The sequence below is a fragment of the Myotis nattereri genome (assembly GCF_964212035.1).
Source record: "Myotis nattereri genome assembly, chromosome: 14".
Taxonomy (NCBI): domain Eukaryota; kingdom Metazoa; phylum Chordata; class Mammalia; order Chiroptera; family Vespertilionidae; genus Myotis; species Myotis nattereri.
Window position 1 is genome coordinate 54,843,503 of NC_138089.1, and position 142,886 is coordinate 54,986,388.

At 44.2% G+C, this 142,886-nt stretch overlaps 5 protein-coding genes across 16 annotated transcripts; all 5 read left to right on the top strand.

Moving 5' to 3' along the window:
- The first annotated feature begins 17,223 nt into the window (after window positions 1–17,223).
- CCR8 (C-C motif chemokine receptor 8) lies at window positions 17,224–21,922 on the top strand. The gene is made up of 2 exons (XM_081106250.1): window positions 17,224–17,260; window positions 20,551–21,922. Exon 2 carries the CDS (start codon window positions 20,596–20,598, stop codon window positions 21,658–21,660), a length of 1,065 nt encoding a protein of 354 aa, XP_080962376.1. The 5' UTR covers window positions 17,224–17,260; window positions 20,551–20,595; the 3' UTR covers window positions 21,661–21,922.
- A 1,040-nt stretch (window positions 21,923–22,962) lies between these two features.
- Window positions 22,963–36,135, top strand: SLC25A38 (solute carrier family 25 member 38). Of its 4 annotated transcripts, XM_081106014.1 has the most exons (8): window positions 23,211–23,359; window positions 27,038–27,142; window positions 29,751–29,872; window positions 30,443–30,527; window positions 32,099–32,278; window positions 32,508–32,676; window positions 33,458–33,624; window positions 35,437–36,135. In XM_081106014.1, the coding sequence occupies exons 1-8, from the start codon at window positions 23,291–23,293 to the stop codon at window positions 35,557–35,559; spliced, it is 1,020 nt and encodes a 339-aa protein (XP_080962140.1). In that variant the 5' UTR covers window positions 23,211–23,290; the 3' UTR covers window positions 35,560–36,135. The 4 variants fall into 4 exon arrangements, with proteins under 4 accessions (XP_080962137.1, XP_080962139.1, XP_080962140.1 ...); XM_081106011.1 differs by lacking the exon at window positions 27,038–27,142 and having other exon boundaries at window positions 22,963–23,359; XM_081106012.1 differs by lacking the exon at window positions 23,211–23,359 and having other exon boundaries at window positions 26,440–27,142.
- A 5,970-nt stretch (window positions 36,136–42,105) lies between these two features.
- LOC308529746 (caspase-14-like) lies at window positions 42,106–56,579 on the top strand. 3 transcript variants are annotated; one of them, XM_081106017.1, is made up of 7 exons: window positions 42,106–42,565; window positions 43,837–43,889; window positions 45,353–45,502; window positions 49,971–50,196; window positions 50,929–51,045; window positions 53,071–53,180; window positions 56,224–56,579. In XM_081106017.1, exons 1-7 carry the CDS (start codon window positions 42,214–42,216, stop codon window positions 56,281–56,283), a joined length of 1,068 nt encoding a protein of 355 aa, XP_080962143.1. In that variant the 5' UTR covers window positions 42,106–42,213; the 3' UTR covers window positions 56,284–56,579. The 3 variants fall into 3 exon arrangements, with proteins under 3 accessions (XP_080962143.1, XP_080962141.1, XP_080962142.1); XM_081106015.1 differs by lacking the exon at window positions 56,224–56,579 and adding an exon at window positions 54,383–55,241; XM_081106016.1 differs by lacking the exon at window positions 56,224–56,579 and adding an exon at window positions 53,354–53,843.
- Window positions 56,580–58,959: 2,380 nt separating this feature from the next.
- RPSA (ribosomal protein SA) lies at window positions 58,960–64,952 on the top strand. The gene is made up of 7 exons (XM_081106018.1): window positions 58,960–59,011; window positions 59,852–60,017; window positions 60,860–60,978; window positions 62,599–62,844; window positions 63,874–64,002; window positions 64,122–64,287; window positions 64,786–64,952. Exons 2-7 carry the CDS (start codon window positions 59,885–59,887, stop codon window positions 64,878–64,880), a joined length of 888 nt encoding a protein of 295 aa, XP_080962144.1. The 5' UTR covers window positions 58,960–59,011; window positions 59,852–59,884; the 3' UTR covers window positions 64,881–64,952.
- An 8,874-nt stretch (window positions 64,953–73,826) lies between these two features.
- On the top strand, window positions 73,827–118,151 carry MOBP (myelin associated oligodendrocyte basic protein). 7 transcript variants are annotated; one of them, XM_081106022.1, is made up of 8 exons: window positions 73,827–74,217; window positions 78,016–78,099; window positions 88,754–88,963; window positions 89,272–89,541; window positions 96,804–97,011; window positions 104,672–104,751; window positions 117,006–117,204; window positions 117,807–118,151. In XM_081106022.1, exons 3-5 carry the CDS (start codon window positions 88,758–88,760, stop codon window positions 96,841–96,843), a joined length of 516 nt encoding a protein of 171 aa, XP_080962148.1. In that variant the 5' UTR covers window positions 73,827–74,217; window positions 78,016–78,099; window positions 88,754–88,757; the 3' UTR covers window positions 96,844–97,011; window positions 104,672–104,751; window positions 117,006–117,204; window positions 117,807–118,151. The 7 variants fall into 7 exon arrangements, with proteins under 7 accessions (XP_080962148.1, XP_080962146.1, XP_080962149.1 ...); XM_081106020.1 differs by lacking the exons at window positions 117,006–117,204; window positions 117,807–118,151 and adding exons at window positions 104,868–106,329; window positions 106,552–107,022; XM_081106023.1 differs by lacking the exons at window positions 117,006–117,204; window positions 117,807–118,151 and adding an exon at window positions 104,868–107,022 and having other exon boundaries at window positions 89,272–89,547.
- The last annotated feature ends 24,735 nt before the right edge of the window (window positions 118,152–142,886 follow it).

Genomic DNA, 142,886 nt, shown 5'->3' on the forward strand with positions numbered 1-142,886 from the left:
CATGCAGAATATCTGAAATTCATAGGTTTGGCTGTTTTTGTCATTGAAAACTTAGACAATATGAAATTGTGGCTGTAGCTACAAATGAATACTAACCAACAAACCAGATTAAAGGATAGTCATTCTCTTGTAATAGGGAGAAGCCCTCTTCTTAGGTTCTTAAACAGACTTCTTTTTGTATATCAACAAACAAAAAGAACAATTCAGCACTAGCTTACAATCTACTCAATTCCAAAACAGAATGCCAATATTTCTTTCTGCTTGAACCAGCTACTCAAAGAATTGGTGCTGAGGGAATCACAGCCACATTTCTACCATGTCCAAAGGCAATGATCTGGCTTTGTATGAGGCTGAAGACATCTGACTGTTCACTGTCCTGCAGACCTAGTTGATAAAGTGATTGATCCTCCAGTGACAAATCAGCAAGAAGGGCGTGCTTAGCATCTGGGGAGCAATGCTGATGATGGAACCAGCTGGAACATTTCAGCTTTGATAGAGTCACATGCTGATGCCAGGCTTACTTCAAAGTTTCCAACATTCCACATGGTAAACAGACCTCAGGTTATTTCGGTGCCGTTGGAACTTTCACTTCAGATAAATTGGGAATATCCTCAAATCTGAAATGGGCACAAGGAGGCATATCCTCCCGTATTTTGAAAAGCTTAAATGGAACATTTGCTTAAAATTCCCTTTTCAAAAGTGTTTAGATTAATGATTCAGATTTTGTAAATCAACAATGTCAAGTCAACTGACATTGCAAAACACGGACTGTCGTCATCCAGTCCATGTGAACCTGCTTGCAAAGAAGGCTGAAAGGGTATATTTCCTTGAAGCCGGAATATATCCTGTAGTTTAAGTGTATGTCTGGGTTCCATAGAAGCCCATGTTTGTTGAAGTTATATATTGAGCAACATGGCCATAATTCCTGAAGAGAGACATCTTTTCAGATGAAGCTTTTAGCCTGTGAGTTAGGCAACATTTGTCATATTCTAAAGCTCACCTGTGTGGGCTCATTAGTATGTGCGATTTTTAAAAAATATACTTTTATTGATTTCAGAGAGGAAGGGAGAGGGAGAGATAGAAACATCACTGATGAGAGAGAATCATTGATCACTGCCTCCTGCATGCCCCCCACTGGGGATTGAGCCTGCAACCCAGGCATGTGTCCTGACTGGGAAATAATCATGACCTCTTAGTTCATAGGTCGAACCTCAACCACTGAGCCACGCCAGACAAGCAAGTGTGTGTGTTTAATGTAAGTGAAATCCATCTGTGTGCTTCATATGGGAAATGTGTGAAAGACAAACACTGTATGATCTCACTTACATGTGGAATCTAAAAATATGAAACTCATAGAGAAACAGGGAGTAGAATGATGGCTGTCAGGAGCTGGGGGATGAGAGAAATGGATAGGTAAGTCTTGACATGCATGTGCAGCTCAGGTCATGGCTTATAGGCACTCCCACCAGCTTCCTTTTAGTGAGGAAATGGAAGCCCAGGGAAATCAGAAGAATAACTTGAGGCCAATCAGCAGTTGGGCGGGTAGACCACCCCAGGTCAGAAATTTACCTATCTGAAGTGTCCACTGTTTCTCTCCAGGTTACCAAACCTAGAGCAGATGCCTTCTGGGTAGGCTCAGGGTGGGCAGCCATCACTCCTTCCTAAAGGGTTTTCCTCCAGGCTCTGGTTGAGCAGCAGGCAAAGCAAACTGGAATGACTGGGGTTGTTGGTTAGAGGAACCGTTTCCTCAATGGAAGCTTTGGGGCGCCCCTGTGTGGTTGTCACAGGAACTGCTGGTCCAGACTTGTGCTGAGACAGGCAGGCAGCAAGGTCCTGGCCCTGTGCCAGACATGCCATAGTCAGGGGCTCATTTGATCTTCAGCCTATTGGCTTGTGAGCTTCACTGGTTTGGTTCCCAGTCAGGGCACATGCCTGGGGGAGCAGGCTTGATCCCCAGTAAGGGGCATGCAGGAGACAGCCCATCGATAGATATTTCTCTCTCATTGATGTTTCTATCTATCCCTCTCCCTTCCTCTCTCTAAAATCAATAAAAACGTATTTTTTTAAAAAAACTTAAATGGAACATTTAATTCTGACCCTCAACTAGGCTTTGGAACTGAGTAGTCATTTTTGGACCTTATAAAGGGCTTCCCAATTTTATTAAGCCCAATGCTTCCAAATTATCATCTCAACATTGAATTAACACAAAAATTATTGAGATTTTACATTTCCTTTTTCATACTAATGGTTTTAAAATCTGGTAAGTATTTTGCACTTACATCACATTGCTACTGAGACTAGCCATACTTCAAATATAGCCACATGTGACCAGGGTGACTGTATTGGACAAGGCAGCTCTAGACATTATCATATTGAAACCATGGCCCTCAGGGAGACTGACCCACTTGCACAAGTTTCAGTCACATGTCAGAGGTGCTCACACCTGAGTATGGTTTCATTATTTCCTCTTCATAGAGGCGATCACACTTCATCACCACCTTCTTGCCTGCCTTCCCACTACACTGAAACATCATGAGGGAGGGAACTGTGTCCACCCACCGCCAATGCCACCACCACCAATTCCCAGCAAGGATTTGTTGCCTGACTGCCTGCACAACTAGAGGAGAAGTGGCTATTTGCTCAGCACCCTTCCTGAGCTAGGCACTCAGTCACTTTATCATCATGCCCCATCACAGTCCCAGAGGGCCCACAGGCATACATTCACTATGGAGCATAACACCATTTGGGGAGGGAAAGCCATTTGCCCAAGGTCACCCATGTGGTAAGCACCCAAGTGGGACTAGAATCCAGGCCTGGTCGGTTCCCACACTTCGTGCCTTCCACCTCACCAAGGGCAGTCTCAGAGGGACTGTCATCATCCAGTCCAAGTCTGGTCTTTGGGGACAAGAAAGAGCCATATTTTATTATAAATGTTTACCACTGTTCAGTTTTTTGCATATATTACTGGGATAAAAATTAATTATAAGTTTAAAATCCCCTATATACCACCTCTCCTCCCTCGAGGAAAAGTGCATGAATTAACCTTTATGTGTTTCATAGGTCAGATAGCTATTTTTGTTTCTGCTCTGACGTTATCTGGAAACAAAATTATTTTGAGGTTTTCAACAAACCTGCTGACGTTATAAATTTCTGTATCTCTCTTGCTCATGTGAAGGGCTTTGTAATTATCCCTTCTTTGAATTTCCCACCTCCTGGCAGTTATCAGGGCTGGAGAAAATGCCCAGTCCACACCAAGTAGTGGGCATAGTGTTTTGGTAAGAGTGTTGAGATAAGACTTAGTTATAAAACAGTTGGTTAGAATAAGAGTTCTGTTCAAAAAGAAACAACAGGCTCAAGGTGGAGTCCCTTGTCCCCATCACAGCAAACCAAGATTTTTTTAAAAATACATTTTATTGATTTTTTTACAGAGAGGAAGGAAGAGGGATAGAGAGTTAGAAACATCGATGAGAGAGAAACATCGATCAGCTGCCTCCTGCACACTCCCTACTGGGGATGTGCCTGCAACCAAGGTACATGCCCTTGACCGGAATCGAACCCGGGACCCTTGAGTCCGCAGGCCGACGCTCCGTCCACTGAGCCAAACTATCCACGGTGCAAACCAAGATTTAATTGCAATTTCAGCTCCTTCCGGATATGCGACCTTGAACCAATTTTTGTTCATTAAGAGTTCTGATCTGTAGCAAGTCCCCCAGTATCTCCTGAAACCTAACATTTTCATAGAGTTCTGGTGCTCAGGCAGCTGGGTTTGAGCCAATCTTGCCACTTATTAGCGCTGTGACCTTGGACAAGTTATTTAACTGATTTAAACTTGTTTCCTCATTCACAAAATGGAAATAATTATAATGTCCCCATTTCTTAAGAGTTTTGGTGAGGATTAAATGGGACAATGAATGTATGTGATAATGTATGTAGTATTTACTTGGATTGGCCAATAAATTAGCTATGGTCAGTATTATTTATAAGAACAATGTAGATCCTATGCAAACACCTGTATATGCAGTTAGCGTAAGTGGTATTAAAAGTAATATAATACATTAAAAATAATATTTCATGGGGTTGGTATTAGATAGACTGTAATTCAGATCTGAGTCAGTTACTTGCCTTCTCTAGGATTCAAGTGTAGTGATCAAGCAAAGTTAAGGTGGTCTGTGCACCCCACTGGGACTTATGTTAGTGCAGACCTCACATATCTGGGCCTACATTGATGAAACAAAATTCACTTGCTGAGATTTTTGAAATTTGATGAATAGAATTTGAAAATCAGCTTTCATCTTAGGGCCATATAGACAGCATATACAATGCAATAATGTCCATGATATAAAGAGTTCTTCTATGTCAATAAGAAAAAGGCAACTGAATAGAAAAATGGGCAAAGGTTCTGTCAGAAGAAATAGAACAAAATGCTACCTGTATGAAAAGATTTCCTAGCAGTAATACTCAAATAAGTGGAAACATTTTAAATAATACAAATGGTTGTTTTGGTGTATGGGAAACAAATTAGTATTGGTGTTTGCTTAAATTAACCTTTTTATTTTGAGATAATCATAGATTTACATGGATTTTAGGTAATAATACAAAGAGATCAGATGTACCCTTTACCTAGTGTCCCCCAATAAGTGTCTTGCAAAACTATAGAACATGTTTACAACCTGGGTATTGACACTGATACCGTCAGGATACAGAACAATTCTATCACCATAATGGCCTGTAATGTTGTTTTTTAGACTCATAGCCTAGAACAGGGGTGGGCAACCTTTTTGTGAGTGCGTGGCAAAACCAGCAAAATCTCTGAATCAAAATTCTTCTGCGTGCCAACCCTAATTTTTTGAGGACATGTTACGCCTACTTGATATCTCTTAAGGTATACGTATGTGAAGGACCTTGAATAATAAAATTCATCCGAGCGACAAAAACACAGTATATGATGATGAAAAATACATTTATTTTTTTAAAATATATTTTATTGATTTTTTACAGAGAGGAAGGGAGAGAGGTAGAGAGTTAGAAACATCGATGAGAGAGAAACATCGATCAGCTGCCTCCTGCACATCTCCCACTGGGGATGTGCCCGCAACCCAGGTACATGCCCTTGACCGGAATCGAACCTGGGACCCTTCAGTCCGCAGGCCGACGCTCTATCCACTGAGCCAAACCGGTTTCGGCTACATTTATTTTTTAATGTATACATGTACACTGAGAGTCCGACAGAAAACTTTGACTCCGTTTGATATTATCAGTGGGACTTTTGCTGCTGCATCACTGATGACAGAGATTCTACATCAGGTTTCTATTTCGTGACCTTCAGAGATATGCACGAGCTACTACTTTCATCCGTCAGGCTACTCCTATTACGAGACTTAACAAAATTCATCACTGAGAACAAAGATTCACAACCGTATGTGGATGAAACCAAAACACTGGTCGGATCTAGGAAGGCAGGGAGAGTTAAGGCAGAGGCATAGAAATTGCTCTTCCCCTCTCTCATCAATCCATGTCTATGGTCTTTATGATAACTTGTTATGTAAAATTATTTATTTATCTAAGATGCACCTACACTGAATTTATCTGAAAAATAAAAAAGTCGATATTAAGAAAAAAATTGTAAATGGAAGATTACAAGAGAGGGTTTCGCATGCCAGCAAAAGTTACTGGCAAGCCGTGTTTGGCACGCGTGCCAGGGGTTGCCCACCCCTGCCCTAGAATGTTATATATATGGAATCATACAGTATGTAAACCTTTGGGCTTGGCTTTATCTTTTTTTCTTTCCACTTAGCCCAATTCTTCAGAAATTCATCCCACTTGTGATGTGTATCAATAGTTTGCTCCTTTTAACTGCCATTTGGTATTGCGTGGTTTGTTTGCTTGCTCTGAACAACTGGACCATTTAATAAATTATGCTGGCCAAACTGGTTATCCATGTGAAATAAATTTTTTATTTTTTTATTATTATTTTGTTACTGTTGTTAATCCTCACCTGATATTTTTCCTTTTTTTTTTTTTTTTTTAGGGAAAGTGGAAGAGAGAGGGAAAGACGGAGAGAGAAACGTCACTGTGAGAGAAACCCATCAACTGGTTGCCTCCTGGGGAGGAGCGTGCAACATGCCCTCGATGGAAATCAAACGCCGGACCCTTTGGTCTACAGGCCGACGCTCTATCCACTGAGCCAAACCAGCCACGACTGAAATACAGTTTTTAAAGACATTTTTATCCCACAACCATAGGCAAAGAAATGAATTTCAATGGAATAAAAGGCTCCAATGAAACAAAGCTGTTTTACAGAAAACCGCTCCTACCCTAGTGACTGTCACCTTCCTGAATAAGAACGCAAAGTCGGAATCCAACAAACACAAGGGCGCTTTGGCGAACCCCAGGCACACAGAACACACTGGTCTGGGCAAAATGTGTCCACATAGAGATGACATCGCTCGAAAGCATTTCCGACAAGGTTCATTCCTAGGTCATGTAAGAAATTCATGCAAACCAGCAAGCCAATTCGGGGGGGAAAGCCACGGCGAGTAAGGCCACCACAGGCCAAGCCAGGACCACACACGCAGCGCTGGCCACGCCACGCTTCCCCCAGGACGGCCTCGTTCCTTCGGCCCCTCCACCCGAGTCGCCACAATGACAAACGCAAGGAAACCGGACAGCCCTCCCTTCGCCCAAATGAAAAGCCGAGTGCGGAAAAGCGAAACGCCAGCGCATACCCGCCATGCCGCCACCCTGCGAGCGGGGCCGCCCTGCAGTCCTGGCGCCAGACTCCCCGGGGAGGACGCCTCCCCCAGAGCAGGAGCCCCACCCGGCCGGGCACCTGGCCCTCTGCCCGGCCAGGCAGCATGGCGGCTCCGCTCCGCCCCGCAGGCCGCCGGCCTACCTTCGCCAGGCGGGGAGGTTCACCCACTCCGGTCCAGGTCCGCTCATCCAGGGTTGGTGTCCGCACCGGTTCCGCGCGCAGGAAGCCCCGCGGGAGCGCAGTGGAGGGAACCCAAGGGGCGAAAGGCGATGGGCAGGTAGGTCTGGGCACAGGCACGGCCCTTCGGTCAGAAGCCTCGGGGCGCCAGCCGACTCTTAGCTGTGAGGGCCTCAGCGGGCAGGAGCTTCCGCTGCCAGAGGCCTCGGCTGAGAGACGTCGCCTGTCGGCTGGGAGACATCACGTGTCTGCTGTGAGACGTCACGTGTAGGCTGGGAGACATCACGTGTCTGCTGTGAGACATCACGTGTAGGCTGGGAGACATCACGTGTATGCTGTGAGAAGTCGCGTGTCTGCTGAGAGACCGACTGGGAGATGTCATGTGTTGACTGGAGACGTTTTGGCTGTAAGGCTCCCTCGGTTATAAGGGGCCTCAGCTTTTAGGAGCCTGGGCTGTGAGGGGCCCGGGCTGTGAGGGGCCCGGGCTGTGAGGTCCCCGGGCTGTGAGGGGCCCGGGCTGTGAGGTCCCCGGGCTGTGAGGGGTCCCGGGCTGTGAGGGGTCCCGGGCTGTGAGGGGCCCGGGCTGTGCGGGGTCCCCGGGCTGTGCGGGGCCCCCGGGCTGTGCGGGGCCCGGGCTGTGAGGGGCCCGGGCTGTGAGGGGCCCCTGGGCTGTGAGGGGCCCGGGCTGGGAGGGGCCCGGGCTGGGAGGGGCCCGGGCTGGGAGGGGCCCCCGGGCTGTGAGGGGTCCGGGCTGGGAGGGGCCCGGGCTGGGAGGGGCCCCCGGGCTGGGAGGGGCCCAGGCTGTGCGGGGCCTGGGCTGTGAGTTGGCACTCAGTTTGGAAAAGGTCTGCCAGGCCCAGTGGGGTCTGCACAGTCCGCCCTCCTTCACTCTCCCTAAGAGACAGGATGACCCCCCCTGGGGAGACATCTTTGCCCCCTGGGTCAGCACCACCCTGAAAACGCAGCCTGGTTTGGGGGGGGGGGGTGGTAGCGATAGTCTGTGCGTGGTTTGTACTGTAGTTTAGCCTCCACTGGCGTTCCTGGCAGTTGAGTTGTTGGCAGTTGGCACTATTATAATTAACGCTGCTATTAACATTCGTTTCAAATTTTTGTGTTTACTTACGTTTTCATTTCTCTGAATCAACACCTCAAGAGCAGTTGCTGAGTTGTATGGTAGTTTCATGTTCAGTTTTTTTAAGAAACTGCCAAATATTTCAGAGTAGCTGTTATCAGTTTACATTCCTACCAGCAACGTATGTAAGTGATCCAGTTTCTCCATATCCTTACCAACATTTAAAAACCGTAGCTATTCATATGCGCGTGTGGTGGTATGGCATTGTAGTTTTAGTGAGGTCAACCATCATTTCAAGTACTTATTTGGGGGCATTTTAAATTTAGGTTTGTTTTATTTAGAGTTTAATGTCAATTCCATGTTGTGTTTCAGTAAGAACAGTGCAGATGCGGTATCTCTGGCTCCAGTCCGGTATCCAGTGGTACAAATTAGCTCCAAGCTACACATACTGAACAAAAGAGGCTGAGTGAGAGGAGTGGGGGGCAGAGAGGCAAGGAGAAGAAACGAAGAACTGAGCGTGCATGCAGGCGTTTCCTACCACCTTCAATGCGAGCCTGCTCAGAGGGAGAGGAACAGTAGGCAAGGAGGCGCGGCCACGGATTGTTGAACTGTTATCGGCACCATGCTTTTCAGCAACATTTCGGCAGAGTTAGAAACACTTTTTACAGCAGAACGATTACAACCAACTCCCCCAAACAACCTTTAACCACCTCAGGCGAACACCCAGTTAATTGTGAACCTTGGTATAAAATTCAATTTAAACAATTAAAAAAGGGGGGAATGATAACACATATGCCTCTATAGTGTGATTAACCTCTCCCCTAGATGCTTGCTTGGCCTGGAAGTCATTTCTGTTTCTAATGGCGACATCTGGCAGGAGACAATGCAGTGATGCTGAAAAAGCCTCCATGCAGTCCTGTTAGTGTCCTTTTTTTTTTTTTTTTTTTTTTTTACTTTAGTTGATTTGAGAGAGAGAGAGGAAAGGAGAGAGGGGAGGGGAAAGAGAGAGAGAAAGAGAGACAGACATCGACTGGTCACCTCCAGTTATGAGTACCTAAAACCCGCAACCTGGGTGTGTGCCCTGGCTGAGAATTGAACCCACAACCATGGTGTATTGGGAGGACACTCCAACCAACTGAGCTATGGGACCAGGGCTATGGTCCTGTTAGTGTCTTAAAGAACTTAAAAGTTGGGACGAGTAAAATCCACAGAAATTCATTCTGGTCTTTACGAACTTTTGGAAACTGTGTTTAAAAAAACCAATAGGGCAGGAACCTAAATCCTGAGACCAAATGAAAAAGTCAGATTTGGTGGTTCTCAGTGACAATGGGGGAATTTCCAAGGGAGGGGCGATGGAAAGCAGTGGCGTGACCAGAAGTACAGAGGTTTCTCTTGTTGGCCTTTATTTCATTGATCATCTTCCACATCCTGCACACAGCGCTTCTTTATGCTGCTCTTCACTCTGCATGACTGAAGTCTGTAGTGTCCGATTTAAGAGACCAATTGGGAGCCGAAAACCAGGATTACAGGCTTTATTAGGGGAAAGAGACCTGCCGGGCTGTCTCGCAATGGGAGGACAGCAACCCATGCAGAGGTGAACACATCTTTTGAGGGGAGGAATGGGGGCTTAGTGTACTTGGCGTATGCTGATTGGTGGCTTAATGTATGGTCCATATAGGAACAAGGGCTTAGGGTATTTGGCAGGTGTTGATTGGTGGTTTAATGTATAGTCCATATAAGGTACATGGTTAGTCACTCAGGTATTTCCAGGCTGCAAGTTACGTCATACTCCGCCCACCAGTTGGGGGAAGGGAGGATTATCAGGTAACAACTGCGTAAATGTAGAGTCCTTACAGCTTTCTTCACTCAGCATATCCAGTTCTGCATTTGCGTCATCAAAAGCTGGTTTTGCCAACCTGCAGGCATGGGCAGGGGCTTTAAAAATTTAATAGTGGAGCCCTATCTGGTTTGGTTTAGTGGATAGAGCCTCAATCCTTGGACTGAAGGGTCTTGGGTACAATTCCGGTCAAGGGCACATACCTTGATTGTAGGCTCAATCCCTGGCCCTGGACAGGGCCTATGTGGGAGGCAACCAATCTCACATCAGTGTTTTTCTCTCTCTCTGTCTCTCCCCATCCCTTCCACTCTCTCTAAAAAAAAAGAAAATGTCTACTGTGAAAGTCCACAGCCAGCATGGCTTTCTGGGTTCAAAGGCTTGGAGGAAGAGCTGACGCACAAATGACACACAAGATGAAATATTAATTTTGATACCAGGGGAACCAGAGGAAACCTTGACCATAGCAGTCAAGTTCTCTTGAGTCTCCATTCCCAGCTGCTTTTATTTACTAGAATACACAATTGCCTTTTAGGAATGCAAACAGACATATCAATGGTAATGTTTAATAAACAGTAAGATTGTCAGGTTTTGGGGGAGTTTGCTTTAGGCCATTGAGTCAGCATCAAGTAATAAAATGTAAATATTCACCCTGTGAATATCAAAAGGAGTACCGGCTAGCCTTCTGCCAGACTCCTCACATTTATATTAATTACTGATCTTTTTTTTTTAATATATTTTTTTGATTTTTTACAGAGAGGAAGGGAGAGAGACAGAGAGTTAGAAACATCGATGAGAGAGAAACATCGATCAGCTGCCTCCTGCACATCTCCCACCGGGGATATGCCCGCAACCCAGGCACATGCCCCTGACCAGAATCGAACCTGGGACCCTTCAGTCCGCAGGCCGACGCTCTATCCACTGAGCCAAACCGGTTTCGGCAATTACTGTTGATCTTGGTTTCCAGCAGTCTACCCTATATATAAAAAAATAAGCTTTTTAAAAAAGGAATTTCATAGTGGAATACAGAAAAATTGAGAGCAAGATCTCCATCTCCCCAATTCTTGTCTCCCACCTCTCCCTTCCTCAGATGCTGCTCCCAAAGGCATCCCTTAATAAACTCCCTGAACTCTAATCTTCATTTTGGAGTCTGCTTCCTGGGGCACCCACTTGCAGCAGTCAATGCCAGAAGTGGTCCAAGAAAGCAGATGCTGAGATGAGATTTTATTGCCTCTAGAAATTTATTTTCTTGGCATAGCACTAAACCCATACCAGTCCCCTAAAATAATCTCTTCATAGGATTCCTCATTTTTTACAAAATCATAATTGTATGTCATCTGGGTCTCAAGCTCACATCCTTCATCAAATGTAAGTTGTACCTATACTTTCTCCTCTACTGCCCCAATCTCCAGACCAAGACGCTGCCTCTTGGGAGGCTGGCTCAGATGGCTGTGGAGTGTCTCTGTCCTGAGTTCAGCCCCAAAGTGGCCTTGCGCTCACCTGTTCCATGCTTCTCTGCCCCTTGATTCACCTGCCCCAGTCCTTTACTGGGCTGTGTTCAAAACTCCCTATAGGGCTGCCAGGGGTTAACTGACTTTAAAGAAAATGGAAACTAACAGAAAAGCCCTACTCTGGATTTGGACAGAGTGGGTGTTTGTATGTATTTCCTTGCTCTCTTGCAAGGCTTCCTGCCTCTGCAGAGATTCATTTCCCACAGTAGCTCTAGAGGTTGGTGGGCACTCACAGAAGTCTATCAGCAACCACAAAGCATCCTTGCTTTACCCTCTTCTGTTTCTTCTCCAGCGGTCTCTCCACTGAGTGTTATCTGAGTGGTGAGTTTTCCTGGCACTTGTGACATTTCTGATTGCTCAGCTGCCACATCTACTAGGTGTGGCCATCTCTTCAGGCATCAAGCAATGGAGATGCACAGGGCCCCACTCCCAGTTTATTGGACAAATCTCAAAATACCCCATCCCACAATAATAATACATTCCATTTTTAAACAAGATCTCCATTGAGTAACCAGGGTTTTGGCAGACCAGATGAGAAAGAAGTTAACTCTGACTGTTCTGATGACTTTGGGTAGTTTTAGATAGCTCACTCCATTTCTGATGAGGATTGATAAGAGGTAAGAGAAGGAGCATTGGTGTCCAAGTGGATATTATAATCTGGACTGTACCTGTTCCTCCCCATAAGAGTGTGCAAATCTTAGAAAAGTTATCTAAAATACCTACATGGTTGTTCTGAGAATTGGATTTACTGTAGGTGAAATGCCAGTGTGGCTGGTAGTCTTTTATAAACTGTGGCCTTGCCCTAGCTGATGAGACTCAGTGGTTGGGCGTCTGCTTATGAACTAGAAGGTCTTGGTTCAAATCCTGGTCAGGCTACATGTCGGGATTTCAGACTCATTCCCCAGTAAGGGGCATTCAAGAGGCAGCCTATCAATGAATCTCTCTCATCATTGATATTTCTATTTCTCTCTCTCCCTCTCCTTCTCCCTTCCTCTCTGAAATCAATAAAAATATATTTAAAAAGAAAAGACTTGTCATCATTAAAGAAAACTTGAAAAATAATGAGGAATAATCTAATCTATGACTTTTAATTTGTGCCTATTTCATTCTGGTATGTGATCACATGTACCCATGTCTCATTACAGATAAGCATAAGCATTCATGTTACCTTAGTCTGCTTTGTTGTTGTTGTTGTTGTTGTTGTTGTTGTTTAATGCCCCTGACCAGAATCGAACCCAGGACCCTTCACTCTGCAGGCTGATGCTCTATCCACTGAGCCAAACCAGTTAGGGCTATTAGTCTGCTTTTTTTTTAACCTTAAGATTATTCCCGGTTTCTACATAGTTTTCATAATGATTTTTTTCTTTAAGAGACGCACTACCTCCTGGGACTTCTGTGATGAAAGTGCCTTTGATTGCTAAACTCCTTAAGGGAGGAACCATATACTTTCAACCCTTCTAATGACAAGAACAGTGTGGGAATATGCTAGTCCTCATTAAGTGTTTGTAGCCTTGAAACACACACACACACACACACACACACACACACACACACTAGTAGAAGATAAATTCTGGGAATAAATGACCATCAAAGGACTGAGATCTAATCAATCCTTGCACACAATGTGGCACGAGTTTCCTGAAAATGCAGCTAAAAACACAAATACTATCAACCACACATAGTTCTCCATGTTCAAACCTTCAAAACAATATTGTGGTCATACCTTTGACTCTATGCAGGCAATGTTCCTGCCTACACTTACACAGAAAATAAAAATAGACCACATGTTAGGCCACAAAACAAGTCTTAATAAATTCAAGAAAATTGAAATATCAAGAATCTTCTTTGACCACAAAAATATGAAACTAGAAATCAATTACAAAAATATAGGAAAATTACACATGGACGCTACAAAACATGTTATTAAACAATGAATGGGTTAACAGTGAGGTCAAGGAAGAAATCAAAAGTTACCTTGAGAGAAAATAAACACACAACAACACAAATTTTATGGGACACTGAAAAAATAGTCCTCAGAGAAAAATTCAGCAATAGAGGCCTTCCTTAGGAAGTAAGAAGTCTCAATCTAACCTTTTACCTAAAGGAACTAGAAACACAACAACAAACAAATATTAACGTGAGTAGAAGGAAGGAAATAATAAAGATCAGAGTGGAAATAAATGAAGTAGATCTAAAAAGCAATGCAAAAGATCAATGAAACCAAGGGTTTGTTCTTTGAAAAGATAAACAAGATCAATAAACTTTTAACCAGAGTCACCAAGAAACAAAGAGAGAAGACCCAAATAAATGAAATAAGAAGTGAAGGAGAAAAGTAATAACTGACACCTCAGAAATACAAAATATTATAGCCCTAGCTTGCAGACTGAAGGGTCCCGAGATGTTTCTCTCTGTCTCTCGCTCTCCCTTCCACTCTTTCAAAAAGTCAATGGAAAAAGATCCTCGGGTGAAGATTAACACACACACACACACACAAAGGAAATATTACAAACAACTGTATGCCAACAAATTGGACAATCTGGAAAAAATGGATCAATTCCTAGAAACCTACAGCCTTTCACAATTGAATCAAGAAGAAACAAAACTGAACAGACCAATTAGAGCTAGTGAAATAGATAAGAATAAACTACTAGCTAACAAAAGTCCTGGATGGATGGATTAACAGGTGAGTTGTACCAAACATTCAGTAAAAGAACTAGTGCCTATACTCTTCAAACTATCCAAAAAATCCAAGAGGAAGGAACACTTCCAAGCTCTTTTCATGAGGCCAGCATTATCCTAATGCCAAAACTAGATAAAGACACTACAAAGAGTATTACAGGTCCATATCCCTGATGAACATCGATGCTAAAATCCTCAACAAAATATTAGCAAATTGGATCCAGCAGTATATTAAAAAGATCATACATCATGACCAAGTGGGATTTATTCCAGGGATGCAAGGTTGGTACAATATTTGCAAATCAATAAACATGACACATCACTAAACAAATCGAAAGACAAAAATCACATGATCATACCAATAGAAGCAGAAAAAGCATTCGACAAAATGCAACACCCATTTTTGATAAAAACTCTCAGTAAAATGGGAATAGAGGGAGCATATATCAACATAATAAAAGCCATATATGACAAACCTACAGTGAACATCATACTCAATGGGAAAAAACTAAAAACATTTCCCCTAAGAAGAGGAACAAAACAGGGATGTCCACTTTTACCACTCTTATTCAACATAGTACTAGAAGTCCTAGCCACAACAATCATACAAGAAGAGGAAATAAAAGGCATCAATATTGGAAAGGAAGAAGTAAAACTCTCATTATTCACAGGTGACATGATATTGTACATAGAAACACCTAAAGGTTCGACCAAAAAACTACTAGATTTAATGAATTTTACAATGTAGCAGGATACAAAATCAACACCTCAAAATCAGTGGCTTTGTTATACACCAATAATGAATTCTCAGAAAGAGAAACTAAACAATCTCATTTACCATTGCAACAAAAAATTTAAAATACTTAGGAATAAACTTAACCAAGGAGGTAAGAGACTTGTACTCAAAAAACTATAGGACATTGAAAAAAGAGAAGATGTAAACAAGTGGGAGAATATACCGTGTTCATGGATTGGTAGAATCAACATCATTAAAATGTCCATACTACCCAAGATAATCTACAGATTCAATGTAATACCTATTAAAATACCAACAGCATATTCCCCAGATCTAGAAAAAATACTCCAAAAATTTATATGGAACCAAAAAAAAACCCCTGAATAGCTGCAGCAATCTTGAGAAAGAACAACAAACTTTGAGGAATCACAATACCAGATATCAAGTTATACTTCAAAGCCACCATAATCAAAACAGCCTGGTACTGGCACAAGAACGAACATATAGATTAGTGGAACAAAACAGAGACCCCAGAAATAGACCCAAGCCATTACACTCAATTAATATTTGACAAAGGAAGCAAGAGCATACAATGGGGTCAAGACAATCTCTTCAATAAATGGTGTTGGGAAAATTGGACAGATACATGCAAAAAAATGAAACTAGCCCACCAACTTACACTATACATAAGAATAAACTCAAAATGAATAAAAGACTTAAATATAAGTTGGGAAATGATAAAAATCCTAGGAGAAACTAAAATCTCAGACATCTATTGTAGCAATATATTGACAGATACATCTCCTCGGGCCAAGGAAACTAAGGAGAAAATAAACAAGTGGGACTGCATCAAAATAAAAAGCTCTGCACAGCAAAAGAAATCATCAACAAAATGAAAAGGGAGCCCACTGTATGGGAGAACATATTTGGCAATGATACATCTAATAAAGGGTTAATGTCCAAAATATATAAGGAATTCATACAATTTAACAAAAGAAGATAATCCAATTAAACAATGTGCAACGGACCTAAATAGACACTCTTCAAAGTGGACATACAGAAGGTCAAGAGACATGAAAAAAATGCTCAAAGTCACTAGTCATCTGAGAGATGCAAATAAAAATGACAATGAGGTATCACCTCACACCTGTCAGAATGACTATCAGCCAATCAAATGACAGGTGCTGGTGATGATGTGGAGAAAAGGGAACCCTAGTACACCCCTGCCATTATGGAAAACAGTATGGAATTTCCCCAAAAAATTAAATATGGAACTGATACTTGAACTAGTGATCCCACCTCCAGGAATATATCCTAAGAAACCCTAAACACCAATCAAAAAGAATGTATGCACCCCTGTGTTCGTTGCAGCACAATTGACAATAGCTAAGATCTGGAAACAGCCCAAGTGCCCATCAGTAGATGAGTGGGTAAAAAAGCTGTGGTACAGCCCTAGCCAGCTTGGCTCAGTGGGTAGAGTGTCAGCCTGCGGACTGAAGGGTCCCAGGTTCAATTCTGGCCAAGGGCACATGCCTGGGTTGCAGGCTCGATCCCCAGTAGGGGGTGTGCAGGAGGTAGCTGATCAATGATTCTCTCTCATCATTTGTGTTTCTCTCTCTCCCTCTCCCTTCCTCTCTGAAATCAATAAAGAAAATATATATATATATATATATATATATATATATATATATATATATTTTAAAAAGCTGTGGTACATTTATACCATGGAATACTATGCAGCAGTAAAAAAGAAGAATCTCTTACCCTTTGAGACAGCATGGAGGGACTTGGAGAGTATCATGCTACGTGAAATAAGCCAGTCAGAGAAAGACAAGTATCACATGATCTCACTCATATGTGGAATCTAATTAACAAAGTAAACTGATGAACAGAGTGGATCCAGAGACATGGAATCATGGAACAGAGTGTGGAATCTAGGGGGGAAGGTGGGTGGGATGTAATGAACCAAAGAACTTGTATGCATATACATATACAGTATACATAACCCATGTACACAGATAATAGAGTGGTGAAGGCCTTGGGCAGGGGTGAGGGGTTGAAGGGGGTCAATGGGGAGAAAAAGGAGGCATCTGAAATACTTTGAACAATAAAGAATTATTTTAAAAAATTTAATTTTATTTTTTTAAAATATATTTTATTGATTTTTTTTACAGAGAAGAAGGGAGAGGGCTAGAGAGTTAGAAACATCAATGAGAGAGAAACATTGACCAGCTGCCTCCTGCACACCCCCTACTGGGGATGTGCCCGCAACCAAGGTACATGCCCTTGACCGGAATCGAACATAGGACCTTTCAGTCCACAGGCCGATGTTCTATCCACTGAGCCAAACCAGTTAGGGCTAATTTTTTTAAATTAAAAAAAAAAACCCACACAGGATGTCTATACGTAGGTTCAACCTCTTACCACAGAGGTATTATCACACATGCATGCAGACTCTGAAAAGAAGGAACTAGCAGCTGAAACAAAGGCTGGAATTAAGGTATGTGTTAATCATCCTCGGAGAACAAGGATATAAACAGATAGGGACATGTTTATGTTCTTGGGAAGGAGGCTAAGGGGAGGCTAATATTTCAAAGGTTTGCTGTAAGTGGTAATTTTTTTAAATCTTTGTATGTCCCAGCTTACACAAATCCTGCATGTCTTAGTGGCTGCCTATAGCTCTGGTTGAGGGAACTGTGTTTGTAAAATATATTTGGGGTAAATACTTAAATAAAATTAATATCTTTAAAGTTTTTTTATTTTTAATATATTTTATTGATTTTTTACAGAGAGGAAAGGAGAGGGATAGTTAGAAACATCGATAAGAGAGAAACATTGATCAGCTGCCTCCTGCATACTCCCTACTGGGGATGTGCCTGCAGCCAAGGTACATGCCCTTGACTGGAATCGAATCTGGGACCCCTTAGTCCGCAGGCCAACGCATAATCCACTGAGCCAAACCGGCTAGGGCAAAATTAATATCTTTAAAAATGGCTATCTTGCTTGGAATTTCAAATTAGAGAAAGGTGGCATAGTGAATAGGGATTTCTGAGTGTTCAGCAATCAAATGCCTTGAAAAATAGTAAGTGTATATTGAAATTACTTTGAATATATCAATTTGAGAAAAAATTATTTTTTTCTAATGAATTTATTGGAGTTGCATTGGTCAATAAAATTATACAATCAAACCAGTTCTTGAACATCTCCCATCTCAAACAACTGGGTTCTTGACCAAGTTATTCATAGAGAACATATCTTGGTTATTGGAATAAATTTCAGTTCTCAACCTGACTACCTTTTCAGGCTGATACAGCAGCATGATAAAAAAAAACCTCTCTCAGGCCACAAAGGAGAAAATACAATATGAGTCAGGTTACCTTAAATCTCACCTTGTTAACATCTCAGGAAATTGTGCTGTGAATTTTTTCCCCCTGTGGTTGCTATTGAAATAGACGATTAGCACAATTTTAAAATATAAAGAGGCTATCAAGAGTGCTGATTTCGCTACAGGTGTGAAAGTGTTCATGAAACACTTGAACAGGCAATTGAACAGGTAGAAAAGTTATTGATTTGGATAAATGAAAGGAAGTCAGCTAGTGACAGCATTTCAGAGGCAATGGTATGTGAAAAAGTGAAGATGCTGCATTTGACCTCCTGAAAGACACCCTTGGAATGAGTGCTGAAAGTGATTTGTTTGAGGCTTGTAGGGGATGGTTTGATAAATTAAGAAAAGAATTGTGTTTGCTTATAGATTAAACAGTACATTAAACATGTACTTTATACAAGAAAGGTGAAAACAATCATTTGGAGGTCTGGAACAAATTAATTCCATTTTCATTATTTCTAATGAGGAAAAAATGATTTAGTTTTTGAAAAAATTGCTTCTCTAACAGCCTTCAGGAAAGAATTAAGTTCGAGAACCAAGGTTCCACTGTATAGGTATCAAGTGTACCATCTATAGTACATTGTCTGCACATTGCATTGTGCACTTTGCATTTAAAGTCTAGTCTCCTTTTTTCTTTATTTTTTTAAAATATATATTTCTTTATTGATTTCAGAGAGGAAGGGAGAAGGAGAGAGAGATAGAAACATCAATGACAAGAGAGAATCATTGATCGGGGATTGAGCCCACAACCCAGGCATGTGCCCTTAACCAGAATCGAACCTGGGACCCTTCAGTCCGCAGGCTGACGCTTTATCCACTGAGCCGAGCCAGCTAGGGCATTCCCTTTTTTCATTATGAATCCCCTTTACCCCTTTACCCTCTTCCCTCTATCCCTACACTCCTCCCCCCCCCCCCCCCCCCGGCTTCCCCTAGTAATCACCATACTGTGGTCTGTGTCTATGAGCCTTTTTTTTTCTTAATTCCTTTACCTATTTCACTCACTCCTCCAGCCCTCTCCCCTCTGACAGCTGTCAGTCTGTTCTCCATATCTATTAGTCTGTTTCTATTTTGTTTATTCATTTTGTTCATTAGATTTCACATATAAGTGAAATGATATGGTATTTGTCTTTCTCTGACTGGCTTATTTCACATAGCATAATACCAGGTTCATCCAGGCTGTTGCAAAAGGTAAAATTTCCTTTTTTACAGCTGAGTTGTATTCCATTGTTTAAATGTACCACAGCTTTTTAGTCTGATGGGCACTTGGGCTGCTTCCAAAACTTGGCTGTTGTAACTAGCACAGCAATGAACATAGGAGGGGTCACATATTCTTCCAATTAGTGTGTCAGCTTTCTTTGGATATATTCCCAGAAGGTGAATCACTGGGTCAAGGCAGTTTCATTTTTAATTTTTTAAAGAACCTCCACACTGTTTTCTACAGTGGCTGTATCAGCCTGCATTCCCACCAACAGTGTATGAGGGTTCCCTTTTCTCCACAGCCTGGCCAGCATTTGTGGATTCTTTAATCATAGCCACTCTGACAGGTGTGAGGCAATATCTCATTGTAGTTTTAATTTGCATTTCTCTGATGATTAGTGACATTGAGCATCTTTTCATATGTCTATTGGCAATCTGTGCGTCCTCTTTGGAGAAGTGTCTGCTCAGGTCCTTTGCCCATTTTTTAATTGGATTGTTTGTTTTTTTGGTGTTGAGTTTTTTATAAATTTTTGATATTAACCCCTTATCAATGCATCATTGGCAAATATGTTATCCCATTCAGTGGGTTGTTTTTTCATGTTGTTGATCATTTCCTTTGCTGTGCAAAAACTTTTTAGTTTGATATAGTCCCATTTGTTCGTGGGTTTTTTTTTTTCTTTTGTTTCCCTTGCCCAAGGAGATATATCACATACAAAAATTGCTACAAAAAATTTGCAGAGAGAGGGGGGTCTTTGGTATCTCATCCTTTTCTGATGAGGACGTCAGTTTAATCAGATCAGGGCGCCACTCGTAGGACCTCTTTTAACCTTCATTACCTTTCTAAAGCCTTATCTCCGAATAACATCACATTGGGGGTTAGGGCTTCAATATCTGACTTTCGGGGTGGACACACATCAGTCCATAACATTCTGCCCTCTAGTCTCACAAAATCCATGTCCTTCTCACATGCAAAATGCATCCATTCCATTTCAACATCCTCCACAATCTTAACCCATTCCAGCATCAAAAGCTTCATCTAGATATCATCTAAATCAGGTCTGTGTGAAACTGAGCTGTGATTCATTTTGAATTCTTGAGAGAGAAGCAAGAACGTTTAGTCTGAAACAGGGCTTTAAGATTTCAATATATGAGTTGGGAGTTGGGGGGGCACATTCAGTCTGTACTTTTGAATTAAAATATTTTTAAAGTTGAATATCTCTTAGGTACCTCTGTGACCAGGTCCTCCTGCCTTGATGGATTATACACTTGAACCCAACATGACAACAAGTGACTACTACTACCCTGATATCTTCTCAAGCCCCTGTGATGGGGAAGTTATCCAGAGAGAAAGCAAGTTGCTTCTTGCCATCTTTTACTGCCTCCTGTTTGTGTTCGGTCTTCTGGGAAACAGCGTGGTCATCCTGGTCCTTGTCATCTGCAAGAAGCTGAAGAGCATCACAGACATCTACCTCTTGAACCTGGCCCTGTCTGACCTGCTTTTTGTCTTCTCCTTCCCCTTTCAGACTCACTATCAGCTCGACCAGTGGGTGTTTGGGACTGTTATGTGCAAGGTAGTCTCTGGCTTTTATTACATTGGCTTCTTCAGCAGCATGTTCTTTATCACCCTCATGAGCGTGGACAGGTACCTGGCAATTGTCCATGCTGTGTATGCCATGAACGTGAGGACAGCCAGAGTGGGCACAGCCCTGAGCCTGGGAGTCTGGCTGACCGCCGTCATGGCCACCAGCCCACTGCTCGTATTTTACCAAGTGGCCTCTGAAGATGGCGTCCTCCAGTGTTATTCGTCTTATAATCACCAGACTTTAAAGTGGAAGCTTTTCACCCACTTTGAAATAAATATCTTAGGCCTGCTGATCCCATTCACCATCCTAATGTTTTGCTACATTAGCATCCTGCACCAGCTCAAGAGTTGCCAGAACCAGAACAAGACCAAGGCCATCCAGTTGGTACTCATCGTGGTGATTGCATCTTTAGTCTTCTGGGTCCCATTCAATGTGGTCCTCTTCCTCACTTCCCTGCATGACCTGCACATCTTGGACGGATGTGCCATGAGCCAGCAGCTGATTTATGCCACCCATGTCACAGAAATCATTTCCTTCACTCACTGCTGCGTGAACCCTGTTATTTATGCTTTCGTGGGTGAGAAGTTCAAGAAACACCTCTCAGAAATATTTCAGAAAAGTTGCAACCACATCTTCCTCTTCTTGGGGAGGCCAATCATCAAGGATATGGGGGAGAAACCATCCTCCTCCTACCAGCACTCCACCCGTTCCTCCAGCATAGACTACATTTTGTGAGGACGGTGCCTCAAAGTGGGTCTCTGCTTTCCCAGCCACTCCTCTTCCAAAGGACAAAAATGGTTTATACTGGGGTCTGAGTATCTTTTTAGTCTTAGAAATTTGGTTATAGACACAAGATATATTTCACATTAAACTTGTATTAGTAGGAATGTATTGAAGTTGTATATAGGAAACCCTTTCTCAAAAACACTTTCAAGTGCTGTTATAATTCTTATTTCAATGCTTTTGCATACAAAATAAAAGTATTTTGTTTTGAGTGACTGAAGTTTCTGGGGTAAAATGTCTGGGCTTGTATAGCAGGGATCCAAAGGAGGATAAAATTAATCAGGGCGAATTTTATTTTGTTACTTTTTTTTAGCTGTGGAATTTTAGGCAACTTACTTTAAATGCTTCAGTTAGTTTCCTTACATGTAAAATACATACCTTTGATTCATGTGAGAGGATCATACAGGGTTACGAAACTGTGTTCTGATGCCACCTACCTGCCATTCAGTAGCTGACAGTGACAAGAGTCGCCTGCAGTAGAAGAACTGGAGCTTAGTTCTGTATGCGTTTGGTTATATGTGTCATATGTTAAGAATATGTCAAGGGAAGACTGAAGAACTATTCCAGATTGAAGGAGACTACAGAGACATGACCGCTAACAAGTATATAATCCTAAATTGGATTCTAAATCCGGGGGGAAGTGCTGTGAAGGACCGTTTGGGTACAGTTGGTAAAATCTGAATTTGAACTATATATGCGATAACCCAAGTATGAAAGTATCAGAAGAGATAAAACAGAGAAACACCGCCCTGGCCGGTTTGGTTCAGTGAATAGAGCGTCAGCCTGCGGACTGAAAGGTCCCAGGTTTCATTCCAGTCAAGGGCATGTACCTTGGTTGCGGACACATCCCCAGTAGAGGGTGTGCAGGAGGCAGTTGATCGATGTTTCTAACTCTCCGTCTCCCTTCCTTTCTGTAAAAAATTAAACACACACACACACACACACACACACACACACACACACACAAAGAAACACTTAGAACAGCAACAGGTACAACAGTGAATGTTACCTGTTATTACTTACTAGGAAGTAAGCCCCATGAGGGCATCAACTTCATCTGTTTTATTCACTGCTGTATCCCCAGAGCCTGGAATAGCCCCCAAAACAAAACTCCTCCAGAAGTACCAACCATGCTCCGGGGTGGGGGCAGGGAAACGGCGGGTCCTGCAGTTCCGATGTCTTCACCAGGTGGCAGTAAGGAGCGCGCCCTCACCTGCTCCAGGCCAGCCTCCGACCCCGGAAGTTAAATCCCCGGGCTCTTTCTAGTTCCTCCAGCCTTCTCCACCCCTGATACATTGAGCCTAATCCTCTCCAGCCCTGAAGTCTGGGCAGGATGTGCCGGAGGGCAGAGCCGCGGTGTCTGCCCAGCGAGTGAAAAGCTGCTCGTGGTTCCCGGGCGCAGGCTCGTACGCCAGCCCGGAGCCACGCGCGCAGCCCGGGACCCCGCAGGTCCCGACGCCGACAGGTGCAGACGGTAGCGAGCCCCCGCCGAGAAACGCGTCATCTCCTCCAGAGTCGCCAGGGCCGGGCCGGAGCTGCCGCCCACGGCCTCCCGAGTCCCGTGCACTCGCAGACCTCCTCCATGATTCAGAAGTCACGCCCGGCGCTGCTGCAACCTCAGGATGTGGGAGACAGGATGGAAACGCTTATGGTAAACTGCGGGGAAGGGAAGGCAGAGGGTCCCGGGCTGCCGGCTCAGGGAGGCTGCCAAGGCTCAGCGGCCCTTGTGGACCCTTTCCTGCGACCCGGGTGCGTGCAGATTGGGGGGCTTGGCGAGGAGGGAGGAGGGAGGAGAGGATTGCAGCTTGGGACACACGACCAAAGGTCGCGCCGGTGCAGTGAATGGTATCTGGGTAGAGATGGGCGGAATTGCCGAGGCCCAGGGGGGGGGGGGGGGGCGGGACAGGTTGGGGGGGGCGGGGAATGTGCACGTGAGGCCCCAAACGAGGTGCGAGCGCGACGGGTCGCCGCTTAGAGTTGGGTGCCTGGAGTGACGGAGGGGGAGGACAGTGGGCAGTTATTTGGACCATCTCAAGGCCAAGGCGGAGACGTTGGCATCGCTGCGGGCGGAGGGAGGGGCATCTTCGGGTCTCCAGCCCCCAGCGGGCAGGGAAGGGGTGCGGTCGGCCGGCGCCGCGAGGCCACGCCCCCGGGCGTCCGGATTGGCTGCCGCGGTTGGGCCACCGAGTCCCCATTGGTGGTGACGGAGGCGGGGCTGCTACGTCAAGCTCTGGCCTGGAGATTTATCGGATTTACAATTGAATTGGATTTAGGATTTCCTTGTTTACTTTTAAACTTTTTTTTTTTTTAATTGATTTCAGAGAGGAAAGGAGAGGGAGAGAGACACATCACGGATGAGAGAGAATCATCCATCTGCTGCCTCCTGCGCGCCCCCTTCTGGGGATCTAGCCACAACCCGGCTTGTGCCCTGACCAGGAATAGAACCATGACCACCTGGTTCCTAGGTTGACGCTCAAGCACTGAGCCATGCCGGCTGGGCTAGGATTTTTTTTTTTTTTAAGGGGTGTAAAAATTGCTTGGGGAACTAGTTTGCTGACTATTTAAGTGCTACTATTTGTGTACCTGTGTAGTATAGTTTGGTTCTTTTTGCCCTACAAAACAAAGAAACTGGATTACTCATTTTATTTACCTTGAATAATTTTGGCTATTTAGGAAAAATCAAATAGTTATCGGCTCTATTTATATATTTTTCAAATATTTATTGAGCCAATAATATGCCTAAGCACTGTGCTATGAAAAAAGGATGTGATGCCGAAGCCGGTTTGGCTCAGTGGATGGAGCGTCGGCCTGCGGACTGGGGGGTCCCGGGTTCGATTCCGGTCGGGGGCATGTGCCTGGGTTGCGGGCATATCCCCAGTGGGAGATGTGCAGGAGGCAGCTGATCGGTGTTTCTCTCTCATCGGTGTTTCTCTCTCATCGATGTTTCTGGCTCTTTGTCTCTCTCCCTTCCTCTCTGTGAAGAATCAATAAAATATATTTAAAAAAAAAAAAGAAAGAAAAAAGGATGTGAAAAAGATAGTTTAAGTAATGGAGAAGGTTCTTTTTTTAATCCTCACCTGCTTTTTTATTGGTTTTATAGGACACATTTGTAACCTGTGAGAGGAAGAGAGAGAAACATTGATGTGAGAGTGAAACATCGATCGATTGCCTCCTGCGTGCACCTCAACCAGGGATGGAACCCAAAACTTGGGCATGTGCCCTGACAGGGAATTGAACCCAAGATCTTTCATGTACCAATGACACTCCAACCGTCTGAGCCACACCAGCCAGGGCTGATTCATTCATTTTTTTTTTTAAATATATTTTATTGATTTTTTACAGAGAGGAAGGGAGAGAGATAGAGAGTTAGAAACATCGATGAGAGAGAAACATCGATCAGCTGCCTCCTGCACATCTCTTACTGGGGATATGCCCGCAACCCAGGTATATGCCCTTGACCGGAATCGAACCTGGGACCTTTCAGTCCGCAGGCCGATGCTCTATCCACTGAGCCAAACCGGTTTTGGCAAATGATTCATTCATTTTTGACAGTTGAGCACCTACAGTGTGCCAGGCTCCATGCTAGAGGTACCCATGAGCTGTACAACCAGGACCTGTCCTGGACCCTCAGTCATAGGGAGATGGGCTCAGGTGTGGTGGAAGCACGGATGGGGGTTAGGTCTAAGCAGAGGCCCAGATTAATTAGACATGGGAGGAGTGTGGGCTGAGTTCTCACAGGTGAGAAGAAGGCAGAGGGTCCATTGTAACTGCAGGGTGTAAGAGGCAGGAGGCTGAGAGCACAGGCAACAAAGATAAGACGGGGCCTGTTGATTCGTGGAAGGTTCTGCAAACCAGCAGTTTGGACTTTGTCCTGAGAGGAATAGAAACAGACAGTATTGTTTTTAAATTTTAATTCAAGTCTCTCCCTGAAGATGTTTGCCCCTGGAAGCAGTGTGGTCAGATTTGCAGTTTTAAAAGATGACTGTGGCTGCAGGCTAGAGGGATCAGAGAGATGAGGTGAGGGAAGAGGTGGTGGCTGTCACTGAGGATGCTGGGGCCCTGAGCTGGGATGACAGCAGGTGAATTTGAGAGCTGTTAGGTCCACAGCAGTTCTCAACCTGTGGGTTACGACCCCTTTGGCAGTCGAACGACCCTTTCACAGGGATCACCTAAGACCATCCTGCATATCAGATATTTACATTACGATTCATAACAGTAGCAACATTGCAGTTATGAAGTAGCAATGAAAATAATTTTATGGTTGGGTCACAACATGAGGAACTGTATTTAAAGGGCCAGAAGGTTGAGAACCACTGTGTTAGGAGGTAGGATGAGCAGGTGCAGAGGGACCGAGTCAGGGGAGCTGCCCAGGTTTCTGGCTAGGGCAGTGGGTCGGTAAATGGCACGGCATTCACTGGGATAGGGCAGCCAGGAGAAGGCGCAGGTTGGGGGTGAGGGAGGGAGATGAGTTCAGGTTTGGAAATGTGCCTGTGGCACAGCTGAGTACATGGATATGTGGGTCTGAAGCTCTGGAAGGAGTTGCAAGTGTGGACAGAGGGCTGGAGATGGAGCCATGGGAGTGGACTGCTGTCAGGGAAAGAAGGGGAGCGTTTCCACCCAAAAAAGAGGCCAGAGAAGTGGGAGGCAATCCCTGAAGCCAGGAGAGAGCATCCCAAGACGAAGGCAGCAGTGGTCAACAGTGGAGCCATGTGCCCACTTCAGGCTGGGAGTGTGGTGAAAAGAGCCTGAACTTTGAGTCCCCGCCCATTGCTTCAAACGCTGGGTCTTAGGACACATTTGTAACCTGTGTGAGCTCTAGTTTCATTTGCCAAATGGGTAAACACCTAGCTCTTAAGTGTTGTGAGATTTTTGAGGTGGTGGGTGTAGGTGCCTTGCCCAGTGCTGCTCTGGGAGCACGGTGGAGGGTGGGTTGGCACAGTTAGGGCTGGACAATGCCCAGGAGGCCACCAGGATGGATCGGTGGGGGCAGACTCTGGGTGAGGGGTCATCAGCAGGGCTTGGTCATGAAGCAGTAGATAGCCTGAGGAGTCTTATACATTTCCCATGGGGTAAGTCGCTGTGGATTGGAGAGGAGGCAAGTGTGTGGAGAACTGTTGGCTGAGTTTCCATGTTGGAATGTTGAGTTTGAGATGCCTGTGTGCCAATGGGAGGTGGAGGGGGCGTGGGAATATCGGTGTCTGGACCGAGGCTCCTGGGCTGGAGGTGTGGGTGTGGGCGTGGGCGTGGGCGTGGGCGTGGGCGTGAGCAGGGTGAGGTTGCCCTAAGAGGCGGCAGCTGGAGGAGATAAGAGGAACAGCAACATCTGCAGGCAGGCCGAGGAAAAGGAGACCCAGCAGGGCAGCCGGAAGAAGAGAGAGAATCCCAAACTGAGAGGGGAGGCCATCAGCCATCTCAGATGCACCAGAGAAGCCACGTAAGAAACGGATAAAGACGGGAATGGCGTCCTGGGTGCAGTGGGTCCTTGGCAAGCTCACAGGGCAGCTTAGTGGAGAAGCCTCGGCTGGATGGCAGGTGATGGTGGGGGCCTGAGGGGTGCAGAGGGAGAGGAGATGGCTGGCCGTGGAGCTGGGAAGCTGGGGGGGGGCGGGGGGGGGGGCGCCTGTGAGCTTGTTTCCAGGCAACGGAGAGGATGCCTCTGGGTCGGAGAGGCCAAGAGTGCAGGGAAGAATGCTCATTGGTGACGTCTCGGAGGAGGCTGAAAAACACAACACTTGGGGGATGAATATGTGTTAGCAGAAGGAGCGGGCCCCGCTCCTTGGGGGAGGGGCTTTGTGACACAGACCTCTAGTACTACACATTTTGCTCTGTTTCACTGTTGTCTTACCGATTCTTTTTTTAAAAATATTTTTTTGCCGAAACCGGTTTGGCTCAGTGGATAGAGCGTCGGCCTGCGGACTGAAAGGTCCCGGGTTCGATTCCGGTCAAGGGCATGTACCTGGGTTGCGGGCACATCCCCAGTAGGAGATGTGCAGGAGGCAGCTGATCGATGTTTCTCTCTCATCGATGTTTCTAACTCTCTATCTCTCTCCCTTCCTCTCTGTAAAAAATCAATAAAATATATTTTAAAAAGAATATTTTTTTTATTGATTTCAGAGAGGAAAGGGGGGAGAGAGAGAAACATCAGTGATGAGAGAGAACCATTGATCGGCTGCCTCCTGCACACCCCACACTGGGGATCAAGCCCACAACCCAGGCCTGCGCCCTGACTGGGAATCAACCACTGAGCCACTGGCCAGGTAGTCTTGCCAATTCTACCATCCTTTGATACTTTTACAAGCTGCCTGAACGTGGTTATAAACTCCACTACTTACTGTCTGAACTTATCTAATCCTTTCCCCAACAATCTTTTAAGTAATTCCACGTATAACTTGCGACTTGGTCGTTTGGTGGAATGTGGAATGATTTCTCTTCTCTGGAAAGCAAATATCACAGATCATAATCATTTGGGTTACATGATGTGCATAAAGGCAACTTTATATTCATCTTAATAGTGTTTTAGGACCATGTATGCCATTTATTTAAAAATAGCAAGGGGGCCCTAGCTGGTTTGGCTCAGTGGATAGAGCGTAGGCCTGAAGACTGAGGGGTCCCAGGTTCGATTCCAGTCAAAGACACAGGCCCAGGTTGCAGGCTCGTTCCCCAGTAGGGGGCGTGCAGGAGACAGTCGGTCAGTGATTCTCATCATTGATGTTTCTATTCTCTCCCTCTCCCTTCCCCTCTGAAATCAATAAAAATATACTAAAAAAAAATAAATAACGAGTGGGAGAAGACCGTTCTGAATGGAGCTTGCCAAGTAATTCTTTGGAGAAGGCTTTCTTTCTTGACTAGATTTTTACTTTTCACAGTATTTTTTAATTGTTTATCTATCAAGAGCTATTCCTTAGCTCAGATATTCATGTTCCTTAGTTCAGGGACTCAGGTCAGTGACAAACTTCCGTGGAACACAACCCAGAGAGATTCTTGACATTCCAAAGGCACTTTGCACTCTGAAAGATGTCAGTCTTCCTCATCTCCTCAAAATCTTTCTTGGGATCGTAATTTCTGTAGAAATCTGCAAATGTCTTCTTTCTTGGTTCAGCCACACAACACTTACAGCAAGCTGCAACCCCGGGGATGCAGTGATCGCTCCAACAATATGAATCGCAGACGTGTGGCCAGAAGGCTGCGCAGCTGAGGTTTTGTCAAAGCACTGGAAGGCCTGCTCGTCCTACTCATCTTAACACCAGCAGCTGGGGAAACGGGGCAGGGCTGGAGGGTGGGGGGCTGATTGGATTTGTGCAAGTGACTTTTCTTTTTTTTTTTTTTTTTGCAAGTGACTTTTCACAGCCCCATGTGACCGAGGCTGGATCCTGGGGCATGCTGTGAGGGCTCTGCAGCTTGCCTGGGGGAGGACATTTCGTTTTTGATGGGTTGCTGCCCTTCCGGGTGGTGCCTCTGGATTCATCGGTGTGTGACAGTCCTGGCTTAGAGGAGAGCCAGCAAAACCAGCACAGGCCACCGGGCTACCGCACCCTCAGCCAGCTGCATAGGTCTCAGAGAGATGGGTGGTGTCAGGAAAGGGGAAAGTTTTAAATGAAAACATAGGTTTCACAGGAAGTGGCGCCTATGGTCTTACTGTGGCCGAGCTTAAGGTTTCATTTCCTTTGTCTTGTTCCTATAAGCATCTGCAGGCCCTGCGGCCGGGTAGCCTGGAAACCAGCCGTTCAGAGTCCAAACACTGTGTTCAGTCGGTTTTGCTTTTGTGAAGATAAGGAGATGGCCAATCATTTTTATTGTGGGGACACAGATGAAATAGACATGTCGCCCAGTGGGAGCCAGGGTATCAATATGGAGACCAGAGAGCGCCCCTGCCGTGTACTATGCTCTCAGCAACCTTGCAGCCCCATTCACTACTGACTGCGCTTTTCCCTTCTCCGGAGCATGAAGCCAGTAGAGGGCGCCACCAGGTGGTTTCTAGGAGATCCTTCCCCAGGTGAGGCCGCCTGCGGCTGCCCCGCTGACAGCGTTCTCTTGCCCTGCAGTTGCACCCGGTGATCAAGGCTTTCCTGTGCGGCTCCATCAGTGGCACCTGCTCTACCCTCCTTTTCCAGCCCCTGGATCTCCTCAAAACACGCCTGCAGATGCTCCAGCCCTCAGCCCATGGGTAAGGCCTGCTGCCCCCCATTTCCCTGAGGAACTGGTCTCAGAACCTCTCTCTGGCCCAGGAGCACCTGTACCGTGTGAAGTCCACCTCCATTCTGTTGGCTGCTGGCTGTTGGAAGCAGGCCAGGCCCTCCCTGCCTTGATGGGTTTTGTGTATATTCTTCTCTGTGAATATTTTTTTACATTAACTAGTGTAATTGATGTAATTTAATGTTGATTGAACGGGGTCCTGCCCTGAGCAGCTTCCTGGATCTGCCGGGGTGACATTTGCCTGTTATTGTGCTAGCCCGTCGTGTCCCTGTGCTGCCAGTATGGAGTGTCTTTCTTGCTTCCCCGCCTTGGGCTCAGCACCATGGGCAGTGTACTAAATATGCATGAACTGGAAGGATAAATCAGGTTATTCCATTGTTTGTAGGATGACTGGGCAGATAAACATGTAAGTGTCAAATCATGACACTTAAGAACTCCGAGATTCTAAGTGCCCTGAAGGGTCCACGCAGAGGAGTCTTGGAGCAGGGAGTTCCCCATGCGGATGTGGTCTGTGACTTTCCCTCCCTGTTGTCTGCCCCAGGTCCAGGCGCGTCGGGATGCTCACTCTGCTCCTGCAGGTGGTCCGCACCGAGAGTCTTCTGGGCCTGTGGAAAGGGATGTCCCCTGTAAGCTGCCTTTTGAACATTCTCTTGCACCCTCTCCTTCATAACCATTTCTCATCTACCCCATGTATCCTCCTTTAAGCAAACGTGAGAGGTGGGAGTGGTGGGAGGACCTGCGTGGTCTTCCTGCCTGTCTCGCTGTTGCTCCCTTTCTGTGTGAGGGCTGGGAGACATGCACCTGTACACTAACAAGGTCCAGTGCGCCTGTACACTAACAAGGTCCAGTGCGCCTGTACACTAACAAGGGCCAGTGAGCCTGTACACTAACAAGGGCCAGTGCGCCTGTACACTAACAAGGGCCAGTGCGCCTGTACTCTAACAAGGGCCAGTGCGCCTGTACACTCACAAGGTCCAGTGCGCCTGTACACTCACAAGGTCCAGTGCGCCTATACACTCACAAGGTCCAGTGCGCCTCTACACTCACAAGGTCCAGTGCGCCTGTACTCTAACAAGGTCCAGTGCGCCTGTACACTCACAAGGGCCAGTGCGCCTATACACTCACAAGGGCCAGTGCGCCTGTACACTCACAAGGTCCAGTGCGCCTATACACTCACAAGGTCCAGTGCGCCTGTACTCTAACAAGGTCCAGTGCGCCTGTACACTCACAAGGGCCAGTGCGCCTGTACACTAACAAGGTCCAGTGCGCCTGTACTCTAACAAGGGCCAGTGCGCCTGTACACTAACAAGGTCCAGTGCGCCTGTACACTCACAAGGGCCAGTGCGCCTGTACTCTAACAAGGTCCAGTGCGCCTGTACACTAACAAGGGCCAGTGAGCCTGTACACTGACAAGGGCCAGTGCGCCTGTACACTGACAAGGGCCAGTGCGCCTGTACACTAACAAGGGCCAGTGCGCCTGTACTCTAACAAGGGCCAGTGCGCCTGTACACTAACAAGGGCCAGTGCGCCTGTACTCTAACAAGGGCCAGTGCGCCTGTACACTCACAAGGTCCAGTGCGCCTGTACACTCACAAGGTCCAGTGCGCCTGTACACTCACAAGGTCCAGTGCGCCTATACACTCACAAGGTCCAGTGCGCCTATACACTCACAAGGTCCAGTGCGCCTGTACTCTAACAAGGTCCAGTGCGCCTGTACACTCACAAGGGCCAGTGCGCCTATACACTCACAAGGGCCAGTGCGCCTGTACACTCACAAGGTCCAGTGCGCCTATACACTCACAAGGTCCAGTGCGCCTGTACACTCACAAGGGCCAGTGCGCCTGTACACTAACAAGGTCCAGTGCGCCTGTACTCTAACAAGCTAGTGCAGCTTCTACCTCACTCCCCTCCTTGGGTGGAAGGTAACTGAGGCATGTCCTCCACCTATGCCCAGAGTTCCCCAAAGGGATTCGTTGCCCGTGGGAGTAACTGATTAGATAACACGCCCTCTGTTGACCGTCTTCCCTCTCTCCTGTTGGTGTTCCCTCCACACCTTAAAGCTTAAGGCTTAAGCCAACTGCTTGCATGCAAATCCCGGGTCCTTTGGGGAAACCCAGCTAAGACAGTATCTGATAGTGCCCATCTTTGATTTCTTTCCTCCTCCAACTCTTACCACTCCCACCCCCCTTCCCTGCAGTCCATTGTGAGGTGTGTCCCTGGTGTTGGAATCTACTTCGGGACTCTCTACTCTCTGAAGCAATACTTCCTGCGAGGCCATCCCCCCACTGCCATGGAGTCCGTCATGCTGGGGGTGGGCTCCCGCTCGGTCGCAGGGGTCTGCATGTCGCCTATCACTGTGATCAAGACGCGTTACGAGGTGAGTTTGACCGCTTTAGGCCCTCGGGATGGGTAAACAGAGGCCTGAAGCTCCTTGAGTCCAGTGGCCACTGATGTCACCTCCCAGAGAACCCATTTGAGTATTCAGGCCAAGACATGTGTGAGCCAAGGCCCCAGTGCCCTGGGAAGGCCACCCACCCTGCAGTTGGCTGCTTCAGGCTCGCACCCAGGGCCACTGTGCGAGCCCCTGTTCTGTGCTTCCTTTGCAGAGCGGGAGGTACGGCTACGAGAGCGTCTACGCAGCCCTGCGGAGCATCTACCGCAGCGAGGGCCACCGGGGCCTCTTCAGTGGCCTGACGGCGACACTCCTTCGTGATGCCCCCTTTTCTGGAATCTACCTAATGTTTTACAACCAGACCAAAGCCATCGTGCCCCATGGTACGGGTAAAGGAAGGTGTGGTGGGGAAAAGATCTCCCGAAACGCCTTCTCACCACTTTCTCTGCGACTGTGAAACTGTTCATTGCTCTTAGCAGCTCCAGATCCTCAGCACAGTTTTAAGAACGGAGCCAGGGCCAGGCGCTGGGGTGCAGTGGGCAGCACAGACGTGGTCTCTGCTCTTTCACGTGCAGCCTTTGGAAAGGGATGTTCTGTAATTCTTGGTGGGGGATGGGGCAGAACAGAGCACTTCTCCATAGGCCCTTAAGAATACTTCCTAAATTTGCCTGATTCTAAGATTGCAAGAGGACTGCGTAAGTGATATTGTGTCCCAAGTACCTTAATATCGGGAAGCTCATGACATTAGTCTGACACATTGTGGGTAATGTTAACTTTTTATCATGTTGATAAGGTAGCATCTCCATTGAAAACTCTATTATTATTATTATTATTATTATCATTATTATTATTATTTTGTAATTTGTATCTCTGTGGGGAGATACTTTGAAACTACATAAATCCATATAAAACTTCCCGTTCCCTTCATCCCTATGTTTGAGCACTAGTCATTGGTTCTTGTTGAATCAATTGTGATGATTGTAAAAAGGTGAATTTTCACTCCATCAACACTTATTCGTTATACCTTTAAATTTTTTAATTCTTAACTTTGTTTGAATCCAGGCCCTTCTGGCTATGGGGAAAAATTAGTGAGCACCTTGGCATTGACACTTATCTGATGATGAGATTTATTTACAATGGAATGTTCCCTCTGTCCTATTCCAGACCAGTTGGATGCAGCCCTTATTCCCGTTGTAAATTTCACCTGTGGGATATTTGCTGGTGTTCTGGCCTCACTGGTGACTCAGCCTGCAGATGTTATCAAAACTCATATGCAGCTCTCCCCAGTGAAATTTCGGTGGATTGGCCAGGCAGTGACAATCATCTTCAAAGTAAGGCTGTACAATCAATATTTGTTCTTATTGTGCTTAAGGCACTCTCTCTAGAGTAGCAGTAGCCCTTATCCTTTACCCAGTAGAATCACCTGGGGAGCTTTTAAAAATCCCCACAACCTGGGCTGATTACAGCAGAATTTCTGTGGGGTGAAACCCAGGTATCAGAATTTTAAGTTCCCCAGTGGTTCCAATGTGTTGCCAAGATTGAGAGCCACTGCTGAAAACCTGTGGTCAGAGGTTTGTTTGTTTGTTTGTTTTTCCAGGGGCCCTACATTAGGACAACCTGTGATATTTGTTAAGCATGTAGATTGTAGGGTTCTACCCCAGACCTGTTGAATCAGGCGATCCGGGGGGGCTTGTCAAGGACCCAGGAGGAAATATAGTCAGAAAAAAAACCACAAGCACATTTTTTTTCTTGCATTTGCTCTTATACAAATGGTGTTACTGAAGATAACAAGCACAGTAGACATAAATGCTTTGAAGGACTATCTAAAGCCACTGAGTTGGCCCTTGGGAAACATGTACTGTTATCACCCACCAGATACTCTTGTTTGCGGTAAATTTATCACCTGTATCTTTAGATTTTTCTGTACTTCTCAGTTTCTCTATGCAGCAGAGGAAACCTGAGCATATGCATCAGATTCCACCCTAGATAAAAGCAGATATTTCTGAATCTGATCTTATCTTCACACTGCTTCCTTCTTCTCTATACCTAAAGTCACATAGTCTGAAAAAAAAAATATATAAATATATATATATATATATATATATATATATATATACTTATTGTTGATAGTATTACAGATATCTCCCATTTTCCCTGCTCCTCCCCCCACCCCCAAGCCCCTACCTGAAATATATTCTTCAGTATATGAGAAAATGGCAGGAATGATAACAGTAGGAATGAACAAATCAATTCAGATTATGGGGGATGAAAGGAGGTATTTTGTCTTTAATTCTTATATAGAGCCATCAAGAATATACATTGAGTTACCTCCCCTCCCCCTCCCCCTCCCTATAAAGCTCCCTCTAGGCAGAGAAATTGCCAAAAAGGCACCTGTTCCTTTTGCCCGGAGCCAGGGCCCAGGGCTGGGCGAGCAGACCTTGGTCTGGATTTCTGCTGCCACTGGGACCTAGTGCTTCTGTGCACTGCACAAGCTCTACACCTGTACAGCTAAGGAATAAATCCCCCGGGGAGGGAGTAAACCTAGAAAGAAAGTTGAGCAAGTAAGCAAAAAAAAAAAATTTTTTTTTTATTACAATGTTACTTTATGGTAATTGCATGGATATTAATTTCAGGAAGAAATTTTCAGCTTAGAGAATTCAAACCCTTGCCCAATGAAAGAAATACAATACTAAAATGTACAGAAGCTCCTTTGGAGTAAGGGACAATACTAGACATGTCATGAATTTAGCGACGCCAAAGTGCTTGTCCTACAGAAGGTTGCCAAATCCATTTCCTGGCCCTCTCATTGGTAAGAATGGCCTCCCTGGGACTTAGCACAAAGTGAGACTATTTCTACAGCAAATGTTGAAGCCTGGGTTTTTGGAGTCCAAGTGGATGGGACCTCCAAATTCTGCCCCTACTGCAGTGTGGCTGACCATCCTCTGGAAATATAGCCTCCTTTCAGGGTGAAAAACATTTTTTTTAAAGTTCATTATCTTCTTGAGTTCACTAGTCATATAGTTTGGACATTATTTATAAAAGTCTTCAGACTCAAAAATGGGGTACAGAGAGACCTCACTCTTGTGGCGGGTATATAATTATATTGCTACTTACCAGAGTTTTGACATTCATTTCCCCCCTAGGACTATGGGCTGCGTGGCTTCTTCCAAGGCGGCGTCCCCCGGGCCCTCCGCAGGACTCTGATGGCAGCCATGGCGTGGACAGTCTATGAAGAGATGATGGCCAAGATGGGCCTGAAGTCCTGACCCAGCAGCACTGGGAAAAGATGGGATCTGTTGCCCTGCCTGGTTTCTGCCAAGAGCTGCTTCATCTCTAACCTGGACGGAGGTGAAGTCCTGTGGGGAAAGCCAGGCAGATGTGTCACCTTGTTACCCAGTTCACGTAGCGAATAGGTGGGCCAGACTCGAGCTTTCAGAATCTCCCGGAAGAGGAGCCACTGAGACAGACAGCACATGGGGGAGTTTGCAGAAGGGCTTGCACACCCTGCAAACCTGAAAGCATTTCCAGGGAGAGAGCTCTGTCGGGGGTCTCCACTTCAGCCACCCACCTATACCACGGTGCCTCTTTGGGTCTGTTCTTTGCAAGGAATTGCAAAGCCAGAGAAGCTGTGGCCACCTGCCGTGACTGAGGAACTCCAGCAGGGCGCTGGTTCTGCAGAAAGAGGAGTCCCTGTCACCAGGCCGGAGATGATGTTGGGATGAGAAAGAAAAGGTGTCATGATGACTTAATTAGTTCATTAACCTGGCAGAGGTTCTGCAGAAGGGGGGACAGTGGCTTCCTAGCCTCTCAATGTCCAAATAAAGGTTTTTTATTTTGTCCCAGCTCTGTTTCAACTCTGAGTTCTGGCATTTTCTGCAGCTGAAGTTCAGATAAAGAAATTGAAGCACTTTATCATTGAAAACTGCTTGGAAAACCTAAGTAGTGTCATCACTCTGTTTTAAGATCTAGATAGGTCCTAAATTTTAGAACCTAAATTGTAAACAGCGTTATGTTACTTGTCATCAGTTTGCCCATTACAAATACACAATTCAGTGATTTTTAGTAACTTTATTGCATTCATCACCATCAATCAATTTTAGAACACATTTATCCCTCCCTAAGATCTCTCAAAGTTAACCCTCGTTCCGGACCCCAACCCCAGGCAGCCACTGGTCTGCTTTTTGTCTTAAATTTGCCTTTTCTCTATATCTCATGTCAATGGAGCCATACAATATGTAGGTTCTTGTGTCTCTGGCTTCTTTCACTTTGCATAATGTGCTTAAGGTTCATCTATGATGTGGCATACCCAACACTTTATCCTTTTTTAATGTCAGAATACTATTGTATTGTATGCCTAGACCCTATGTTATTTATCCATCAGTGAACTAATATTTTGTTTCCACTTTGGAGTTCTTATGAATGATGCCACTATGAACATTCATGTACACATGTTAGTATGGATGTATATTTTCGTTTCCCTTGCATATACAGGGATGGCCAAAAATAGATTTGCATAATGCAAATCCTGTATAATAAAGATGTAATATGCAAATGGTCATTACGCTGTGAAGCATAACAACCGACCACATAATGACTGGATCATGGATCAGCAGGAGGGTGGGGCAGCGAGCTAAAAGCAGGTGATGGAGAGCTACAGGAGGGGGCAGGGCAGCAAGCTATGAGGGGGGACTGGCGGGGGGAGCTCCTGGAGGGTGGCAGCGAGCTACTGGCACATGGATTCATGCCCAGGGCTACTAGTAATATAATCTATACTGATAATAGATAAATATGTAAATTGACCGTCCCTTCATGATGCCCACAGCCAATCATAAGTGAGTATGCAAATTAAACCGACAAAGATGGTGGGCCTGTAGGGAAGCATGCACGCGCACAGCCACTCTGGGCTTCTGGGCAGCGTGGGAAGGCAGAAAGGTGGCTCTGGGCCAGAGCGAAGGCGGTGTCAGCAGCCAGGGGAAGGAAGGCCTATTCTTACACAAATCTTTGTGCATCGGGCCTCTAGTAATCAATCCTGTATAATAAAAGGGTAATATGCAAATTGACCCTATCAGAAGAACTGGGAATGACTGGTCACTATGACACACACTGACCACCAGGGGGCAGACGCTCAATGCAGGAGCTGCCCCCTGGTGGTCAGTGCACTCCCACAGGGGGAGCTCTGCTCAGCCACAAGCCAGGCTGATGGCTGCCAGCATAGCGGTGGTGGTGGGAGCCTCTCCTGCCTCCTCAGCAGCGCTAAGGATGTCCAACTGCAGCTTAGGCCTGCTCCCCGCTGGCAAGTGGACATCCCCTGAGGGCTCCTGGGGTGCTAGAGGGATGTCTGACTGCCAGCTTAGGCCCAATCCCCTGGGGAGCAGGCCTAAGCCAGCAAATGGACATCCCCCAAGGAGTCCCAGACTGCGAGAGGGCACAGGCCGGGCTGAGGGACCCCCCCCCCCCCCAAGTGCACAAATGTTTGTGCCCCAGGCCTCTAGTAATAATATAAGAATAAACTTTCCTGTACTCACAACTGTAGACCTACTTTTGCCCACCCTTCTAGGTCTAGGAGTGTAATTTGCTGGATCACATGTTAACTATAACCAATGGAGAAACTACCAGATTGTTCTCCAAAGTGGCTGCACCATTTTACATCACCAGCAACAGTGTATGAGGTTTCCAATTTCCCCACATTTTCCTCAACATGTGATATTTATTGTCTGTTATTTATTATAGCCATCCAAGTTTTTCTATCAACTTTCAAGCTTAGTAAAGGGCTGTTACTTTAAGCACCAGAAAGGGGAAGTTTGGTCTCCTGGTTAAGAATATGACCTGTGATCCAGGTTGAAAGCCTGGCTCTCCACTTATTAGACACACTTAAAATTGTGTAGAAAATGGAGGTAGTAACATTTCCTAACCCTAGGGTGGTGGTGAGGTTAAATGAGCAGTTTGTATTAGTTTCCTAGGGCTGCCACAATAAATTTGCACAAACGGTGGCTTCTAAACAGCAAATTTATTCTCACAGTCCTGGATCCTACAGCATGAAATCAAGGTGTCAGCAAGGCCATACTCTGAAGGCTCTAGTTCCTTGTCTCCCCCAGCATCTGGTGGCTACTGGCAGTTCTTGGCACTCACCACTCCAATCTCTGCCTGTGTGTCTCTAAGTGTCCAAATTCCCATCTTCTCTCTCTTTTTTTTTTTAATCCTCACCTGAAGATATTTTTCCATTGATTAGAGAGAGTGGAAGAGAGAGGGAAAGACAGAAATATTGATGGGAGAGAAAGGCATCGATTGATTGCCTCCTGCACCAACCCCGACCAGGGCCTGGGCCGGGGAGGAGCCTGCAACCAAGATATGTGCCCTTGGCTGGAATCGAACCTGTCACCCTTTGGTCCACAGGCCGACACCCTATCCACTGAGCCAAACCAGCTAAGGCTCCATCTTCTCTTAAAGACACCAATCACTGGAGTAAGGCCCATCTACTCCAGAATGACCCCATCTTAACTTGATGATGTTATGCCCAGATTTCAAGATTCCCAAGAGCCCACCAGGGAGCCAGCGAGTCCGATGCAAAAGCAAAGAGTCCTTTATTTCAAACCTAGGTCTGGCTCCCCCACCCTCCTTACTGACTCCGCAGCAGGTGGCAGAGAGAGGCCTAGCCCGATGGAACGAGGAGTTTTATAGGGGGGTGGAGTAAGGGCAGGAGAGGGGACTGTGGGCCCCGCCAACTGGCCAGGCGCAAGTCGATGTCTCATTACACAGGATGTGGTCATATTGATGGCGTGCACTTCCCTTGATTATCATTGGTTACTCCAGAGAAATCCTGGGTGTGGCTAGCAGAGGCTTGGGCTTCTGGGAAGAAGCCTTGCCGAGCACATGGCTCTGCCCAAAAATGGAGGACCCAGGGTAAGATGGAGGGCGTAGTCCTCGCCCTTTCAATGACATCTGCAAAGGCCCTATTTCCAAATATACTTGCATAACTGGGGCTTAGGACTCCAACATCTTTGGGGGGGAAACAAATCAACCCATAACATTAAGCTCAATGATTTATAAGTTTATACTTAAGGTTAAAATGCCCTATTTTTATTTTATTATTATTTTTAAAATATCTTTATTGATTTCAGAGAGGAAGGGAGAGGGGGAGAGAGAGATAGAAACATTAATGATGAGAATCATCGATCAGCTGCCTCCTGCACACCCACCACTGGGGATTGAGCCCACAACCCGGGCATGTGCCCTTGACCAGAATCGAACCCGAAACCCTTCAGTCCATAGGCCGACTTTCTATCCACTGAGCCAAACCGGATGGGGCTATTTTTATTTTTTAATCACATGGGAAGGAGTATAGGAGAGAACAGAGTAGGATACGAACCTCATAGTGGCACCTGAGTCCCTAGTGCTTGGTGTCAGGTGAGGCCTTGTGCTGGGGAAAGCAGGGGAGCACTTAGGACTGGAAATGGTGTGTTGGGACAGGAATGAGACAGGTTAACACAGACACGGAGGAGCGGCTGTCTCCTAAGGACTCAGCCCTGGCATTCAGGTCCTTTCTCAGGGCCTCTTCGGTCTCCTTTGATGCTCCTGTTGGGCCTCTGGAGCCTAAAGTCAGTGAGGCCCCTGGGAGGGGAGGGGCAGAGGTGAGGCCTGGCGGCCTGGGCTTCATCCCAGCGCAGATTTGCCGACCTTACACTTGGCTGGTGAATTTCAGCCACCAGAGACCCCATTCCATGCTCTTCATTTGTTCTTTTTGGGTCAAATAATCAAAAGATTGGAGAAATAGTCTAATTGTCTCTGAACCTGGGGTAAAACTGAAACTTGCCTTTGTGAACCTTGATTCCAGAGGCAAGTGACCCTGGGGTGTGCATATCCCAGGCCCCAGGAGTTTGTTTTTTCCTGTTCTGCAGTCTCCCAAGGATATTAAATTTCAGAAAGGAAGTGACTCTGTAAACAGGGCTCGCTGTCCCCCTCCCCCCTTTTCTTTTAAATGGATTCATTTCCTGGCTGCCTCAGACACACTACTTAGAGGCAGGGCTTCATGGGAGGAGAGAGAGAGAGAGAGAGAGAGAGAGAGAGAGAGAGAGAGAGAGAGAGAGAGAGAGAGAGAGAGAGAGAGAAAACCTGGTAAGGCAGAGCTAAAAGAGGACAGATGCCAAGCTTTCAAGCTGCCATTATACTCAGTTTCCGCATATATATTGGGAAGTATTCCAATCCATCACAGGAGTGGAGCAAATGGTGTGCATGGCCTTTCATTCACATCACCCCGATGGAACAGGTACCAGGATTTGCCACTCTTGTGTGGCTCTCCACGCTTGCCCCCACTTTTTTCCTTTGTGAAGCGTTTAAAAGCAGATCCCAGACATCACACCTTTCACCTTTCCACACTTCAATGTGCATCTCAAAAAAAAAGACAGTTTGGTGGTTTTTTTTTTTTTTTACATGACTGCAATGTTATTATCCCACTTGGAAAAAGTCAGTATTTTTTGGTATATCCTCCAATACCCAGCCTATATTCCCATTTCTCTGGTCTCTGCGGCGCACTTTCTTATAAGCCCCTGCCTGGGCCTCTTGCTCCTCCCGGCGATTTTCCTGTTATTCTCAGGATTGGTTTCCTGAATAACCGACTTCAGTTTCCAGTAACCCACCCACCTCACCCAGTTTCCAATGGACACCTACACCCGGCCCCCACCTGCACTTGGTCCCACCCCTTACTCCGACTGACCTTGACAAAGAGGCATAAATATTCCACTCCCTCTCCTCTACCCCGCTGACACCATTTTGGTCTCAGCCCTTCTGCTCATAGATGTAACAATAAATTTATAGTTCTTTACCACTCTGGGCCTCCTGCGTTCCTCCTTCAGCACTCTAACTGCCTCAAAAATGTTTACAATAGGGTTTATTTGAATCAGGATTCAAATAAGGTCGTGAGATCCTTTCACCAGCTGCTCAAAAGGGTGAGTCATTTGTGGGGGCAAACCTTGATTAGAGTCACTGTCCGTCCCCCCCCCCTCCCTCCCCTAATCAAGCCAGGGAACCTAGCAATAAAGACTCTGGGGATTGTGAAATTGAGATCTGCTCACCAAGGTTTTTAAAAATTGTTGTTTAAGTTTTATGATGGATATTTTAAACATATACTAAAGTAGAAAGACTGGAAAAACGGATTCTCCAAACCTCAGCCCCGCATACTCATCCTGCTTCAACAATTAGCGACATAATGGTCAGTCTTGTTTCATCCCACAGGCTGAGCAGTGTGCACTTCTAACTTCTTGCTGATACCGAATTCTCAAATCTCAGCTTTCTGTCCCCAGGCTGTCACCCCCAAAAGTTGGTTCAATGCAGCAGCCTCTAATGTTTCAGCTTCCAGGTGCGGGCTCCTTGGGAACCGCTGGCTAGGGAGCTGATAAACAGCCTGGAGTGTAAGGTCCGTGGTTCTCAAACTTGGATAACCACTGGAGTCATCTGGAGAGCTTTCAAACCTACTGATGCCCGCGTCTGCCCCCCCAGAGATTCTAATATCTGCAGCCTAGGTGGTGGCCTGGGCGCGAAGAGCTGGGGCTGCTGCGCTTTGGGGTGATCGGCCCTAACGCGCAGCAGCCCAAGGCAGAGGACCACGGGGGAGCCCTGCAGGCCCGATTCCTCCTTCAGCTCCCGCAACCTGAGCTCCAAGGGTTAAGTCAGAGCTCGTTGGGGGGACGAGGCGGGAGCGCGTTGGAGGAAGAGGGGAGCTGGGGTGAGGGGCGGGGCTGGAGGGAAGGCGGGAGCGGCCATAGGCCCGGCAGCAGCGATTCAAGCGGAACCGCCCCGTGTTTTTTTTTTTTTTTTTTTTTTTTTTTCAAAACAAAGAGGAGAGACGGGAGGCGTGTGCGGCGCGCGGGGCGCAGAGCTCCTCGGATTGGCCGGGCCTCCGGGGGCTTCAGATCGGTTGGGCGAAGATGGAGGGGAGCCTCGAAGGCGGCGGCCTCTCGGGGCCCGACGGCCCCCGGACCAACGGGGAGACCACGCAGACCTGTAAGGAGATGCAGAGCCGCGTGCAGGAGACCCTGGAGTGGCTGTCCCCGCAGGAGCTGCGCAAGTTCCGCGCCATCCTGCAGAAGGTGGACGAGGAGCCGCGCGTGACCGCGCTGAAGCTGGAGCTGGAGGGCGGCAGCACCCGGGGGCTGGCCGGGCTCCTCGCCAAGCACTACCACCCGTGGGCCGCGCCGCGCGTCCTCATCAAGGTCCTGCGGCAGCTGCCCCGCACCGACCTGCTGCCGCGCTGGCAGAGCGACCCCGCCGACGGCCAGGGTGAGCCTGGGGCCGAGGTGGTCCTCGCGGGGCGCGGGCTCCCGCCCTGCCGGCCCGTCCGGGGATTTCCAGCGGGTCCCCAGGGGCCTCTCCGCGCCCAGATCAGAGGCAGGAAGGGGGTGGGTGGGGGTGTCTGAACCAGGAGGGTGTGAGCGTCGAGGGACTAATTGAACCTGCGGCGGGGAAGTGGGGTGGGGGAGGGGTGGGGGTGGGGCGGGGGTGGGATCCGGGGGTGCGTGGGCAGGGTAGGCACCATTTCCAGGCTAGGAAACCCTGTGTCCAGTTGAAGAATAGCCATCAGGATCTACTCGTGCGTTTTGAGGCGGGCTCAGAGGTCAGAGGGACTCAGCAGGCCCGAGATGCATTTTTCACAAGTACTGCACCTCCAAGGGTTTGTGATGTGGGAGGTTTTTAAGTGAGCAAGGAGCAGCCCCGTGTTGGAATCCTCGCTGCCCTATCTCCCGTGGGTGTTTGGGGGAGGGAGGTCTTCGCCTCCTTGCACACCGTTAGCTCGTGGCCAAAATCTGGGAAGATGTGGTATAGGATCAAGACACGCAGCAGGAAAACAGTTAGTCCCTCCACCCCCAGTGTAATGCGTGTATGTGTGTGTGTAATATATGAGTGAACAGTGAGAGGCAGAGACAAGGCAAGGCGTATATGGGAGGCTTTGAGGTGGACACTGAAATGTACTGTCCCTGGCCCGCGCCCTCAGCCTGCTGATGGTCTGGTTGAGTTTGAGGTACGGAGCCGTTGCTGATTTTTGCAGGTTGGCAACGGATGAGAACTAATTGCCAACAAACAAGGCCTGTGGCGGGATTCTGGTCCCATTGACCTTTGATTCCCCCTTCGTTTGCTGCACCTGCACCTGCACAGCGCTTACATGGTCCCGCCGTTAGTTGTTTCTGTATCACAGTTTAATCACCATTTCCTTTACTTCACCTTCTCTTTCTGGACGTGTTGGTCTCTTCCTCAGGAAGTGCACGTGCCTAATATCAATTAGTTCTTGTCCTTTTAACCTCTGGCCGGGGTCTTTCTGTCCCTGAACCTCACTAGGGCCTAAAGGAGTTCTGTTTTGGGGTTCTAGCCTCATGAGTTGGGGGAAGGGGGCATTCCTAAGCCAAGGAACCTGTTCTAAAAGGAGATCGAAGCCTGCTGGACCCAAAAACGTAAGAGGCAATTGAGATGGCTTGGGAGGAGCTTGGTTCAAAAGAAGAAAAAAAAAATAATAATAATGCTCTTTTTCTGTTCTCTTTCCATGAAAATTCATCCAGTGATCCCAAGGAAAGCTCTAAAGAGAAGCTATGACTGTGTGGACGGTGACGTGGTAAATATCATCACTCTCACTCTCACTCCCACACCGGTTATTACAGCTAGTATTTGGCCACCACCGGAACATTTTAGGTGCTGCTCCTATTGGGTTAAAGATGACTCACTTATCTCCGGTGGTCAGATCTCACTGCTTTCTGTTATAACAGTGCAAGCCAGTTCAAACCACTGTTACTATCTCTATTTTACAAGTCAAAGAAAGTGGCCACTGGAGATAAAACGCTGTTTGCCGGCCTTAGGTTTATTTTAAATTGTTGTTTAAGTTTTACTATGGATATTTTAAACGTATGATAAAGTAGAGAGACCGGAAAAATGGCTCCTCCAAACCTCAGGCCAGCATACTTACGCTGCTTCAGCAATTAGCAACATAATGGCCAGTCCTGTTTTATCTGGTCCCGCCTCTCCATTATTTTAAAGCAAATTCAGATAGCTTGTCACTTTCATCTGCATATACTTTATTTTAGTATGTGTTTCTGAGAAAGCGTTTCTCCAAAACAGACCCGTAATTCCCTACTTCTACCGAAAACAAATCCCTTAAGCTTGGCAAAGATGCAGTCAGCATTCAGATATCCTTGACTGGTTCCTATTGGACAGTTGGTTTGTGGGAGTCAGAACTCTGGTCTACCCAACTACATTTGACTGGTTTGTCTCTTAAGACTTCTCCCTACCCTGGCCGGTTTAGCGAAGTGGGCAGAGCGTTGAACCCAGATAAAGGGTCCCGGGTTCGATTCTGGTGAAGGGCACTTAGTACATCGATTGTAGGCTCCTCCCCACTCGGGCCCTAGATGGGGCACGTGCAGGGTGCAGGAGGCAACCAATCGATGTGTTTCTCTCACAGATATTTCTGCCTTTCCCTCTCTCTTCGACTCTATCTCTAAAAATCAATGGAAAAATATCCTCGGGTGAGGATTTAAAAACAAAACAAAACACAAAAAACATCTTCCTTCTTTAACCTTTTTCTAGTTGCATAAATGTTGAAGAAACCAGAGTCTCCTGTAAAATGTCCCACATTCTGGATTTTAATGACTGCAACCCTGTGTTGTCATTTACCACTTTCCTCTGTCTGTCCTACTTTCTGAAACTGGTAGCTATGGTTGTATATAGAAATTTTCTGAGATTGGTCTGCTAGTCCTGGTCTGAGAAAGGTATTTGAACGAATTATAAATCAAGTCCTGTCTCTCCCCCCCACCCCACCCAGAGCTGGTAAGAGACGCCATCACTATTGTGCCCCTGATCTGAACTGGGAAATCTCACCATTAATCCCAGAAGAAACTCATCGTTTCATGTACCGTTTCATGAACAACACAGGTTGGAACTGCGCGGGGTCCACTTACACAGGGAGTTTTCCATTGGCCAGCGCATTTCCAACCCGCATTGTTCAGGGTCAGCCATCCGTGGTGTATTTGGCTTTCTGAGTGTGGGTTGATCTAAATATTGTTTCTTGGCTTTGCTGGAAAACAGGACTGTTACGACCTGAGAGGCAGGCGGAACGCTTTCCTCATGTGTGTGAAGAAGAACAGGCCAGGGTCTGACCGGGATGTTGTTCTAATGAAGGAATGGCTTGGCCAGTGCCAGTTTGAATATACGTCATGCATCGACCCTGACAAAAAGGTAACAAAAACAAAAGTGAAAAATTGTAGCTGGGATTTTATAACCTTCCTTCCTTTTTTTAGATAAATAGTTGGGCCCGACCGGTGTGGCTCAGTGCTTGACCTTGGGCCTATGAACCAGGAGGTCACAGTTCGATTCCCAGTCAGGGCACAAGCCTGGGTTTCGGGCTCAATCCCCAGTGGAGCCATGCAAGAGGCAGCCAATCAATGATTCTCTCTCATCATGGGATGTTTCTATCTCTCCCTCTCCCTTCCTCTCTAAAATCAATAAAAAATATATTTTTAAAAAAATTGGGGGCTTAGTACCTTGGCAAGAACCAGGACCTGCTGAGCAGTGACCTGTATATACTGATGAAATTGTTGGTACTTTTATTTTTATTTATTTACTTTTATTTTTTATTATTTATTTTTTGTTGTTGGTACTTTTATAAACGGATGTGTGACACCACAATCCCCTTCCAGTCAACCAGGTCCTCTTGGGTTTCCGTCTTAGCTGGGGCTGTGCAGTTGAAGAGGGAAAGGGAACTCAGGAAGATGTCCTAGGCAACATGGACAAGGAGGCCCAAGGATGAGCTGTCAGTCCAGAGTGGGCAAGGTTCAGGACATCTGGGAGAAGGGAAGACCAAGGAAATGGCTTTGAGAGGTCAGCAGAAGGCCAGGTCAGGGATTTCAGCAACACTGGAGCCCCTGGGCTTTGAAAAGTCCTTGTGGGACTTACCTGGAACCATGTGCGAGGTGGGTCACTGAGATCCTGGGCAGAACTGCACTGTGACTTAAGTAGATGACACAGAAAAAATAAGATTGATGAGCAGTGGGGCGGATGGGAACTCCATGTTGATCTCTGACCCTAGCTCACTAGTGGCCTAGAGCTGCCATTATTGTGGGACAAGGACATAGGAAAACCCTTCAAGATCCCAGGAGTCACTGCTAGTGAGCATCAGGGAGCAGCATGGCAGAGGGGCTGCGAATGCAGTGCGGATGCCAGAGGTGGAATCCTGTCTCTTACTGGTGTGTGACGTTATATCTGGTTCTCAGTTGAAGGTGACTTTGTCCCCCAGAGGACGTTTGGCAATGTGTGGAGACATTTTTGGTTGTCACAACTGATAACAAAAATGGGGAGGGGGGACTAGTTCCTTAATAAATAATAAGTGCCTACAAATCAAAAAGGAAAAGACCTCAACAACACAAAAGAAAAATGCGCAAAGGATATGGAAAGCAGCAAGTGGTGTCCAGTGGGTAGAAGCCAGGGAATGCTGCTAAGCATCCTGCGATGCCCAAGACAGCCACCTGCAGCAAAGACTGTTCTGGCCCCAAATGTCAATAATATAATTGCTTTAGAAACCTTGCCTCAAATTATTTGACTACTAATGGATATTTTTCCATTGATTTTTAGAGAGAGTAGAAGGGAGGGGAGAGAGAGAGAGAGAGAGAGAGAGAGAGAAACATCGATGTGAGAGAGACACATCACTTGGTTTCCTTCTGAGTGGGCCTCGAGAATAGGCCCTGGTGGGGGCCCAGGATCAAGCCTGCAACCGAGGTATGTACCCTTGACCGGACTCAAACCCCAGGACTCTTCAGTCCACCGGCCGACACTCTATCACTGAGCCAAACCAGCTAGGGCTCATTGACTACTTTCTTTACAATGGGGGTGATGATAGTAAATTCTCTTGTAGGGTGCTTGTGAGGATGAAATAAGCTTCTGTATGTAAAAGTTCTCAGAATAGTAGCTGACTTATAGTTAAGTGCTCATATCAGTGCTGATTTTATTCCAAAGCTAAAAACAGGCTCCTTCATTTATCCCAAGGATTGTACAGAGTCTCTTCGGAGTTACATGATTTTTCATCAAGTCCCTTCCATTCGGGTGGCAGATATTGCTAATGTTCTTTTGGTTTATTCTCTTAAAGATCTGGATGTAGCCCGTTTCTCTATATCCTGTCAACATTCATTTGTAAATATTTCGTAATCTTACTGGCAAAAGAATCTCACTGTTTTAAGTTTCATTTTCTAGGTCATTAGTTCGGTTGAACATCTTTCGGCCATTTTTTTTCCTTCTGTGAAATGTCTATCTTTTTCCTCACTGGATTTTTTTTTTTTTTTTTTTTTTTTACATTTTTATTGTTTTCAGAGAGGAAGGGAGACGGATAGAGAGATAGAAACATCAATGATGAGAGAGAATCACTGATCAGCTGCCTCCTGCACTCCCCCTACTGGGGATCGAGCCCACAACCCAGGCATGTGCCCTTGGCCGGAACTGAACCTGGGATCCTTCCGTCCACAGGTCGCTGCTCTCTCCATTGAGCCAAACTGGCTAGGGCTGGATTTTCTTTTTTCTTATCCTGCAGTTATTTTCCTGGGCACTATTCATTTACAAAACATAATGCAGATATTTTTCTCCTACCCTGTTACTTGCCTTCTGACAAATTTTGACTTTTTGTTGTCTTAAGTTATAGTGAAGTCTTCTACATTTTGTGAGTAAACTGGTCAGTTTTTCCTGTTTGTAGGCTCTTTTTTCTTGTGTCTTGATTAAACCCACTGCCTTCCCAATTTAAAAAAGTTAAAATTATTTTTCTGTGACTTTCTTAAAATTAAGTTTTACCTTCTTCCTGTAATTTTAGTTTTGTAACAGTGTGGTGTAGGAGGTCAGTCTAATTTTATTTCCAAATGGATAGTCAGTCCTCTGTATATTTATTGAATGATACACATTCTTCTCTCACATACACCTTTGTCATGAACTAATTCCTATAGAGAGCACTTGAATTAGTTTCTGGATTCTAAAATATTCCGTTCACATAGTTGTTTGTAGTTATACCAGTATATCACTATTTTCTTCACCACGATTTTATAGTACATTTTGAGGTCTGATAAGACCTATCCCCCACTCTTTTTTTCTTCTGAACATTCTTAGTATTCTTGAGAATGACCTGTTCTCTATGGCCTTGAGAATCATCTGGTTAACTTCTACAGAAATTCTTTGGGATTTTGATTGGCATGACACGAATTAAGATTAATTTGGAGTGAATTAGCAAATTAAAAGTATTGAGTCATTTCAGCCAGAAGCATCAGCATGTCATGGTTTGTTTATGCTGCCTCTTCACCAAATATATATATATTTTTGGTTTTCTTCACTTAGTAATGCGTATTCCTTGCTGGGTTTTTCTTTTCTCTGGGTATTTTTTTAAAAAAATATATTTTTTATTGATTTTTTACAGAGAGGAAGGGAGAGAGATAGAGAGCTAGAAACATCAATGAGAGAGAAGCATCAACCAGCTGCCTCCTGCACACCTCCCACTGGGGATGTGCCCGTAACCAAGGTACATGCCCTTGACCGGAATCAAACCTGGGACCTTTCAGTCCACAGGCGACGCTCCATCCACTTAGCCAAACCGGTCATGGCTCTCTGGGTATTTTAGTTTTGTGGTGACCATGGATGGGATCCCCTTTTCCATTATGTGGTTTAAATGATTATTGCTGGGTAATTGGGGGAATATAGACTCTGTAAGTGCATCTTGTATCTGGTCAACTTGATGATCTCTAATTCTAATAGTTTTTTAGTTGATTTATTTTATATTTCTAGATAGTCATGTTATCTGTATATAATGAGTTTTGGCTCTTTGTTTCCAATATTTGAACTTCATTTAATTTTTTTTTAATATATTTATTTGTTTATTTTTAATATATTTTATTGATTTTTTACAGAGAGGAAGGGAGAGGGATAGAGAGTTAGAAACATCAATGAAAGAGAAACATCAATCAGCTGCCTCCTACTTCATTTAATTTTTACTTTACTTTATTGAGATGGGTAGGGTCTTTATTAGGACATGCATGGGAGTAGAGATGGCTGCCCCCTGTGGGTGGACTTTGATAACATCTGCTGATAGACTCTGGCAGGTGTATATTAATGGCTGGACTCTTCCATTCCCTTCCATTTCTACCTTATTAAGATCACTAATTTTATAAAATACTTTTTATATATTAAAATAAGTTAATACTAAGAACTAAAAACACCAGCCCTTTGAAGAGCTATAATTCTGTTGTATTTTGCGGTAGATAATCAGAAATGCCCTAATTTTGTCAAACTAGAACCAGTAGCACAAGAAGAAATCAAATGAATTCTGAGAGCAACCAAAAGGAAGTGACAAGTCAAGAAACGAATATTTACCTCATACTAACTCTGTTAGAGACGTAGGTATTTTCATATTTATCATCTCGTTGGATCACTTCCTTGTGTTTCTGAATTCCTCCCACCTTCAGTTCTTATCTATATATATAAAAGCCTAATATGCAAAGTGTCCCCTCAGGAGTTTGACCGACCAGGAGTTCGATCGCTCGCTATGACATGCGCTGACCATCGGGGTGGTGCGGAACGAAGAAAGGCCCCGGCCAGTAGCCGGCAGCAGCTAGGGACCCTACCCGTGCCCAAATTTCGTGCACTGGGGCCTCTAGTTTTAATATATTATTCTATTTCACAGGAGTTACTTGAAAAACTAACATCATTTCGTGATGGATTAAATGAAATTAAAGATGAAATTAGCTGCTGCCTTGTCACTCTTATGTCCCATGGAGAAAAAGGCTCTCTTAAAATAAGAGATGATGAAAGAGTCAGCCTGGAAGAGATTTTTGAAATGTTTAATAATAAAAATTGTCCAGCACTTAAGGAGAAACCAAAGATCTTTATAATCCAGGCCTGCAGAGGAGGTAAGTGGAAACGTCTTTGTAATCGTGTTTGTAGGGAATTCTCATACTGATGACAGAGTAAAGAAGAATAGGTTTAAAAACATATATGAGTAAATAATATATTTTAAATTAGAGGATCCTTAGCTGTTGTAACTTCAGTCGTGTAGTTATACTAGCGACTGAGCTGGGAGGAAGGGATGGATGGAAAACTTACCTGGGATAGAATAGCTAACTTGGGCTGAGGAACAGTCCAAGTCACTGACTTCATGAGGTAGGTCTGGGAGCCTCAAGTTCTGGGAGAGGTGTGTACAATTTCCAAGGGATGTCCCACCTTCCAGGTGATTCCAGATGGTTTGTGGGACTAACATCCGACTTAGCTTATTTCTCTCTTCTTATGAAGATACAAGCCGTGGTGACATTTATTTTATTTAAAAAAATTTTTTAAATATGTTTTTATTGATTTTTAGAGGGAGACGGGAGAGAGAAATAGAAACATTGATGAGAGAGAAACATCAGTGGGCTGCCTCCTGCATGCCCCAACTGGAATGGGCTGCCTCCTGCGTGCTCCCTACTGGGGATCGAGCCAGCAACCCTGGCAGGTGCCCTGACCAGGAATCAAACCAGCGACCTTTTGGTGCATGGGTCGATGTTCAACGACTGAGCCACGCTGGCCGGGCATGGAGATGTTTATTAAGGATCACTGGTGTCAGTGATGTATCATTGTAGTTTGTCTCTTCATTCCTCAAAAAATAGAGAGAAGAGATAGTGGTGTTGAAACAGATGATGAACCCATGGACTTGGATGACATATCAGAGAAGAAGAGGCTGCCCACGTTCAGTGATTATTTCATCATCTATCCTACCCAGGCAGGTAAGACAGCAAAGCTCGATGATTGTGAGATGTCCGTTACCTCCTCCATCTCTCTTCAAAAATGGTTCCTATTTTCAGAAATGGTAGGTTGGCATCTTACCGTTCATTTCTTCCAGGAAGACATCAACCTCTGAGTAAAGTACCACAAAGTAAATAAAGTCATTGGCTGTCATGTGAAAACGATGTTGGCCCAGAAGCTAACTCTGTCACTGCTATCTTTTAGACCCTGCAATATTTTTTATGTCAGCTTCTTGTGTTTGTTTTTTTTAATCCTTATCTGAGGATATTTTTCCATTGATTATAGAGAGAGTGGAAGAGAGAGGGAAAGACAGAGAAATATCAGTGTGAGAGAAGCACATCGATTGGTTGCCTCCTGCACGAGCCCTGGCCAGGCCCAGGGCCAGGGCCAGGAAGGAACCTGCAACCGAGGTATGTGCCCTTGATCGGAATCGAACCCAGAACCTTTCAGTCCCCAGGCTGATGCTCTATCCACTGAGCCAAGCTGGCTAGGGTGAGTATATATATTTTTTTAATATATTTTTATTGATTTCAGAGAGGAAAGGAAAGGGATAAAGAGATAGAAACATCAATGATGAGAGAGAATCATTGATCAGTTGCCTCCTGCATGCCCCCCCACTGGAGACGGAGCCTGCAACCCAGTCATGTGCCCTTGACTGGAATCGAACCCAGGACCCTTCAGTCCACAGGCCAATGCTCTATCCACTGAGCCAAACCAGCTAGGACTAGGGTAAGTTTCTTCATGTAAAATGAGTGATAAAATTTACTTACGTCATTAGGATGTTATGTAAATTAAATTATGTAATGTAGGTGCTGTGCTTATCGTAATTGGCACAATAAATACCGAAAAATTAGCTAATATTATTACTAATGTATTTTGCTAATAACATCATTATTATTACTAATACTGTTACTAATAAGTTAAAAGTTTTTAAAAATCTTATGTGCTGAAGGGTGGACCTGACAGGGAAATGTAGAGAAGATAGAAGTAAATGGTCAAGGACATTTATTTAGCTGTTTTTATCTTAACCTTCAAAAAGGATTAAGGTAGTATGTAAATATATATATATATATATATACTATATATATATATATATATACTACTACTGTATATATATATATATATACAGTTCAAGATAAAATGTTAGTGAAGAAATGGAAGCTAAGGATGTAAGGGCAGTAACGTAAAATGAAACATACTGAGTGGTGAGACATGAAAAATGTCCCCACTAAAGTTAGATGTAAGATTCCACTTCTTGGTTATTTACTCAAGAGAGATGAAAGCATAGGTCCTCATAGTCATTTGTACACACAGGTTCATAGTGTACAAATAGTTATTTGAAATAGTCAAAAACTCTAAATAACCCAAATGACCATCAACAGGTGAATGGATAAGCAAATCATGGTATATCATATTTTGAATACTACTCGGCGTTAAAAAGAAATGAGCTCCAGCCCAACCAGTGTGGCTCAATGGTTGAGCATCAGCCTATGAACCAGGAGGTCAGGGTTCGATTCCCGGTCAGGGCACATGCCTGGGTTTTGGGCTCAATCCCCAGTAGGTAGTTTGCAGGAGACAGCCCATCAATGATTCTCTCATCATTGATGATTCTATCTCTCTCCCTCTCCCGTCCTCACTAAAACCAATAAAAATATATTTTTTAAAAATGGAAGAGAGATAAAATGAAGCAAATGTCAAAATGATGAAAACCATTGAATCTGAGGGATGATTACATGGGGGATTGTGAAACTTTGCTTTCCACCTTTGTGTATATTTGAAAACCTTTACTAAAAGAATGCCCTATTGAGAGGTTTTTGTGCTGTTCGTCACATGGACCCACTGTTACGGCCCATGTCTGTTATGGCCCCAGGCACACTTCTGCTAATGCAAGAGTGTTTCTGTGCCCTCAGTTCAAAGCCATTTCCGAGGCTTCAACTATGGGCACAAGAACAGTTAGCGCAAGTGGAGGAGGAAAATGAACAAAATGTTTGTGTTTCAATTTGTAGATCATGTTGCTCTGCGGCACCCCCGCACTGGCTCTGTGATGATCGAAGCAATGACTGAAATCTATCAACAGCATGGAAATAAGTGGCACATCGTTGACTTTTTCACCAAAGTAAGTCAATTCCAAGGGTCTTTGTGCTTCATTCACTCCAAAGATAATGCACTTGATGAGAAGGTTATAATGACAAGATTGACCTTGGCCATGTAATCAGTGTTTGTGTTGGCTGTTACTGTGCTCATTTGCAACCTTTTCTAATTAAGTCTCTTTTCACATAAAAATGCCAGATTAAGAAGAAACTTCTCCTGGCTGGCGCTGCTCACTTGCACAGGGGTGCTTTCCGCAGCCCCTCAGGTTAGGTCAGCTCTTTGGTGTCAGCATGTACACCAAAGGGTTGCAGGTTTGATCCCCGTTCCAGGTCGGGGCACGGGCAGGAGGCAACCAATCAATGTGTCTCACATCAATGTTTCTCTCTCCCTCTCTCTCTCTCCTCCTCCTCCTCCCTCTCTCCTTTTGATTCTCTCTTAAAAAATCAATGGAAAAAAATATCCTGGGGTGAGGATTAACAAAATAAATTAATTAAAGTCGCCGAAACCGGTTTGGCTCAGTGGATAGAGCGTCGGCCTGCGGACCGAAAGGTCCCGGGTTCGATTCCGGTCAAGGGCATGTACCTGAGTTGCGGGCACATCCCCGGTAGGAGATGTGCAGGAGGCAGGTGATAGATGTTTCTCTCTCATCGATGTTTCTAACTATCTCTCTCTCTCCCTTCCTCTCTGTAAAAAATCAATAAAATATATTAAAAAAAATTAATTAAAGTCAATGAAAGGAAAAAGAAGAGAAGAAAATGACTATTCAAAACCTGATGATAAATCACTGTAATTGGCCATTCTCCAAACTATGGTTCCTGTGTAAGCTCTTGCTGACTAGACACTGGTGAAAAAAGTCCAGAACTGAGGATGAGGTGGCCTTTGCAGGTGACAGATGTGCTGACAGCCACCCCTGGAATTGTACAGCTGTTGGATACGTTGGACATAACGCACTCACACGCTTTCATCTCACCATGAGTGCCAAGGCTCAGAAAGGCTTCCTGCCGGGCCTGAGGTGGCCCAGGGGCAAGTTGGAGAGTGAGCCCAGGTCTGTGGGCTCCTCGGTCCGATGCTCTCTCTGCCTCACAGGACCGAGCACGTGTTGGGACATCTCCCTATAGGGATGTTGGCCTTGCGCTCCCAGGGGTCAGCATTCTGCCGCCTCCTCCCGTGGGGTTTCCTGCTCGGGGCTTCGCAGGCTCGTGGACAGTTTGTGCTCTTCTCTTCCAGGTGAATAACAAGGTGGTGCACACGGAATTTTTTCTACGCGAGGAACCAATAAAAGTGTCGCTCGTCATGGAATCAACTCTAACTAGATTCGTGTACTTTTGACGTCGGGACGGTCTAAGAAATAAGGACTTTTTTTTTATCATAGACTTTGTAAAGAACTGTGAGGCTTTGTAGCATAGGACAAATGAGGATCATTTTGTCTTATTTTTGTCACTGGTTGTATTTCTCAAATTTGTTTTGTATACGTATGCTGTTTTTCTAAGATTTAACTCCGCGTATTTGGAGTTTGTAAATAATTAGACTTTTTTTTTTTTTTACTGAATTTCTTACTTCCTGCACTGTTATGAAAACATGGAAGTCCAGCCCCCATGTGTGTACTGTTTGTTATGTACTTCTCTTGCTGACCACCCCCAACCCCTTCGCTGTCAGTTTGGTGCCGGTGTTGAGCCTCATCTTCTTAGCTTAGTATTCAGGAACTGTCTTTATATGGTCTTCCCCTGGTCCCCGTTTCCCCATATTGTTGTCTGCAGCCAGGCTGATCTCCTTTTGGACTCCTAAGCCATCCTCAAGTCTGACCTTGGGTATCTCTACTTGTCCTTTGTGTCTTTGATGCCTTCATGTTTTCACCCCCACCCATTCTCCAGCTTCCTCCTCGCTGCCTCAGTACCTTTGAACTGCTGGTTTCTGCCTGGAACACTCTGTTCCACACCATAGGCAAGTCCCTTCTGTCCTTCCAAGTTTAGTTCAAGCATCCTTGCGGAGGGATGCTCTCCGCAGCCCCTCACGCTAGGTCAGCTCTTTTTCAGGATTCAGAGACCCTCTGCTTTCCTTCTGTAGCATTGAACACTACTGTACTTACATGACTGTGTCGTGGCTCTTAGTCTCTCTCTCCGTTCAGTTATAAGCTCCAAGAGGCAGAGGCTATGGGTCTTATTCATAACTGTATTCCAGCTTCCATCTGTGCCTCAAGACAGAGAGAAGCCCTGTGAGAAATGTTTAGCAAGTGACTGATGCCTGTCTTTTCATTATTTTATCCATTCCTCAGACCTCACCTTATTACCTCTATGCCTGTCTAGCCACATGCTAGTCATCCCCACCTATGTGTCCCATGGCCACTTTTAAAACATATATATATATATATATATTGATTTCAGAGAGGGAGAGAGAAATAGAAACATCAATGATGAGAGAGAATCATTGACTGGCTGCCTCCTGCACGTCCCCCACTGGGGGTTGAGCCCGCAACCCGGCCATGTGCCCTGACCTGGAATTGAACCTGACCTTCTGGTTCATAGGTCGATGCTCAACCATTGAGCCAGGCTCCATGGCCACTTTAATCAGTTGGAAGTTAAGCTGTTTCCCCTAAGTCTCCCCTAAATGCCCCCGATTGTTAATCCTTACACTCCTCACTGCCTACAGAATATGCTCCAGATTTTCTTAGGAGAATATCCCAAGTCCTCTGCCAGGCCCTACTGACACTACCGGAGTGCTCCATTTGTCCTGGTCTTGGCTATTCCAGATGATCTGCTGTTCCCTCAGTCATCCCCTCACCAAATCGGACTTGTGATTTAATGAATGCTGACTGAACACTCTCAGATACTTTATGTCATAGTTCACTCTCCTTTCCGCCTGAAACGCCCTGTGTTCTGACTGTGTGCTTCCTCCAGAACATATTCTCCAGTGTGCCTCTTGGGTCCCAACCCACTAAAAGGAAAATCTGAATGCAGACCAGTGTCTTCACAGTAACAAGCTGTGGATTGGGCATGGGCTTTCATTGTAATGATGTTCTAACTTCCTATGTGACGTGGACTGTGTTGGGACCTCGGTTTCCCCATCTGTAGGAAAGGAGATGTGGCCCAGCTGACTCAGAACTCCTCCCACTGGACCTCAGGGAACTTTGACTTCTCAGGGAACTTGCTCGTGAACATCCTGCAGAGGTGACTGTTCCTAAACCCAGAGGTTCGAGATGGCATTTGCATCCGACTGTTGGGCCTGCAGGAGAAGGCAGGTGGTTTGGTGAGGATGCTGTGAAGATTGACGGGAGCAACCCAGGATTTCCAGGCCCATTTCCATTTCAGGGATAATTGTGTCCTTTTTGGTTAGTGTGATTTCTTAAGCTTACATACATGTGACTTAATTTTGTAACTTTGATTTTTGTATAAAACATTAAAAATGCCTGCTTGGTTCATAAATAACACCAGGTGAGCCTCTGCATTCACTTGCGTCTGTAGGATTTCCAGGGGGACGCGTCCAGGAGGATGGCAGCACCTGAATTATCACCAGCTCTCGTTTCCTGGGAGAGGTTAAGTGACCTGTTCAGAGTCACAGTTAGAAGGTGGTACAGCTGGGGTTCCAAAGCATGAATTTAACCTAAGACGCAGAGTGCAAAGTGATGGAGAAAAGTTATACAGATGAAAGCTTGCGGTGGACAGAAGGGACCATTCCATGTAATTGAGGGCATGAGAGCTTTGGAACAAAGGAGGGAAAAGGGATTTTGGGACATTGCTCAGGCCACTACAGCTAAAGTGCACAGAGAGGACTATCGGACAGCTAGGTATCAGGCAGACAGGTGAAGAGGTGCGATAAGGAAGTCTGGTTTGAAAGGGTGGTGGGAAGATGCCCAAGATGAACTTGATGCCTGGGGCCAATTAGATGCCCCATATTCTCCCAGCTTCAAATCTCTTCGCCACCCAATGCCATGTGAAGCGTAGTCCAAAATACTACGGTCCCTAGCACAATTTCATATTTGGGGGGGGGGGGGGGGATTCATTTAGTTTTTAAATACAAGGCCCAGAAACCAAAGTTTGGAAAAGGAAGGCTCTGAGATCTTTGTTCATCACAAGTGGGCATGAATAAAAAAATGATGGAGCCCTAACCGGTTTGGCTCAGTGGATAGAGCGTCGGCCTGCAGACTCAAGGGTCCCAGGTTCTATTCCAGTCAAGGGCATGTACCTGGGTTGCGGGCACGTCCCCAGTAGCGGGTGTGCAGGAGGCAGCTGATCGATGTTTCTCTCTCATCGGTGTTTCTAACTCTTTATCCCTCTCCCTTCCTCTCTCTAAAAAATCAATAATATATATATATTTTTAAAAAATGATGGAAGTGCTTGTGCAGAGGACCTGGAGCCTCCGCAATGGAGCCACAGCCATTTGACAAGTGCTTCTTAGTCTAGGGCTCCTCACGGGGACTGCCTATCACCACAGTGCATTTTTCATCTTAGGACTTTTCCTCGTCAAGCGTTTTCACCGTGCAGATCAGTGGCCAAGGGCAAAGTTAATTTTGTGGGGGAAATATTAGTGTCTGTGAAGAAACACAGTACAACGTCCTGGTAGTTACAATGGTGGAAGGTATTCTTCAGACCCTGGTGGGCAGAGGGGGGAGCTGATGAGATGGTTTGGGAGTATCCGGAAGGCTCTCCACCAGCCATTGTTTCCATAAAGCTACTCCAGGTCTTCCCGTTTGTGAGAGCCAAAACGTCTCCAGATGCTTCGTTTCTAAGGATGCTGAAAGCCAAGCCTCTACGGTTACTCCTTTTCTATGCCAGCTTTGTTTAAAAGCAGTGGGGTTTTGTTTGAATTTACAAACCTATGTCCCTCAGAACATTTTTAAAAATACTGAAAAATAAGGGGAAAACCCCACCTACTTTCTGTACTTGTACATCTGTAGTTCTCACCTTGGCTGTACATTAAAATGATCTCAGGAACTATTTTTTATCGTTTTATTTTTTAGGAGCTATTTTTTCAAATCAGATTTTCTTGGTTTGGGCTGGGCATGTTTAAAAGCTTGCAAGTGATTCTAAGTGCAGTCAGGGTTGAAACCTACTGTATACATAATTATTAATACTTTGGCCATTTAAAATAAGCTTTTATGCGTTTCAGTTTTTTTAAGAATCACCCTCATCCTCTAATTCTCTTTTGTACCATAGAATTTTAATCATCTTTTTAAATGGTTGTATAGTATTGTATCGACATAGTAAATTTTTAGTAACGAATCGATTGATGGATTTTGCAATTTTGTATACATTTCCCCGCCTCTCCCCCGCCCCAAATAAAGTTCTCCTGCATCTGTGTAGTCTTGTCCTTTTTATTTTTTTCAGGAAATTTTCCCATAAGTAAACTTTCAGAATCTGAATTAGGTACTTCTAAAATGTCCTCCAGAAAAGTGACAATAGCTTCTGCAGCTTTTGTTCATCAAACACGCAGACTTGTGGGTTGCACACTCCTTCCCACGCAGGGACACTGCAGCTTCGGGGAGGGACCCGCTCGCCTTCCCAGGTCAGCACAAAACGCTCGAGTCGGGGCAGGCGGCCTGGCTTCCGGCTCGCGCCCCGGACCCGATTACGGCAGCATCGCGGAGAGCCGCGGCCTTCGGGGCGCCGCTGGCGGGGTGGGGGCAGGGGGGGGTGTCCCAGGTCACGCTCCGCCCCGCTAGCACCAGGGCGCCCCATCCGCCGCTCCGAGAGCCCGCGCCGCGCCGTCAGTCCGCCTCCCGGAAGGAGAAGGCCTGGATCCGCCCCTTTTCCGCCCGGCTTTGGTTGTCATTGGCTGGCGGCGGGGTATATTAGTACGTCACTTCCGCCCGCTCGGCCTTTCCGCGCTACCCAGGGAGGGCTCCATACGGCGTTGTTCTCGGTGAGTCCCCTGTGAGGTTCCCTGCGTTCCCCCCAAGGGCCACCTGAACCTCCGTCCTGCACAGACGAGGGGCGCGAGGACCGGGGGTGAGACCTGCAGGTGGAGCGGGTCTGGCGGGGCCCGGCGCGCCCCGCATCGGCCCGGCGGCCCGCACGTGGCCTACTGGGCCCGCGGGCTCCCATAGTGTCATTGGAGGTGGCGCTGGAGCCCAGGCTCGGGGCTGGGGTGCGGTCCGAGCTGCTGGTGGGCGCGGGTTCAGAAAGGGGGAGAGTGGGGGATGCACCGCGCTGCGGTCGCCTGGGACCCCCCGGCTTTGGCTGTGAAACCAGAGGCCTAGGCTCCACCTTACACCTGCTGCTGGGGCGCGTCGGGTCTTCCGTTTGGTGCCAATGGTTTTGGGGGAAAAGGAATTAATTGCTCCTGGCGGGAGAGGTGAATTCCAACGCGCCCACCTACGAGGTAGCTGAATGTCAACCTGTTCGTCTCTCCACTGCCTTGGCTCCGCTTATGTTCTCGAATGTGGCTGCTCTCCGCACATCTCTGCTCATCTATACCTTGAGCTTAACTGCCAGGTACCTGGAGAGTGTTGGTTTCATTTCGTTTATTACCCGGCTGTTTCCGTATCCCCACCCCACTCTCCCCTCAGTACGATTTGATGCGGTTTCGTGTGTAGCGAAGTCTGTACAGTCGTGTCGCATCCCACTGGACTGTACGGTCAACCTAGAAGGTGGGCTAGATTCCATTGAAAGATGAAGTTGCTTTGAGGAGTAATTAGAACGCACCTGGTTCCCCTACCCCCCTGGAATGAAAAGGACTAGATGGTTAACTTTTGTTTTCCAGGTTCCCACGTAACTTAAAGGGAAACTTTTCACAATGTCCGGAGCCCTTGATGTCCTGCAAATGAAGGAGGAGGATGTCCTCAAGTTCCTTGCAGCAGGAACCCACTTAGGTGGCACCAACCTTGACTTCCAAATGGAACAGTACATCTACAAAAGGAAAAGTGATGGTCAGTCATTGCTTTAGTGGCTTTTTTTTTTTTTTTCTGCCATTCCACCTTTCAGGGCAAATTTTGACTCGCGCTGTTCTGATGAGAAGTGCTGGGTGAAGTAATTTCTGCCTCTGCCTTGGAGGGCTCTCTACTAAGTAATAAAACCAGATCTCTAGATTGAGAACAGGCTTTAAAACTAACTCTTCTGGCTGTGGCTGGAAGGAAAGGTTTCTGGGCTCCAGTGGAAAAGGGTGGTGGGACTTGAGTTGGGTCATGAAGGTGTGAGATGAGATGCCGAAGCTCATAAGCTGAGTTCCCCTCCCATAGTACCTTAATTTCATAGGTGCTGATAGAGGTTAGTTCAACCAAATTTGGAGGAAAGTCAAGCAAGAGAAGAGGGGATTAGCAGTTCGGCTTGGGAGGTATTAGAAGAGGGAGGATATGTTGTGACGAGAGTGGAAGGCATTACAGTGGGTAAAGCAGTTACTCAGTTTGGAGATGGAGCCACGGAGGGATTTCAGCTCTGATGGAGTTTTAGATTGAATTTGGTGTCAAGGCAGATGAAAGAGTAGTGAGAGGCCAGACAGTGGGCAACAACTCATAGGTATTACTGCAGAGAAAGAAGGTGATGACCTGCGAATGGAAAGCTGCACACTATTAAAGCTCGGGGTGGAGGCCAGTCTTGGCCAATGAACTTCTGAGTGTCGGAAGTGTGCTATATTAATGGCAGGACTTTCGCTGACACCAGTAGAGCTTGCCTCTATGACTGGAGTTGATAGTGGTCTCTGCCACATCCAACTGTTTAGAAGAATGTCCATTTGCAAAGCCAGGTCAAGTGCTAACACCTTTGCTGCCACTAGGCATCTACATCATCAATCTGAAGAGAACCTGGGAGAAGCTTCTGCTGGCAGCTCGTGCCATTGTTGCCATCGAAAACCCAGCTGACGTCAGTGTCATATCGTCCAGGAATACTGGCCAGGTTTGTCGAACAATATGCTTGGTTTATATTATTTAAAAAATAAACATTTGGGGATGTATGGAAGAGTATAAAAATAACCCATGATTTCACTCCAGAAATGTTGAGCGGCCAATATGGCCAATATTCAGCATTTCGGTGTATATTACACTTGCCACCTGACAGTGTGTTGAGCTTCATTTTTCATGTCATGTATTTTCTTGTGCCACTAAACATTGCGAAATGATCCTGATAAAATGGCTCATCGGATTTAATGGTAGTCAAATTTTTTATATTTAAATGAAGTACTGGGTTAAAAGAAATTTTGTTGTCAGCTGCAAAGGTTTTCAACTCTTCCCTCCTGGGAGCACGCCCTGCTTTTCCCTTTTCCCACCCTTGCTCCTAAAATAAAAGAAAAGTTGTATAAGTATGGTGCTAGTCCTCTCATCCAAGTCTTCATAAGAAGCAAGAGTAAGGATCTTTTCCAACTTAAATAAAAAAAGCTTTTTTATTCACCCCATTTCTAATTTTGAAAAAAATGCTTGGCTGTGATTTGAACGGAGCTTTTAAAATCATGGGAGAATCCTTTCATGTTTCATTGTTTAGCTTGACAATAAAACTAGTTCCCATTAGCTTCCAGTGTGTTTTGTGGGGGTGGGGGTAGTGGAGTTGGTTGGTCCCCAGAGGCTGGCTTGTGACTGGGTCCCTCCAGTTCGGTGCCGGGTAGAAGAAAGTCTGCTGTGGAATGAGCTTAGTGACCACTCTTGGCTTCCGTCAGTGGAAATTTACTAAGCATTTATGCTGATCTAGGAAGTGTTGCTAGGTGCTTGGGATGTAGCTGGAAAACAGCCAAATGTGCCTTTTGGAAGGCAAACGGGAAGTAATAAGCTCTATGGAAGAAAAAGGTGAGGGAAGGTAAAGAAAGCTGGCTGTTTCTGCTTTTGTAGGATAGCTGTGTGATAACTTGACCAGAGCTAGAAGTGCTTACTGGTTTTCAGGGACTGTTGTATTGGTTCGTTTAATTTTATAACCCTACTAGAGGCCCTACTACGTGCATGTGCACGAAGTCGGGCACGGGTGGGGTCCCTAGGCCTGGCCAGCACCAATTGGGGCCAGAGGCTGGCAGGGGTGGGGGTGACCGGTGGAGTGCACTGACCACCAGGGGGCAGCTCCTGCATTGAGTGTCTGCCCCCTGGTGGTCAGTGCCCACCATAGCAACTGGACGGTCAGTTGTAAGGGTTGCTTAGACTTTCCTATATGTAGAGGAGGAACCTGGAGGCATATGAGTAATTAGCCCAAGTCACTCACAAAGTGGCCCACGTGGGTAGAAATCAAGCAGTGTGGCTATATCCTCCAGAAGCAAGGGAGCCAGTGAGCCGCAAGGCACCTGAGGGGGTGGGGATATAACTAGTGTGGGGTTTGTTTGTTTGTTTGTTTGTTTGTTTTTTACTCTAGTTTTGTAAGTATTTGTCAGGTAAATGGAGGCCAGAATTGCTGGAATTTGATGCTTCCATTTTTGAGAAAGGGATATTTGGGGGTTCTGGCTAAAGAGGCTGCTCCACGTGATAACAGAACCCGTCACACGTTTACTCTGAGCTTCCTCTGTCACTGGAGCACTGCTAACTCTTAATGTTAATTCTGAAGCGAGCTGTGCTGAAGTTCGCTGCTGCCACTGGAGCCACTCCCATTGCCGGCCGCTTCACTCCTGGAACCTTCACCAACCAGATCCAGGCAGCCTTCCGGGAGCCAAGACTTCTGGTGGTTACTGATCCCAGGGCTGACCACCAGCCTCTCACAGAGGCGTCTTACGTTAACCTGCCCACCATCGCTCTGTGTAACACAGACTCTCCGCTGCGCTATGTGGACATTGCCATCCCTTGCAACAACAAGGTAACTGCTTTTCCATCTAAACTAGATCTTGAGGATGAGTGCTCCAGAGAGGGTTGGGCATTCCTCTGCACATTGTTAGAGCTTGGAGTTGCGGCCCCTGGTGGCCCATTGACTCGCAAGTGTAGGTAGTGTGCTACATGAGAGGCAAGACTTGGCAAACACCACAAGGGTCTCTGGCCCAATGAGTGGAGTTTGATTGTAATTCTTGCTACAAGTGTGAGTTGAATGTATGAGAGCTTTAAGGATATGAAAACATTTGAAAAAGTTTGTTTTCTTCTGCTTTCTCCAAATTTCTTGCTTTACTTGGGCTTCTCAGACATTACTTGGCCTTTCTGTTTTCAGACCAGCTTGATGAATCCTGTTATAAGATCCTTAAAAGGTGGGCTGCATATGGTTCAAGTTGGTCCGGTTTGTCACTGATCTCAAAACCGAGTTTCTTAACATGTTAAGCGCCCGGCCTGTTTTGTCTTAGGGACGGAAAGTATACTGTCACTCACTGTAACTGACATGGTGCTTAACGTGCTAGAGGTTTTTAATTAAATAACCAGTGTCCTGGCACTGATCTTGGGGTATTTAATTTTGTTGCCTAGGATAGAAGCTTGACAGCAGTACTTTTATAAAATTTCAACCAATCAAGGTGGAGAACCACTGATAAATTGAACAATCTTAATCTTCTTGTTATAAACACTAAATACTGAGCCATGTCTGTTCTCTTGGTACCAAGAACCTAGATGATGTGGGTTTGGGTTAGGTGGAATGGGAGGTTCACGCTGTCTGGGGTTGACCGAGTGTCACTTCTATTGATTTCAGAGAGGAAGGGAGAGGGAGCTAGAAACCTCAATGATGAGAGAGAGAATCATTGATCGGCTGCCTCCTGCATGCCCACACTGGCCATTAAGCCTGCAAAACCCGGGCATGTGTCCTGACTGGGAATCAAATCAGGGCCTCTGGGTTCAGGGAGATGGTCAACCACGGAACCGCATCGGCCAGGCCCAAGTGGCACTTTCTAATGCCCTGGCATTCTTGCAGGGGGCTCACTCAGTGGGTCTGATGTGGTGGATGCTGGCCCGGGAAGTACTCCGCATGCGTGGCACTATCTCCCGTGAACACCCGTGGGAAGTCATGCCTGATCTTTACTTCTACAGAGACCCTGAAGAGGTAAGCTTCCTCCACAAAGTCTTGTGGTCACAAGCAAATTGGACACCTTGGTTTATACTCCTTGCAGGTAGAAGTTGTCAGTCCTTATGAAAAAACAAACACTTTTTTTTTTTAACCAGATTGAAAAGGAAGAGCAGGCTGCTGCTGAAAAGGCTGTGACCAAGGAGGAATTTCAGGGCGAATGGACTGCTCCTGCTCCCGAGTTCACTGCTGCTCAGCCTGAGGTTACAGACTGGTCTGAAGGCGTGCAGGTGCCCTCTGTACCCATTCAGCAGTTTCCTACCGGTACGTACAGTAAAGCCTCCATGTAATGGACTAATTTGGGTGAGGGGTGTTAAACCCAAAGTCCATTAAAAATTAACAAGCTAGATTACCTGTTTTTACTTTATGTAGACACGTTTGTGTAATTAAAATGAAGTATGAAAAGTTTTAACTTCACAGTAAAGTTTTCTATATATATATTACTGTAATTTTAAATTTGTACTGAATAGGCCTAGTCACTTCGAGTAAACACGCACATAGCTGAGGTATGGCTTAGCGCATGTCACAACATCCAAGGAAAGTCACGCCATTTAACAACAACCAATTAAGTTCGTCCCGGTATTCATAGCTGTGTTAACCTGAGAGATTGAATTCAGGTGCATTTGAACTGATCTGGCCGTGATCTGATTTTGAAATGTGTGTCTGACAGAATGCGCGGCAGATTGCTGGTGCCAGGGAGGTGACAAAAAATACTATGGGAACAGAGCTGATGGCTTTTCTTTTTTGGTATTTTCTTAACAGAAGACTGGAGTGCTCAGCCTGCCACTGAAGACTGGTCTGCAGCTCCCACTGCTCAGGCTACTGAATGGGTAGGAACAACCACTGAGTGGTCCTAAGCTGTTCTTCCACAAATTCCTAACAGAACGGAAATAAGGTTGATGGAAAATAAACAGTTTCTAAAAGTCGTGTCCATTGTTTCAGTTCTTTATTCCAGATCAAGATGCCTGGAGTTACTTTAGGTGCCTTGACAAGTGTATTGCTTTTCACTTGGGAATTTCCCTGAGCTTTTTTGTATAAGGATCATCATGTGTTCTGGAAGTAGATGTGTATAGCTGCACGTAAGTGCTAACCCTAGGATTATTTTTCCAAGGTTCTGATGTTCTTAACATCTGTATTGGTCAATTTTATAGAATCCAGATTTTAATTGGTTTTCATTGAGAGCCCCACTATTGGACAGTTGTGTGGGCAATGTATGAGTAACATGTGGCATTAAAGACCCACTTTGGGCAAAGGTGGGATATGGTCTTCAATTGTAGAACCACTGGAGGTCACAGCCTCCCCAGCTTTGAGAGGCATCTATTTTCTGTCATCTAGTCAGCTTATCTATAGATTCTGGGAGAGGGTTGTACACGTGTGCAGAAATTCCATAGAATATTGCATGGTGCTCTGTACATTTCAGTTCTATTAAGAATATGGCTCTCTGCTGGGGTCACAGTGCCACTCAGCCAAGTGAAAACCATTGACTTGAATGAGAATAGAGCAGTTAAGTGGTTCCAGATTTGGAGTAGCTGCAATGATTTACATAGATTTTTTGTACCCTTGGAAATGGACAAAATGTCAATGTGACTTTGCAGGGCCCCTGCAGTGGAGCAGAGACAAGGGGGACCCCTCAGCTCAAGCAGCATTAACTTCATAGAAAGTCTGCCATGAGCTGTGTTTAGGAACAAGTTTGGACAAATCTGCCGTGTTCTTCAAAGCTCCAGTGTGTGGAGCTCAAACCCATGACAAGTGGTCAGCACACGTGCAGTAATTTCTGGAATCAGGGTGGCTGGAAAGCAGGGGTAGATGGGGAGAAGGGACGCTGGGTGTAAGGGCCAAGTGAGGGATGGGAAGCTAATTTGTCAGTATGTTTTGTGGTTAAGGAGGCTGTTTAGAGAACAAGGAATAGGAAAACATGGTCGGTTTCATCTAGAGCAGCCGTGGGCAAACTATGGCCCTCAGGCTGGATCCGGCCCATTTGAAATGAATAAAACAAAACAAAAATGACCATACCCTTTTATGTAGTGATGTTTACTTTGAATTTATATTAGTTCACACAAACACTCCATCCATGCTTTTGTTCCGGCCCTCCGGTCCAGTTTAAGAACCCATTGTGGCCCTCCAGTCAAAAAGTTTGCCCACCCCTGCTCTAGAGTGTACATTTTTTGTCATAAATTGACTCCTGCCTGTAATTGCTGAACCCTCCAGGGCAGTGGTTCTCAACCTTCCTAATGCCGTGACCCTTTAATACAGTTCCTCATGTTGGGACCCCCCAACCATAAAATTATTTTTGTTGCTACTTCATAACTGTAATTTTGCTACTGTAAACAATATGTAATTATATGTTTTCCGATGGTCTTAGGCGACCCCTGTGAAAGGGGTCGCAACCCACAGGTTGAGAGCCACTGCTCCAGGGACTACCCAATCTATTCCCTTACTGCCTCGGATCCCCCTCCAGTTCTGTGTCTTAGTGCCCAATATCGCCAAGCTGGAAACCTTGCTGCATTCCTCTTGGGGTACTCCTGGCATTGGCACAACATCAAACAGCCTTTTGTCTTCCACATATAATATAATTTTAAGGATGAGATCTCTGGCAAGGTTATTGTACCCCATTCCAGAAGCCAGGTCCTAGATTGGGAATTTGTTTACAGACTCTTTACCTGACTGGGTTAAACTTGCCCTGAGGATCATCCTCTTCACAGCCTTCATGAGAAGTCGTAGACACGAGACTATTGTAGACCAAGTAGCCATTGCTACTACAGGAGCCATCGACAAAGTAGTTCTTCAGAGTAGTCCCACAAAAGCACCTGGCTGGTCAGTGGCAATTTACACCCCAAAAGAGGCCTCATGCTGATTTGTGATGCTTGTACTACCTGTACATACATCCTTGCCTGCACACATGCATATGGCAAATTGGCCCTGATCTTCGGGCCTACTCTTAATAGGGTTCCCACACCACCCCTTACACAGGATGGTTTTCTAGGCGTACCCTGCCCATTTGCCAGCTCCTTGAACAGTCTACAACAATAATGGGTCCGCCCTAGGTGAAGCTCGCATTCCTGTCCCCTCACGGTGTGCCATCAGGCCATTACATAGTTAAGCCTGTAAAGACCAGCTGGCCAAAGGGCTACTTTGCTCAGCATCTGAATCGAACTAGATAGTTCGTCAGTATCCAGATGGACAGTCTCAGTTGTGCATGTAGCAGGGTTCTTTACTGGACCCATCCTTACACCACCTGGCCTCTGGGAGGGGTGGCGTACCTTCTCGGGGACAGACTAAGGACTACCCCTCCATAGGGGTTTCATCTCTTGACGGGGTCTCATGTCACAGGACCCAACAGGGTTTGCAATTACTGTGACAGGGCTGGTACTGCTGCTTTCCATTGGTAGTTACTGAAACTAGGTTAAAAAAAAAAAAAGGGTTTCCTCCCTAATTTTGTATAAAAAATTTTTTCATAAAAATAGACTGCCTAGTTATGTTGAACATTGCAATTCACTGAAATTTACTGAGAAAAAGACCCAAATTAACCAATATCAAATATTGACATGAAAATACCATACACTATCACCTCCATAGTAGATTCCTGAAATAGACTTTCAACCAAACCTGGCCAGTGTGGCTCAGTGGCTGAGCACTGACCTGAGGTTAGTTTGATTCCTGGTCAGGGCATATGTCTGGGTTGCGGGCTGGATCCCCAGTGTGGGGCCTGCAGTGGGCAGCCGGTCAGGATACTCTCATCACTGATGTTTCTCTGTCCCTCTCCCTCTCTGAAATAAATAAAAAATACATTTTTGAAAAAAGAAATTGTGCTTGATCATTAATTCAAATCTATTAACTCAAATGGCCACAGATTACCTAGGATCTGTGATTTTCTCAAGGCATTTTCTTAAAGCACCAGACAGAACGGTAGAGGCGTGGCTGTTGGTGAGCACAGAATTAAAGGCAGTTCTCTCTTCTGTTAATGTCGGGTCTCTGCTTATTTCCTGTCTCTATTGATAGCGGTGCTTAGACTCGGGGCTCCCCATTGCGATGTGCTGACCTCTGACCAAGGTCCCCTTGACCAACTTTAGTCAGGAGGCCTCTACCTTGGGACGTCTGTCTGTCTTTGTATCATCCCATGTGAACAAGAATCTAGTTGAGTCATTTTAGCAAGAATGCCCCACCCTTGATATCTAATTGAATTCCTCACCCCGCCCATCCTCTCCACCCCCATAGTGATGTCTGCTCAGTTGGGCCTGACTCAGCAAGAATCCTATCAAGTGGGTTTGGCCAGAACACCCCCCCCACCCCCCCCATATTTCCTCTCAGTAATTTTCCATTCACCAAGTCCCTCAACCTGCTCCTGGGCTGTAAATCCCCACTTTCCTATGTTGTCTTTGGAACCGAGCCCAGTGTTACACTGAAGTCTCTTTTTCTCCTGCAGCGGTTCTCAACCTTCTGGCCCTTTAAATACAGTTCCTCATGTTGTGACCCAACCATAAAATTATTTTCATTGCTACTTCATGACTGTAATGTTGCTACTGTTATGAATTGTAATGTAAATATCTGATATGCAGGATGGTCTTAGGCGACCCCTGTGAAAGGGTCGTTCGACCGCCAAGGGGGTCGCGACCCACAGGTTGAGAACCGCTGTCTATTGCAACAGCTGAATAAAATCTGTCTTTAACCCTTTAATTACTGTTCAGCTCTGGTTTTCTTTAACACAGTACACTGATCCATTCTTGTTCTGAGTCTCTATTTTTGCTAGAATCCTTGAATTTTGCTACCCTGTGCCCACCCTTTCCTTCTCTAACAGTAGTGATACAAGGGGTAAAATCCACAAATTGGGCTCAGAAAGTTGAATAGGAGAAGCATGTCACCTTAAGAGTGAGTGTTTTTTTTTGTGTGTGTGTGTGTTTTAATCCTCACCCGAGGATATTTTTCCATTGATTTTTAGAGAGAGAGACAGAAGCATCGATGTGAGAGAAAATCGATTGGTTGCCTCTTGCCCGAGCCTGGGCCAGGGAGGAGCCTGCAAATGTAGTACGTGCCCTTGATCAGAATAGAACCTGGGATCCTTCGGGCCACAGGCCAAAGCTCTATACACAGAGCCAAACTGGCTAGGGCAAGAGTGAGTTTTAACAGCAAGTTGGATAAAGCCCAGTCCCTTAATTAAGGACTATAATGTACATTATTCCACAGGTCATTAGTGGCCAAACAATTCACAATTTTGACTGGGCAGAGGATAGGAGAGAGGAAGAGCAGAGGGAGAAGGAGAGGGGAGAGAGTCTGTGGAGCTTGGGAACACAGGGAGGCTTTGTCTGAGCGGCTGGCAGCTCGGATGGTGCTGTATTCTTCTGTTTACCAAAGTTGGGGACTGTAGCTAAAAAGCTCTAAGATCAAGGTCAAAGTCTCGATGGAGACAGATCTGCTCTGAAAGTTAGGATTAAAGGACAAATGAAGACCCATTTAGGTTTGTTTCTTTCAGTTTTGATCAACCAATTCACTATATACCTTGAAATAATTAAATGGTCTTACAGCTATTCGTAAAACTCATTTTTTTCCATATTTCTACAGGAAAAAAAATAGCATTTTTGTCATGAATCTGAAAATCTTTGGCTTGTTTTTTAAGTCTTTTAAATAAAAAAACAATTTTTACAACACATTGTGACACAAGGTTTTGTTAGCTAAACAACGATGCTCTAATTGTGGATGACTTCATGTACATTGAAGCTTTAGGGTGAAATAATAGAGATGCCCTTATCAGAGTCTTTCCTAAGATAACTTCCCTCTATAAATGACCCACTCATTTCATACTTATCTTCACCAATCTCCATAACGATGTCATACCCTCCAGGCCTTTTTCTGCTTGAATCTTTCTACACTCATATGAAATAGTGTATGTTTCACTGTGAATGAGTATGGATTTATTTTTAAAGTAATGAAAATGTCAGAGAATTTGATAGTGGTGATGTTTCTACACCCTTAAATATATTTTAAAAGCTCTACATTTTATGCCTAAAATTTTGAATTCTATAGTACGTGTATGTTATATTACAATAAAACAATTACTGTGTTTTTGGTTAAAAGTGGCAGGTGAACAACACATACTGTTTCTTCCAAAAATATGGAAAAACGATGCATCCACAATTTTGAGGGAGAATAATTTTCAATCTGGAATTCTATACCCAACAAGGCAATCAAATGTGAGGGTAGAATAAAGCAGCTTTCAGGTATGCAAGAACTAAAACAAAACTCACTTAACACGTGCTCTTTCCAATGATGGCACTAGAGAGTGTACTTCAGAAAATGAGGGAGCAGACAAAAAATGAGAATGACATGGGATCTACGACATAGGTGATCCTTAAGGCAAAAAAGTGCAGGGAAGTTTCAGTCCCGCATCAGACTTTGAGAGCAACCAGTCCAAAAGTCGAGCAAGAGAACAGATTACGAAGACAATAGAAGTAAACAGTTATTTGATAGATTGGAATATTTGAAAAATTGATAGTTATTTGACAGGTCTGTTGGAATATTTAAAAAAGTGAGAAAACACTAAGCAAATTAAAATAAATGAAAGCAAAATAGAACAATTATTAACTCCAGGAAAAACAAATTTATACAAAGAAATGAAGTCATCATAATTGATTACAAAGTTGTGTAGGAAAGATATTTACTTATTGATAATAATATAAATATTGACAGGTATAACTACATTCAGTTGGTAAGGGGAGAGGGAGAGAAAGGAGGAGAGTGTAAGAAAATTAAACCTCAATTGGGAGCCAATAGTCTATAATAAGCAAGCATATATGTAGCTGTTTGAATTTTTAACATTATGGAAGTGAATAGAGAAAAATAGCTAAAATTTGTTGAACGTGTTGCCTTTGGTGAGCGGGGATTATGGAGTGGGATGAAGTGCAAAAGGGACTATTGGTTCTCATAGGCCTTTTGATGCATTATAACTGTGCAAATATTTTGATAAATACTCATCAAAATGAATTAAAAAAGTAGTTACAGTAACTGATGTATTCGTTTGCTAGGGCTGCCATTACATAGTACCACCTAGTATCACTGAGTGGCTTAAACAGCAGTTCTCCAGGCTGGAAGTCCAAGAAGAAGATGTCAGCAGGTTGGTTCCTCTGGAGGGCTGGAGAGAAGGTACGTCCCAGGTGACTCTCGTTGGCTTGTAAATGACCATCGTCTCCAAGTGTCTTCACATTGACTCCCCTCCATGAGTGTCTCTGTATCCAATGTCTTCTTTTTAAAAAATATATATATTTTATTGATTTCACAGAGGAAGGGAGAGGGAGAGAGATAGAAACATCAGTGATGAGAGAGAATCACTGATTGGCTGCCTTCTGCACACCCCCTACTGGGGATCAAGCCCACAACCCAGGCATGTGCCCTTGGCTGGAATCAAACCTGAGACCCTCCAGTCCGCAGGCCGATGCTCTATCCACTGATCCAAACCGGCTAGGGCCAATTTTTTTTTTTTTTTAATAGGACATCAGTGACCCACCCTAACCTCATTTTCACTTGATTACCTTTGAAAAGATCCATTTCTAAGTAAGGTCTGGGAGTTAGGTCTGCAGCCTGTGAATTTGGAGGGGGCACAATTCAGCCCATAACATGGGGGGATTGTCGGTGGCAGCCAGAGTTTCTGTGGAGAAATTATCTGTAACGTTAGCAAGTCATTTAATTTTGGCCACGAATCCACTTGAAGTTCTAGGAGGTGGTGCCCTCTGTGGAACACAAAGCTGCCATTCAAAGAAGTGCCCCTGACTCAGGTGTGGCTCCTACACTGTCTGTCTGGGACTGAGAACACCACTGCATGAGTGGCAAACACCAAAATTTAAATAGGAGTAAAGAGAGACGGCATAATGAGTGTTCTGTGGGAACTCCATACTTTGGTTGCATAAATTGTGCATCACTCCATATATCATGGAGTAGAAGGTCAAAGACAGGACTTGACAAGATTTGCCAGTAAGGACCTTTGTTGGAAAGGTTTGAGAAGCAGAGGAGTCCTTTAGGGAAGAGGTTATCTCTATAATCTACCCACTCTATCTTGTACTTTTAAAATAATCTGAATTCACCAGAGAGAAAGGGGGTGGGGGGGAGAAGAGGGTACAGAGGGGATAAATGGTGATGGAAGGGGATTTTACTTGGGTTGGTGAACACAATACAATATATAGTTGCTGTATTATGGAATTGTACCCCTGAAACCTATATAGTTTTATTAGTCAGTGTCACCCTAATAAATTCAATTATAAAGTAAAATGCAAAAGAAAAGCCTGAAAAATAAAATGAAGTGCAAAAAAAAACACCAACAAAACCTATTTAGACAACATCTCCAGTTGTTTTCTAAGTAGGAAATGTGTTCTTACAACTGTTTCGTAAGCTTCTTTAGGGCCAGACCACAATAGCTAACATTGATGCAGCACTATGTGCCAGGCACAGTTCCAACCAGTGCGACATCCTAACCGGCGTAGTGACTCTCCCTGAGTCCTCCAGAGCCCGTGCTCTGAGCCACCTTGTTCTGCTCCCGAACCCTCACGCACATCCATGCAGTACAGGCAAAGTGCTGGCCTCACAGCAGGAGTGAACCAACCAGCAGACATATGTACCTCGTTACACAGATCAAGAACGTTTAAGTAGCCATGAAGTTAGGGTGCAATGAGATTTACATGGTATGTTTTCAGTCTTCTTGGGTCGCCTCAAGATCCCCTAGGATGATTCTTTTCGCATTACTGTGACAAGAGCCTGGAAAGAAACTTATGACAGTGTTGACATGTAAATCTCTCTCTCATGCAAGGAGTTGTGGGAATTCAAGAGGCAAAGCTACTGTTGGTTGGATTAGTTTCAGAAATATCCTTTCATCTTTCTAATCATTAGTATGTAATTCTCCACATAGAATGAAATTTAGCAAAAGCACTGGTTGTAGGATTCATGACATTTATTTTTTTTATTTATTTTTATTTCAGAGAAGAAGGGAGAGGGAGAGAGAGATTAAAACATGAATGATGAGAATCATGGATCAGCTGCCTCCTGCATGCCCCTACTAGGGTTCCAGCCTGCAACCCAGGCATGTGCCCTGACCGGAATTGAACCAGTCCCAGGTTCGATGGTCTATTCATTGAGCCAAACCAGGTAGGGTGGATCCATGACATTTAACCGAGGGACAGTTACAGGATTCAATGGCGTAACCCCCAAACTCCAGGAAAATGATAAGAAAATGCCATGTCCAAGACTGAAGTCAATATTATGGGGTGTTCTGTTAATTCAATGAGATTCTTAATTTACAGAAATCATCTATCATAGATATTTTTAAAAGTTTTCATGAATTTGAACGTAAATGGTAATTGTTATAGAATAATCCAGATCTAATCTCAGTAGTAACTACACTGAGGTACTCTTGCTAAATTGTGTGAGGGCATGCATGTATGCATGCTAGTCTTGGATGTGTGTATATATGCATGTTTGTGTATGTAGGGAGTGTTAGGGAGGGTGCGTGTTTACTCTGAGTAGAGTGGGAAAAGAGATTCCAAAGGCAGGGATTTGTCAGTGTGATTCCAACTCTGTTCGTCGCTTGTGGGTTTGGCTTGTGGCATGTGCGGTGAGGTGAAGCGCGGTGGGAGCTGGGATGATGTCTGTGGTGGTGTCACGTTGGCAGAAGCATGTGTGGTTTGGTGGAGTGAGTTGGTGTGTGGTTTGATTTGGGGAAAGTGAGTATGGAGAGAGCCTTGGTGAGGGCGTTGGAACGGGGTGTTATGTGGGATGTGAGAGGTGGGAGACTGGGATATGAGAGTGTGGGGCTGACGTGTAGATATGGTTTGTGACTGTGTGTATGTGTATGTTTGTGCGTAATGTGGTGGTAACTTAGCTTTTGTTTGGATTTTCTTTTGCCCTTTGTTTCAGTCTTTGTTTTGTCTTTGTTTGGCCTCTGTGTTGTCTTTGTTTCACTCTTTGTTTAAACTTTCTTTGGCTTTTGTTTGCTCTTTCTTTAGCCTTTTGTTGAAACTTTGTGTGGCTTTTTTGTAGTCTTTGTGTAGCTTTTGTTTTTAAGTGAATCTTGGCTGAGAACTCATCAAAAACACCTTGTGTAATGAAAAACCCGGATATATAATCCCTCCCTATATATTCCGCATGCATTGAGTAGCCTCATCCTCTCAGGCGCCTGGTACAGACGAGGAACCTGTTTCACACAACTGCTACCTGAAGGTAAGGGGATTCCGTTGGTTTTCATCTTACTTCATGTTGTACTTCGTCTCCAGTGGCGAGTGCGCATTTGTGTATGGGCCGTTTCACTGTGTCCCAGGGGAAACCTGGAATAGCTGCCAGGAGTGGGAGGGCATAAAAGGAGGGAGAACGCAAGCACAGAGGACACCGAGGCTATTCAGATGTGGGCAGAGGGCCCTCCTGGAATGTTCTGGCAAATGCCTGGAAATTGTCTGAGCCTGGGAAAGGGCTCTGGACCCTAACTCATTCCAGTCTAAAGCCCCCTGTTCCTTGAACAGCACTATTGGCTGCTTCTTTTTCTCTCCTTTTATAATTTATCATGATTTGAAATGAGTTTTCCTTATCTAGGAACAACGCTTTCCTTCATACAGCCGGTATTATGTGTGTGTGTGTGGGGTGGGTGGGAAGGGGATGGACAGCACAGCCCCAATCTTGGAAGAACATTGTTTCCTAGAAAACTTAAATGGAAAGACATCCGTGCTTTGTCTTGAGCAGAATTTCAAAAATCACAGAGGTGTTTCTTTTTATTTTCAGTTTTGTGGTTGATAGAAAAAGGAAAAGATTATGTGTCAGGGGAATAACGTTATAAACTTGGCTAAAGTTCTAGGAAGAACATGGGGAAAAGAATTTTTAATGCTATATGAATAAATCCAGGAGGCACAAAACAGACTGTTGTCAGATGTGCAGCTATGCTATTTTATGTTTATTCCGAAGAGCAGGAGAATGCCTTGGTGAGTGGATTATAAAAATTACTTCATGTTTACAGAAAAATCACAAGCAGTACAAAAATTCAGATTACTCAAATGCTGACAGGTTACTACATTTGCTTTATTATCCTTTCTTTCTCTGTATACACATATACATATTTCTTTCTGAGCCATTTGAAATTAAATTACAGATGTGATCAAAATAAAAAAATTAACATGGAGAAAATACTATTATCTACTCTGCACACAACTAGATTTCACCAGTTATCCCAGAAGTCAGTCCAGGATCATGCATCCCCTTTAGTGGCCATGTCCTTTAGTCTCCATTACTTTGGAACAGTACCCAAGACAGTCACTCTCTTTCATGCCTCGACTAGTTATTATTTTGAGGAGTTATTATTATTATTATTATTATTATTATTATTTTGATAATCCTCACCTGAGGATTTTAGAGTGGAAGCATTGATATGAGAGAGAGACACTGACTGGTTGTCTCCCACACGTACCCTGACTACCAGGGCTGGGGTCAAATTGCAACCCATGTAGGTACCTTCCTTTGACCAGGAATCAAACCTGGACCCTCAGGTGGACCCCTGGGGTGCACGAGCCAATGCTCTACACTGGCCAGGGTAAGGAGTTATTTTGTTAAATGTCCCTCACTTGGGGTTTGGTCTGATGTTTTCTCATGATTAGGTCCAGGTTATGAAGTTTGGAAGAACTATGCTTGCATTATAGATCATAAATATACAAAGTCACACTTAAATCCGATTGTACAAATTTTTAATTCAAGATGTTGTTTATCTAATGGTTAGTAGGATTTTAAATGAATACCTAAAATTACAAGAAAGTGAAAAAAAATTAAAAATCCAGGTTTTTTTTTCTGATAATTCCCAATATTCACCAAAGTGTGTAAGTGCTGTCCTTTACTTATAAATAGTAATTATAATGATGTGTACATGAACATGATAGGTGTATGGTAAGGTATTTAATTTAGATTCTTTGTGTGTGTTGGATTCATGTCTGCTACTCTGTGAGTATGAGTGTCATAAATGTGATCATTTCTTTCTAAGCAAAACCATCTGCTGAAAACAGATACAGTTCAATAAGAGCTGTCCTGACGAGCCGCTCCAGGCTCGCTGGCCGCCTTCAGCACGCTGACAGGGTGTCTGGTAAAAGGAACTTTCATTTGTTTGCTCGTAAGTGGGAAAACTGTTTGGAGGTGGCTGGCAGTTTTATTATTCTTAAAATAGATTCTTTAGATACAAAAATATAAAGCATTCCCCCCCCCCAAAAAAAAAAACTCTGATGTTATCATAAATCTGAGTTAGGGGGAGTTGATTAATTTGTTATATGATCTTTGTAGTTAAGTGAATGTATTATGGCTTTCACAGGACTATTCCCTGGATTAGGTAGATAAATATATTTTTTCTAAATATGAAATTAGGTTAGAACTTCGGGATTCTGCACATGGTGCTATTTAATGTTGAGGAACCCAGCTTTTGAGAAAATGTAGCATTAGCTGTTATAATTGTCTTATCTGAGCCGTAAAAGTCATCCTGGAGTTGGAGAAAGTGTTTTCTACTTGAAGGATTATGTGTTCCTGTGATGAGCCATCCTGGGGTGGAAAATAAGGGCCTCCTCACACTTAGTCAAAAAAATTGAGGTCAGGACATGGAAGGCTTGAAGGCCAGGAGAGTCTTGTGGCTGGGGGTTGAGTTGCTTTCCACAGTCTGAAGACTGCCACCCGAGGATTAGGTACCATCGCATGGACTCCAGGAGTGACGTCCTGCATGGCTGTGAAGGCCATCTGGATTCTGGTGCTTCTGTTACAATGCATTAGGTAAAACCTGGTGTTAGCTGTGGTTAAGGTACCAATATATTTTAAAATGTACCTGGGATTTTGTTTTTGTTTAGGTTTGGTGAGGCCAGCAAATCAGATGACTGCCATTGAAAAGATAGTTTGTTACCCTGGCTGGTTGGCTCTGGTGCACCGAAAGGTTGCCGGTTCTATAGTTCGATTCCAGGTCAGGGCCCAGGTTGCGCACTCGATCCCTGGTAGGGAATGTGCAGGAGGCAGCCAATAGATGTTTCACTCTCATACTGATGTTTTTCTAAACTCTCTCAAAAAAAAAATTTTTTTTTTAAATGAGAAGTTAGTTTGTTACTCACAGTTCCCAAGAGGAGAGGGCATGCCAGACCATGGAGGGCTAGATGGGGAAGCACTAGAGTCTGCCAGAAGCCAGAAGGGGCTAGGAAGGCATGAGCAAGAGACTTTATTGTACCTTTGTACAGGTATGAATGAGCCAGGCAGGGTAAGCAGGGTAAGCAGGTTTAGGATGGGCGAGTTTAAATAAGTTCAGTGGGGGACTCTGGAGTGTAGAGTTGACCTGAGTCATCTGGTACTTGGCCCTGGGATGATTAGGATAGAGGAATTTTGGCTCAATCTGTGACAGTTTTTTTTAAAATATATTTTATTGATTTTTTTACAGAGAGAAAGGGAGAGGGATAGAGAGTTAGAAACATCGATAAGAGAGAAACATCCCATCAGCTGCCTCCTGCACACCCCCTACTGGGGTTGTGCCTGCAACCAAGGTACATGCCCTTAACTGGAATCGAACCTGGGACCCTTTAGTCGCCAGGCTGACGCTCTATCCACTGAGCCAAACCAGTCAGGGCAATCTGTGACAGTTTGATAAAAAACAAAAATGGTAGTTGGTGTGCTTAGGCTCTGGATTGGTTGGTTTGCATGTAAAAGGCACTCTGAATAGGGGAGTCCTTTGCTGTGTCTAAGAATTAATTAGCCTTGAGAGGGGCAGTCTCTCCAGGAACAGCAAGGCCCCAGATGCCAGAGCATCAAGAATACAGGAAATAGAAGAATATAGTTAATCCCTAGTTAGGGTCCACGTGTGGCATGAATGGGCATAGGGGAAAGAGAGCAGCGTTTGACTCTGGAGCAATAGCATTTAAAAGTCAGGATTCGGATGCAGAATGTGAGAGGGAAGCTCTGTGCACAACGCACTCGAATTGACTACAACCTGAGTAACCAGAACACATTCTGCTGCTTCACTTTTAGGAAAAAAAGAAGAAGAAGCAAATGATACCAAGACAAGCTCATAACAGAGACCTAATCACCAGATGTGTACGGATGAAAATACAGGTACCAGTGAATCTCTTACACTCTTTTGGACCTGATCTAGATTGCTAATAATTATCACTAGTTCAGAAAGTTCAAGTAGAATGCAGAATCAGCAAAAAACTGAGCGATCCAATTTTTAATAAGAGTTAAACACTTTGCCGAAACTGGTTTGGCTCAGTGGATAGAGCGTCGGCCTGTGGACTGAAGGGTCCTAGGTTCAGTTCCGGTCAAGGGCATGTGCCTGGGTTGCGGGCACATCCCCAGTAGGAGATGTGCAGGAGGCGGCTGATCGATGTCTCTCTCTCATCGATGTTTCTAACTCTCTCTCTCTCTCCCTTCCTCTCTGTAAAAAATCAATAAAATATATTTAAAAAAAAAAAAGTCTTTAAAAAAAAAAAAGAGTTAAACACTTTAAAAAACTATTCCAGGTGTTTCTAGGTTTGGGGAGTAGAAATTTGGGGGGGAAAACCCTATGTCTGTGCATTAAGACACTATGACCTAAGCCACCATTTGTCTACCTTTATCAAACCCATGTACTGTACACTCTGCCTCATCCATTCATTGGCACACTGTGGAGCTTGCCAGTACTTGAAACTGCCTCCTCTCTAATTCAAGTAGTGCAAACATCTAGCCCAGGGGTGGGCAAACTTTTTGACTCGAGGGCCACAATGGGTTCTTAAACTGGACCGGAGGCCGGAACAAAAGCATGGATGGAGTGTGTGTGTGAACTAATATAAATTCAAAGTAAACATCATGACATAAAAGGGTACGGTCTTTTTTTTTTAGTTTTATTCATTTCAAACCGGCCGGATCCGGCCCGCGGGCCGTAGTTTGCCCACGGCTGATCTAGAGTCTCATTCATGACCTTCCTTTCTTTCAACTTACTATGTCAGGCACCCTACTAAACTCTGGAAACCACTCACTTCCTAGCTTCCATGACTCTCTCCCCCTTCATTCTCAAACTCTGGCCTCAGTTGACTTAGTTTTTCTCTCCAAATCCTCAGCCCCTATTCCCGCCACAAACCCTCTAATCCAATTTCTCTTTTAAACATTCCATGGCAACAATTCTTGCTAAAGTCACCAATTACTTTCATGTCTCTTAATCTAATGGACTCTTTATATCCTCATATCACACCACCAGTGTCTCAGAATCTTTCTACGAAGTTGACTACTTCCTCTTTTGAAACACTCCTTCCCTTTGGCTCCCGTGCTCATATGTCCCAGTGTCCCTCCTTCCTCTCCGACTTTTCTCTTTATTCCTTGCCAATCACTCCTCCTCCACCTAGACTGTAAATGTGGGGGTGTCCTACAGCACAGTTGTACCCTCTTGTCACCCAACATTCTGCCACCAAGGCAATTCCATCCCCAAGGCTTCATTGCCACCTACACTCCAACAACTCTCAGATTCTATCTCCCGCCCGGACGTCTCCTCTGAACTTTCCACTTGACGTCTCCATCTAGACGCCCCTCTAACGCCTCAACTCCACTGCATCCAAAACTGAACTCATGATTGTGCTTCTTCCCCCAAACCTCCTCCTCCTGCGCATGCTTCCACTGCCCACCTGGTCACTCAAACTATATACCTTGGAGTCCTCCTTGACTCCTCCTCTGGTTTTTTGAATAGATGGATAATTTCAATATAACATGGTAAATATAAAGATGGAGGTATATAAATTACAAAGATAAGTGGCCTTTTATCCAACCGAAGAAGTCTACAAATATAACTGCCATTGGATGACTCAGATAATGGCTTTGGACACAAAATAACGAAAGGGGTGGTCAGCAATCCAGTGCATATCTTAGCTTGTCTCTGGCCTGGTCTCTTCATCTCCCCGAGACTGATGCCCTTGGAGAACCCACGGCAAAGTAATCAACCAGCCCAGCAGGTAATCCGGGTTCTTTCCCTTCGCCCCCTGCCCAGACTATAGGCCACACTGACCCTTAGGCTTTTCTATAAACAAATGCAAATCTGGACGATTGCTTGCCTCTCCTTTATCCAGGAAAAATTACCAGAGAGGATTTGTTTACTTACATGGGAGTACATTCAAAATCCCATCATTTTCATAGAGAAGGAGAAACACAATTCTTTTTTTTTTTTTATTGCTTAAAGTATTACAAAGAGTATTACACATGTCTCCTTTTTTTTCCCCCGCCCTTGACAATCCCCTGGCCTCCCCTACCCCCCAGTGTCTTATGTCCATTGGTTATGCTTATATGCATGCATACAAGTCCTTTGGTTGATTTCTTACCCACCCCCCTCCTGCCCTCCCACCCTCCCCGGCCTTCCTGCTGTAGTTTGACAGTCTGTTCGAGGCAGCTCTGCCTCTGTATCTATTTTCGTTCATAAGTTTATAATGGTCTTTATTACTCAGAAATGAGTGAGATCATGTGGTATTTTTCTTTCATTGACTGGCTTATTTCACTTAGCATAATGCTCTCCAGTTCCATCCATGCTGTTGCAAATGGTAAGAGTTCCTTCTTTTTTACAGCAGCATAGTATTCCATCGTGTAGATGTACCACAGTTTTCTAATCCATTCACCTACAGATGGGCACTTAGGCTGTTTCCAGATCTTAGCTATGGTGAATTGTGCTGCTATGAACATAGGGGTGCATATATCCTTTCTGACTGGTGTTTCTGGTTTCTTGTGATATATTCCTAGAAGTGGGATCACAGGGTCAAATGGGAGTTCCATTTTTAGTTTTTTGAGGAAACTCCATACTGTCTTCCATAGTGGCTGCACCAGTCTGCATTCCCACCAGCAGTGCAAGAGGGTTCCTTTTTCTCCACATCCTCTCCAGCACTTGTCGTTTGTTGATTTGTTGATGATAGCCATTCTGACAGGTGTGAGATGGTACCTCATTGTTGTTTTGATTTGCATCTCTCGGATGATTAGTGACTTTCAGCATGTTTTCATATGTCTCTTGGCTTTCTGAATGTCCTGAGAAACACAGTTCTTATTTTTAAAATCACAAACAGATTAAGAAAGACAAATGATTATAAAACTAAGCACACATTGAAAAATAATATTGTCTATGCAGAGAGCACTTACGTTAAAACCTTAATTCTTAAAATAACCATGCTGAGAATCTAGCCAAAGCCACCTGAGTTCTACATAACACCCCAGAGGATTGCAAAGATACTCAGTTCAGTAAGGGTGTAGGGCACAGCAGAGCCCTGGGGATTCAGACAGAAGCCCTTCTCTCAAAGAGATCAAGCTGGGATCCCAGACATGCAGCCACACTCTTCCAGTGGGACATGCCCACCAATGGAAGTATATGCGAAAGTCACAGAGACAGCCCCAAAGTGGGTGCATCCTTTAATGAGGTGAGACCTCAGCTGGGTTGTTGAGGATGAACAGACGTTCACCACACAAGCAGGATGTTTCTGACCTATAACAGAGTGGGGTGGTTGTGAGAGATAAAGGGGCAAGGTGGACAGGAGGCGTCCTGTGGGCCATATTCACTAAGAAGCAAGGACTTTGCTCTGTAACTGGGGAGAGCCTCTGAAATTTTCGAGTAGGGGAAATGACAAACAAGGAGACAAATCATACCTTTGGTTTCATTTCCTGGGCCCATTTGCCCCATCTGTAGAAAATTTTGGAATTATTTATCCACATACCATTCTAGTGCAAATTCACATTCCATAAGGTAAAAAACAATGTATTGTACAATTTTAGATGTAACAAAAACAATGTCATTAAAATTGCATTCAGAAAATTACTTCTTACATGTTTTCTTTTTAAACTATATTTTATTGATTTTTTACAGAGAGGAAGAGAGAGAGTTAGAGAGTCAGAAACATCAATCAGCTGCCTCCTGCACATCTCCCACCGGGGATGTGCCCACAACCCAGGTACATGCCTTTGACCGGAATCGAACCCGGGACCCTTCAGTCTGCAGGCCGATGCTCTATCCACTGAGCCAAACCGGCTTCGGCGACTTCTTACGTGTTTATCTGGCTTCACTATAATGAGCAAGGTTTCTATTCCTAAAAGATTTGCCAAATATATTGGCTGTGTGCGAAGGATACCCACCTGGGGTCACACGTATTCCCTTTCTAGAAAAGCCCGAGTCAGGCAGTGTTTGTTCAGTCAGAACGGTCTTTCGCACAAGTCTGTGAGAGAGCTGACTGAGCAGTGTGGTCCTTGGACAGCTTTAATTTATCCTTGTTGCCGGAGCCAAAGAAAGCAGTGAGGGTGTTGTTTTGTCTCCCAAGTAGGTTGTCAACCTCAAGACAGTCAGGATCCTATTTTCACAGCCCCTGCAGGTCCTCAAACCAGTTTTGGGTTTTGACAAGATGCTGCTCTCTGGGGAAAAGCACCCTGATTCAGAATAAACACCTGTATGGCGTTTCCTTACCTGGAACTGGCTTCCAAACAATAATCTGTTCAACATTCATTATACTAATTTGTAAACATTTTGGTTGCCAAGGATACAAATGGATAAACAAGGACAAATGGATAAAGATATCCTTAGAGACAGCATGTGATCGTTGCAAAGTTTACTTCCTAGATGTGTTTTTTTTAAAAAAATATATTTTATTGATTTTAGAGACGAAAGGAGAGGGGGAGAGAGAAGCATCAATGATGAGAGAGAATCATTGATCGGCCGCCTCCCGCACGCCCCCCACTGGGGATCGAGCCAGCAACCCAGGCATGTGCCCTTGGCTGGAATCAAACCCAGGACCCCTCAGTCCGCAGGCCAACGCTCCATCCATTGAGCCAAACCAGCCAGAGCCTAGCTGTGTTTTTGCTGCTGCGGACTGATCCACACGGCAGCCATTGTCTTTCACTGTGTAAATCTGCACTTGGAGGAAAGCATTAGCTCCTGGCCTGAGAGAGTTAGCAAGGTGTTGGAAACCGTTATAGGTTCTGATGGAGGTGGTGGATGTAGAATGAACTTGCTTTGCAGTGATTGTGTTTTTCATAGCAGAGGAGTTGGGGTTGAGCAGCCTTCGGAAGGATGTGGTAGGTGGAGGAAACCTAGGCATGAGGGCAAACTTGTGAACCCCTAATTTTTATTCCAACAACAGCTCCTGGTCAGAGCATCCTTGTGCACTCCCATCCTCCTGACAGCCCAGGGCTTGCAGCCTGGATGGTTCACTGAACCCAGCTCCAGCCCAGTCCTTGTTAGCTGAATGCTGCTAACCACCACCTCCCTCACCCCCCCCGCCCCCCCCCCCACACACACACACTCCCGACACACTGATTGGCAGCCTTTTCCCCGTTCTTTGCTAACGTCATCCCCTCTTTTTTGGGCCCGTCAGAGTGGGCACGAATTGACATTTCTTTGCTTTTATTTCTCTTTCTTTTAATCTTACAGACTTAAGCCTATTGGTATATGATAACTGACTTTTATAGATTCATCTTTCTTATTATTTGCCTGGTTTTTTTTTTTTTTAAATACATAGTTTTTTTTCTGTAAACATTCTGGTTATTAGCACCTTATATTTTTATGTGTTCATATATTTTCTTCTCTACTGGTACAGCTCTTTTAACTTGCAGCTTTGTAGTATCTTTTGTTCTATTAAATCATCTTTGATTTGCTTCCCTCCTCTTCATGTCTACTGTTAGAAACTGCATAGTGTCAAGATTAGAAATAGTGACCAGTCTGCCTTGGTTGAGATCTTGGGGCCCCCCGCTTACTAGCTCTACGTCCTCAGCTTTCTCATGTGCAATAATGGGGCTATTGTGAGGTTGTGAGGATTAAATGAATATGTGAAGTCTTTGAAATGTGTGAGGCTTGTATCTCCTGACATGTATTTGCTGTTACTATTCTAATTGGGGTCTTGGATCTATTCTCATTTTTGTCTCTCTTTTGAGTAGTTCATCTATTTTCCATTATAAAATGCCTCCTTGGAGAAATCCTGTTTTTGTTCTTCTTTCCTGCCTGCCATTAATCCATCTGCAAGCCCTGTTCATTGTTGGTCTTCCTGCCTAGCTCCTTGCTCATGTTATACTCTGGTCCTTAGCAATTTTGAGGCCTAGGCCAATGTTTCTACTACAGACCAGTCATCAGCACTAGATCCTCATAAGCATCTCAGCTTTAATATATTCGACACAAATATATTAAATATTTATATAATATATATTAAATATATTAAATATATTTTATTAAATATATTAAATATAATAAATTCAATGCTCAATTAATATTTGTTGAATAAATGAATGTCTCATTATACCCTCACTCCACTCCCCTATCTCCTCCATCTCAGTAAACTGCTCTATTAGGCATTTGCTCAGGCCGAAAGCCTGGCTGTCTTCCTTGCCCTGTCCTTTCCAATGGACTCTACACCCAATCCATCCTTAAGTCTTACTTCCAAGATCCACCTTCACTGCCACTGCCCTAGGTGAATTTCCTATCCTCCCTCACTGGTCTTCTCACTTCCACTTCTGCCTCCTGATCTCCATTGCCAGAAGCCCGAGTGATCTTCCCGGAACATGAACAGGAAGATTTACCTCCTCTGGTCAAGACCTTTCCGTGCCTTCCCATTCTTCCTATTCACTAGCTCACCATCAAGGCCCTGGGCTGTCTGGCCCACATGATATTCAGCCGCGCCCCCTCCTGTGGTTTCCTCAGCACGTCAAGTCTCAGGGCCTTCTGTCTGCAACTCTCTCCTCCCCTACACCCGGGTGGTTCCCACGCATCCTTTAGGTCTCAAGTTAAATGTTTCTTCTTCAGGAACCCTCCCCTAGCCCCGCACTCCTAGCACCCAGGAGTTTAATCACACTTCAATTAGACATTGACTACCTTGTTCATAATATGATCTGTTAGATCCCCTTCACTGTTCCCCAAGCTCCATGAGTACAGGCACCTACTTTGTCTTATTCACAATTGACACTTAGTGGGCACTCAATAGTATTTGAATGAATGGCTGAGTGTTACTATTGCATCTACCTTCCGTCTTTTTCTGTGTATATTTTTTGCATATGTCACCTGGCCTGCACTGTCAGTGGGTCCACTGTGGTCACACTGTCTTAATAGCTCCCACCAACAATTCAGAGAGTCTTTGCCAGCCTGAAAATTAGGCCTAAGATTGCTCGAAGTCTCCAGAGCATCAGTGTCTCATCTATTCAAGGCAGGGTCTCGGTGTGTGTCTCTCTCCTGCCGAGGCCACCCTGGCTTCTGTCCTAGACCCTCTGGAGGTGTCTGAGGAAGCTGGGAGCCCTCTTGATGTGGTCAGCCTCTGACTCTCAGCTGGCTGCAGCTGGACCCTGGAGTTGATGACATACAAGGAATAGTCTAGCCCTAGCTGGATTAGCTCAGTGGATAGAGCATTGGCTTGCGGACTGAAGGGTCCCAGGTTTGATTCTGGTCAACGGCACATGCCCGGGTTGCAAGCTCAATACTCAGTAGGTGGTGTGCAGGAGGCAGCCAATCAATGATTCTCTCTCATCATTGATGTTTCCAACTCTCTCTCCCTCTCCCTTCCTCTCTGAAATCGATAAAAAAAATATTAAAAAAAGAAATAGTCTAGCTTCCTGCTGCCTTCACTTGATATTACAGAAATATTTTCTTATGTCAGCATAATCTCTTCATAAGCATCTTTAAAAATGGCTGCCTAATATTTAATTGTTCTTCAAATAGCTATCTAATATTTCCATAATTAATCAAGTATAAGAATATTAATAATTAAATAAAGTCAAAGCCTTACTGCTTACATTGTGTTTTTATAAAAATGCTAGGATTCCCTTGCCCATATTCTCGCCTTTAATAAGCTAGTCTGGTTTTAAGAAATATATAGAGTTACGGATGCTTTACGCTTTCTGTTCTGGCAATGTCTTGAAAGACCATCCCCTGATTCTGTGTAATATGCAAAATTAAGTCTGTTTTTTTTTTTTTAAATCACGTGTCCCAGCTGCCTCCTTATGCTTACCAGTCAGTAAAATTCCATTTACTATTTTCACCCATATTCATGCATTATTACTGTAACTATATTTCTGTCTCCTCTCAGAAAATGAAAGGTTAACTGCTTTTATTGCTCTCAAGGGCTTTGATTTTCAGAGAATAAATATTACATTGTGAAATGGAGGCAAGATCTAATAGAAATTCATTAAAAATTTATAAATATTTTAAGCACTTGAAGTTAATTCTTCATGTTTTGAAGTAATAGTGCTTTTAATGCTAGACATTTCATCTTCTTCTATGAAAATTCCAATTTCTGGTTACTTCCATCTTTTCCTTACAATTATTCCCAACCACTTGAAGGCAGAGAGGGTGGCCGTGTGGTTTCAGTGAGAAGTGATAGCCATGTACAGGGAGGAGTTGGGGAAAGGGAAGGAAAGGCCTGGGAAGGAACATGGCCTCCTGCGCTCAAGCCTTTTCCACCTGGTGAGTTTGTGGAAGAATTCTGTCTACTGTGGCGCACATTCATGGGGGAGAGAGAAACTGAAGGAGGCAGACGGCCATGTTCTCGCTTTTCTTCAGATCAGGGCGGGGGTATGGTGTAGAAATGTCCAGACAGATTTGGAAGTGTGTGTGGTGGGTCCTACTGACACACTTCAACAGGAATAGTGGGGGCAGATTGCAGGCCCTTGGAGGATGCCTGCCCTCATCCCCTGAGTGAGTACACAGCTTTTTGGGGGGGCTGGGAGGAGCTGTCTAGGCCAGTGGCCCCAAAAAAGGGCTCTTGATTCCCCATATGTAGTGCATGGCATGCGTGGGACCCGGAAGTTACCTGGAGCGGAGGTGGAGGGGCTGAGAGGACAGCTGGATCACAATAGGAGGCTGCTGAGTAGGGACCAGTGGCTTTGGTGGGGTCAAGTGGTAAGTGGTAATGTGTCATTCATGCCAGGGGCCAGGTGAGACCACACAGGTACCCTGTAGCAGAGTCTAGCAGAAGAGGACATGACCTAGACCAGCCACCCCTTCCTCCTTGCCATGAGGACTTTCAGGTTCCCTATACTCTTGTCCACTTTGAGAAGGAATTGTCTCATGTAAAGGTGTACAGTGTTCAAGAGTCCAGGTTTAGAGTCCAGGTGGGAACAGCAGCTCCACTGTCACCACAAATTCGGGCTCCTCCAGGTTTTGTGCTCCACCCTGAGGCTTCATCTTCATGGTTGAGCCACCATCCAAGGTGGCTGCTGTGCCCAAGAATAGATGGCTACACTGTATTTTGTGCATACTTTTATCTTCGCTAGATAACCCCAAATTGTTTCCAAAATGCACATTTTTTTTCAAGCACATGTGGAACGTGGAACAATGCTGAATATATACTAGGACATTATGAAGAAAATATCAAAGAGTCATGATCATATACACTCCTCTCTGACTAGAATGCATTAGAATCAGAAGTCAATATAACAAAATTAATTCCATACACTTGGAAATTTTATAACAGATTTTTAAAGAGAATTGATGAATCAAAGAACTCATCCATATTTAAAATGAAGTGAAAATGATTTATGTTAATACTTTTGGTATGCAACTAAAGTTGTATTTAATGGAAAAGTTAGAGTCATAAATGCCTATGTGAGAAGCATTGGATTCAAGAATAGAGAAATAGAACAAGAGCATAAGAGAAAAGAAAACTGAAAAATAATAAATGCATACAGAAATTCATGAACTAGAAAAAAAAATGAGCAAAGATAAGCTAGAAAACCAGGAGTTTGCTTCTGAAAAGAATATAAAGGAGATGACTTCTGGCAAGATTAATCAAGAAAAACGAGAGAAGATGAAAATATATAAACTATAAAGGGGCTGTAACTATATGTGCTCTGACTGGGCATCGAACTGTGACCTCCTGGTTCACAGGTTGACATTCAACCACTGAGCCACGCCAGCTGGGCAGAATTTTTATTATTTCCATTCATCCAAAATACTTTATTTTCAACAGTGAGTGTAGATTTTAAAACCTGCTAAGGCCAGGTGGTGGAGGAACAGAGGGAAACACCTGTCTGTCATTCTCCCTTCAGGACCCTCTCTGAGTTTACATTCTAGTTCCCCACTGTGGGCTTTCTTGCTTGCTGGGGAAGTCCTTGCTGCATATGCATACTGTGCGAGGTCTCCAAATGCCGTTCTCTACCTTTCCTTCTTCATTGAGCTCTTTCCCCAACTTTCAGTCTTTTTCAGCCTAGGACCCATGCACATCTATGCAGACTATCCCTTCTCTGGGCCCATCTCAGTCCCCCAAAGTCCAGTCTGGGCCCAGCGCCTGGCCCCCTGCTGCTGGGAGAGAAGGGCTGAGCACAGGGAGCACAGATAGTGCTGGGCCTGGTCAAAGGGCACAGGATTTTGGAGTCAGAGAGGCATGGGTTCAAATCCTCTGTCTGCCTCTCACAGGCTTTATGAACTTGGTCATGTTTCTTAGCTTCTCTCATCTTTAGTTTGTTGACAATGCCATATGTTATAACAATGAGGTGACGTATATAAAGCAACCACCATACACTAGGTGCTCCGTAATGTTTGGCTTTGTAATATCTTTTTCTATCTTAAATGGATCATTAAACATATGGGAAAAAGAGTCCATTTCCAGAAAACAAAAAATACACAAAAATTAATCAACCCTTAATTTAGTTGTTCTCCATACTTGGGTAGGAACTTGCTACTTCAGGTTTTTGTTGCATAAGACAGCTCTGGGAGTAGCAGGGGTGCGTTCCCTGAGTAGAACACTCTCACCTGACCTGCTGTTTCTGTCCCCACCCCCCCCCCCCCCGTATGGATGATTTCCAGTGAGATGAGTCAGAAAACGGGTAAGGAGGGTCCCAGACTCTCCAAGAACCAGAAGTTTTCTGAGCAGTTCAGCATACGTTGCTGCCCGCCATTCACCTTCCTCAACTCCAAACGTGAGATTGTGGACCGGAAGTACAGCATCTGCAAAAGTGGCTGCTTCTACCAGAAGAAAGAAGAGGACTGGATCTGCTGTGCCTGCCAGAGGACCAGGTAAGGGGCCGGCACCTGGGCTGGGCGTTGGCCTGTCGTCTCTCAGCTCCAAGCCACCCCCCACCTCCGTACCCCTACCGTTCTACTCTACTCTGTGATGCTGGGGCTGGGACTCTGCAGGCGGCTCTTCCCCCAGTCCCCTGACCATCGGATCCGGGTTAGGTTCTGCCGTCGGAAGGTGCTAGAGGGAGACTGGAAGGTGGGAGGGGGAGCAGGGCCTGCCTCCCTGTTTCCAGCTCCTGTCAGCATCCCTTAAGCAGCAGAGGAGAGCCATGGCTCCAGCCTCCAGCTTCTTTTGGCCCTCTCAGAACCAGGCGCCGTGCAACGTCCCCCCAGAGACCCAAGATTCAGCCAGCTGCACCCCCCGCGGTGGTCAGAGCACCAGCCAAGCCACGGTCCCCTCCGAGGTCTGAGCCACGGTCCCCTCCAAGGTCTGAGCGTCAGCCACGACCCCGTCCAGAGGTCCGACCACCACCAGCCAAGCAGCGCCCCCCTCAGAAGTCCAAGCAGCCGCCACGCAGCAGCCCCATCAGAGGGCCAGGCACCAGCCGTGGGGGGTCCCCCATCAAAGCTTCTAGGTTCTGGTAACACCATCTCTTCCCTTGTGTTCCCCCAGCCCTAAGGTTAGTAGCTGCTTCCTGTGTTTACTAATACCTGGGTATCTCAAGGGCCCTCCTTCAGCCTTTCCAAACCTCTGCCGTCAATTCCCTGCATGAAATCCCCTCTGTTTGAAAGACCTAGTGTGGCTTCTGCTTTCCTTATGCATGCCATCGACACGATACTTCAGATGGCAGTTTCCATGGTTTCCTTGGTCTACTGGAACTGGAAGTGATCAATTTATCGGTTCAGAGTACTGACCACAGTAACAGATTGAGTAGATGAGAGTCTGGATTCCTGTGCCTCGGAGAAGGAGAAATGGTCTCTCTAAGGAATATCTGGGTATGTGTAAAGCAGAGGTTCAGCCATTTTGTCTATCCTTCCTCCCAACACACTTCATCTAATGTTAATCTCATTCATTTATATATAGATATAATTTAATTTAGAGAGGAAGGGAGAGAGAGAGAGAATTACTGATTGGCTACCTCCTGCACGCCCCCTACTGGGGGTCAAGCCTGCATCCCAAGCATGTGCCCTTGACTGGAATAGAACCCGGTACCCTTCAGTCCGCAGGCTGATACTCTATCCACTGAGCCAAAACAGCTAGGGATAATCTCATTCATTCATTCACTCAGTCAATCAGTCATCTAACAAATTTGGTTCCATACCTACAGAGTGCCGGGCACCACGCTGTAGGAAGAGGCATGGCAATGAACAGCCAGTTGTGTGTGTGTGTGTGTGTGTGATTCACTAGGACCAAACAAGAGAATAGCTGGTCACAGTGTAGGGTGGTAGAAATGTCCTAATATTGTCACAGTCAGTGTACATTGGGCTATAGGAGTCTGGAGCAGGGCCCTGCTTCACCGAGGTTGCACAGAGGTGGTCAGGTTGGGATGAATAGAGGGTAAAAGGCGGGGGATCCATGTAGAGAGAAAAGATGCGTCTGCATCATCTTAGGCAGGTCAACTTTTTTTTTAATCTTTATTTTTTAAACCAATTTTAGGTTCACAGCAAAATTGGGCAGAAGCTACAGAGATTTCCCATATACTCCCTGCCCACACACATGGCAGCCCAACTTTTAGTCCTGTTAATATTTGGAAATGAGCCTATTTTATAAGTTGATAGTGGGTGTTCATTGTATTGGAGAGTCTCATGTCTACTCTGAAGCCCAGCACCTCATAGCATAGTACCCTGTGTGCATGTCACATGCTATTTACAGAGTTAATATGCAGAAGAGTCAACTGGGGAGCATGTCACAGATTCTCACCTGAGAAACTGACCTACATCTCCCATAAGTCAACGATCCACATTACTGTGATGTAGAATGTGACACATTATGGTTCTAAAAGTGAAAGCATTAAAGAGTTTCCTGGGTTGAGCTGCTTTTAGCTCTTCAGGGCTCCACTTCTGAGAGCGGGATCTGTGGTTTTCTGAAAACCGTTGTGGCTGTGAGTGACTGATCTGGGGCCAGTCACCGGGCAGTGCTGTGTGTGCCTGTGACTCATTTGTTCACAGCATATCTTGTACCAAATTGCACCTTGCACACAGGAAGCCTGGAGGACCAATTTATTTCCATATGTATTTTCAAGCTGATTTTCCATGACATTGTGTACAGCACTGAACCAGGCTCTGGCAATCAAGGGAAATGATGCATGTCCCTGGTCCAGATGCTCAGATGGCCACGACAAGTCACTATGCCACACACTGACCACCAGGGGGCAGACACTCAATGCAGGAGCTGCCCCCTGGTGGTCAGTGCACTCCCATAGGCTCAGCCAGAAGCCAGGCTGGCGAGTGCAGAGGTGGTGGCGGGAGTCTCTCCTGCCTCTGCAGCAGTGCTAAGCTGGCAGTTGGACATCCCCCAAGGGCTCCCGGACTGCGAGAGGGTGCAGGCCGGGCTGAGGGACCTCCCCACCCCCCACAGTGCATGAATTTCAGTGCAATATAAACACCTATCCTTGACAAGCTAGGTCTTACTTCCCTGAGCAATTACTATAAGGGGTTGGATAGTGTGCATTGTTAGAACCAGGTGTTGGGGCCAGCTGCTAAGGTCCAGGATGTTAGCGGGGGGTAGCTTGCCTGCTCTTCAGTCATGTGGACCCAAACATCCCAGACATTTTCTATGTCACGACTTGTCTTCCTTTGTCCTTCCTGATGCCAAGATGTTCACTCTGAATTTTCTCCTTCTAGAAAACCATGGAGCATTCTTCCTTTCATGCAGGATTGGATAAACTGGCCCTCCCAGTCCCTTTTCTTTTTTTTTTTTTAAATATATTTTATTGATTTTTTACAGAGAGAAAGGGAGAGAGATAGAGAGTTAGAAACATCGATGAGAGAGAAACATCGATCAGCTGCCTCCTGCACATCTCCTACTGGGGATGTGCCCGCAACCCAGGTACATGTCCTTGACCGGAATTGGACCTGGGACCTTTCAGTCCACAGGCCGACGCTCTATCCACTGAGCCAAACCGGTTTCGGCCCTCCCAGTCCCTTTTCTGAGCCCTCCCTCTATTTCCCCAGACAATAACATTGGCTTTGTAGTCATGTCTTAGACAGAACTTCTCTCTTACATGTTTGTGGAAAAATTGCAAGCATATAGTATGCTTAATTTCACCTGGTGTTTATGCCTTGGTAATCTATCTTGGGTCTTATCAGCTAAACAAAATCAGAAGTTCACCAGTCATTTCCCAGGGAACAGCAGAGTTAGGAAAGAGACCTGAGCTTCTGTTGTCAGATCAGGCTCTTGCCCTGCCTGCCTCTCAGGTTGCGTTATTGCTTTTGTGAGTTTGGGTGACTGAACTCCTGAATGCTGCTCTCCATAAATCATAAATTCCTTCCCATTCAGGAGCAGGCCTTTGCACATCATGATGGTCCCTAGAGCATCTTTGCACATCATAGGTAGTTCCTATGCAGAGGCCTGGGTTAGGCAGCTGTGCGTCCCCCCAGTCTGACAGCTCCTCCCTGGTCACATGTCCTTAACCTAGACCACATGGTTAACCAGCCTCTCTCTAATAGCCTTAATCCTTTTGTCCTGTATCTTGTTACCTTCATCTCACAAATCCCTGATCTTACATCAAACTGATGACTCACCTGCACTACTGCAGTTTCCCAACTGCTGAGCCCGTGGCTGCTGAGCATGCTAGGAAAAGCCTTATAGCCCCACAAATGGGTGAGTCTGAGTCCCTCTCCAGGCCAGCCTGCCCCACCAGCCCTCACACGTTTATCAGGATTTACACCTGTTTTTAAATGCTTCCCCTCAGCCTCAGAGGACAAAGCACGCTTTTCTGATCAGGTCAGCCACACCTGTGATCTTCCTCCTGTCTTCTCCAGGGTCTTGCATGTGCATGTATGTGTAATACACACCCCTACACACACACACACACACACACACATCCCACATGTCAGGTTTATTAAGATACACAACCTTTTCAGAAAATAGCTCTATGCACACAACCACCACCACCACAATCAAGATATAGAATATCTTCATCACCCATAAAATTCTCATACTTCTTTGCAATTAGTCCCAAGCTTCTGAAAACCACTCATCTTTTTTCTGTCTACAGTTTTGTCTCAACCAGAATGTTGTATAAATGGAATCATACAGCATGGAGCCTTTTGAGTCTGGCTTCTTTCACTTAGCATAATGCATTTGAGATTGAACCACATTGTTGCATGAATAAATGGTTCTTTCATTTGCATTGCTGAATAGTAGTCCTTTGTATGGATGTACCTATCATACTTTTCCATTCGCCAGTTGAAGGAGATTTAGGGTTTTTCCAGTTTGGGGTGATTATAAATAAAGCTGCTATAAACATTCATGTGAGCATAAGTTTTCTTTCCTCTTGAGTAAATAACTAGGACTGGTATGACTGGGACATATGGCAGTTGTATATTTAAATGTATAAGAAAATGCTAAATTGTTTTCCAAAGTGGCTGTATCATTTTGTACTCTGACCAGCAACGTGCAATGCTCTGCATTCTTGTCAGCACTTGGTATGATAGTGTTTAAAAGTTTATCCATTCTAATAGTTGTGTAATTTTGCATTTTCCTAATGACTAATGATGTTGAGAATCCTTTAATGAGCTTGTATCATCCACCATTTATTGGTGAAGTGTGTGTTCAATCTTTTGCCCATTTAAAAAAGTGGGTTTTTATTTTCTTATTATTGTATTTTGAGAGATTATAAAATTTATCTAGATACAAATATATGTTTTGCAAATATCGTTTCCCAGCCTATGGCTTGCTTTCTCATTTTCCTAACAGTGTTTTGTGTTGAACCAGTTTCAAATTTTACAAAGTCCAAATTATCATTTTTTATGAGTTATGCTTTTTGTATTATATGTAAGAATTCTTTGCCTAATCTAAGGTCACAAAGATTTTTTTCTAGAAATTTAAAAATGTAGGTTTTACGTTTACATTATCCATTTTGAGTTAATTTTATGGTGTGAGGCATGAATTAAGGTTCAACTTTTTTTCATATTCATTTTCAATTGTTTCAGCACCATTTATTGAAAAGATTCTCCATTGAATTACTTTTGCAATTTTGTTGAAAATTTGTTGGCCATAACATGTGAATTTATTTCTGGACTTTGTATTTTTTTTCTGTTAACTTATATATCTTTCCTTTCAACATCACCACACTTAATTACTGTAGCCTTAAAGGAGTATTAAAATCAATTAGTGTGAAATACCTAACATTGTTCTTCATTTTTGAAATTGTTTTTGGCTATTCAAGTTTATCTATTTTTCCATATATATTTTAGTGTCAGTTTCTACAATATATCTTGGTAGAATTTAGAATGAGATTGTGTTGAGTTTATAAATCGATTTGGGAAGAAGTAGTAACACTGTTGAATCTATTAACATGGTATATCCCTCTATTTATTTAGGCTTTTTTTAAAGATCTTGCACATACTTTGTTTTATACCTAAGTAGTTTATAAAAGTGCTATTGAAATTGTTCATTAGTAGTATATAAAAACAATTGATTTTTGTATATTGATCATGTATCCTATGATCTTGCTAAACTCACTTATTCTACCCTTTTCTGGGGGATAGACTGGGATTTTCTACATTGACAATATTGTTGTCTATGAATAGAGACAATTTCATTTTTTAATTTTTAATCTGTATGCTTAACCATATGCAAACCTAAGCTATTTATCTTAGAATATTTGTTTCTTAGAGAATTATTTTAACAAGATTAGGTCCTTGACAATTTGGCTTTCTGGATCACTAAAAGGGATTAGAGTCCAAAAAGCTTGAGCCCAACCAGATAAGGTACTTGGATTGGGTTGTAGGTTTATACCTGTACTTTCTTCATATTCTCATTTCAAGATATGGTTAATCTTTCCTCATGGTTCATTGATTGACATGCTCTATCATTAAACCAGTGACTAGGCATGAATGTGTTTTGGATTTAAAACACAAAGAAGTTCTAATCACTACTAGAATTTGGGGCCTATTTTGAGTTGGTCAATGTGGATGATGCGTAAACTATTTCATGTAAGTAGAGAACCTCTCTCCTGTGTCTGCAGAATCATCATGATTGTCAGTGGTTAGGAGCATTGGCACAGCCTTCATATTTCTTGCTTGGCAGATGCCCACCCCCTCCCTCGGCTCAGGTGGTGTTTCCACTTCTACATATCGGACGCCATATGGTCTATCCCCCTTGCTGGAGTGTACACGAGTCAGGAGCAGGGACTTTCACTCATGTCTCCAGGGCCTGACTCGGGGCTTAGCTGATGTTATTGGCTGAACGAGACCTATAAATACACCTAGTCTGGCGCAGCGGGGAGGGCAAGGACACTGGCATCAGGCTTGCATCTGAGCTCTGCTGCCGGTCCAAGTTACTTATTCTCTCAAAACCGCATTTTTTCCCATCTATAAAACGAAGATGTTATCTACCTCACTATTTATCATTGTAAAGTACTTAGTGTAGGATCTTATAGATTAGGTAGGTGGATGGTATTAGCACTGCTACTTAATGGATACGTTGTGCCATTTAAACCTAACTATTAGCCCATTCTCCTCACCTCAGTTGCTCCCACTTGTTGAAATCGAATCCAGGGGCTGTTGCTGCACAATTTGGCCATCCCCAGTGCCACCGATGGGCTGCCATTGCCAGTAAAGTGCCAGTTACGTAACTAGGTGCTTATATTTTCTAAGATGCCACAGTGGCTGATTGCAGTGGTACCTGCACGGTGATGCCTGGGATCTGTGGGCTGCTATGCTACTGTGCTCATCCAGGGTTTTCTATTCGGCAGGGTCTGTGTGGCGCTCTAATATGAAAAGGCTGTTTCCTGTCGGAGGTCATAGAGGCAATCAGGAAAATATAGCGATTCCCTCCCCACATTTCAAGGGATGTGTTCCAACCTCCCAGGCTACTAAACTTCACTCTGCAAATTTCAACAATTGTTTCTTCGTTTATCCTTAATCCTGTCTGAAGGGCACCAGCGTTGTTAGCTTGATATATAATTTGAGGTTTTGGAAAATGCTATTGTTAATATGAATTTTAGGTCTAAAATAACATTATAGGAAAAGCTGTGATTCCCATAAGTTCAGTCCATAGTGTAAAAGTATGGCACACTTCTGATATATGCATCTTTGCTATTTTTTTTTCTTTTTTAAATGAAAAACGTTATGATGATCTGAAACTGACAGTCTCATTTCATAGGTGGTCACACAAAGCTCTGCTGTCTAAATTAATTGCAGTTAATATGCTATGGAGAATAAGCTTATAAACAATGCTTGTCTGGGGCCACATTTTCATATCTTTCCTGGGTGTTATTTTCTTGAACACAGTCTGGTTCCCATTAAAATGGGAACATGTAATATAGTCACAATTTTATCATGTGAGTGCATATGCCCTATGTGTATATTTGTGGTCACTCATGTCTTTACATTCCTGGGCAGTGTGACTGTTTTTTTTCCCCCCCATAGGAGTGGGGTTGTACTTTGATTTCCTTTGCGTTTTTCTGTGTTTAAAATTTATCTGCAGTGATTAAATAGAAAAGCAATAGTTGTTGCACATAAAAATAGAAAGACCTTTAAAAAGTATCCTTTCTAGGATCAGGCTAGGAAAAAAAATTATTTTAGCCAGGTACTACCAGAATTGAGAAATTAAACAGAGGGATTTTCCAGAAGACAAATCACCTCAAAGGTAGTCTACAAATTCAGAGTCACATGAACTGAGCACTTACCAGGGTCATGGATTTTTATGTCTCTCTTTGTAAACCAGATTGAGAAGGAGGAGCAAGCCAACCCCAAGGAAGAAGTAACCAAAGAGGAGTTTCAAGTGAATGGATGGCCTCAGCTCCTGGACACACTGCTGCCTGACCCACATGCCCTTGGGCAAGCTCGCCGGTTCCGAATATGATTCAGAGGCAGACACCTGCTGATGCCCAAGGTCTCCATGGCAGGAGGGCCAACGGGCAGCCTGCCTGGAGGTGAGAGGGGCATCTCTGTGTTATGCTCCAGTCGGTGGGTCCCAGCAGCACCCCACGGGCTCCAGAACTCAGGGCATGGCTCTATTGGTCTCACCTGCAGTCCTTTCTCCCCCCGGATGTGCCAGGCGCCCAGGGTCTTCAGATCAGGATGGTTGAAGTGCCAGCCTATGTGTTAACCTCTAACCACTATTCCTTTCTGTCCCTAGCATCCTGTTGCAGATCCTTGATCCTGTTTAGATCCTTGATCTTCTTCTTTGTAGTGAGTTCCCTGTACTAGCCCACACTCAGAGGCACAGTTTGCTCTGGGGAAGATCCACATTCTTCTCAGAGTAAGATAATAGGCTCTCAAATAATCTAGAGATGCACAGATATTCCCAGGGATGGTCAGAGGGGTCTACATCCACCTGGAGCCAATGTACTGTGTCAGAAGCTAAGAGAAAAGGCCCGAGAAAGCAGCCCCTGCCACTCCTCAAGCCCCTGTCTCCAACCTCACGGAGGAATTTGTGAATGTCTCCTCCTGATCCCGGCCCGAGTGAGAAAAAATACTCCGCTTTTGAGCTTGTCAACCCGTCTGGATGGTCTCAACTCCAGAATTCATTGCTTTGCAAATTGTGCCACTTTGAGCAGGTTATTGGCCTCAACCATGATGCCCTGCTCCCATCCCCTCTTCTGGGGAGTCCTGGAAACCGGGCTGCAAGATGGACCCTCCTTGTAAAGCAGGAAATACTGTTTTCCCACCTCCTCACTTCCCTGAGTGGGCAGATGGCTCCTGGGCACTTTCACGAGACCAGAAGGTGTGCTCAGAGAGTTGCTATAGCAATAATGCCCAGTTCCTGGGCAGGATTGAGGCCTGGTCCCTCCATGCTCTCCCTAGCTGGACCCCTTCACATTTCTCTGTGATACTGTAGTGGCATCAGGAGAAAAAAGAGAGCTTGGCTTTGGGGAGAGGAGAATTAAGTGGGTGGAGGGGTGAGTTAGGGGAGGTGAAGCAGCCCAAGACTTCTCTTCCTGTGTAAGAGGCCATGCAGGGTGTGTTGAGGGCGGGGGGGGGGGGGGGAGGAAAGAGACTTGTCCCAATCATAATGGTGCAGGATTGTGGTTGAATTCCCAACTCTGCTCTCTGTAGCCCTAGACTCTTGGGAAGGACTTTGGTGTCAGTATGGGCTCTCTATCACCACCATAGGAATTAACTTCCCCGCCCCCATCTACCCTAGTTCCACCACACCCCCTACACACATACACATGCTATAGAGAGGGAGTGTGTCCACAGGTTAAATGAAGGACTCTCGGGTCACCTTGTAGATTGGTGTGTGTGTGTGTGTGTGTGTGTGTGTGTGTGTGTGTGTGTGAGGTTAGGGAACTTGGCTTTGGGATAACATCTTTGGGCTCTCATTTTTCTCTCCCACGCACAAATACTGGAAAGTCCCTCCAAGTCCACATTGGATCCATGTCCCCTGAGGACCCTCTTAAGCTGATCATCAGAAAAAACAAACTCTAACATACTCCCTTCTGGGCCTGTCTTTGACTTAGGGTTCCTTTGCGTGCCACACACTAGCCTTATAGGAGCCCCTCTTGGCCATTTTCCTTACATCAGAGTTGGAAGGTGGAAGGAGAGGGTTGGAGTGGATCCATCTCTCTTTAGGCTCCAGCAGGGTCCATTCCAGAAGCCACCCCAGCTTATTTGAAGCCCAAGCTTGGCTGATTTGTATGTTGGGATTGAAGGGTGAAAGATGCAGGCAGTAGATACTTCCTCCACCCTCCCCACCTCCTAACACTTTTCTTCTTAGGTCTGGAGGTGATGTGGAGCCAGGCTCCAGACCATAAGGGTAAAAGGCTTATGGTTCATCCAGGCTTGGCGCACTCTGCCTCGGACTCAGATGCCCTTTCTCTACTGAGGAAGACCACACTTTCTTGCCTTCTTCCTGTCTCTCCTTTTGTACTTGTAAATAAGATGTTGTCATAGCTCCTCAGTGCTTGTCCCCATCTCGGGGCTCTGTTATTGTTCATTCTGCCTGTGATGCTCTGGCCTAAGATCTTTGCACTGGTGCCTTCAGCTCAGAGTGGTTTCCATGGTTACTTTCTAGCCCATCACTCTAGTTTGTCTGTCTTCACGGCGCTTATCACCCTGTGGAATTATCTTGTTCATTTTTTTCACTTGTTTATTGTGTGGCTCCCTTTCCTTCCTAATGTAGACCCCAGGACTGCCAGTACTCATTTACTGCTACATCCTCAGTCCCCAGCACTAGTAAAAGCAATAAATACTTGTTGATTGAATGGATGTTTGTTTGTTTTTTTATAGGAACAATTTTTTAAAAATTTAGAGACTTGAGGAATCACAGATGTCTGTTGTCTTTAGTAATAAGGAATTTTTGGTGACTTTGTAGGGCACCCTCTGTATGGAGCAAATGGAAGGTGAGGAACAGGAATTCATGAAGATTGATATAACTCCCTCAGCTAAGCTTGACCATAAAGGGAAGCAGAGGATAGGGCAAGAGCAGGAATTTTCCATGAACTCAGGAGACACTTGAGCATGAGGAATGCCCCTGGAAGAAGGCAGCAGAGACGGTGCATGAAGGGGGAGGAGATTAATTGATAGAGTCAAGAACTGAGGATGTGGGAGGTGGAATCCAGATAACAGATGAGGGGTTTAGGCATGGATTCAGAGGTACCTTTTTGTTAGGAAAAAATTGAAGAAGAAAAGGAGAGTAGAGTCTGATGGGTATGCAGGGCCAGTGGCAGGAGCTTGGGTCATTTCCCACCTTTGGCTTTGATTTTCTCTTGAAGTTGGAGGTGAAGAGTCCTGTCCACAGTGAGGGTGCTGGTATTGGGGTCAGAGATAAGAGTGGTGGAGAAGAAACCACTTTATCTGAGGTCATCAAATCTTCTTAAAAAAAACCTTCCCCTGGTGAATTTAATTAATGAGTTAATTAATTTACAATTCAAGGCGATATTTGGCCACTAAGTCCTTGCCTACAACTTCATATTTAGATGTAAATCCCCAATCTAACTTGAGACCCATATGGTCTCAGAAGAGTTGGAGCAAGAGAGAGGCTAATCTTAAGGAATAAAGAATGATGAGGAAGCCTTCTCTCTTGGAAGCTATAAAATTTCTGACAGCTCACAGCCAGATGGGGCTGTTCTGTGAGACAGTAGTTTGCTGAATGTCATCTGGGCTGCTGTTCTAACATCAGAGGAATGTGGGAACTCACCCTGGAAGGGTCCTAGGAGGGCTTCTTGCCTGACTCCATAGCACATGTGTCAGGCCCATTAATAACACCATTAAAGGGTACTTATTACCTCTGTTGAAATATAATAAAGTGTTCTTTTGTTTAAAGATATTTTTTATTTCAGAGAGGAAGGGAGAGGGAGAGAGAGATAGAAACATCAATGATGAGAAAGAATCATTGATCGGCTGCCTCCTACATGCCCCACACTGGGGATTGAGCTGGGCATGTGCCCTTGACTGGAATCAAACCTGGGACCCTTCAATCCGCAGGCTGACACTTTATCCACTGAGCCAAACCAGCTAGGGCTAATGAAGTGTTCTTAATGGACAAAGATGATTCTGTCGACTGGACAGTAAGGTGTACAGTTGTGATTTGGAGAGATTTTTCGCACTTGCTCTTCGTATTTGTATGGCAGGTACATACTCAGAGGAATGTTGGGTAAAGATTGTGCTTCTTCTTTATTGAGCATAAGCTATACATCCATCTTATAACACACAGTGTTTTGCATTTGTAAATGGGAGAGGTAGGTCATGGCCCCCATGGCCACTGAAATGTGACCTTGACCTTGCTGCCATAATGCTGTGACCTAGAAGTTTCCAATCTGAGCTGGTGGAGCCCTGGAGTACTTGGAGATGCCACCTTATGAGATAAGAGGGAGGTGAAGTCAGCAGGCTCCTGGCCACACCTCCACATCACCTAAGGCAGATTTTAGGATCTATGTTGATTTCTAGTTTTATATAGTTAAATGGTTCCACTGGAATAAAAGAATCTGACAATCTCCACTTTCATGACTGAAAGCAAATATTGATAGAATAGTTATGTTAGTGATTCTCTGAATGATTTAGTGAATTGAAGAGTATACTGTTTGGAATTACATCATAGGTTTGGGTTACTTATTTCCGCTTACGAAACAGTTCGCCAACACAAAGTTGATTGTTTTGACCTTTGATTAACTGACTAGGTTTATCCAAAGTGTGGCTGAGCAAAAGAGCATAGATTAACAAACATTCTTGATAATTATAGTTATACTTTAAAAAATTTTATGTAAAAGTATTACACTCAACATGACACTCAACATTTCTGTTGCATATGCTACATTAACTATATAAACCACATTAATAATGCATAAAATGGGTTTGAGGAGAGTGGAGAAAATGAGAGACTAGAGTTTAAGTGGTAGCCTTCATAGCAAATAAAACATCTAGCAGATTTGAATAATTTGGCTCATAAAAGATCTCTTAATAATAAAACTAAGCTCTAAAAAGGTGTTAAATTTAATTACCAAAGTAACATTCACATTGGGTTTTGAAGCACATAAATTCTCCCAATAGTTTCTTTATAACCTAAGGCTGGAAGCCTGTGGGGCCCAGGGTTGGCACCTGGAGAAGCTAATGGCCTTCTCTCTAGATCCCATAGGCTGGAAGTATTTTGTAGAGAGAGAGAGAGAAAGATAATCTCAACTAATTGGGTTCCAGAAAGGAGGTAGTCTCTTATGGAGAAAGGCTTTAAGTTTCTAAAGGCTCCTTTAGACAGAATGTAAGCCCACCAGGAAGGAAGTGTGAGAAAGAGTGTCTGGGTCCACTTTTGAGAAGGTGGCTGATAGCGGTGGGAGTCTTTTCTGTGCTGAGTTAATGACAGGTGCTCCTAATAAAGATAGGCAGTTACTTTCATCAGCGTTAGCCAGACCAGCCCTTGCTGTAGAAAGCGGCCATTCTTCATTAATGAAGCCACCGGGATTGAACCTGGGATCCTTTAGTCCAGGGGTTCTCAAACTTTTTAAACAGGGTGCCAGTTCACTGTCCCTCAGACCGTTGGAGGGCCGGACTATAGTTTAAGAAAAAACTATGAACAAATTCCTATGCACACAGCGGCGGCCAAAACACCTGGTGGGCCGGATAAATGTTTTCCGTGGGCCGCATGTGGCCCGCGGGCCGTAGTTTGAGGACCCTTGCCTCAGGCCGATGATCTATCCACTGAGCCAAACCAGCTAGGGCTAGAGGTAGATATTTTCATCAAATACTGAAAAAGTCCCTTGGCCCAGGCGGTGATCCATGAACAGCCCTATGCAAACATCCAGGCAAATCTATTTGATTAATGATGAAATGGAGATATCACTCTTGTGTCCACCATCAAGGAGGGTTGGGTAGTGTGTCATCAGAGGGTGTGGGACCCACTAGACATTCTTCATGTTTGCATGCAGATTAGAGAGTAAGGTTTTTCCTGACACCACATATATCCCTGTACCCAGGTACAAGCCCACTCACAACTAATTCACTTCTAGGCATTCATCTTCCATAGTAAAGAAAGGTGAATGGTACTGTGGGGAGTACAGTGCCCTGTACTCATCAGAATATCTCATGGGAGCCCATCTGGTTTCCAGAACCTCTTATTGATGGGAGCTATTTAGTAGATCTTGCTGGATTTGGGTTTATTTCTGAAGTCTCTGAAGTACAACAGTCTTTGAGCTTGCTACCTGCAATTTCTGTCTTATGCAATTTCTGTCTCAGGAAAGCAGCGTCTCTCTTTTCTACAGGAAGAAATCTTGATGCATCAAAAACAAAAAAAGCCTGGTGTCCTGGGGTTTTTTGTTTGTTTTTCCAGCTGAGTTTTACATAATCTGTTTTCACTATAATTCACCCTCCATTTCTTAAATTCTCCATGAACACCCTCTTCTGCAGCCAACAGCTTCTGTTCTTTCTCTTCTGTCTTGTAAGCTTTCTGAGTCAGGCCCTTGAACAGTCTTAGTTTTCTGATGGGGATCATTAAAGATCTCTACTGTCAGCTGCAAGATATGGCATTTATTTTCAACCAGAGCTTTGGCTGCAAGTAAAAAAAGCATCATCTTCCAACTTTTCCCCACAGCTGACATCTTGCTGACACCTCATTACGTAGCTTGTAATGTTAATGATGTCTGTCTTCAACTCCTGGCAATGTGGATTTCGCTACCATCTGATTTCCCTGACTTTTCATCTCCTTACTATGGTAATCTGCCAACTAACTTTTTATTTTAAAAATAATCCTGTCCATTTCTTTCCCTAAGGGTTTTCTCCTCTGATGCAAAGATCAAGTGGTTTCAGCTGCATAATGTATTTATTCAGAATGTCAACTCCATTATTTTTCTAAGCCACAGCTTCTTAAACAACCAAAGATCTTCCGTGATTTGCTCACTGATCTCAGTAGGCAGTGCTGGGAGCACAGGAACAGCTAGGGGCAGACGGAGACCGTAGCCTTCTCTTCACTCCAGGGTCCTGCATGCCCTCCCACTGCCATCCTCCTTTCAGCTCCTGTCTTCCATCTCTTTCCCTCACTCATCTGTCTTTCTACAACTTAAATTCACAAAACATCCTGGTTTTCAGATCTCTGGCAGAGCTACTATCAGTCTTTCTACACTTTCATTGCTGCGGGCTTCACAGTCTACACTGCCTTCTCCAGATCTTTCCCCAGGTGCTAACAGATTCTGCCAAACCAACACCACTTTCACTGAGGCAGGTCCCCACTGTCAGGTAACTAAGAATGGCCCCTGATAGGGCTGCTGTTCTACAGCCAGGAGTGTTCTCTCCAATCTTGGTTTTTTCACTTCCCCAAATGGCCTGGTGCCCAGGTGCCATTATGCCCTGCAGGAGTGTTCACCTGCATTAGGATGGTTGTATCATTGCGGAACCTATCTCCTTAACATCCTTTCACCTACATATTTAATTTGCTGTTACTTGCATTGTCTCAAATCTCCGAAAGTCCTCAGTCAGATTTTTGAACCCAGTTCCTCAGGTAATGCCTTCCATTTTTTTCTAGTGTAAGTTTCCCTTTGGAGAACTATTTGGGTCCTAATATAATAGAATAGCTGGAGTCCTAAGGAAGAGCTGGTAGCATTGAGCACCAAAGTTTTTCTTTCTTCTTTGAAAAGTTTCCTCAATGGACTGTCAGATGCAAGGGGCCAAAACAAAGAAAATGTATATTCAAAGCATGGAGATGGAAGGGTTGAGAATGTCCAGAGCTCTTTCTTTCTTTTAAATATATATTTTTATTAATTTCAGAGAGAGGAAGGGAAAGGGAAAAAGAAACATCAATGATGAGAGAAAATCATTGATCAGCTGCCTCCTGCATGCCCCCAACTGGGGATCGAGCCTGCAACCCAGGCATGTGCCCTATCGGAGAATCCAACCATGACCTACTGGCTCATGAGTCAACACTCAACCACTGAGCCACACCGGCCGGGCCAGAGCTCTTTGTTTATGTGCCTACTCTTGACAGTCATGTGACCAGAAGGCATGGGGTTCTAGGATTTGCCCAGCTTCAGACACCTACCCACCCCTTTGGTCAAGGGACAGTTTCTATTTCTGAAGAAGGTGGGGGAGGTCCAATAGAGAATGTACAGATAAAATCACCAGGAGACTAATATAGAATTCTGGTTTGACTGATTTTATTCCCCCAAACAGCATTTTGAAGATACCATTCTATTGTCTTCTGACCTCTATAATTGCCAATGAGAAATCTGCCATTCTACCTGCCTTCCATTGTAAGTAAATTGTATTTTCCCTTTGGTTGTTTAAAAATGTTTTTTCTTTTGTTTTGGAATTCTAAAATTTCACTATGATGTTATTCACTATGGACTTTTCTATTTATTTTGCTTAGGACCCAAGTTTCTTCAAAATGAAGATATATATCTTTCTTCAGGGCTATGAAAAAAATATATTGTACAACCATCATAATGGCAAAAACTAAAAATTTTCAAGTGTTGACAAAGATGTGGGGAAAATTCTCATAAGTTACCAATGAGGATTTATAAACTTCTACAACACCTTTGGGGTGAAGTCTGTGGATACTAGTAAAGCAGGATATTGTAGAGAACAAGCAATTATAATTTTAAATACCCATCCTAGAGAAAACTTGCATTCATAGAAAAAAGGAGATACTAGTGTAAGTTTAAATCTGTTCAGTGAAGCATGGCTTGCCATTGGGAAAAAAAGAGAGAGACATAGAACGAAGTTAATCAATATCCACCAATAAGAGAATGAATAAGTCAATAATCATATATTTAAATAACTAAACAGCAGTTAAAACAAGTGAATCAGATATACCCATACCAAGCAGATAAATTTGGAAAACAAGATGAAAATATAAAAAGCAATAGGAGATGGTAAGTGCAATATGATGCCCTATGAAAGATTTGAATGATTCACAATGCTCTAGTTGCCAAATAAGCAGAAACCTTAAGATCTCACACTTTCTCTGTAATGCAAGAGAATTTAAAAAATGGCAACAAAATAAAAGGTTACCCAAGAAATATCTGTCCTCTTGGAAAGCAAGCAGAAGATTTGAAATAATTACTGGCTTGAAGAAATAATAGAAATTAAAAGCTATATGGAAATGGCCAACAATATTAGCCAGATGCAAATGATTTTGGAGAGAGAATTGGGGGACTGATGATAAGTCTAGCGTCTCTCCAAGGTTATGAGTCTTAGAAAACAAACACATCTGTTCTGAGTCAGTTTTGGATCTGGATTGTATTGTGATTCCTGCAGGTTTCTGACATGGGGAAACAGGGGAATAGATAGAATACTTCCTTTCTCCCAACCTTCCTTTAGTAATACATAGAAAAACACAGAAGATAATAGAATGTTGTAGAATGTGGAGGGATGTTAGGTGGAGCGAAACTCGGCGTAAAGGAGAAAGGGGGCATCCAGAGCAGTCTTGTGCTGGGAGCCAGGGTAGCCAAACACTGGCTTATTCCTGAAGCTCTACCAAGGCATGGCCCTATGTCCTTCAGTGAGCGCAGGCAGACCCAGCCAAGTTTAAGGGGCAGGTAAGACTATGGAGGCAATGCCAGAGGAAGTCCTGTTTAAGGTGTGGGGCTGGGTTAGAACAAATAGCAGAGAGTAGGGAGGAAGTGTAGTAGATTCAGATGAAATATAGCTCAGAATACCAACCCCTCAGAAAGAGGAATCTGGCCAAGTACTGTCCCAAGGCAGCTGGAGGGCGAGGCCTGAGTGTCCTGGCTTAGGCCATCATTCTCTGTTGAAGTGGCAATTAAAAGGCAGGGGAATTCAGCTACATAGAGCCTTCAGGTAGAAGTGTTTCTCCTGCCTAAATTAAGGTGCTAAATGAACAATAAAATGAGAACCTCTACTGCAGTGGTTCTCAACCTTGGCTGCACATTAGAATCACCTGGGAATCTTTTAAAAATCCTGATTTCTGGGCCTCGTCCTCCAGAAATTCTGTTTCTTTGTTATGGGGTGAGGCCACAACATTAGTAACAAAGAAACAGAATTTCCAGAGGATGAGACCCAGAAATCAGGATTTTAAAAAAGATTCCCAGGTGATTCTAATGTGCAGCCAAGGTTGAGAACCGCTGCTCTACTGCAAACAATTTCCAACGATGAGTTATCTGAGGCCATTACATTCCTGGGAATAACACCAGGGGTGCCGTGACAGACTACTAGAAAGAAGAAATTAGTGGGCCAGCCCCACTCAGACTCAACAAGGAAACGATATTTCTTAAGTCCGTTTTAGATTTTGGCAAAGCCAGACTCATACTCAGGCTTGCTAGGCTCTATTCTCCATATCATCCAGAAGGCACACAATTATTCAGAGTATAAAGTTGGGGAGGAGGGAGCATAGCATGTATTCATTCATGTCAAGAATTGGATGTCAGCATGGAAATTTAATCACTAGACATTACTGAATTCTCTATGTTTGTCTGTTGTGGAAATAAAACCCCCTGGAAACTGGTAGATAACTAAATGTAATGTGCCTTGGATATTATAACTAAAATGTACTATTAATCTAATTGTATTTTTTGTCTTTTTTAAAAATCAAATTACTGTCTTAATTTATCACACACACACATATATATAAATATATATACATATATATTTATTTCAGAGAGAAAGAAGAGAGAGAGAGAGAGAGAGAGAGAGCTATCAGGTGATGAGACAGAATCATTTATTGGCTGCCTCCTGCATGCCCCACACTGGGGATTGAGCCTGCAAGCTGGGCATGTGCCCTGACCAGGAATCAGTCCTGGTTCATAGGTCAATGCTCAACCACTGACCTATGCCGCCAGGATGTATTTTTTATATTTTAAGGGTTGGTTCTGGAGAACGTTATGCAGTGACAATTGCAGGAATTATATAAAGCTCCCAAAGCTATTCTATATAGACCTCTTGAGTGGGAATTCTCAACCATAATGTTTGGCATATTACTCGGATAATTCTAGATGTTAATTGATAGCATGTTCTGACATTTTGACTAATTTTGGGAAAACAGGTGTGTGCCCAGAGTTCTGTAAATGCTTAACAATCGACTCTCTGGGTAAAAAGTCCTGATTTACAGCATTTGCCCATTCCCATGGTGTAAATACTTCTACTGTGGGTGACTGCAGGCTATGAGCATGGTGTCTCTGAATGCAGAATTGGGAAAAGATGTGCACAGTCGACTCTTGAGTTGGTACAGGCCACTGTATGTACCCATGGGCTCTGTGAAACTAGTTTTCTACTTAAAGTTCTGTCCCAAAATATACAAAGGCACCAGTGGAAGAAAAAATATGAAGGGAAAGCAAAACAAATTCAAATCAGGGAGTTCACATGGAGAAAAGTGACAGATTTTTTGGGAACTTTGAGAAGTGGTATTTATCTATAATCTACATTTCACTATTATCTTCTATTAAGCAGACATGCCGTCACACTGAGTGCACAGAGCTCATAGTTTCTTTGGTGTTTTCTTGGAAGAAGGCAAGGCTTTTTTCTTTACAGATTTTGGTGCTAAGGCCATGCTGACCAAAGAATCAATGGGACTTGCACACCGTGAAGCCAGTTGCAGGATGGCTGGTCTGCGAGCCAAGGAAGAAAATAAGATAGGAAGCCTTCTGGTTTGGAAGTCAACACTGAAATGTAGAGCCCTGGTTTGGTATGATCATTTAAAGCTTTTAAAAATTAACATTAATTTAAAAAAGAAAAAGCAGTCGTTTAAAAAGTGAAAAAAAGGGATGACTACACTTTTCTATTAGAGTAAGTAAAAAAGAAGTTGTTTAAATAGCAGTAAACTGGAAATAGCAGTAAGAATCCATGGACATTTTTTTAAAGGAGGCTTTATCTGTTCTGTCCCACCGTGATTTATACTGTTGGAGAGTTTTGCTGCCATCCTGCCAAATTCCAGTCAAAATGTGGAACAAGCTTATTCAGAGAAACTCCTGTGGCCTCTGAAACTACTCTCCGGTGAAAGGAACAAATCGCCTTGGAGGACAGTTGATTCCATATTTCCAAGCTCAGGACTAGTTGATGAATTCTAGATGTTGAAACAGGGCTGTATTATCAGAATCATAAATCCAAAATGATGTAAAAGAGAAGATAAAACAGAATTGCCTGAAAACACCCCTGGTTTCTGATGTGTTTACTGAAAAGACTACATTGTCTAACGCAGCGGTTCTCAACCTGTGGGTCGCGACCCCTTTGGGGGTCGAACGACCCTTTCACAGGGGTCACCTAAGACCATCGGAAAACACATATATAATTACATACTGTTTTTGTGATGAATCACTATGCTTTAATTATGTTCAATTTGTAACAATGAAAATACATCCTGCATATCAGATATTTACATTACGATTCATAACAGTAGCAAAATTAGTTATGAAGTAGCAACGAAAATAATTTTATGGTTGGGGGTCACCACAACATGAGGAACTGTATTAAAGGGTGGCGGCCTTAGGAAGGTTGAGAACCACTGGTTTAACACAAGTTGTAAGAGGCCTACACTTAAATGGGTTTTTTGTTTGTTTTTAAATACATTTTTATTGATCTCAGAGAGGATGGGAGAGGGAGAGAGAGAGAGAGATAGGAACATCAACAATCAGAGAATTATTGATTGGCTGCCTCCTGCACACCCCACACTGGGGATCGAGCCCGCACCCAGGCATATGCTCTGACCTGGAATCGAACCGTGACGTCCTGGTTCATGGGTCAATGCTCAGCCACTGAGCCACTGGCCAGGCTATGTGGGCATTTTGTGACTTAGTCAGGCTGACATAAAATTAACCATTACATCAAGTAAGTTTTTGTGTGTTTTTTTAAAGAATTTTACATTTTATTTTTCAATTACAGTTTACATTCAATATTATTTTGTATTAGTTTCAGGTGTACAACACAATGTTTACATCAAGTAAATGTTGCTTTATTTATATTGATATGATTTTCAGAGATAGAACTATCAATCATGGATTTCTATAACCTATAGACCGAAATGGGTTACAAATGATCTAAAGCCTTCCCTTCTAAAAGATCAGGGGTATTTCATTTCCCCAAGAATTTGTTGTCCAAATAAACAGCCATTAGAGGGAGCTCTTGTTGCAGTTGGGAAACAAAATTATTCTGCATGTACTGACAGTGTGAACTCAGAACCCCAAGTTTCTAAGTTTTAAGGGAGACACAGAGGAAAAAACAAACACACAAACAAAAAATACACACACACACATTTAAAAAACTACAGTAAAAAATAAGTATCCTTTAGCATCACCATTTTCTATTTCTGAACTTAGTGAGACCCAACTTGCCCCATGGGGTGCAAGAGCCAAGGTGATCCAGAGACAAGGCTGGGTGGAACGGGAGGGCGCTGAGTTTGAGTCCAGCCCCGTCCTGGAGCACCTGTGTGCCTCCCTCTCTCCTGGCCTGGTTCCTCTTCCGAACAATGAAGAAGATGACAGAGATTGGTGTGGATCCCACACTGGTGTCTGTGGCTGGGAGAATTCTAGAATTTACATATTTTTCTTTTCTCAATAGACAACCTTCCCAAAAGTGTTATGTTCTCAAAAGTGGATGGTCTTACAAGGATTATTTTAACTGTATCCTCAGTCATGTGGGTGAAATACTCACACTGAAATCAGCTTCTGCCGTGTCGTTTCTGAGCTGTGTTAACAATGACGTGGGTACTGAGCGATCCCCATCTTGAAGTGACAGCATTGAACTTTTACCGTGGGGCTAAGCCTCTCTGGATGACGTTAGGGTGATGGTGTTGAAATGACAACAGTTGACTCATAATTACCATTGTACTCATGTTATAAAGACAGAGTTTCTCTTCAGCAGTGGTAATATGCACTTGAGAGCATTGCCATAGGAAAAGGCTTTAGCGTTGTAAGTCATTTTGCAAACAGATTCTGATTTGACATCCTAAAAATTATTGCAAAACAGGAATGTGCTTACTACTTCCATTTCATTTCTTTCACTTCTTATGCAAATGAGCACAGAGCAATATTACATAACCGATGCACCCATGCAAATGAAAGCTTTATGACAATATATTGGGCTGAATAAGCCACACACAAAAGTGTTGTGTGGTAGTTTGAAGAGAGACAAGAGGTAGGAGAATTGAGTCCTCACTCAATACCTACATGATAGACAAGCTGAAGTAAAAAGACCTAGGTCACAGCAGGCAGAAGTAGACTCATGAAAAGTAAATGCCTCTTGCCTGGCTTGTGTGGCTCAATGGTTGAGCATCAACCTAAGAACTTGGAGGCCATGGCTCAATTCCCAGTCAGGGCATATGCCTGGGTTTTGGGCTCAATCCCCAGTAGGGGGCGTGCAGGAGGCAGCCGATTGATGATTCTCATCATTGCTGCTTCTATCTCTCCCTCTCCCTTCCTCTCTCTGAAATCAATAAAAATATTTTTTTAAAGTAATGCCTCATGCAGATCTCGTTTCTGTGTTATCAACTCAAAATGGTTTAGTAGTAGTAGCAGTAAAAATTTTCAATACATTCTCATTATTGGACTGCACAGCTTGATTGGTTCATTATAATAGAGGGTCATGTTAAATGAAAAGATAGCAATGACTCAGCATGCTTGAAAAGAAAAATAAAGTAGACCAACAAATTTAAAAATACCCAAACGACCTCTAAATACATTTTTCTATTATTAAGCCAACACAAATGTTTTTTGTTTAGCAAAACAGCACCATCCATTACATTAAACATGTTAATTTGAATGAAAGCAGTTCTGTAGTTTTGCTTCTGGACTAGGATCGAGAAAATGTGTCATGTCAAAAGGAGAGGGTGAATCAGGTCTTTCTTTCTTTTTTTATAATATCAGTGATGAGAGAGACACATTGATGGGTTGCCTCCCACATGCGCCTGGGCCAGGGCCGGGCATAGAGGCGGCAACAGAGGTAAGTGCCCTTGACTGGAATCGAACCTGGAACCCTTCAGTCCACAGGCTGACGCTCTATCCACTGAGCCAAACCGGCTAGGGCAGGTCTTTCTTTACTTTCATATTTTTTTTACATATAAAATCTCCGTGTTGCCCATCAAGAGTTCACAAGATGTGGCCTCTGGGAGTCTCTGCTCTATGGTCTTAGCACTCTTCCTGTTCCTACAAATCCTAGAACCTGGCTAGATGGAAGGAAAAGAGGAAGTCCTGGGCGCAGCAGGAGATTGCAGCAAAGTGGGAATTGTGTTATGCTAAGTTGGCATTCTGGTATTTCCTGCTGAAGCACAGGATTCCATAGGTGACAGCTGACAGGGATTTGCTGGCACATACAGCATTGAGCTCCTTTTGCTAGCTTGGCCCTAACTCAACCATGCCTTAACTCACAAAAAAAGATGCCAGGAAGAGGATATTCAGGAAGGTGTTAAGCAAACTTTGGAACTAAAGGGAATTTTGCATAGCACATTCTTAAGTGTGTTTATGGTTTGGGACTAAAAGGGAGGAGATGGGCAGAGGCCACAGTTTGCTGGGACCTCCACATGCAGTGTCATTGACATTTTCGGAGAAGGGAGACTTTCTGTCTTTCATTGCCTTTATTCTTTCTCATTCTTATCCTGTTGCAAACTCATACTCAACTTTTGGTAAGAAAGGCAATCAGTCTTATCAAGAATGTTTTTTTGTTTGTTTGTTTGGTTGGTTGAATCTGGACTCTACCTCTCATGGAAAGAAATTGAGATTAGGTCTTCCCAGCCCTCACCAAGAACTGTGGTAAGATGGAACTGAGTCCCCTTGGAAGGAGCAGCTGGGCAGTTAAAAAAGGTAGGAGGAAACCAAGGGAGAAGAGGCTCTGGGTAAACTGAATGTGGCCAGAAGAAAACTTTCAAGAGAGCCATGCTCCATTTTCTGAACTCTGAGGGTATTCATGTGAGATCAAAACTCTTTGGAACACAAATGTTGATGTTCCCTAAGTCTATCTGCTGAACCCAGCTTTCTTTCCCAATTTTTAGACTTAGTATTTAATGAGTGTCTTTCATTTGATGTCTCAGAGGGGCTTCAAACTCAATGTGACCCAACCTGAACTTACCAGGTCCCCTACCCAAACGGCTCTTCTTTCAGGGACCTTACCTCTGTGTTTGGCACTATCACCTACCCCTTTGCTCAAGTCAGAAAATGAGAGTCATCCTTGACATCATCTCCTCTCTTACCAACATCCCCCTCTTGTATTCAAAAAATGTCATTCTGTTACTTCAACTTCCCATGTATCAATGGAATCTGCCTATTTCTCTTCATTCCTGCTGCCAGGCCTCAGGGCATCAATCATGTCTGGCCTGAATTATAGAAATCACATCCTCTGGAGTCTTTCTACCTTCAGATTGGTCCCTGGCACCTAGAGTGTCTGGCATGCAGCAAGCACTCAATAACTGTAGACTGAGTGAGCGAATCAATGACTGTACACAGGTGAATGAGTGTGCGACTCAGCCGTGTTAAGAGGAAACTCGTCTGAGTGTTTCCCTTCCTTTCTCTTCCTCTCTACCTCCCCATCTCCCACCATCCTGGTTCAAGGATCCAGGAAATGACTCCAGGGCTATTTCTCTTTGAATTCAAGACTGGAATAACTTTCTTAACATTGCAGCACCAATAGCTATCAGCATCCTGTTCTGTGAGCTGAGCCTCACATTCCCCCAGAAGGTGGTCCGGAGCAAAGGGAGGTGCAGCCAGCAGTATGTGGACTCCAAAGTCCACTCAGCCCGGTTCGGCTCAAGTTGACCTCAATGCGCAGTGGAACGGGTTTGGCTCCCTTGCTCAGTGGAATGCTCGCCCCTCAGAGAGTGGCTCTGAGGGCCAGGGGGACCTCTGCTGACCAGAGGCCTGACACCTCGTGCTTACAGCCTAGGGAGCCTGGGAAAGGGGAGAGTGAAGGCGAGCCTGGAACTTGAGGGGGGAGGCTCTCCCTCACCTCACTCTTGTCAACAATCATCAACAATGACAGAGGCTGCCCCTCCCTGATCGCTGCTGGGGGAAGCAGGGACATGAAGCACTTTCCTGCTCCGTCCTTAGCTTGCTTTCTGGAAAACAACATTGCTAGAAATGTCGAAATGCAGATGATGAAATTTACTTGATCAGGGAAGAAAACCCAGAATTAGGAGCAATCACAGGAAGCCGGAGGAATTGCTACAGTCAGCGTGCTGCCAGGAAATGGGCTGTCGATGGGCAGGACGGTGGATGAAGAGAACGGAGGGTGTCCCAGTGGCTCGGTGGTGGCCTGAGCTCTGGAGGGGGCTCCCAGCCTCCCAGCTCAACCAGGTGTCAGTGCTGATGGGGAGCAGGAAGTCTCCGCTCAGGTGACTCTCAGCTGGTGCTGAGCCAGTACCGTTGTGCTGAAGGCCCTGTGCCAGGCGCTGGGCACGGAGCTGACACAGCACAGCTCCCGGCCCCGAGCAGCTTAGTCTAGCCAGGCAGATGAGACGTGGACAGAAATAGCATAACGCGAAATACAGAGTCATATGTTACCCAGAAGAGATTGTGACCAGGTCCCGGGGCATCCCGTGCTGGGGGAACAAGGGTTTGCTTCATGGCGGTGGAGGCGTTTTAACAGGGCTGAGCCAAGGTGCAGGGATTCGGGTATACAGAGAATGAGAACATTCCTGACGGGAAGAGTCGCATGGACGAAGGCAAGAAGAGCCGGGGCTAAAGGCTCCTCATAGCTCAGCAATGGGGACCCGGTGGCTCCAGGCCATTCAGTCTTTCCTTCTGATTCTATGAAGTGTGTTCAACCCCTGCCCTAGCTTTTGGAATTCCACTAAAAAATTCCCATCAAACATTTCTTCCATCTCAGGTCCCTCTGCTTGGCTGTCAGATGGGGAGTTCCTCCTCCCTCCCCCATGTAGAGTCTGCTCCTGAGGCTCCTTTGCCTCCTGGGCTCCCCAGTGTTTGATTTTATTGTATGAGGGTTTAGAAACTGCTTCTAACTTCACTCTTTCCCTCAGGCATGTGGAAACACTCAGCTGAACGGCTGGACGCAGCACAGGTCCTGAGGCTGTTTGGTGAAAACACTCGCTTCACTGCCTGGCACGTAATTAAGTCCAGGGTGGAAAGCAGAACAGCCTCCCTTCCAGCTGTAGGACCCACACAGCTCACCATGGAGCTTCTCATCACAGGTCCTGGGTGGGACGTTACCCTCTCTCCCCGCTTTTTCTCTGAGTCATTTTCTCCCCACTCAGAGGTAACCTCAGCCCCCCAGATGCCCATGGACCTATTGTCTCTCCTCTATGCCTTTGCCTGGCCAAGCCCTCCGAACCATGGGGAAGAGGCCACCATTGCCCCATCTCAGAGGACCTCACCAATATGCATCTTCTACATCAAACTATATTGGAGACGCTTTTGATAGAGGGAACGCCTACTGGAGATTTACAGGAAATTCCACCAGGTCTATTCAACCAGACAAATCCGGTTTCCTTTTTTTATGGTGACTTGAGGAGGGTCACCCCAGCAGCTGTGGTAGGCGGGCAAGAGTGGCGAGGCTCTGGGAGGCTGGATCATGGGACCCCCTGTGTTTGGAGAGGGGTGTGTCCCTGTCCCTGAACCCATCCAGGTCAAGGCTGGTGTTGCCTCCCCCCTTCCCTCCATACCTTCCCCTTTTCTTCAGTTCTTCTCCCATCTACTGGAGGCTCACATCTGTATTGATGGGTGCTTTTCCTTTTTCCTCACATCTGTATTGAACACATGCCTATCCTTTTCCTTTTCCTCTGTTGAACTACATGTGTCCTTTTACCGGTTATGGGCTGTTGCTTTTTGATTTTCTATAAAACCATAACTCACTCTGAGCAGACGTTCTGCATTCTCACGATGGAATATTTTTATCAACATGCCGCTGCACACCTGTGCTGGAGCCTCGAGGCTTCTCCACAGCTCGGAGCCTTCCCGACATCACGGCTCTGTGAATTGGAAGCTTCTTCCATCCCAATGCCTGGCTCTCTGAGGATCTGAGCTGATGAAGGGTGAGAGGGAATGATAATCGGAGCTGTGCCACTCTTTGCGCTCTTTCTCTCTCTGTCCCCGCCTCCACAGGGGTACCTCTGGTGGTGGACACACTCCTAGGCCTGTGCTGATGGCAGGTTGTGTCAAGGGGACACAAAGCCCTCCCCAAAGAGGCCTCACTTGTTGGCATTCTCCCCCTTCACAGGTCCTTAGCCTTTCTTCTGTGTTTATTTTATCAGCACCTTGAGAATGGATCCATCTCTCAGGCAAGTTTCACATGAATAAAACTCATGAAAGGGACTGAAGTATAAAGTAGACAGATGAGGTTAATAGCTGACAAGAATCGTCTCAAGAAACAGAATATGTAAAGTCCAAATCAGTAGCACACCCATCCCATGGAGCAGAAATACTGAAAGCCAAGCCCCAGTCAAAGCCCCAAATCAGATTTTCAATGAGAAATCTCTGCCAGGAAGAGGAAGTACAAAGCCCAAGGGATGGTTTCCGAAGGAATTCAATTGTGTTCTTGGCCTTTGTTGTAGGTTCCTTCGCAGATTGTGATGTGTTGGAGAGAGAATGAGCTTGGAGCTGGTCAAAACAAGGGAGTTTAGACAAATGGATTTTACTTCTCTTTGAAGTGTACTTTACTTAACGGTAAAAATGTGACAATGGCATAACACGCACAACATGATCAGCAAATGTTCATTCCTTCCCTTTGCAGCATCTTTATCTTCTTTTATGTTTAAAATAACACACATTTAAAAAATGAAATAGCCCTAGCTGGTTTGGGTCAGTGGATAGCGCATCAGGCTGCAGACTGGAGGGTCCTGGGTTCGATTCCGGTCAAGGGCACATGCCCGGGTTGTGGGCTTGATCCCCAGTAGGGGGCGTGCAAGAGGCCACCAATCAATGATTCTCTCTCATCATTGATGTTTCTATCTCTCTTCCTCCCCTTTCCTCTCTGAAATCAATAAAAATGTATTAAAACATTTTAAAAATGAAATAATCACTTTAATTCTTTGATTTTTTCAGTGTCATCTCAACTCCTCTTTCTCAAATGGTGCACTTTGGATTAGTTTATAGTCTACTCATAACCCCAGAAATAAGAAGAGAAGTTACTTTATGTTGAGGATGGTTTATCATAAATAGTTTATCATTATCACATATTGATATTTATCAAGTATTTCCTGGTTTGGTAAAAAGACAATTGGTTATTAAAAAATCTCACATCAAGCCCTAGCCAGTTGGCTCAGTGGTTAGAACGTCAGCCCATGGACGTAGGGTCCCAGGTTTGATTTTGATCAAGGGCATGTACCTCGATTGCAGGCTTGATTCCTGATGCTGGTTGGGATGCATGTAGGAGGCAACCAATTGATGTGACTCTCTCACACCAATTTTCTCTCTATCTTTCCTCCTCCCTTCCACTCTCTTTAAAAATCAATAGAAAAGATATCCTTGGGTGAGGATTAACAACAACAACAAAAAACCCTGACATCAAAACAGCCAGGTTGCCTCGGCAGGCAGCAGAAGAAATGGAACTAGCATCTGCCCACATTTGTAATGTTACCCTTTGATCTGTCATCTCCTTTCATTTGACCCTACAGACCGCTTTGGGAAATCGTTTGATATCCTTGTACAGTCAAGGAAGCGGAGGCATGCATGCCCACATGCACAGCTTTAATACCTTGCCTGCAGCTGTACCAGGTGATAGTAGTAAAACCAGAATTCAAGGCCCCCCAGCACCACTGAGGCGCTTTTCTCCCAGAGGAGCTGAAGCCCGTTTTATATGCGGTGCCATTTGCGGTAAGTATTTGATACAATCCTGTATGAATCTCATGAATATTAATGTTATCAACACCACGGGTCTATTTTAAGGTGCTTCAAGGTAACAGTCTGCCCATATGCATCACTTTCTTTTAGGCACTTTAATCATTCATAAGATCTAGTCAATAACTATTTCATTATAAATGGATTAGTGAGCGTATTCAAATGATTACTCCCGGTAGTTATCATCCTTAAGAATCCTTTATTCTTGACCCTTTTTTAAGAACGTCAAAATTCCTAACAAAATATCATTTGAATCGATTTGTTAAAAGCAGTCGCTGGGGCATTGTAATAGCCCTAGGTTGCAAACATATGTTTAGTATTCATAAGCCCTCTGAATATTACTATATATTAGCAATAAAGAATAAACATATCATTAATCCAACCTTGAAGTCAAGGATTACCAGTCAATTGACACTGCATACATTCATGAGGCAATATTACCCTCTAACTCAAAGATGCAGCAATTTGAGATCTACTGAGAGATATGCACCAATATTAATATCTACCATGGGAAAAAAAAAAAAAACAGGACAAGAGTAGGAAACAAACGTATAGATTTTTCTTTTATCTACTTTCAGACAAGCATGAAAAGTATTCCCAATAGCCCAAGAATGTGATTTTGTTCAGTCATACTTGGATCTCCACTTGTGCTTCTGTCAACAACTGAGAAGAGAACACAGTCAAGGCCTACAGCCTAAAACATTTTCAAAGCAACACTGCTGTTTCCCTACCAATCTGTCTAAAAAGACAAAATCTTTCTGCAAAGCAACCAATTATTTGTGGGAATCAGAAAGACACGTGACTTTGGCCAATATTTCTAGATGACAACCTGTCTCTTTATTTAATAAATGTATGCACACAATCAGAAAATCTAAGTAAAAGCATATATGAAATTAAAGTTCAGTTGAACATTAAGATTTCCTTAAGCTAATGTTTTTCTTTTCACCTGTGAGATTGTAATACATTCTAAAATTGGGCTTTAAATTAATTCTTTTATTTCATTCTAGAGGCCTGGTACATGAAATTCCTGCATGGGGTGGGGGTGCATGGGGTGGGAGGATGGGGGACTCCCCTCAGCCCAGCCTGCACCCTCTCACAATCTGGGACCGCTGGCTCCTAACTGCTCACCTGATCGCCCCCAACCACTCTGCCTGCCTGCCTGATTGCCCCTAAAACTCAAGCTTCTCCTTTTTATATTTTTAATATTTATATTTCTCCTTTATTTTTTATTTTAAAATTCAAGCTTCTTGAGAACATGAGGCGTTTAGCATTATTCCATATTCCTTACAGAGAGCTAAGCATGGTAAACACAGCAAATACTTAATACTTATGGGCTTCTATACAAACACTTTCCAACCAGGAATGTTTTAATAGGCAAGTCTCCAAAAACTTGAACTGGAAAACCTAAAAGTAGAGTGCTTAGATTTCAGGCATCAGGTGCTATTAGCAGGATTTCTATCCCAATTAAATTCTAATTCTGAGCTCTTAACAGTCGAACAAACTGCCCTTCACTATCTCCAAAGTTTCTTATTCGTCACTATCCCATTTTCCTCCGCTTCAAACAAAGGTAACAAACGAAACCTTTAATTTTGATCTTCCTCGCTGCAAGGGAACAGCAAACCTCAATGGGAATGATTTCCCGCCAGAAGTCACGTCCAACTACTGGAGACTGAGGACCAAAGGGCTGACTACGTTCATTCACAGTAACAGGCTCACGTACTAGCCGTACTAGCCGTCGGTGCCTGGCATCCTCCACAATCCCAGAGTCCTCTGGTCGCCCAGGCGTCCTCCACAATCCCACAATCCTCTAGGCGCCTGGCGTCCTCCACAATCCCACAATCCTCTAGGCGCCCAGGTGTCCTCCACAATCCCAGAGTCCTCTTGTCGCCCAGGTATCCTCCACAATCCCACAATCCCCTAGGCACCTGGCGTCCTCCACAATCCCACAGTCCTCTGGTCGCATACTTCCGGCTTTTCTAGCTCCTGAAGTCGTGTTTCCTTCAGTTGCGTTGCATCGTCCAGGGCCTCTTGTTGGAGGGGATTTTTCTGTTCTTTGGCGTTGATAGCTGTTTACTATTTGGAATCAGTGAAGTTTCGGGAGTTACTGCTGCTGCCATGAACACGTCGGACCCAAGCGCACGCATGAAACAACCGCCCATTCAGTCCACTGCTGGTGCCGTCCTGGTCGCAATGAGAAAGGTACTGTGCTGAGCGTCTTCCAATCGGATCTTCCTCTTCCTTCCCCAGCACACTCCACACCTACTCCGGGCGACCACCCCAACTGGCAGACCCTTAAGACCTTCCCCCATCAAACTCGCACTCTCTCGTGCTGCCTAGGGGCACCCCTAACCGCTCCCTGTAAGGCCCCAGCCTGGGTGAGGGGCCTGGTGTTCTGGTCTCTGGTGGTTATGGCATAATATATAATATATATATATTATTGCTGGTAATCTTTCTTGTTTTAAAATCTACTTTGCCTGAAATCAATAAAAATTACTCCAGCTTTGGTTTGTTAGTACAAAAAAGGTGTAGCTTTCTTCACCCTTTTACTTTTAATCTATTTATGTCTAACATAATGTCATTTTTACATTTAAAGTGGGTTTTCTTATAGACAGCATACAGTTGAGTCTTGTTTTTTATTCAACCTGATAATCTCTGCCTTTCAACTGGCATATTTAGACTGTTCCTTGAACTGAGTGAAAACACAACATGCCAAAATTTGTGAGAAATAACTAATGCAGTGCTTAGAGGAAAATTTACAGCATTAGAATATTTATATTATAAAAGAAGAAAAATCTGAAAGCATCAATCTAAGTTTCATAAGGCAATATTGAATGAAATAAAATAAAATGAATGAGGAAAATAATAAAGATAAAAGCTCAAGTCAATGACATTGGAAACAGGTAAACAATTAAAAAAACACACAGAAAAATTAATGCAATCAAAAGCTGGTTCTTTGAAAAAATCAATAAAATTGATAAGCCTGTAGGAAAACTGAAAGACAAGATTTTATTGAAGATTCAAAAGCCATGAAAATAATGGTAAGTAAATATTATGAAAAACTTTATCCACATAAATTTGACAACCTAGATGAAAATGAACCCTTACTTAAAAGCCATGAATTGTCAAAACTCACCCAACAGGAGAAAACAATTTCTGACTTGTTCTATGAGATGCAGCATTACTCTGGAACAGGGGTGGGCAAACTTTTTGACTCGAGGGCCACAATGGGTTCTTAAACTGGACCGGAGGGCCGGAACAAAAGCATGGATGGAGTGTTTGTGTGAACTAATATAAATTCAAAGTAAACATCATTACATAAAAGGGTTCGGTCTTTTTTTTCAATAGTTTTATTCATTTTATTCATTTTATTCATTTCCAGTTTGCCCACGGCTGCTCTGGAACCAAAACAGAAAAAATATTATAAAAAAACTATATAGACCAATATCTCTCATGATCATACATGCAAAAATTCTTAATAAAACATGTAGCAAAACTCATGGGAGTATATATTTATACTCTGAGCATTTTATTGTGTATGAACTTAATCTGAAAAAAGGAAAAATTATAAACAAAAGTAAAACATGAGAGTATCATCTAATCATGGAAAATCAATGGCAATCATCATAATAAATGGTAAAGAATAAAGCCAGTGCTCCCTTCATCTTGACTCCATATGTTCATTAAATCTGACAAGACAACCATGACAAAGTGGAGATTCCTGAGCATCTGGTTTCCGTACTGAGCTTGTACTGCAGATGGTGTGTTTCATGTATTAAACTCAAATAGTCACAAAACCTTTGACGTTGAAGTTCTGCAGAGCTTTGTGAAATCCTTTGCTTTCCGCGATCGTTAGCCTTTGTAGACAGACAGGTGGCTGAAATACAAGCCACCTATGGCTTTCTTCTTGGTTGGGGGCAATTCTGTTCAGTACTGTTCGATGGTTATTGTTATGGTATCTTATCTAATAAGATTCCATCAATTGTAAGTCAAGCCTATTACTTTCTGTGCAACTAAAAACAGAAACAGAAACATTGCCAATTACAGTGGGACACAGTCTTAATAATGTCTCTGCCCAATGCGTGGATTGGGCACACTAGCTTCTCAGTTCTTTGAAATGCCTTTCATCTGTTCTGAGGGATTTGGCAGCTTCTCCTGCCTTCAGTTGCGTTGTGTTGGTGGGTGATAAGCCATTCTTGTGAATTTATCTCAGTAACAAATGTAGGCAGTTTCGTCTACCTGTGGGTTTTCTAAGCACTTGGTTATTGCTTTGAAAGAAATATGAGATTGCAATCATTCCTTCAACAACAAATATTTTGCTTCATTAATATAAAGTATATACTCCACTCCTCCATGTTCATGCCTTTCTGAAAACACAATGACTTCTTTGTTTAATTGCCAAATCATAGTGAAATACTTCTGAAAGTTATTTTCAATAGTGAGCTCAACATTCAAAGCTCTGATAGCACCTATAATTCAGGTGAAGTGACAATATTATGAGCAGCAGGGGCCAAGTTTATTTATGAAATTGCAGTGGTTCCATCTGGTACAGTGATTGTGAGATACATCCTGATTTCACAAATGTTAAACCATGAAGAAAAAGAGGTATGTTTTAGGATGAAGAAAATACAGTTGATCCCTAAACAATGTGGAGGTTAGGGGCACAGACCCCCTGTACTGTGGAAAGGCTGCATATAACTTTTGACTCCCCCAAAAATTAACACCTATTGACTAGAAGGCTTACTGATGACATAGTCAGCCGTAGTTACCTACGCTGTTAACATATTTTGCATGTTATATGCATCATATGCTGTAGTGTTACAATAAAGTAAGGTAGAGAAGATAGTGCTATTAAGAAAATCATAAGGAAGAGAAAATTTATTTATAGTACTGACCTATACTTACAGATACTATAAGTTCACATCATTTGTTAATAAGATGAATCATATATCTGTCAGTACCTACATCAAAATTGTCTTATATGACATAAAACATTTTAGGTGCTATATGTATTACTAACTCTAGACATAAAAAATGAAAAGTAATGTGGAAACAGTCATATTTATTTACAGGTGTAATGATTCATGCATTGGTGATGAAGAAGCAAGCAGCAATGTGATTGAATTATAGTAGCTTAGTGTCACAACGTGATTGTTTCATGGTAGTAAGGAAAGCTCTAAAAAATATTTCCTATATACACATTGAAAGAAGTCTGCACATAAGTGGACCCACTGTACATGAAGCCTGGTTCATTTGAACATTTTGCTTTTCCTTCATGAGCCCTTTCTACAGCAGTTCTGCCTCCCACAAAGAGCTCTCTCACCTGGCAGTGTATCCCAGCACCTGTGGTAAATAACACTGGTTCAGGGCACAGTGGTTGCTTGGGCAGTCTCCTGCCCTCATGACAGCATCACTGCCCTGACCACACATCCACAGTTACTGACCTTCACCGTGGGGATAGGAGCTGTTGTGTTGAGAGCACACAGAGCAGAAGGAAACAGAATCCCCCTTGTGGAGGTGTAAGAAAAGGGGGATTATTCTGAGGCCCCCAACAGGTCATTGCACAGGCTTCCAAGGGCTGAAAATAAATTCATCCAGGCTCATGGGACAGCGCCTGCTAAGTCAGAACCTGAAGTCTCTAACTCTTGGGCCATAGGCTTCTCTCATTTCTGTTTCATTGAAGTCCTCCACATAATCGACAATAACTATTTGGATGACTGTGGCTCTGGCTCACCATGTCAGCTGCCCAGGCTTGACTCTATATGACCAGTGTCTAGTCACAGGGTCTGGGTTTTCTAATTCACATTCTTGATAGTGCAACCTGTTAGACTCAGCCCAGCCCATGGATTTGCTCTCCATCCCATCCTACTTAAACCAGAATCAGATGACCATCTTTAGTCAACTATGGCCAACTCCAGTCTATCCCAGCAGCAGGAACTCAGGAAGGGATTACTCCCCCCACCCCCCAACCCCAATGATGTGGGCTGAGAAGTAACAACAGGCCTACCCAGTATAGGAGAACTGCAGCTTTTATGTTCCTTAGGACCCCCGAAAGATGCTGCATGGGCCTGGATCAACATTTTGTTAACGAATCTCAAGGAAAATCCCAACTTTCATCGGAGCCTAACTGCGGTGACCAGACCATGTCTGACTGGCCAGTTATGACAAAGGAAGAGCAGACAGGACATGGGACTGATTTTGTTCCTGGTTTTGATGTTGCTGGGTTTTTGTTTGCCACAGTCCTACACAAACCAGTCAAGCATGGGCTGCTTTTCTTAGGAACCAGAAAGGCATCTAAGTTTGCACCCTATCCCCTCGGCCAGAGCCTCCATTCGGAATTCTGTGATCCCAAAAGTGATGAAAGTGGCAAAGTCCGAGTCGGATGTGTGAGGGGAGGTACTTCAGCAGAATACTTCTCTTTAAGAATTTATCACGGGGTTTTCTTTAAATAAGCACATTTTCAGGGTGAGTCCTTTCACAGGCCAAATGCAGCTTCCACCCAGCACTGGTATCGCCTGAAGGCAGATGTCCCCACAGAGTAAGTAGGACACCAGCCTTAGAAAAGAAAATCAACTTTGTCACCAACCAAGGGCATGACCTTAGTTAGTGACCCGGATGTGTCCACTCTTCCTCTTCTACTACCCTCTCCATACAATGCCTGCCGGGGGACTGTGGCTCTCGCCCAGCTGGCAGGATCCCTGCGTACAGAGAACGCTGCGTCGGGGAAAAGAAGGTGCTCGCACGATTATCAACGCGATTCCAATGTGTCTTGGCTGAAAGCCCTGCCCGTTAGAGGATTTCTGCCTCAAGTGTCCAATGCGTTCCCTTCCCAAAGACTGTTTTGTAGCGACGGTACATTTTGTTGCTGGCAGAGGCAGAAGAAACCAAGCAGGCTCTCTTTGGGCCAACAGACCGAAGAGACAGCCACGTGTTTCCTGCAGATGCTCGCTCAGAGAAGCACCAGATTCAGTTCAGCTCTCAGGCGTGCGCCAGCCGGGACAGCTCGATCAGACTCCAGAGACAGTCAACCACAAGTAGACCTCCAACACCAGGGCCCTGAGTTTCTGGGGTCCCTACTTCTGGGCCACGGGGAACAGTTGCCTGAGCTGCCTGTGGCTGCCTTCAGGAAAGGAAGCAAACGTCTGCATTTGTCACCAGCTTGTCCTTCTAGCGGCGGAGACTGCCAGGGCCGGCCCTGTCCGACTGCAGGAGCTTCCTCTGGGGAGACGGGAGGCACGGGTTCAGAGGACACTGTGAGGAGTGTGAGGCCCCTCACTCATTCCTAGTTACTTCTCCACACCTCCTCTTGTTCACAGATGTGGGAGCAGTTAGAGAAATAATGGGCAACACGAAAGACTACAAAGAAAATTTTTGAAAGAATAAAAAAGAGACGCAGAGCAAAGGAAATGACAGTGGGGAAAATGTGAAGGCTGATGGGCAGCACCGGAGCACAGTGCGATGTCCTCAGTGACTTTGGGGAAATTGCCTGTCACAGCATTTGTGTCTCTCCTTGGTGAGAAGGACACAGACACTCCCTCAGTGGGGAGACGGGACCGATGAACGAACCCTAAATAACTGAGGAAGTGCGTGAGCATACGCGTGGCCAGGGCTGCCTTTCTTGTGCATGGGCCAGAGAAGAGTCTCCTCAAAACACATTCTGTAAGGAGTTTTGTGTTTAAATCAGCTCAGAAAATTTTCTGTCTTATATCCCCTTCCTTGGGGATTTCCGATGGGTACGAATTTATTAAGATTTTTACTGGCTCCTGCAGCAGGGAGTCCACGTGAGCCACGATTCCCACACGGACTTGGCCACAGAGCGTATTTTCAGTAACGCTCACTGACATGAAGAGGAACACATTTGGGGAGCGCTGATCCAGACCTTTACACTTTGGCAAGCCTGTCACAGCCATGGCATTGCTGGGAAAGATGGCAGCACACGAGAGCGCAGTAGAGACACGCGCAAGCGGGGAGTGTGCACATGAGAGAAGAAGAGGAGCTGGAGAGGGTAAGTTCAGAGAGGAGGAGGACACCATCTGGGCAGCTCGAACACCAGGCTAAGGGACTGGACTTACAGGAGGAAGTTGTGTGTCTGCTCCCCAATGGGCCTCCTCCTGAGAGGCTGCCCATGACCTCATTGAGCACACAGAGTCCCCTTGCTGTCTCCGCTTCCCAGACAGCAGACTATCACGTTGGGTCTGTGTTGTTGACAGCCTTTGCTTACACCAGTGGTATCCAAACTTCAGCAAGCGCTAGAGCAGGGGTCCTCAAACTTTTTAAACAGGGGGCCCGTTCACTGTCCCTCAGACCGTTGGAGGGCCGGACTACAGTTTAAAAAAAAACTGTGAACAAATTCCTATGCACACTGCACATGTCTTATTTTGAAGTAAAAAAACAAAACGGGAACAAATACCATATTTGTATTTGCATGTGGCCAGCGGGCCGTAGTTTGAGGACCCCTGCGCTAGAGTAACTCAGGGAGCTGGCTAAGCTGGGCTCTACCCAGTGCTTCTGGTTCAGGAGGGCCCAGAATGGGCCAGGGACTCTGCATTTCTGACGAGCTCACAGTCATGGTGATGGTCTGGGGTCTGCCCTTCAGGATTACTTTATCCTCTACCCAATTCCAGTTTCTGCCCTTGTGGACATACAGAGGACACAGACGATGGGGATATTTCAGGATATTTCTTTTAAAAAATATATTTTATTGATTTTTTTACAGAGGGGAAGGAAGAGGGATAGTTAGAAACATCGATGAGAGAGAAATATCGATCAGCTGCCTCCTGCACACCCCCTACTGGGAATATGCCTGCAACCAAGGTACATGTCCTTGACTGGAATTGAACCTGGGACCCTTGAGTCCGCAGGCCGACGCTCTATCCACTGAGCCAAACCGCTAGGGCAGGATATTTCAAATAGAACTTGAGAAACTTGGGTACAGCCAGCTCCCGTACTCATGAGGGTCTCAGTTTCCCTACAGAAACAGTAAGTGACTTGGTGCTTGGGGCTTGCAAATGCAAATTCTAGAAGTGCCAGGTGGCCAGTGAATATGAGTGAGGCCACCTGGAGAGCCCAGGCTGAGACAGCTCATGTCAGCTAGTGCCATGTCTGGGTGAGGCCTGATGTTGCTGCCTTTCTATGGGTGAAGAAAACAGTCTCCGTGAAGGTAGATAACGAGTTCAAGGTAACTCAGTGAGTGAGTGAAAGAGCCCACATTCTGATATAAGGGCTTTCATCCCCAAATCTATGTTTGTTCCCCTATACAGTGTTGTCTCTGAGCATGTCTCACCTCCAGGTCATGGCCCGGGCATTTATAAAGGGTTTGTGAGCTGGGGAGGACTGAAGAAGATGGAGAGTGCTCTCAGAGACCTGGAAAGCTTACATTTGCATTTTTTTTTTTTATTGCCACTGTGAGGCAGAGCCACAGGCAGAGGGCAAGGTCAGAGGAAGGATGGCCTAGGTTTGCTAAATGCTTTGTTATGCTCCACCAGGTGTCACCCCCCTCCCCTCATCACCATCTTTTCACCTAGGTGTCTTGCCGAGGAGCTCATCAAGCCTTAATTGGAAGGAGAAACACAGCCTCTTGTCTGAGTCACAGGATGACAACAACCAAGATAAATTAGCGCCAAGCTTGCGTGAGCTTGGGTTTCTGCTAATGAAGCAAGAGCAAGCTGGGAATCTGCAGCCGATATAGAGATGGTCCCTGTGATAGCCCAGCACACAGGGTTAGGCTATCTGCTTTTCTATTAGTGGCAGCTATGAGCTCCCAAGGGTCTGTTGCAGATTCCTCATCAATTTTTTTAAAAATTTGACATAATACCACTCACACCAAATATCTCCCAAGTCATCCTGTGACTCAGACGAGAGGCTGCGTTTCTGTTTCCAATTAAGGTTTGATGAGCTGCCTCCTGCATGCCCCCCACTGGGGATCGAACCTGCAACACAGGCATGTGCCCAGACCGGGAACTGACCCATGACCTCCTGGTTCATAGGTCGACAGTCAACCACTTGAGATGCACCAGCTGGTCAAGTTACCTAACCTCTTTGAGCTTGAGTTTCCTTAAGTGTAAACTGGAGATATTTGCATCTATGTTTGTGCATAAAGAGCTTAGTATATTTCCCAAGGCAGGGAAAATGTTGAATAAACCCGAGACATGGTAAATACTCGAGAGCTGGGGGCTCCTGCTGATGCCACTGTGTAGGATGAGAGTGGTAGGAATGCTTCCAAGGAAGGTGACTCAGAAGTAGGGAAAGACAAATGTAGAAGCGCAAATCTTCTCTAGAAAATTGCTTCCGTGAACATTTCTGCTCCTCCAAAGGCTGGGGCATGACATCCTTCCAGGCCGTCACTGTCCATCTTGGAAAGCCCCTTCTGGCAGCCACCATTACATTTTAAACAGCCACATTGATTTTCCTTCCCTTTACCCGCAGCATCCTCCAGGCTCTGCTGAAGAGCCAAGCACAGGCTCTGCTTCTCAAGTGCTCCTTAACTGCAGAGCACTGCGTCGGCTCTTCATGCTTGGGTTTGCCGAGAAAGCAACTCCAGGGGCTGCAGGGCCTGTGCAGATTACCTGCCCATTCCTGGCCAGTGTGGGCAAATCGGTCGTGTAGGTCAGGGACAGTTGGAATTGACTTGGGGTCAGGACTTGAGGAGGTGTGTACACTTAAAAAAAATAAAAATATATATATACACTAGCATTTTTATTGATTTCAGAGAGGATGGGAAAGGGAGAAAGATAACATCAATGATGAGAGAGAATCATTGATCTGCAGCCTCCTGCACTGGGGATCAAGCCTGACCGGGAATTGAACCTTGATCTCCTGGTTCATAGGTTGACGCTCAATCACTGAGCCACGCCGGCAGTCCAGATAAAATCTTAAAGTACAAATAAATATCAGCCAAACAGAAAAGATGGCAAACTCCAGGGCTTCTTCCCCATCTATTTTCATTTCAGTTTTCTCAGTTCCAACCTTCCAGAGCTAAGAATAGAGCTCATGTTTGACGACCCCATTTTTCTTTTCTTTTTTGGTCTAAATTTTAGAAACTAGAAGAATGGTTCAGAACTGTGCGAGGCTAATAAAGGCAAATATTGATGTCCTAAAACAATTAATTAGGCCAACGCAAATCTCTGGGCATGCAAAGAATGACGGTACTTCCTTCACCATCCTTTAAAAAATAAATGAGATACTACAAAAGAATGCCTAAAAGACGGTGGATCATGCCAACATCTCTTTAATGTGCCTTCGAAATGGGGGCCATTTCACTGTGAGACCAGTGGACATAGGATGTGTTCTCATCATCTTAATTTACCTCTAGCATATCTGCTGCATTGTAGACACCGAAGAAATATTGAATGAATAAATGTATACATGAATTTGGGGCCCAACCAATTGTGAGCTTTTAAAAAACAGATACAAAATCTTGTTTTACCATGTTTAATACAATGCTGTGTTCACATATTAAACTTCTAAACTGTTTCATGACAGATTATCAATGCCTGAAATTAAAAAGAGAAGAGTTTGTTCAAAAACCATTTAAGTCTCAGACGTTGAATACTTTATAAAAATGTGAAACTATTAGATATTCTTTTCTGCATCATTCCTCTTCTTGTGCCAGAGATTAAAATCACATTTAACAGCTATTTGTTATGACACCAGGCAGCCACATTTTCAGGTCAATAATTCACCCAGCACTGAAGTCATTACATCTCACTTGAAAATTCTGCTTCACTCAAGGAGGGCACGTTAGTCTATTTTACTCCCTTCAATATTACCTACAAAATAATTTCTGATTTTCTATTTTCATCTTAATGTGACCTTTCCCTATAATGAATAAAAATGTGTTCATCAACTAATCTCCGTGAATTTTCTTTCTGAAAATGAATGCCATGCCCCTGTGAAGAGACTTCCTTATTTTAATAACAAAGGGACAAGGCTGAGTCACCAGTAGCTTGTATTTCATTGAGTTATAAGGAAATGAGTCAGCTGGGCTCTGACTGGAGATGGTCAGTATGACAAAGGATCCAGGTAGAGCTTTGCTTCTCGAATTGCCAGCATGGAACAAGGGAGCAGGTCTATGCACGGGACCAGAGAAAGGAGGCTCTGGTGGTTAAGGAGGCATGTGAACTTCCAGAGAACAGCCAGTGTGGGCAAGAGGGCTTCCACAGGGAAGACCAAAAGGCTAAGGAGGATACATGTAACATTTCAGAGAGATAGAAAAGCCATGATTCAGTCATGTATGGCCTTGTCTGTAAAGTCTGGGAATCTAAGCAACTCTCATCCTGGGAAAAGGTTGCAATGGTGTAACAAGACAGTTCTTTTCAATAAAGTGCTTAGAGCCCTAGCCAGTTTGGCTCAGTGGATAGAGCGCTGGCCTGTGGACCAAAGGGTCCTGGCTTCAATTTCGGTCAAGGGCACATACCTTGGTTGCAGGTTCCTTCCTGGCCCGGGCCTGATGAGGGCAGGTGCAGGAGGCAACCAATTGATGTGTTTCTCTCACATGGATGTTTCTCTCTGTCTTTCCCTCTCTCTTCCACTCTCCCTAATAAAAAAAAAAAAAATCAATGGAAAAATATCCTCAGATGAGGATTAACGACAACAACAAAAACACATCAGAGTACTCAGTAAAAATGGGAAGACCCATTCCTAAGGGACTGAAAGTTGAGAAACACAAGTGAGTTCAAGAAACTTAGAGGGACAAGAAATATTTAATAAGCACCTATTGTGTGGAGTACTGCATATATCATTTTATTTAATCTTCAACACTATTGAGGATTAAGGTGAAGGATATATGTTGGGCAGGATGTGATACTGCCCTATTTAATGATGCTGCTCAGCATAGTGCCATATTACTGTGCAAACATGGTTCCCACTTCTGAGTAGGAAGGAATCCTTTTTGTCATCTCCCATACACAGCTAGTGCAAGTGAAAATGAGCCCAGTTTTCTTGGAGCAAAATCCAGCAATATGCAAACTTGCCTTTGGTGCTTACAGAATGTGGTTATGCACAAAAATATAGCAACAAAGAAGTCCTTTATGATGTTAATCATATAGAAAACATAGAGCCCAGCCGGCTGACTCAGTGGTGGAGCAACAATCTATGAACCAGGAGTTCATGGTGATTCCCAGTTAGGACACATGCCCGGGTTGTGTGGTTGATCCCCAGTATGGGGTGTGCAGGAGGCAGCCAATCAGTGATTCTCTCTCATCATTGATGTTTCTATCTCTCCCTCTCTCCTCTCTGAAATTAATAAAAAAAAGTTTTTTTAAAAAAGAAAGAAAACATAGAGATGACTTAGTTATATAACAAAAGATTAGGTAAATAAAGTCCAGAAAGTATAATGAATATAATGAAACTAGAGGCCTGTTGCAGGAAGATTCCTGCAAGAATAGGGCTTCCATGCCGAAGCCGGTTTGGCTCAGTGGATAGAGCGTCGGCCTGCGGACTGAGGGGTCCCAGGTTCGATTCCGGTCAAGGGCATGTACCTGGGTTGCGGGCACATCCCCGGTGGGGGATGTGCAGGAGGCAGCTGATCGATGTTTCTCTCTCATCTATGTTTCTGACTCTCTATCTCTCTCCCTTCCTCTCTGTGAAAAATCAATAAAAATATATATTAAAAAAAAAAAAAGAATAGGGCTTCCTGCAGCTGGAGTGAAGCAGAGAAGGGAGTGAAACCTGCCAAGGAGGGCTTCGCTCCCGCCTCCGCCGCCCCGCTTGCTTCTCCACAGCTTCGCTCCCTTCTGCAGGGCTTGGCTTCCTTCTACATCGTCTTCAGTCTTCGCTCCACACCTGGGTATGCAAATTAGCTGCCATCTTTGTTGGGTTTATTTGCAAACTCATCTGATTGGTGGGCGTAGCGGAGTGACATCAATTTGCATGTTTCTCTTTTATTAGTGTAGATACTATTCAAACAGTTAAAATGGGTTTTGTAAGAGAAAACTTAATGAGGTTGGCGAAAGAATATTTGGAATACGTTGTTGCATGAAAAAAGGTACAAAAGAGCGTGGGCAGTACACAGTGCAGGTCTGGCAGCTCCTGGAGCTACTGCTTCCCCAAATCCAGGCAGTAAGAGGTGACACAGGGCACAGGGCCTGAGGAGCACTTGAGAGAAGCAGAGCGTGTGCTTGGCTCTGTCAACAGAGCTTGGAGGATGCTGCTGGTAAAGGGAAGGAAAAATCAATATGACTGTTTAAAATGTGATGGTGGCTGCAGAGCACTGCCACAAAGGGCGTTCCAAGGAGGGCAGTTAAGGCTTTAGGGAAGGAGGAGGAAGAATTTCTGTGAAGTTTTAAAGCTTCAGGTTTTCATCCTTATTTCATTTCCAAATAGCTTAATTCTGGAACTTCCCTACTCTCACATCTTGCCCAGGAATAGTAATAGCTGCTCTTTCTTGAGCACCTAGAATATGCCTGGGACTTTGCACACACTCGGTGGTAATATTAACCCCCTTTAAAGAGTTTTCTATTAATATCACAACTAGTAGGTTATTTCAAATTTTGCCCCGGTGTTTTTGGAAAAGATTTATAGAAATGAAATTGCCCTGTGTCAGATAATTATAGAATAGCCACACAAAGGAGATAAAGAAGTGTCAGGGTGGTCTTTGAAACACCACATAGAGCACCATTTCCAGATAAAACTTGCCAGAAGCAACTATCCATTCATTTCTCCATGCTGTGATCCCATTGGACTCAGGTCCTATCAGGAAGTGGGGGTGTTAAGCCAGGACCCAAGGTGTGTCCTCTTCTGTCCTTCCCAAATATACAAAAACACAGGAAATACTATGACTCTCCTTCATCATAGTTTTAAAAATATATATGTATATACATTTTTGTTGATTTCAGAGAGGAAGGAAGAGGAAGAGAGAGAGAGAAACATCAAGGATGAGAGAGAACCATAGATTGCTGCCTCCTGCACGCCCTCACTGGGGATCGAGCCCACAACCTGGGCATGTGCCCTGACAGAGAACTGAACCATAACTCCTGGTTCATAGGTTGATGCTCAACCACTGAGCCACACTGGTTGAACGATTATATTATATATTTAGAATACTAATACAAATACTATATTTAAAAATTCTCACGTTAGGCGAGGAAATATAGAAAAAATTAACCAAAATGTCAAGAGTACTCATTTATAACTGCATGGAAAGAACCATGGAACCCATCTCCATTTTTTCTATTTTTAAAGTTATATTTAATAAATACGTATTATTCTATAAAGAAAATATATTACATTTATGGAAAGGAATATATAGGAGTCAGAATAATCCTTTCCAAATGCAAAAATTTGCTCAGAGTATAAGTGTATTGGTCTAAGTAAGATGTTTGTTTTGTAAACAAGCCATTATTCTTTGTGGCTTTTCATTCTGAAAAATGAGAGAAATCTGTTCGATATTTTCGCTAGTCTCACCTTGAAGGCAAATAAATAAATAGCAGCTAACTCAGAGTGGGTGGGAAAGGGGAGATTCTAAAAACAGGAGCATTGATTTTCAAATCTGGACTTTAATTCATATTCTCAATCATATACAGTGAAAACAGGAAGCTCTCCTATTACTAAGCAACATGAGCCACACTCTCTCGCTCATCAAATCTATGACAATATTCCCAATAAAAGAAGACCTAGCAGCCCGCTTCAGTTTCCATAGCACTAGCCAGCAGGAAGCTATGTGGTGACCAGGCTTAAAAAGTAGTCTATTATATGTTCTCACAGAGACCTCACAGACACCTCTGAGTCCCAAAGGAAAACATTCTAACTCGCCCTGTTTAACCTGGTAGGGGCCCACAGTGATGCTGCAATGTCTGTGGGATGAAAGGATGATTTGAACTGAACAAAATCAAAGTCATCCTAAGTATTTTTAAAAATGTATCTTTTTTGTTGAAAGTATTACAGATGCTCTCCCTTTGCCCCCATGACCCCCCTATCCTTAGTATTTTGAAAGATCATTTTCTTGACTTTGGGTGATGAACACACAATGCAATATAAAGATGATATAGTAAGTATAGAATTCTACACTTGAGACCTGAATAATTTTATTAACCAATATCACTCCCATAAATTTAATAAAATACCTGTGTAAATAGGCCCTGTGCTAGATGCTAGGCTAAGTGCTGAAAGAATAAAATGGTCAACTTTGAACTACATATCTAGCACAAGTATCTTTTAAAAATAAAGATGAAATACAGACTTTTTATATCAATAAAAGCTGAGGGAATTTAGTGCCAGCAGATCTGCACTAAAGGAAGTCCTTCAGGCTGAAGGGGGAAAATGAAATAATATCAGAAAAAAATTGGATTACACAAAGAAACGAAGATTTCTAGAAATGGTAATTCTGTGGAAAAGCAGAAAATATTTTTCTCATTTATAATATCTCAAAGACAAACAATGATACTAATGTATTGTAGGATGTATAACTTATGTAGAAAGAAAATGGGCGACTGATGAGATAAATGAAAACAATTTGTTGTAAGATTCTTAGATTAGATGTGATGAGTTATAATATTAAAGCAAGGTATACTGTAATTACAGATATGCAAACACCAGCCATAAGAAAGAGAAAGTCTTAATATTAAAGTACATTTCACAACAAGAGGGATCTTTCCGTTTAAAAAGGCATAACAATCCTAAATCATTATGCATCTATTACAGCAATTCAAAATACATGAAGCAAAAACTGACAAAACTAAAAAAGGAAATAGATGAATCCATAATTAGAGTTGGTGATTTTATGACTCCTATCTAGTTATTGTTAGAACACAGAAATAAAAATATATAGAGGACTTGCAATACTATAAAATAATTTAACCAATTTGATATTTAGAGAGAAATTCACCCAATAACTGAAGAATGCACAGTCCTTGAAGTGCACAGGGACCATCCACCAAGACATACTATGCGCTGGGACCAAGAGAAGTCTCAATAAATGTAAAGGGACTGAAATCATACAGAACATGTCATCTAACCATAATGAAATTAAATTAAAAATCAATAAAATGATACTTGGAAAATACCCTGGTGTTTAGAAATTGAACAACATATTTCTATATGATCCACAGGTCAAAGAAAAATATCTGAATGGAAATTGCAAAAGATTTGAACTAATGACAAAACTCAATATATCAGCTAAAGTTCTCAGATAGGAATTTATAACTGAAATGCTTATATTAGAGAAGAGTGTTACAAAATCAATGATCATAGGGTTTCACCTTTAAAAATAGGTAGAAAATAAGACCAATTAAACTTTAAAAAAAGCAAAAGGAAAGAAATGAGAAATTATTGAAATAGAAAACAGTCATACAATAGACAAAATAAAACAAAAAATGTGTTATTTGAAAAGATCGATAAAATTGATAGACTCCGTTTAAACCAACCCGTAGCTGAGAGAAGAAGGGAGAGCACAAGTTACCAATATCAGAAAAAAGGAGTTATTGCTAAAGGATACACATATTAAAAGTTAAGAAACACAATTTATGCCAATTAATTTGGCAACTTAGATGAAAAGAATAATCCTTGAAAGACGAAATTACCAATAGTGGCACTAAAAGAAATTAAAAGTCTGAATAGCTTTGTATCTATTAAGGAAGTTGAATTCAAAATTTAAAAAGGACTCCAAACCCAGATGGCTTTACTGGTGACTTCTATCAAACATTTGAGGAAGAAATAATATCAATATTACAGGGCTCTTTATGAAAATAAGAGAGAATATTTCCCAACTCATTTCTGAGGCTATCATTACCCTTAGAACAACACCAGATAAAGATGCTTTAAGAAAAGAAAAATGAAACCCAAGAGGTTGTAGCTAATAACTGAGCTGAGAAAGTGTGATGGCTTTTTGATGTGCCAACTTTTAGAGGCTGCAGTGCCCAGTTATTCAAACAAACACTAACCTAGGTGTTACTACTGATGGATTTTGAGGATATAATTTAAAGTCTCAATTGGGTGTCAAAGTAAGATTATCCTGAATAATCCGGGTCAGCCTGCCTTAATCAGCTGGAAGTGCTTAACCCCTAGAGTGCCAGGGAACTCGATCGCGCTCCTCCTGTCTTTTGCTAAAAGTGCCAGGAGCGCTATCAAAGCTTCGAAATGGCGTCCAGTTCTAAGTCTGCTTTTATTAGTGATGATGATACTGCTAAATATGTCAATGTAGTAAAGATTTCCTTAAGTTTTTGAATATGTAACTTCATTTACTTGCGATTCATAATTTTTTTCCTAAACTGCTGTAATATCAGCAAAAATGCCTTGGCAATTTTAGCATAGTTCCTAGGATATTGGTTGGCACTCAAAGGGTTAAAAGCAGGGCTGAAGTTTCTTTTGAGAGAGAGCTAGAGAGAGAGGAAAAAGTTCTGCCTGGGGGGGTAAGTGGGGGAAGAGCTTCGTTCAGCCCAGGCCAGGGGAGTTCTAGCCTCCTCATGGTTGCATCCCGATTGATAAAAATATTGATTAAATACCTGTAATACTTTGAACCTTTCTGACTTCTCAGGCGCTAACTTCTAGACCCACAGTTCTCAACCTGTGGGTCGCGACCCCTTTGGGGGTCGAACGACCCTTTCACAGGGGTCGCCTAAGACCATCGGAAAACACATGTATAATTACATACTGTTTTTGTGATTCATCACTGTGCTTTAATTATGTTCAATTTGTAACAATGAAAATACATCCTGCATATCACATATTACATTATGATTCATAATAGTAGCAAAATTACAGGTATGAAGTAGCAACGAAAATAATTTTATGGTTGGGGGTCACCAAAACATGAGGAACTGTATTACAGGGTCGCAGCATTAGGAAGGTTGAGAACCACTGGTCTAGACCCAGATATGAAGGGCTTACCTGGAAATCTTCCCTTTTAAAAGATAAATGTGCCATATAACATAACCTAACTGTGGAGAGAAATCCGTTGTGTTTACAGTCCTAGGGATTATAAAGGGCATGGACACCTGGGGGTGGGGAAGCTTGGGCCATCTTAAAATTCTACCCGCCAGAATATCAATGTCTATCTCTGTTTCTATCTCTATCTCTCTATCTCTCTATCTCTATCTCTATCTCTATCTCTATCTCTATCTCTATCTCTACCTAATCTAGGATAGATGTATTAATAGATAGGCATTCAGAGTATTTATTTCTACACCAGGTGCATGTTCAAATATGTGTCTACTGGAATTTCTACTGGTAATTTCCAACTCTAGGCCAGGCAGCCTGTGGAATGCTAGATAATGGAATAGTGTCATTACTGCCAAGCATGTCTCTATAACATCCTTGCCTACTTGCAACCTCTCATGATAATGTAAGTGGGGAAATACAACAGGGAGTGATGCACATGCAGCGATAATAAGAGTTGCAAAGTCATATAAAAAGTAGAATCACTATCAGGATCAGAATGAAAATGAGGAAGACAGATTTTTGTTCCTGTGTAGTTGCAGGGATGGGGGATGGCAGAGAAAGAGCAAATATCTTAAGAGAAACAAATGGCCTTCTACTGTCTTTACCCTTTCGGTTTTTGCCTGCATTGGGCAAAATTTTCCAGATAATTTGGCAGAATTGGAATGAATTTGGCCAGCATATGCCACCATTATTGGAATGAATTGAGCCAACATATGCCACAGTGGAAGCCAGACTCTCCCTGATCAGTTTAAGGCTGTATGAAGCTGGCTTGAGGGGAAGGTGGAGGGGCTGAGTTACTAACCTCTCCAGATCTCCCTTCGCCGGAGCTGTCATCTCCTCCTAACTGTTCTCTCATCTCTGAGTCACTGATGGTGAATGACAGCTGGAGTAAATAGGAAGTTCTTCCCACCTGCTGTCCAAACTCCCCTTAGGCTACCAGGCCAGGATCCCAGCTGCTGACTGATCTCTCCAGGCTTTGCACATCCTTCCTTCACACTTGAGGCATCAGACTTCATTTCACTCACTGTTGGAGTCTGGAGGGAAGAGGGCTGTTGGGGAGCAAGGCCTGAACTTGACTTCACACTTGAGAGAGTTTCACAAATGAGTTTTTCTTCCCAGTGGTCAAAGCACAGAGGGACCGAGGGACAGGCTTGTCTGAAGCTTGTAATTCAGACATCCATCTTCTTGGTGAATGTGTGTCCTGAATTGTCTCAGGAGCCACAGAATAAACTAAACTTCTTAGGAAGCCCCCCAATTTTTTCCAATGGCACAAGCTAGGTTACAGATCGAGGTCCCAAGATGCAGCCTGCCTGCAGCAGTCTGCTCCCCGCCGCGCCCCGATACATCTTGTAACGCTCTTTCCCCCGTTTCATAAGAATGTTTTTAAACTCTTAAAAAACACCTCACCTTTCTCTTCCTGCATGGCAGTGAGGGCTCTGAGGTCTGAAGCACTTGGAACAATGTGGGTAGTGAGCAGGAGAGCATGGTGCAGTTGAAAAGTACAGGTGTGTTTTTTACTTCCCACTACAGGGCCCAACACTGATGTTCAATCAACACAGTGCTGCTCCTGCTCGTAGATGTAGGTAGTAACTTTCACTCTGAAATCATCGTTAATCTTCACAGCAAGTGCGTGGGGTGCATATAACTTCTCTGAACCTGAGATTCCCCAGGATTGATGACTTACCCCCATTTTCCAGATGAGAAGCAGACCTGTAGAAGGGCCAGGATATAATTGTAAAAAAATTATTCCATTAAATTAAAAGATGTATGACAAATATAGACAAACATTTCCTAGACAGTAAAGAGAGAGAGAGAGAGAGAGAGAGAGAGAGAGAGAGAGAGAGAGAGAGAATGCAGTCTTGATTGTTAAATGCCAAGGTGCAAAGGGTTCTCTCCATTTGTCCAAAAGAAAAAAAGAGAGAGACTATGTCTTTATACTCCCAATGGGAATATTCTCAATAGGAAGAAGTATATTCCTATAGATAACATAAAAAATAAAGGACTTCCAGGTATAAAATAAATGTCACGAGAATGTAGTGTACAGCATGGTGACTATAGTTAATAATATTGTATGGTATATTTGAATGTTGCTAAAAGAGTAGATTTTAAAAGTCCTCATTATGAGAAAAAAATGTTTTGTAACTATGTATGGTGTGAGTGTTAACTAGACTTATTGTGATCATTTCACTATAATATATATATCGAATCATTATGTTGAAACTAATATAATGTTAATTATATCTCAAATTTTAAAAAAGAAATGAAGAAAATCATTTTTAACAAAGTGAAGAAAAACATGAGGTGAAATTTCTGTCACTTGACTAAGTTAAACAGAGTTTCTTCCCCTCATATAGCATTTTGATTTGACAATTATAACAAGTATTACACCTTTAAGTCAATCAGTTTCAAGGAAGAGATTAATCACCCTATTCATCTAAGAATATCAATGCTACTTGATGTTATGCTATGCAATTCTGATATGTGAAGGTATTTTTTAAAAATATATTTCTTTATTGATTTCAGAGAGGAAGGGAGGAGAGGGAGATAGAAACATCAATGATGAGAGAGAATCATTGATAGGCTGCCTCCTGCACGCCCCCTACTGGGGATCGAGCCTGAAACGCAGGTATGTGCCCTTGGCCGGAATCCAACCTGGGACCCTTCAGTCCGCAGGCTGACGCTCTATCCACTGAGCCAAGCCGGCCAGGGCATGTGAAGGTATTTTTAAAAATCATTCTATTGCTAAATTGTCTAAGAATTGTTTGGAAAAAGGAGTTGACGATTTAGGGGAAGCATTATTATGTAATATTTAAATGATTAAACCAATTACTAGATTTTTTCCCTGAATTTTTATGATTCTAGTTCTCTAGAATGGTCCAACAATAAAAGGGATATATTAAAAGCCACCAGAGATCCTTTTGACTTTGTCACACATTTCTCCATTAATTTTTGAACTTGTCATGGCTGCAAAAGAGTTGGGAATTTTTGCACAGGTAGAGCCAGAGAACATACCTGTCATATGCACTGAGTTCCTTCTGGGCTCAGATCAAAGGGCCTGACCTTGACTCCCCCTCAGAGCCTCAGAATTGTGGTCCAGGAAGAAAAATCAGAATCCACTGGGTACCACTTAGGAAATTTGCATTTGCTATGTATCACTTAACTCTCAAGTAGCATTAACAGTAGTAGTTTTAGAAACCGCTTTTTCTGCAGTGCATTCCAATATGCCAGGCATAGTCTAAGTGCTTTAACATGCATTATTTCATTTAAATCTCACATCACATCAATGGAAAAGCTGGGGGGAAAATCTTAATTCATCAGAGATCTTCATTCTACATGACGCCATTTATACAGTCTTCTGGTCACTCGCTCTAAGTTTCCAGTAGGTGCTGAAAATTCTTTGTCTTTTCTCATCATCTGAGCCCAGGATGGACCCATGAGACCTCATCTCCCATCAGCCTCACTGATTCTCCATCTTTCTTCCTTTGCCCCCCTTCAGGTCCGTCATTCCCCTTTAATTACCCTCCTTCCCCCCCCCCCTTTTTTTTTTACCAGCTCATCTAATACCTATGTGTGTTTGCTTGAAAGGGACTTGGGAGGGTTCCAAATTTCTGGATTGGACAAAGAGGTGCCATCAAAATATTTTAGACTGCAATCGTTTAGACCTCGTTATACTTTCAGTCTTCTAGCAAAACTGTCTGCGGTGCCCGAGAAAAAAGCCTTGTCTACGTACTTCCACAAAACCACTGAGAGTATTGTCGAGTGGATAAAATGCTATTGTTTCTGAGTATAAAGATTTTTGCTTGAACTGAGCAAGCAAATGATTCATCAGTGAATAGCCAACCGTTTTAAAGACAGCGGGATAGTGTAAATATTTAATGCAGAAGAAAGCAAGCTAATCAGGGCCAATGGAAACCCATCTTGTTCAGGAGGATAGGGGAGATGGTTAGGCTTCTTAAAGAGCCACTCCTAAAATCTTTAGAATGAACAGGCCTCTTGTTCTCATTTGTTCCTGAAGAGGCTTCCTCACCTGCAAAGGGAGGAAACTGGAGATTTCCCTTGACAAATCGTTTATCTGCATCAGGCCACCCTAGGGACCAATGGAGCTAAAATTCACAGAGATCTCCCCAGGAGAGGTGCCACACCGGGCCCAACTTTGGGTATAAAAAGCCAATATTGTATTTGCTTCCAAAATAGTTTTTATGAAGTTAAGACTTTACATCCAGCAGGGACCTATAATATATGGCAGAACGTTGATAATATGGACCAAAATAAAAAAAAACTCCATCCATGTAGGCACATATTTTGCATCTTTTTCTGTTTATCAACACTATCTCATGCCCTGCCCATGTGGAGAATTGACAGGGTACCTTTTGTGAGGCTTTGCACAAAATTATAAAGTACAGTAAGCTTCCTAATCCCCTGCTGTTTCCTTCCATGATCTCTCCTAGCCTCCCAGTACCTCATCCGCTTTTCTCTTTAGTCTGAGGGAATTACAGAAAAGGCCACGTCTTCTGACTGCGATGATTCCAGATCCAGGATTTGTAATGGAGAAGCAACTACAGTGGAGGAATGTATTGGCTTCCAGGCACTCTATGTCCCAACATTGACCATTTCCTTCTGCCAACTACTGAAGATCCTTAGGTTGCGATAGAAGCAAGAATTAGCTTTCCTCCCTCTGGCCCAGGATAAGATCCTGAGAATCTATATTACTCACAAACTCCTGGAGCTAATTTTTGTGCAATTAATATTTTTTTAATTTAATTTTTTATTTATTATTTTTTGCAATTAATATTTTAGAACCACTGTGATACAGAGAAAGGTTATGGATGGAAGCTAACATAGGAACATATATTGGGAAGGGTGAGGAGACAGTGTTGGTAGGTGTGGGTCAGGGATGGTAGTCTCAGATGCCTCTTAAGAACTGAGAAAGTTAATAAGCAACTTTTGGTGGTTCCTCTGGCACTTTCCTATCCCTTACTCCCACCCCTCACCTTTAGTTCTGGATTGAGGTACACGTGGCTGGTCGCAGAGCAGGTCCATTACAGTCCCACTGTCACCCTCTTTCCCCTGGACCCAGAGCTGCTGAGATGAGCTGGTTCACAGCCCCTTGGGAGATGCAGTGATGACATTTGCATTAACATCTGTCCATTTGTCTCCAGATGCAGTCTGGTGGCCTCATTTAAGTAGAGGCTGCACACTTGTGGCCTTCTAATTACATTCTGCACCTGTGTGTAGTCTTTGCAGCTGGTCCGAAGTCTCAGGGGGCCTCCACAAGGCCCTCACAGCTTCCCTGCCCATCTGTCAGCCTCTCCATCCTCACTCTCCACAGTCAGGACTCCAGCTGGCCTTTACCTACTCCATAACCATAGCCAGAAGTGGGGAATAATGTCTTGAGTGTGCTTCTGCCTGGCTTTGCTAATGTTTACTGAGACTCCCCCTCTTAAAAATCCTGAGACCTTTTCCCTGGGAATATACTTACTCCATTAAAGAATTCTGCCATCCTTCATTTTATTTATTTTTTAAAATATGTTTTTACTGATCTGAGAGGAAAGGAGAGGGAGGGAGAGAGAGAAACCTCAACGAGAGAAACATCCATCGGCTGCCTCCTGCACGCTCCCCACTGGGATTGAGCCAGTAACCTGGCACGTGCCCTGACGGGGGAATAGAGGCAGCAACGTTTTGGTACATGGGACAATGCTCAACCAACTGAGTCACATCAGCCAGGGCTACCATCCTCCATTTCAAAATCTTGTTTGTCACTGTAGCAAATTAAATACAATCATTTTGTTTTGTCGCCAACAAATGGTTTCTCTCCTTTCACTCTGCCTGAAGGCCTGCTATAAGCTGCAGGCCAGAAACTAGGTCTCCTGAAAGTAACTACAAAAGGACAGCCTCGGAGCACTGGTCGGAAGAATTGCACCAGACACTCTATTGATACTGCAAGGAATATACTCATGGCTGCAGGTTCCCCAGAGAAGCTAACCTTGCCACTGTGAGTGGAGACCTGTCAGACTGTGTCAGGCATGTTAGTTGGAACTTCCAAGACTCTTGTAACCCAGAAGTAGGTGCCTTTAGGGAAGTAGGCAGCCGCTCCAAGGTTTGACAAAACAAGAATTGATTATGTAGACAGAATGAAAAGGATGAGGGGAATATTATTGAATTTGCCAGCATTGTCTTTGATGGTCTATTTTTGAAGGCTATACAAAGAACCCATTTTCCTATATTCTTAGACACCTCTAACCCTCAATTTGGCTGACTACGGTTGTGCAAACTGAAATGAAGCACTGTTTGAACGGTACCTTATTCCACTTGACCCCTCAGAATTCATGAAAGACATTGTAAGGGAAATCTTAACAAGCTAATGAATCACAGAGAAATGTGAGGACAGTGATGGCACTAGTAACTGAAATGCAGATGTATTATTATTATAACCAAGAATATAACCACAGTGTATTCTCCTGAGGATTAAGCCAATAATCAGTGGAAAGGGTTGACTACAGCGTCTGGTTGAAGTATTTGCTCAGTGAATGTTAGATCTTAAGGTTATGGTTATGAATATAATTGCATTTGTGCATAATTGCATTTGGTATATCCACAATGATATAATTGCCTCTGTGAGGGAGGAGTGTAGACATGAGGAGACAATCAGCAAGCTGGAGTAAGGAGGGCTGTTTCTTCCATAAGCAAACATGGCTGCTGGTCGTAGCTTAGTTACTTGTTGCTGCTAGACCACAGGGGAAAGGTACCCTCTACCCTTATGCAAGGCACGACATGCACAACCATACATG

Excerpts from the sequence above, each read along its gene's own strand:
- CCR8 (XM_081106250.1), top strand. The coding sequence starts at position 20,596 with ATGGATTATACACTTGAACCCAACATGACAACAAGTGACTACTACTAC.
- SLC25A38 (XM_081106014.1), top strand. The coding sequence starts at position 23,291 with ATGATTCAGAAGTCACGCCCGGCGCTGCTGCAACCTCAGGATGTGGGA. Across the intron at positions 23,360-27,037 it reads ACAGGATGGAAACGCTTATG|GCAGGCCGAGGAAAAGGAGA; the intron begins GTAAACTGCGGG and ends CAACATCTGCAG. Across the intron at positions 33,625-35,436 it reads CAGTGACAATCATCTTCAAA|GACTATGGGCTGCGTGGCTT; the intron begins GTAAGGCTGTAC and ends TTTCCCCCCTAG.
- LOC308529746 (XM_081106015.1), top strand. The coding sequence starts at position 42,214 with ATGGAGGGGAGCCTCGAAGGCGGCGGCCTCTCGGGGCCCGACGGCCCC. Across the intron at positions 45,503-49,970 it reads GCATCGACCCTGACAAAAAG|GAGTTACTTGAAAAACTAAC; the intron begins GTAACAAAAACA and ends TCTATTTCACAG. Across the intron at positions 50,197-50,928 it reads AATCCAGGCCTGCAGAGGAG|AGAGAAGAGATAGTGGTGTT; the intron begins GTAAGTGGAAAC and ends CTCAAAAAATAG.
- RPSA (XM_081106018.1), top strand. The coding sequence starts at position 59,885 with ATGTCCGGAGCCCTTGATGTCCTGCAAATGAAGGAGGAGGATGTCCTC. Across the intron at positions 60,018-60,859 it reads CTACAAAAGGAAAAGTGATG|GCATCTACATCATCAATCTG; the intron begins GTCAGTCATTGC and ends TGCTGCCACTAG. Across the intron at positions 64,003-64,121 it reads TCTACAGAGACCCTGAAGAG|ATTGAAAAGGAAGAGCAGGC; the intron begins GTAAGCTTCCTC and ends TTTTTTAACCAG.
- MOBP (XM_081106022.1), top strand. The coding sequence starts at position 88,758 with ATGAGTCAGAAAACGGGTAAGGAGGGTCCCAGACTCTCCAAGAACCAG. Across the intron at positions 88,964-89,271 it reads TGTGCCTGCCAGAGGACCAG|AACCAGGCGCCGTGCAACGT; the intron begins GTAAGGGGCCGG and ends TGGCCCTCTCAG. Across the intron at positions 89,542-96,803 it reads TCCCCCATCAAAGCTTCTAG|ATTGAGAAGGAGGAGCAAGC; the intron begins GTTCTGGTAACA and ends TTTGTAAACCAG.